Source organism: Cydia strobilella, chromosome Z (assembly GCF_947568885.1).
Source record: "Cydia strobilella chromosome Z, ilCydStro3.1, whole genome shotgun sequence".
NCBI lineage: Eukaryota > Metazoa > Arthropoda > Insecta > Lepidoptera > Tortricidae > Cydia > Cydia strobilella.
In genome coordinates this window covers 49,339,304-49,462,272 of record NC_086068.1, presented here as the reverse complement: position 1 = coordinate 49,462,272, position 122,969 = coordinate 49,339,304, and the positions used below count along the sequence as shown (strand labels likewise).

General features: G+C 37.3%; 7 protein-coding genes and 1 long non-coding RNA gene across 12 annotated transcripts; 4 read left to right on the top strand and 4 right to left on the bottom strand.

Moving 5' to 3' along the window:
* Window positions 1–1,607: 1,607 nt before the first annotated feature.
* LOC134754648 (dnaJ homolog subfamily C member 5) lies at window positions 1,608–17,455 on the bottom strand. Its single transcript, XM_063690989.1, has 2 exons — window positions 16,671–17,455; window positions 1,608–1,722 (listed from the first exon to the last, which is right to left on the bottom strand). Exons 1-2 carry the CDS (start codon window positions 17,281–17,283, stop codon window positions 1,697–1,699), a joined length of 639 nt encoding a protein of 212 aa, XP_063547059.1. The 5' UTR covers window positions 17,284–17,455; the 3' UTR covers window positions 1,608–1,696.
* Window positions 17,456–18,023: 568 nt separating this feature from the next.
* Window positions 18,024–23,886, top strand: LOC134754098 (protein Mpv17). 2 transcript variants are annotated; one of them, XR_010128874.1, is made up of 3 exons: window positions 18,024–18,424; window positions 19,083–22,901; window positions 22,934–23,886. XR_010128874.1 is itself a non-coding variant. In XM_063690173.1 (2 exons), the coding sequence occupies exons 1-2, from the start codon at window positions 18,215–18,217 to the stop codon at window positions 19,428–19,430; spliced, it is 558 nt and encodes a 185-aa protein (XP_063546243.1). In that variant the 5' UTR covers window positions 18,024–18,214; the 3' UTR covers window positions 19,431–22,906. The 2 variants fall into 2 exon arrangements, 1 of the variants encoding a protein (XP_063546243.1); XM_063690173.1 differs by lacking the exon at window positions 22,934–23,886 and having other exon boundaries at window positions 19,083–22,906.
* A 2,904-nt stretch (window positions 23,887–26,790) lies between these two features.
* LOC134754644 (S-formylglutathione hydrolase) lies at window positions 26,791–39,530 on the top strand. Of its 2 annotated transcripts, none has more exons than XM_063690984.1 (5): window positions 26,791–26,978; window positions 27,073–27,296; window positions 27,545–27,790; window positions 28,158–28,377; window positions 39,196–39,529. In XM_063690984.1, exons 1-5 carry the CDS (start codon window positions 26,949–26,951, stop codon window positions 39,376–39,378), a joined length of 903 nt encoding a protein of 300 aa, XP_063547054.1. In that variant the 5' UTR covers window positions 26,791–26,948; the 3' UTR covers window positions 39,379–39,529. The 2 variants fall into 2 exon arrangements, with proteins under 2 accessions (XP_063547054.1, XP_063547053.1); XM_063690983.1 differs by having other exon boundaries at window positions 26,934–27,011; window positions 39,196–39,530.
* A 34-nt stretch (window positions 39,531–39,564) lies between these two features.
* On the bottom strand, window positions 39,565–55,051 carry LOC134754641 (presenilins-associated rhomboid-like protein, mitochondrial). The gene is made up of 9 exons (XM_063690982.1): window positions 54,837–55,051; window positions 54,572–54,764; window positions 54,262–54,390; window positions 45,254–45,416; window positions 45,007–45,102; window positions 44,048–44,172; window positions 42,961–43,062; window positions 40,699–40,796; window positions 39,565–39,719 (listed from the first exon to the last, which is right to left on the bottom strand). Exons 1-9 carry the CDS (start codon window positions 54,881–54,883, stop codon window positions 39,626–39,628), a joined length of 1,047 nt encoding a protein of 348 aa, XP_063547052.1. The 5' UTR covers window positions 54,884–55,051; the 3' UTR covers window positions 39,565–39,625.
* Window positions 55,052–58,348: 3,297 nt separating this feature from the next.
* On the bottom strand, window positions 58,349–60,801 carry LOC134754653 (uncharacterized). The gene is made up of 3 exons (XM_063690994.1): window positions 60,761–60,801; window positions 58,858–58,916; window positions 58,349–58,620 (listed from the first exon to the last, which is right to left on the bottom strand). Exons 1-3 carry the CDS (start codon window positions 60,782–60,784, stop codon window positions 58,365–58,367), a joined length of 339 nt encoding a protein of 112 aa, XP_063547064.1. The 5' UTR covers window positions 60,785–60,801; the 3' UTR covers window positions 58,349–58,364.
* Window positions 60,802–73,875: 13,074 nt separating this feature from the next.
* Window positions 73,876–74,878, bottom strand: LOC134754654 (uncharacterized). Its single transcript, XR_010128955.1, has 3 exons — window positions 74,812–74,878; window positions 74,616–74,671; window positions 73,876–73,919 (listed from the first exon to the last, which is right to left on the bottom strand). It is a non-coding gene; the product is annotated as an uncharacterized LOC134754654 (long non-coding RNA).
* Window positions 74,879–80,861: 5,983 nt separating this feature from the next.
* Window positions 80,862–103,320, top strand: LOC134754624 (sodium-dependent phosphate transporter 1-B). 2 transcript variants are annotated; one of them, XM_063690957.1, is made up of 10 exons: window positions 80,862–80,991; window positions 89,120–89,650; window positions 97,230–97,475; window positions 97,569–97,751; window positions 97,830–97,988; window positions 98,062–98,552; window positions 98,649–98,878; window positions 99,044–99,229; window positions 102,031–102,177; window positions 102,269–103,320. In XM_063690957.1, exons 2-10 carry the CDS (start codon window positions 89,446–89,448, stop codon window positions 102,357–102,359), a joined length of 1,938 nt encoding a protein of 645 aa, XP_063547027.1. In that variant the 5' UTR covers window positions 80,862–80,991; window positions 89,120–89,445; the 3' UTR covers window positions 102,360–103,320. The 2 variants fall into 2 exon arrangements, with proteins under 2 accessions (XP_063547027.1, XP_063547026.1); XM_063690956.1 differs by lacking the exon at window positions 80,862–80,991 and adding an exon at window positions 85,459–85,644.
* Window positions 103,321–104,884: 1,564 nt separating this feature from the next.
* LOC134754649 (lipopolysaccharide-induced tumor necrosis factor-alpha factor homolog) lies at window positions 104,885–122,052 on the top strand. 2 transcript variants are annotated; one of them, XM_063690991.1, is made up of 5 exons: window positions 104,885–105,040; window positions 116,754–116,809; window positions 120,105–120,182; window positions 120,970–121,115; window positions 121,950–122,052. In XM_063690991.1, exons 2-5 carry the CDS (start codon window positions 116,762–116,764, stop codon window positions 122,044–122,046), a joined length of 369 nt encoding a protein of 122 aa, XP_063547061.1. In that variant the 5' UTR covers window positions 104,885–105,040; window positions 116,754–116,761; the 3' UTR covers window positions 122,047–122,052. The 2 variants fall into 2 exon arrangements, with proteins under 2 accessions (XP_063547061.1, XP_063547060.1); XM_063690990.1 differs by lacking the exon at window positions 104,885–105,040 and adding an exon at window positions 112,757–113,003.
* Window positions 122,053–122,969: the final 917 nt, after the last annotated feature.

Sequence of the window (122,969 nt, the reverse complement as noted above, 5' to 3'; positions counted from 1 at the left end):
TATGTACGAAAATAAATATCATTTGATATTTACCAGTCACTTTTCGGTGAAGGAAAAACATCGTGAGGAAACCGGACTAATCCCAACAAGGCCTAGTTTCCCCTCTGGGTTGGAAGTTCAGATGGCAGTCGCTTTCGTAAAACTAGTGCCTACGCCAATTCTTGGGATTAGTTGCCAAGCGGACCCCGGGCCCCCATGAGCCGTGGCAAAAAAAAATGCCGGGACAACGCAAGGAAGATGATGATGATAGAGTTTCATTCAAGTAATTCAAATCGTATCGGGGCAATTTAATATCGTCTTGACAACAAAATAGCATTATTTTAATTCAAAATATGTTTCTCTGTTTGAACACGAATTGTTCTTTACTTAAAGCAATTTTTCTTTAAATGGACGATATTTTTTCTTTTAGACAGATCAAATAACTACTTTGAAATAAGACTTTAAGTTATTAGCACAAAGCTATTTTAATTTTCTACAAAATCATTGAAATCTTAGCTCAAGTAATTATTTTCTCGGGCTAAAATTTGAAAATTTTTGACGTTCTTCGTTTTAGTTGTCTTATTGTTTTAGAACAAAACAGCAGTTTCTGCAACCAAAACTATGTACAATTACATTTGAGACGATTGAAGCTTAGCTATAAAACACAGATTAAAAACAAAAGTGTATCTGTAACCATTTTTTTTAGTTATTTCGCTTTTACTGAACTGTGACGCGGTGGGCAAAGTTATGTTGAAAGGGCAAAGTTGTAAACTTCTACGGTACTTAGGGTAATACTTTATTGACGTAACTAATGAATAAAACAATTTAAACATATGTATGCAAGAATTATCTATTTTCGGTGGTTGAATTATCTAGAGGGCTTATATAGTCTCCGCTACGTGCCTACAGCGTCACATAGTACGGGAATACAGAAACATTTCTACAGAACGTGACGGTCTACGTAGCACCCGGTATAACGGGACACCCAAGCCTTAGAATTAGAACATACGTAGGTATACAGTAAATATTTAAAAATAAAGCTCATTAATGACTGAATAATTTGAAATAATTAATATACCTACATATTACAATAAGTGGAATATTCGTAATCAATTTTTATTTTAAAAAACATATTTTGAGTCGAACTAATACGCAGTAACTTGCCTGTGATAGGCGTGATAATAGCACGTATCTCGGTTGCGTTCGCTTGCTTATCACGGTTACTTTTGTTATACGATTTGTTCAAAGAAATACTTGCGGTGTAAGTAGGTCACAGAGGTGAAAAGTCAAAGAAAATACTGTACCGGAAAATAAAAGCAATCTGACTAGATGATGGTTCGGAAACCTTTCCGCTCACTTATTTATTATATGTAGCGTAACAGTTCTTTTCGCGGCAAGATTTTTCCTTTCCCAAGCCGAGACTAACTCTGTTCTCTCTGTCACAAAATAAGTAACCAATAAGATCCGAAAGTGTTTTACATCGATAGAAAATAAGTTCGTATGTGTATTATAATCATCGTTACATATAGATTAGCTACAGGCAGAAAAGTAATATCAGAATAATATTGTTGAAAAATAATTATACAAAATTAAAAATATAACTTACAGTTAATAATAAAAGGCTCGAATTTTATCAGCAACAGTGCGCAATCATGCATGGTTAATTTATTTCTTCATTACTCTTAAATATACGTTAGACTAGCCGAGAATAGTTACTTCACGTGTACTTTGGAATACTGCTTCCTGAAAATAAGAAAAATATAAACGGTTACGATTACATAACGAAGATAAATAGGTATATAAAAGGACAACACTGTGGGAGACTTGACGACCTAACTATGTTTTTTTTATTCGAAAAAGTGGCATATGCTGACGTAACGTACTAACTTTTATAATAAGTAGCATTGTGCACCAGGGCTCGGAAACAGTTTTATTTTTCAAACCGGTTTCGTTCATTCACCCGGGAACGAAAAGAATTTCGCTTTCGTTTGCAGTTACCGGTTAAAGAACTGTTTTATTTAGATACCTGTTTATACCAATTCGCTCGCCTTTCGTTTTTGTGGAACGAAATTAACCGGTTAAATTGTTCGAAGCAACATAGAACGAGTAAGTTATTGCTGTTTCTTTCACGTATGACGAAAGCAACCGGTATCATATCGTCATCGTTCCCCGCGAACCATAAAATACCGTTCCGTCTTCTTACCGGTTAGAAGAGAGAACGTAATGTTTTTAGTTCGCGTTCCATCAATTATCCGGTTTTTAACGAACGAAATAATATAATGGTTTTGGAACGTTTTTAACAGGTATTTCAATACCGGTTCAGAGCCCTGTGTGCACTCAAATTTAGTGATTCGACCAGTTGCCTTATGCAGTTATGAAATCGCAAAAATTGCTTCATGGCATTGTTCTGTCACTTTCTCGAACTCAAATGGGTCTAAATAAGAACGGGATACTTGATATTATTAAATGAGAGATTATTCCATAATGCAGTAATTTATTTGAATCAAAGTACGTTAATTACATATAAGAACTTATTAGGTACCTTCTATTTAATATAGTCGTTGACTAGTACAATGTTAAATACTTTAAATATTAACAGCAGGCGCAGGAGCCCTGCACGCGCGCGCGCACGCTTCGTGCGCCAGCCCAACGCAGCTACGTCGTATATTCTCAGTCGTAATTCCGGACAATTGTTAAGGTACCGTCAACCGGGGTGAATAGGGATGGCTGGGGTGAATAGGACATAACTTAAAATGTGATTTACTTGCCAATTTCTCAATAAATACCCAGACAAATTGTATCATTCGATTGAAAATAATAGATTTTTGTACGATACAATTTGTGTGGGTATTTTTTAAGAAATTGTCAGGTAAATCCACTTTAAGTTTTGTCCCTATTCTCCTCAGCCATCCCTGTTCACCCCGGTACCTAATTGTTTTGGAATACCATCTAATAAGCTAGATACAGTAGGACTCCGCGGAGCCGCGGCTCGAGTGGCTGTGTCGCACGGTAGTTCGCGCGCCGCACACGGCGAGCGCGCCGCACCGGGATTAACATTAAACTTCACACAAAATTAATACAATTGGACTATTTATATTTAAAAAGATTTTAAAGTCATAACAGTGTATTAGGTTTATAGAAACGTGAATGTGGATATTAGGGTTCATCCATTAATTACGTCACACGAATTTCCAAGTTTTTTACCCCCCCCCTCCTTGTCACACTTCGCAAACCCCTCCCCCCCTGGTGTGACGTTAGAAAAGAAAATTAAACGATTATCGTTCCAAAACTTGTTATTTAACTGTACAGCGAATAAACTAATTTAAATAAGTTAAAGTGACGTCACAAAGTTTGTGAATCCGCTCTTCCCATTGTCACATTTTCTTGACCCCCCCCCCCCCCCTAAACGCGTGATGTAATTAATGGATGACCCCTTATGTTTAAGCGATTGTGAATAAAAATATCGATATAGCTCGTTATTCTTAATTATAACTATAATACATAACACAGTGATCAACAATCTCGTTTCGCTCTGTATAATAAATGTAACGTCTTATTAAACTAGGATTCATCTTAATTATACGTGATTACATAATAAATTAAAATACACTATTACTCTGAAGCTGCAATTCCGTGCTGTCCCAGACTCGCTAATAAATACAGGAAACTAAACTGACACAATATCACTATGCCATCCCCTAGCTTTAATAGTCAACCAAGTCGACATTTCTATTAATTACATCATAAGTTTAGTTTGGTCAATTACAATTTACAAACTGGTATTCTATTCGTAATATCGAAGATAATTAATAATCGCTCGTAACGTAGGGGGCATTTCACGTGAAGCGGGCAGGGTAAAATGGTTGAGGTTTCCGATTTCGGTTATATTCGAGTATGTTACACATGTACGAGTTCTCGACACAACCACAATAGTTATTTATGATACAAGTGCGGAAAAGAGGAAATTCGAAACGAGTGGCGATAAATTAAAACACGACCGCAGGGAGTGTTTTAAATCTACACGAGTTACGAATTACCTATTCGCACGTGTATCGTACAACGTTTTACAGTACATATTTATGGCCCTTGAAACTTTCGACATATGCACGAAAAGTACTCTTTTACGCACTAGTGCGAGAAAGTAGCACTGTATGTACTGTAAAATATTTTTACAATTGACCTATTTATTTCACAAAACGAAATTTTGCGTAGAGTATAAACATAATATAAGCTTTCAAAATAACAAGCAAAAATTTTGTTGAATAAATGCGAACTGTAAAAAAGTTTTTTTTTTACGTTTTATAAAAAAAAATTTTAAACTAAATCGAAATATGAGGTAATAAAGGCAATATAATGGTTAAATAAATGTAGTAGTTAGTTTGGTTCACAATACTTCCTCGAACTGAGTCGTGGCATTTAAAGAAGTATAAATCTCGCTTTTAGTCATCTTCTAAGACCCATAATTTGTGAAATAGCCTTCCAATTGTAAAAATATTTTGTGGTTGTGTCGAGAACTCGTACATGTGTAACATACTCGAATATAACCGAAATAGGAAACCTCAACCATTTTACCATGCCCGCTTCACGTGAAATGCCCCATAGACAGCCAGTTGCCATTTGTAAGCCGGTAAATAAAATAGGAAACAAGCATAACGACAATGTACAAAATCAGCTGGGTTTTTTTAAGGGTAACCTGTATTAACCTAGTTTAGCACTAATAATGACACGCGTTAATTCAGCCAAGATTAACGTGTGATGCTTAAACAGCACGACCACGGAAGATTTTGTAATTTCTTTTGCGGTACAAATTCAGGAACAAAAAATGAACTTTTTTGTATTTTTATTTATACGAAATTATACTCATACGGTTTGGGCACTGCGACATAGGGGCCATGTAAGCATTACACAGATCAACAAATATTCAATGCTGAGGATGCACCCCCGCATTGAATGTGTGAATCTTTAAAGGAAAAGCATCAGCGCAGAAAACCAGACGAGAATAATAAAAATTACATAAAACCCTACTTAACTACAAAAACTTTTTGCACAAAAAAATGGTTGTCTGTAATGTCGGCTTACGGACGATAATTTTGCGTGATAATGATAACGTCATAAGAAAACATTGATGAAAAGGCCGTAATGTTACCATAGAGATTTGTCCACAACGTGACACTTTTTCGTGCATGCTACCGGTGTACATCGATTTATAAGACGTTATCACGTCAAAAAAAATCATAAATACCATCATCCACTAACTTTCCTATTGATTTTATTCTTAGTATGTAAAATAACACGAAGAAAAGTAATGTCCCCAAACGCGAATACTAGAGTCACAAATTGGTATTCTTGCCCGCACCTCCATTTTATTGGTCATATTTAGGCCACCAAACAAAGACCAAACATTGCCAATCGGGGGAAATTTTGGCATAGTTGTAGGGAATAGTGTATTAAACCACATACTAAAAGTACCCGAGGGTGGCGGCGAAGCTAACGGTTAGGGGGGGGGGGGGGGTGGAAGTTAGTAACTTTCCCACTTTAATATATTTTGAAGTCTTGACTCTAACGAAAAACGAAATGAAAAAGTGTACTGAACCTTTTTGTGTAGAAAATTTTATGTCGATTACTTATGTAATAGAACATGTTTTGCTAAGGGCGACCGTTTAAGAATTATTTACTACGAAAAGCTATAAAAAGGGACCTTTAAACCACGCAAGTACGTACAGATTGGTAAAATCGTTGCTCGACTGAGTCGATCTGTCGCCTCAATGCGTTATATAACTCCCACGTCCATATAAAGTCGTGTAAAACTATTAAAATTATATGATAGAATTGATCTAAATCAGCAAATGTGTATTTAAATACAACAGAGCAGAATTATTTTTAAAAATAAATTTATTTTATTCTACCAGTTCGAATTATATGTATTATTTTTAATGAAAGAGCATTTGAGGCCTACTTGCAGAATATTTTTTTGAATTTTGAATTGTATTTTGGCGTGTAATTAGTAGTATCACTTAGGAGTTAGTATATCGAAGTTGGAAACTTATAATGAACGAATAATGAATACATTTATTTTAGCTATAGAGATTAATAACATTTCAGGAACACGTATGCCGGGAGTAACAACCACTTCATAACCCACGTTATGTACGTCTAGTCTAGGATTGGGCCTGAAGGAAGAATCGAATAGAAGTTTACATAGATATACAAATCCATGATCAGGACATTAGATACTCGTGGTTAGAAGCAATTAATTCCATTTCATATCAGTAAATTAGAGAGAAAATGTGGTTAAACCCGAGAAAACAAGTGATAAGAAACGCTAAATTATTTGAGTCTGATATAGGCATAAGTTTCAATATGGTAAAGACGAAGTGTGACTGTGTTAGCAATACCTTATGATGAGGGACTTTGGCTAGAGGATCCCCGTAGGCTTTTAATATAATGAAAGATTATAAAGGTATTACTATGAATCATTCTAGAATAATTGTACTACTCACACTCACATAACCTTATTATAAGTGGAGGGGTCACAAATACTACTGGCAAATAGTTTATCAAAACATGTGTTAAGGTATAAGGTAGGCACAGATATCAGACATGCTAGAATACCTGTTTGATAATGATAAAATAAATATGGATCACCGATGAGTTATGCTAACCGGATAAGATAAAACATAATGAGGTATAGATAAGGCAATAGTCGTAGCTGTGTAGATACCTACATTTAAACAAATAGGGGTGGTATACTTTTAAAATATGAGGCCCACAGGGCTCGGAAACGGTTTTATTTTTCAAACCGGTCCCGTTTATTAACCCGGGAACGAAAAGGATTTCGTTATCGGTTGAAGAACTGTTCTATTGAAATACCGGTTTATGCCAAATTCATTCGCCTTCCATTTTTATGGAACGAAATTAACCGGTTAAATTGAAAATATCGAAGCGAGATAATATGACGGTTTGGGAACGATATTAAAAGGTATTTCAATACCGGTTCCGAGCCCTGGAGGCCTATGAAGCGCTTGGTTGGAGAGGGACTTATAGAATGTTACGTAAACCAATGGTTGTTGACCTAATATTTTTTTAGACTGTACTTATGTCACGTCACGTGCACCAGTGCACGTATTTCTAATACGGGATGGGTACCTATACATTTAGGCACATGTGGTTTTGTACCATTCATTCATTTCTTTCTGTTGATTTAATTAATTTTAGTGTAAAATATACCTATCTATTAACTTTCTGCACTATTGCCAAACAAACTGCAAACAGTTATTTATATAAATTAAGAGAAATGTAGTTTTTACTTAACTTATTTACGGTATTGAAATGCTAATAGCTTAAAGGGCTTCTTGAAATAAGTATATGAGGAGATGGGTATTTTATTATGCGAACTATTCTTACGAAACACATCTTGGCAGTTAGATTACATCATATTTTTGAAAATATGTACACATTTGCCATAAGTCATAACACTTATGATTGTTATCAAATACATACAAATGTAATACCTACATAGGGGTCGTCCAGAAATCATGTGATCATGTTTGCCCTATTTTGATATTTGGTGACTTTACCATTGTGATTGTACCGTGATATTTTTCTCACTTGAATATTGTAACCGTCTTTTAAGGCGTTACAATTTTCGCGGTTCCTCGCGAAAAAAGTTTTAAGTTCGTATGTGCCCGACTCGCTCACCTAAATGTCATTTAACCGTAGAGCGAAAGAGACCGCACGTCACAGTGATATGACTAGGACTAGGGAGAGATTTAGTATTTGCCAGAGCATCGGTTTTTTTTAAATCGATTCGAAATTCGTATGATTTGAACGATCTATATATAAAAAAGTCGAAGTCTAAATGCCTAAAATACCAACTTAATTTAACAAAAATCTAATTTATTACCTAAACGAGTTTGTTTTTATTAGGGTTCCGTACCCAAAGGGTAATAACGGGACCCTATTACTAAGACTCCGCTGTCCGTCTGTCTGTCGCCAGGCTGTATCTTATGAACCGTGATAGCTAGAAAGTTGAAATTTTTACAGATGATGTGTCATAAAAACAATAAAATGAGTATTTTAGTGGGGCTCCCACACAACAAACGTAACTTTTTTGCGTCATGGTTCGTGCGCGAATCCGACTCGCACTTGGCCGGTTTTCACTTTCCTGTTGGCGTAAGAAATCTATGCTTCAACTCAATTATTTGGGTTTACTTAAGTCCCAATTTGGGCAATTTGATAGTTAGATAGTAATAGTTTAGTTACTACTAAACTAAGCCAAAATCAGAATGTTTCGCAATAAATAATACAATACGCTACATTTTATGTAACACAATTTATTAATGTAAATTAAATAAACCTTAAAACAAAACAAAAACCGGACAAGTACGAGTCGGACTCGCCCAACGAGGGTTCCGTACTTTTTAGTATTTTGTTTGACAGTTTAAATTTTCACAGATGATGTATTTCTGTTGCCGCTATAACAACAATAAAATACTAAAAACAGAATAAAATAAATATTTAAGTGGGGCTCTCATACAACAAACGTGATTCGCGCGTCAGACTCGCACTCGACCGGTTTTTTTCTTAAGTTTGTTGTAAATTAAGTGAGCTTTATAATAAAAGTTTTTGTCAAAATTTTCATTTTTGATACAAAGCTTTTATCGCTGCCTATACTTTTCTTTCAACAGGCAACTAATATTTACTCATCGAGACAATTCTAACGCGTTTATGAATAACGCCATTTTACTGTTCCATTATTGCATTGTCGCCCAACTTACATTTGTATCTGAAGTTTCAGCTTAATCGAATAATGGGAAGTGGGTCTAATTTAGCTTGCAAGATTTGACCCGAACATACATACATACAAACAGCAACAGTCCTAACTGTGCATCGGTGAACCTTATTAGTTATTACAAAAGGCATAAAGTCCACCGATGACCGATGTACAGTTATAGTTAACGCTATCTCTACTGAGCTCGTTCACTTACCTGTACTAACAATGGCATTCTGTTAAACAAAAGCCATTATTTCTTTTGTGTGAGTGCGTGGCCTTTTTGTGCCTGAGGCTCACACACAATGGCCACGCGCTCAGGCACAAAGGCCACGCACTCACACAAAAGAAATAATGGCTTTTGTTTAACAGAATGCCATTGTTAGTACGTAAGTGAACGAGCTCAGTAGAGATAGCGTTAACTATAACAGTGTGGGCGACGGTACAAACAAACATTGAAACTTAAATAAAAGCTATTACTTATTCTGTGATAAAAGCTTGTAAAAGTAATGGTACAGTACCGGCCAATAATATATCACCTCCATGTTTTTACGGTATAACTTTATTTTTATATTTGTGAGTGACTTCCACCTCACTGCTTTAGGTAGTCTAGTAGTATTCCTTTGTATGGGCGATGAGAAAAATTGGTCTCATGTAATGGTTTTTTTTATAGAGGTTTTTTTTTATGTATTGTCAACTTCATTTTTAGTGTTCCGTGCAAAACTTTGTTTTGACAAACGGAACACTTTTGGGATCACTTCGGTCTTGCAAATCAGTTAAATGCGTTTTTCTCAGAGACCGTTTGACATAGATACCTAAAATTTGAAACAGTTATATCAATTACCACCACTAATATTGTAAATTAGTCAAAACCGCTTATTTCTTATTTTACTAGAGGTTTTTTAGTAATAGTAGTAATAGTATAGTCCTGTTGTAATTCACAGTATTTCATTGCAATATTCATCATATATATTTGTATAAAATATCTAATAAAATATGCAATCTACAAACTAACCTTTATTGTTTACTCTACCTATATACACGCTCATACAAAAACACTCAAAGGTGATATATTATTGGCCGGTACTGTATGTTTAGAATATATCTTCTAATGCGCGAAGTTCATTCCATTATGTAACGGGTACCGAGGGACATACATGACATGAAGGTCTCAAATTGTCAGTAACCCTAGTGTAAATTTCATTTGATAGCGTGACGCGAATTACGCGTTAGCGTTAAGTATCATTTTTATGGGCTTTTGAGTTTCCAAAACGTCCCACTTGGCGCGCTGCTCAAAATCTCATACAAATATCATAACGCAAACGCGAACGCTCGTCACGCTAGCGAATGAAATGTACACTAAGTGTTCTGGTGACAACCAAAACTCACTAAATACCACTACAAGCTCATAGCCAAAGTGAACGGTATCAGTACCAAAATAAGGTTGATTTTGTTTACTTATTTTTTAGTAATTAGCGAGTTTCGGTTGTTACCTGACGCAATGTAGCATATGTTTTTTGCATATTAATACGTAGCAACACATATTAATATTATAAATGCGAAATTGCGTCTGTCTGTCTGTTACCTCTTCACGCTTAAACCAAACCCATTTAGTTGAAATTTGGTATAGAAACAATTTGAGTCCCGGGGAAGGGCATAGGGTAGTTTTTATCCCAGAAATCATCCTTTAAGGGGGCGAGAAGGGGGGTGGAAGGTTGTATGGGGAATCGATAAAAAGCAGATTGTGTAAAAAATAAGCTACGCAAATTACTAACTCTACCCAGACTTAGTCCCGGGCAAAAGCTAGTTCTAAATAAAACCCTCGCCTTTAATTTTGTGGGATTACAATCGCGTAGGCGAACAAAAAACATACGCAACTCTACACTTGCGCAGGCAAAACATATTTAAACCTTGCGACCGTTTACAATCCTCAACTCGCGACTAAACGGGGAGACTTGTCAGTAGTTTTCCTAATGCTCAGCTCGCCTTACATTTTTTATTTTTTTCAGCCAATTGATCTTAAAGGGGCCCACTGATTATCAGTCCGCCGGACGATATCAGCCTGTCAGATAGAACAAAAATTTGACAGTTCCGAACATCAGACAGGCCGATATCGTCCGGCCTACTGGTAATCAGTGGGCCCCTTTATCTAGCTAACTATCTACTTAAGTGGATATTGTGGACGACCGCTTCTCCGTACGAACGTAGTCCCCGTTTTCCTCCCTGGATATTGGCATACCTATTGGAAAATATTATTACACAATTCTTTGTACATATTAATCATAGCTATGAGCCTACGTGTTTTGTTAGGGTTCCGTACCCAAAGGGTAAAAACCGGACCATATTACCATAGAGTAACTTATACTAGAGCGGTACTGTCATAGTAAATTTTGTAACCACAGTAAATTCACTGCCATCTATCGACACACTTTAAAACTAAAAATGAAGATTTATACGATAAAAATACGATAAAATGTATTTAATATTTTTATGATTTTGACCCATGTTCTTTCACTGATATGCGTAAAAATACAACAAACGTGATTTTTTTGCCGTTTTTTGCGTAATGGTACGGAATCCTTCGTGCGCGAGTCCGACTCGCACTTGTTTCTTTTTCATTTTTTTTTATTATTAAGTATAAGTTGAAGTGGGACTGGGCTGGTCATGTCTGCCGCATGCCGAATGACATGTGGGCCAAAATAACCACAGAGTGGGTGCCCCATGAGTCAAACCGGGGATCCGGCAGACCTCGTCGGCGACGGCGGGATAACTTGGACTCCTTTTTGAGCGACTGGCCAGATGTAGCTCAAAACCGGGAGGAGTGGAAGAAGAGGGGGGAGGCCTTTGCCCAGCAGTGGGACACAATAGGCTCGTAATAATAAAAGTATAAGAGTTACGCTGCGTCTTACGTAAGCGAACACTCGCGAACGCGAAGCGAAGCCGCGCTCGGCGGGCCCAAGGCGTTCGCGCTCGCAATGAGATCGCCCACGTAGGACACTTCTATAGACTGTATCAAAGGATTGATTCACCCCGCGACGCGCCGCGCCGCTTTGCGTGTTGTTCGCCTACGTAGTACGCTGCGTTAGGATTAGGAGCGAAAAACAAATTCCATACAAATTTTTAAAAGCTCCTAAGTCATAATAATAAAATAAAAACACGAAGGCGCATAGCTATTAACCATATATGGTTAATTTACAATGAATGGTGTAAAAATATTTTTATAATCAGAGAGGAAAATGGGGAAATGGGGAGTGCGTTTGTTTGTATGGAGAAGCGCCACGTGACTTCGTCCCCTTTCGTCAATCCCATTCACACAAGCCCATTGTAATAATTGCAGAATTACGTTTTGTAAGTGTTTACTTTGTAAGCAAAAGTGGTCTCAAACACATGTCACATAACTAAATGTGTATGACGCTGTTAGCGTAGTCGCGAAAAATATCCTAAAGTCCTTCCGGCCTAGCACAGGAGGGCCGGAGAAGTATCTCGCCGGCGAGATATTTCTCCGGCCCTCCTGTGCTAGGGCGGCACCCGGCAGGTTAATTAGAGAGGGACGGATAGTCTTAACTCGCGGCCGAGATACTGTAGCGGCGCTCCTGTGCTAAGCCTACACACTTAGCGTAAAGCAATCAGAAACATGATAACTATAAAACCCAAACACGTGAAATACATAATAATAACATTTAATTATTTTTACAGTTTGTATGGCATAGATCCTGCCTACACTTCGTCTATTCTATTCTTATACCTTAATAGATGAGCAACCTATTATGTATGTATAGTGTAAATTCTCTAATCGCAAAATAAATAAATTACCATAAATAAACAAAATTTCACAGATGGGTCATAGTCATAAGTCAAGTAAATAGTTTTAAGGCGTCACTAAAGTATGTAATTAACCTCATTTATAATTTAAATATCTGGGATACCAGGCTTTGCTCGAAAAACATATAATAACTAAATAATGCGCGTTTTCCCAGAGGTAAGACCTAGCTAGTTCGATTTTTCGCCCTGGAAAACCCCCATATAGCAAATTTCATCGAAATCGTTAGAGCCGTTTCCGAGATCCCCGCAATATATATACATATATACAAGAATTGCTCGTTTAAAGGTATAAAATTAAGTATGAAAAAAATACAGCTAACCTTATTATATAGAAACACAGGAATGGACTTCTGGCTTTTATGGCTTCATAATCCAACTCAGACACTAATATGTAATTAACGAGTTGTAGAAGGTAGTATAGTTCGTTTTTCTCCTATTGTTGTTATTTTTAATTATATGTATGTAGAGCACAAACATAATGATGCGATAAATATGTATTTTGTCACCTTTTGCAAACCTGAATCACATGGTCACTGTTCTGTTTAACTAAATATTATATAGCCCTCGTCTACGTTACGAGTATGCAGAACAGGGCAGATCTATATATTAACGTGTATTTGCGTAATTCCGAATCACTTCCGACTGTCCGTTAATTCAGAAAATAACCCCTGGCATGATACAAGCAGAAAGCAGCAATGATAGAAGACCTTAGCAACGCAAGCCTCGAGGTTGGACTGAAGATGAATATGTCAAAAACCAAGGTCATGACTAACAGCACATAACGTAGGATTGAGATAAACGGAGAACACATCGCATATGTCCAAGAATACCTTTATCTTGGCCAAATAGTCTCTTTCCAGGCGCGGCAGGACAAAGAAGTCCAAAGACGCACCGAAAACGCCTGGAAGAGCTATTGGTCAATGAAACACCTGATGAAGGGAGACCTACCTCTGTCACTCAAGCGTAGGCTTATGGACATGTGCGTACTTCCAGTTCTCACCTACGGTGCTCAGACCTGGTCCTTGACGGAAGCTCAGAAGTCCAAACTCGGGGTTTGCCAGAGAGCTATGGAGCGCAGCATATTAGGTGTAAAATTAAGAGATCGAGTCTGAAACACCACGCTGCGCTCTAAGACTCAAATAATAGACGTAGCTCGGAAAGCGGCCAAGTTGAAATGGGACTGGGCTGGTCATGTCTGCCGAATGCCGGATGACTTGTGGGCCAAGTTAACCACGGAGTGGGAGCCCCACGAGTCTAACCGGGGATCCGGCAGACCTCGTCGGCGATGGCGGGATAACTTGGACTCCTTCTTGACATGCTGGCCGGATATAGCATTAAACAGAGACGAGTGGAAAAAGAGGGGGGAGGCCTTTGCCCAGCAGTGGGACACAGTGGGCTCTGAATAAAATAATAATATGATACAATAATGGGTGGTTTTCGGACGGTACGGTAGGACCGAAGTGATTTGGAATTACCCGAAAATTGACCTCAGAATTAGAATAGTAGAGTTAAAACGTTCGCTGCGGCAATTATCGTAACTCGTACTTAAGCTTACTTAACATGGAGTCTTGCGACTCCATCCCAGAATGAAATGAATATGTTAAATGTAATTAGAACTCGAATGTCTTTTTTTTTTATACAACCACCCATAACCAGGAGCAGCCAGTGTAGCACAATCGGAATAGGACAAACTGCGAAATCTCTTGGACAGTGATGAAATATGTTATACATATATATTAATTAGAGGTCCCTTTTTCATGTCCACACCATTATACATTTGGGTCCATGAGGAACCGCAGCCATCTTGGTAATGTGTGCCTTCCTGAAAAAAATCGTATTTTAATCTGAGTTTACGTATTCTATGGAAATATGGGGTAAGGCAACATTAAAGCTTATTAAATTCTACACAAAAAAGTTCTGCGTACCTTTGCGGAAAAATTAAATCTTCTTGTAGAAAATACTTGCTGAGTCCAAATTGAGCGCTTATACTTTTACAGGGGACATTCTCTTGATATGAAACTTGGATGAATAGGAATTCCACTTATGTCCATACTTTTGTACATGATGTACCCCAATATCAATATTATACTCGACTGCGACTTACCCAGAAAGTAGGGTAATGGGTTTCAGTACTGATGATTCTCTACACCGTGAAGCCCAGGATACTGGATGGATTTCTTCAAATGACATATCAATTGATTCCTCTTGACGTTCACAACCTGTTAACACTTGTTTTATTAAAGAAAAAGCAATACAACCGACTTGATTGAAGGTGTCAAATTTTATTATTATCACTGTTGTCTAAGCCCCATATAAGACCTAAAGTCTGTTTTTGTCATCACATTATTTAGCCCTAGAATTTTTTTTCCCTCATTCATTTTACTAAATTTGTATTCCTTAGTACTGGTGTTCCAATTAGTTACCTACTGATGTATTTTTTATTAAAATCTGCTCAATAGTTTAGGCACTAGAAGGAAAAATATGATATCAGATTAAGCATCCGCTCAAGTCGGCTGTATTGTTTTTTCTTTAATAAAACAAGTGGTAACGTCCTGATAACAACCTAACAACCTGTGTGAACGTCAAGAGGAATCTATCGATACGTCATTTGAAGAAATCCGTCCAGTATCCTGGGCTTCAGTACTGAAACCCATTACCCTACTTTCTGGTTAAGTCGCGGTCAAGTGAAATGTTAATATTGTGGTAGATCATGTATAAATGTATGAACATAAGTGGAATTCCTATTCATATCAAGAGAATGTCCCCTGGAAAAGTATAAGTGCTCAATCTGGATTCAGCAAGTATTTTCCACAAGGTTTAATTTTTCTGCAAAGGTATGTAGGACTTTTTTGTGTAGAATTTAATAAGTTTTAATGTTGCCTTACACCATATTTCCATAGAATACGTAAATTCCAGGAAGGCACACATTTTTCAATTTGGTGTGGACATGAAAAAGTGACTTATATTTAACAAATAAACCAAATTTCATCACTAGCCAAGAGATTTCGCAGTTTGTCCTATTCCGATTGTGCTAATGTACAAATACATACTTATTTGCAGCAGTGTAGTTAAGAGTTTTAAAGGCTTGAGGCTTATAGACACACGAGTCTTCACAACACAAAGACCTTCCCATTGTTGAAAGCTATTGAGCCTCAAGGCTTTAAAGACTCAAGATTAGCTATAAAAATCACAACTAATATCTAGTGGTCAAACTGGAGCCTGGAGCCTTACTTTCGGTGCAGATATGAGAAGCAAACATATGCCAAGGACTAAACAGCACAGACAGACTAAGGAGGTATGTCCAGGTAGGAAAAGTATAATTATACAAACTTTGATATCAAACTGCAGCTTAATAGTGCAGAGATCCAACTGGCATAAATGTTTTATTTTGCTATCAGTGCATAGTTGAAACTCGAAATATTATTAAACTAACCAATACAAGGGTGTTGTAATTTGGCAGACTTATGCACAAATGAGTCTTTAATTTAAATCATATGGTCTACAAATTTAGTTTTGCACTATAAATAGTAAGTACTTACTAAAGTTTTATTCTCCATGCAGTGCTGCATTTAGAACATAAATGGTGACAATTGTAATAATTTAAAAGCCACAAAATATAGAGAATTGCCTCAGTATATCACCAAAAATTTGTGAACAAAATAATGCAAATATTTCATGTAATATTATGTCTATCATCACTGAACACTGACAAAAAAAAATAGAGCACTTCACAACATATACATATGTATCCATATATGTTGGCCTGAGAGCAAGGGCTTAAACTATCATTAACCTGTAACTAATATTATGAACTATTTTACTAATGGTCAATTCAATGCATTTAATAATGAGCAATGTAAGGAGGAAGAAAGTGATTTCAATCTTTACATTTTAATGTTTCCCTAGATGGTTGGATTGATTGTACTGACAACTTTTTCTTTCCTGCCAGCATTGTAGGAAAGCATCAATCATAAACATTAAACTAAAGTAGTTGTGGCAGCAAGTAATGGAGAGATCATTGCAGTGTCACTGGAAACAATATTAAGATGAATATGTTGCATTTAAGTATGTTAATGTGAAATTCCATAATTGACCCCACCTGTGTTCAGGCCAGTATTTTCGGAGGCGCCATAGGAAGCAGGCGCCGGTTCTGACGAGCCGGCATCGGGAGGCGCGGGCATGGCGATCGGCGGCGCCTGCTTGCCGGACGGGCGGCCCTCGCCGCCGGGCTGCACGGTCACGGCCGCCACGCCGTCCGAGTCGTCGCGCTCCAGCGTGTGGTAGTCGCCCGACTCCTCTGGCGGGCGCGGCTTGCACTTCCCGCAGCAGCAGTTGCAGCAACAGCACAGGCAGCAGCAGAAGTAGCAGCCCGTCAGAATACCACATACGATGAACAGCGCCTTGCACCAGGTGCTCGTTACCACGAAATACGCATTCACGTTCTCTTCGCCGAACTGTTCCGCAATGTACAGCCCGAGCGAGCCGTAATTGTCGTAAATGTTTCTCTTCGTCGCATCGCTCAATATAGTATGTGCGCGGTTTACTTCTTTAAACCTTTCCGAAGCATCTGGATTATTGGGATTTTTATCGGGGTGATATTTTAACGCCAATTTCCGGTAACTTTTCTTGACATCATCGGCTGTAGCAGTTTTGGGCACTTCAAGTATTTGGTAGAGACTGTCTCCGGCTGTTGATAGTTTCCTTTTATCCATTGCCTCTCTTCTCTGGTCACTACTTAAGACGGTTGAATAGGTATATTTTTCGTTAGCTAATAATGTGCAGAAGCTGCAATGATCTGAATTTTCTACAAAGCAGTTAAGGTAGATAGTAATAAAAATTAGCCCCAGCCCAATCTACGTTTCACTGGTGGCACAGACTAGACATCAAAGAACGTAGTGATTATATGCTCTTTGCATCAAAGGCTGCAAAGGCTGGTAGCTGGTAGTATTCATTCATGTTACCATTTCCCGATTTTGTCGATGGTTTAACGGGCACTTAAGGGGTCTATATAATATATAGGTATACCGTTAAAGGGCTTATTACACTTTACTAAATTTAGTGACTAACAAGAGGGACGCCGCTATACGTGAGACGCGATAAGAGATACATCCTATCGTTTCTCACGTATAGCGTCATCCCTCTTGTGAGTCACTAAATTAGCATAGCGTAATAAGCTCTTAAACTGCTGCTACTGAATGGGCTATAATTAAACTACGACGTATTTAGAAGGTTGAAGATATACGGGAAAGCTAAACTTGGAACAAAAAGTATTTTATTATGTAAATAATGCGTTTATTTCAATAATTTGGATAAAGCGCCTGTGGGTACCGCACCTTATTATAAACATCATTCTTGTCTATGTATATGCAATATGCATAATAATCTATACCAAAGAATATAATATGCTTTATACCTCCTCTAGCTAGAAGACAGAATCAAGTGAAAAGTGAAGTGAAGTGACTTGTTGACAATTTTGTCATTGTTGAATGTTAACCTGAAATCTGATGTTTATTAAATTTATTCATTAATTATCGTACTTTGTGAGATAGCTATTATTCATAATACTGCTAATTCTAATAAAATAATTTATAAGCAGTAATGGGTCATAAGCATATTTAAAAAATCGTGTTCACGGTGTTCAGCATGCATGTCGTGGTGTTGAAGTTTCGCGGTATGATCAGACTATATCAAAATGCTCTTGTCCGGCGACCGTATTTAATGCAAGCTATCCAAAGTGGAGCTTTAATGGGAGCCGGCGACTTGATATCACAGACATTAATAGAAAAAAAACCATTAAAGGACCTCGATTACAAGAGAACATGTCAGTTTGCATCTATAGGCCTTTTTGTCGGTGTAAGTAGTAAATGCAGTATTTTCCCTGTAGGTATATATACTGTATTATAATATGCCCAATAAAATTGCCAGTTCTGTTGCTTTTTAGGGTTCCGTATCCAAAGGGTAAAAACGGGACCTTATTACTAAGACTCCGCTGTCCGTCTGTCCGTCACCAGGCTGTATCGCATGAACCGTGATAGCTAGACAGTTGAAATTTTCACAGATGATGTATTTCTGTTGCCGCTATAACAACAAACAAAAACAACTAAAAACAGAATAATATAAATATTTAAATGGGGCTCCCATACAACAAACATTATTTTTCTGCTGTTTTTTCCGTAATGGTACGGAACCCTTCGTGCGCGAGTCCGACTCGCACTTGGACGGTTTTTTACATTCACATGTAAAGAATAGGGTGTGCAATCCGGGCCAGTCATTCTCTAATAGCTTTACAAGAAGAGATGTTTCTATTTAAACTATTTAGTGTGGAAGATACTTTTAAGTGCTAACTGTAGAGATAATAATATATTATTTGGATTTCTGATCTCTATTAGTGAAGCTATTAGGGAGTTTAATTAATGACATGCATTATTAGTACAAATTTAATGGTAAACCTTACTATGGAGTTGTAAAAACCATTATCGAAATAAATGTTTGTAATAAATTTTCTTTTTAGGGGCCTGCACTTCGGATCTGGTACGGAGTGCTACAAAAGTACATTGGTAAACAGGGCAAAGCTGTTGCTCTTAAGAAAGTATTTATTGACCAAGCTATATTTGCCCCAACATTCCTCTTCATGATCCTTGCCACAGTGGGCACTATGCAGGGCAAGAACTGGGACACTGTGCAAACTGATATGAAGGCTAACTATGTTGATGTGTTAAAGACCAATTATTTGATTTGGCCGTGGGTGCAACTTGTAAATTTTTATTATGTGCCATTGCAATACCAAGTACTTATCGTCCAGGCTGTTGCATTGTTTTGGAATACATATTTGTCATGGAAGACCAACAGACAACAATAAGGAAGTCATGTGTACATAGGTATCTACCGTACTGGCAAATAAATAAACTTAATTATATTAGGTACATACTTCCTGCCTTCCTGCCTAGGCAAGAAGATAAATATTACAACAAATGTTTATAAGTATTGTTACTAAATAATATCTAATATCTCCTTGTAAGGCCCACCATACAGAATTTTCCTATTTTTAGTCTGTCCGTCTGTCACCAGGATGTATCTCATGAACTGTGATAGCTAGACAGTTGAAATTTTTACAGATGATGTATTTCTGTTGCCGCTATAACAACAAATACTAAGAACAGAATAATATTAATATTTAAATGGGGCTCCCATAGGCAAGCGTGATTTTTTTGCTGTTTTTTTCCGTAATGGTACGGAACCCTACGTGCGCGAGTCCGACTCGCACTTGGCCGGTTTTTATTAATTAGAACCTAATGGTATAGTAATTTGGAATGAATTTCGTTTGTTTGAGAAAGCAATGGAACAAAAGAAAAGCCACTTTTTTTTATTTGTAATAAAATCCTTGCAAGCTTACAGTAGTCTTCTCCGAGACCACGGGGACAACGCCGTCCTCGAAACGTCGGAGGCTCGGAGGTAAATTTAAAACTTATTTTACGCGATTAAGTCCCGTCGTTGTGAATAATAATGAGTAAAAATCGTGAAAGTTTAAATCAGTGTGTTGAGTTACATTACAGTTGATCCCAAAACCCTCACAAGATTAGACAAGAAGACTTCATTTGTATTATGAAAGCTTCTTATTAATTTGAAACAGGTGTACATTGTAATGCACATCGGACCTTACAACGATTGTTCAGCAATTTATGGCCTGGAAAATTCAATTAAAATACAAAAAACCAAAATTGTCTTTACTAATTAGAAATTGTAACATTGATGGTTTTTGTGTAACATATTTATGACTTTGAAGTTTAACCCTTCAAGGTTCAGACCCGATTTTATTATTTAATGTAATTTATATAATATCAATGGTCTAGAGTCTAGAGTCTAGACCACAATCATATTACATGATATACAATGTGTTCGGACAGCTATGCTGTCGCCGTTAATCAGGTACGAATATGATGATGAATATTATTGACAAATCACCCCTATTTTTATTCTCAACCATTTTTAAATTGCATCTCTTTAAGCATGGTATAGGTATTAAACATTATCTGTCCAAATATCGGTCGCACATTATAACAGGTGTCATTCGGTAGTTTAAGAACTAGGGCATAAATGTCATTATTGAACTACGTATTTATAAGACTAATGTATTTTTTTAAGAAATCGGGACTGTGGCGTAGGGTTAGAACCGGTGGTAGTTTTTTGACATTCATAAGTGCATTGATATACTTATGCTTAAATTGAAGAATAAAGACTTTCAATTTCATTACAAAATGTTACAGAAAAGTTACCACAACTTTGTCCTGACACATTGTATAGCCAAGTATTATACAAAGTATGTGTTCGTAAATATAATACATTAGGGTAATCTACCATATCGTTGGCACCATACCAATTGCCACCTTCAACAGTAAAGCAGCATTTACAAATTTTTCACAAAAAACATGGCAATAACCGGTTCTTATCAGTCCTAATACTCCTAATCATTGGGCAGTTTACTATGTTTGTGTGCTTGGCCAATTTTATGATTATGATATTATGACAACACGCAGATTGTATTGATGTAATGATTTATTTTATTGGAAATAAGTAACCAGATTGGAGTAATAGTGGTTGCTTTTAATGTTTTGATACTAATAAATAATAATTAAACGTTGTGAGACTTGTGAGTCTTCACTAGACTTATATTGACCGGGATATGAACCGTGATTACCTTTTGTATTGTAAGTCTAGTGAAACTAACCGTGAATCATTCAAAACAAAACTCTGAGTCTTGTCACCAAATTGACAAAAATAACCCAAAGGAACTCCGATACCTATATAATGTAGATTTAGAACCAGTCTTAGGAGGCCGGTGTCGATTTTAGTCGCAAAAATGTAAAATTGATAGATTTAGTCCGTGAAATTTTACACCTTTTGTTACCTCATTGAAATAACAAATATTGGTTTCTATTCGCACGTCTTCTTATCTTACCTTTTATCAGATCAATTTTTTGAAAACAGACTCATTAAATCAGTAATGTTTGCTTTTCTGATGGACGTTTAGGTAAACGCGCGTAAAGCACTGATTTTGTCGCTCTTATTTGTAAATTTTGTAAAGTTTGGACTGCTAAACATGGTAATTTTGTATTACACATATCCTGTACTTGACGTTTATCAGACTACATTTTTATTATTATGACTTTGAAGTAGTGTAAATGAAAGTTAGACGAAATCAATTTTCTCCAGAAATTACTTCAAAACAAGTGACAATTTCTCTGAAAATCGACTTAATTTCATCTTAATTTTGATACTGAAACAATCTACAGCATTTGCTGAAAGTATTCTCATACATCAATTTGTATAATTTACCACCATGATTTTTTTAAGAATTTTTAAAAACTGCCCCTTCTCATGCATTACCGGTGACGCACGCTCGCGACCTCATTATTAAAAGCCAAGATAAGAAGACGTGCTAATAGAAATCAATACTTGTTATTTAGATATTACGTAACAAAACGTGTATAATTTCAACGACTAAATCTATCAATTTTACATTTTTGCTCCAAAATCGACTACGGCCTCTTAGGTTATGTAGGTACAATTTTTAATAAGTCTACACTGCACTATTACAGTAAATACCACAACTTTACCAAAATAAAATAAAAATAAAACAAACCTTGCAACTATGGCATGCGGTTTTTCATACAGCGCTTAGCCTGCCCGCAATGTATCGGAAAGCATGTGATTTGTTGCAAGTTTTGTAGAGACTAAGGACTCGGTGCGACATCATTACTGCTATCTGATTGGCAAAAGAAGGATCGCGCTCATCTGCTTCGGCGACTCTTCACCAATCAGGAAGAAGTACTCTGCACTGCTATGTAGATTGTATTGTAGGTTTCGGCAAACCATTAAGAAATCTCTGAGCTGTTATTATGAATTTGAATCGTTAAGGATCGGTTGCACCAAACCATCTGTTACCGTTAAAATGTTATTTTTGATTGTATGGGAAGTTTCATAGTTCTCTGCTGAGTGACGTTGATCGGTGGGTTATTCCCACTATTTACCACCAAGTTATTACTGAGATTTTTTTTACCACTGGTAATAGGTGGGTTTTTTTTCCAGTAGTTACCACCAAAATTTTGTTAAAGTTCAATACTAATAAAACAGTATAAATACAGGGTGTTTTTTTATAGTCACCTGCAATAATTTACGGGGTGAATATGTAGGTCATACTGAACAACTTTTACTATGTACCTAACCAATAATATCGAAATCGCGAAAAATAGTTATTTGTGCAACAAGAGAGGAAAGTTGGTTTTTCTTGCGAGTGTTTATTTTGAGTCCCGAGAAAGCGAAAGATTCTAAGGTAGAATCTTGAGCGTAGCGAGTGATTCTAAGGTAGAATCTTGAGCGTAGCGAGGGACTCAAAAACACGAGATGTAAAATAACGATGCTCTCGTGTTGCACACATAATTTTTCACCTCAGTAGTGAGAACATATTAAAGGTTAAAATGTATTTCGAATTACACAGAATAAACAGAGAAAAAAGTATTATAATATGTACGATACGATACGATACTAGACGAGACCGGACCGGACCGTACCGTACCGTAGTATGAAGTTCATGGCCTTCACTAAATTAAAAAGCTACATTGTTTCACTCCCTGGAGTGAGGAAAGTCGCACTTTCCTCACTCCAGGGAGTGACGAAAGTAGGCTTGTTCGAGCTGCTGAGGTGAAAAAAACATTACTCATATAAATATCGACATCAGACCAGCCAAATTGTATGACACAGTCAATTTTTTTAAATTTATAAATTGATTAGTGTTTAATTTCAGTAAACTGCCGTGAAAGTGATCAAAATTCTAAAACACCTCACTTTTAAGGCAGTTTACTGAAACACTAATCGACTTATAATTATTTATTAAAGCACAATACAAGTTATTCTGTTTTTATTAGTAATGAACAAAATTTTGGTGGTAACTACTGGGAATTATTTTTCCTAGTAGTTACCAGTGGTAAAAGTTGGGGGAAAAAATACCAGTGGTTACTAGTGGGAATACCTATAGAGATAAGATAAGACGGTAAAAGTGCTTGTTAAACGGGCTTGTTTCTTTTCATATAGAACGAAAATCGTCATTTCGGTAGCCAACCGTACTGTTTAAAAGAACAGTATATGCCTTTGTTTAACAAATAAGTAAGAGTCGGTCGAAGCCCGAAAAACAAGAGTTTAGTATAGTTCTACTGTACTAGAATTTACGGTTCTACTATAGTTTCGTGACCTTGATTAGCACAAACTTTAATTAGTTATTTCATTCAAAATTTTTGCAGTGTTTTTATGAATAAATGATTGTTTTACGTAACTTTGGTATTTATTTGTCCTTAATTTTTTTATAATTTAAGTAGGGAGGGGAGGTCCAGGTCCAGTAGTAGGTACAATGTATTTATTTACTTCGTGATGAACAGATGTTCATTTTTTACCTTATTTCATAATTTGATAATGTAAATGTTATGTAAAAATTTCTCTGGTAAACTTCGAAGATAAGGGAAATGGTATTTTTTACATTTTCCTTCATAAGTAAATATTTTTTTTCTCAAACATGCAATGAAATATCGTCCTTTCCTTACGTGCGTCATAACAGGCTTCAAATTATCACGTTTCGGGCGGAGCAACTAGAGAGAACTGTAAAGGAATTTCATACGAAATTGGAGGCCTAGGCCAGGAAGTATATATTTTTTTAATTTTAACGTAAACATGGCGTATGTGTTCATGCGAACAGGCTAAACAGCTGTTTTTTTTTTCATCTTTATAGGGCTGTATCTCCTAAACCGTGTGTCGTAGCGCAATATTTAAAATAAACGCAAAAAAAACAGAAAAATCTTTATAGGCTGTAATCTCCTAAACCATGCGTCGTAGCGCAAGAATAATAACATTTTCGTTAGCCTTTAAGAAACCCTTAATTAATATTTAAAAAAACTGGAAAAAATCTTTATAGGGCTGTATCTCCTAAACCGTGCGTCGGAGCGCAAAATAATCAAATTTTCGTTCCCCTTTCAGTCACCCCAAAATAATATAAAAAAACACAATGAAAAAATAAATAAAAAATCTTTACAGGGCTATATCTCCTAAACCATGCGTCCATGAATCTAGTATAACTGGATCGGTCATGAGGGGTGGGGGAAAATGACCGAACGGGATAGTCTTATGTATCTTTCAGTAGGAGTGGCAGAGAAAGCGCTGTTATTGTTTGTCCTTGTCATAGTTTCACTTTTCCACCGCTGCCACAACTGAGGTTGTGGCAAACAAATAAGTACGTCACATGTCATGTTTGTTCGTTGCTTGTTTAATTATTGTTTTGTATGAAATTGTGCTTTCTCTTATGAAATATAGTGATGGTTAGCGTTTTGAATGCTTGAACTTTGATAAAATAATGGTGAATTGTTCTGTAATCGGCTGTAATAGCCGCTCTGAGCAAAAATATGAGATCATAACCTTTCACACGTAAGTACGGTATTTTACACCTTCCTCTATACCCCACCTCCACCTTCTTCAATATGTGAGAAAAACATTGTAAAATTACGTTACACTCAAAGCAATGTAGAATCAAACGATTTGAATAAAAATATCACAATCATTTACGCAAATTAACAAAACATTATTTCTAAAATTATCCGCCCAAATTACGTAGGTAGGTAGGAACTCAGAATAATGATTATTCTGAGGGTAGGAATCTGAGTATGGATGGTATAGAAAGGATGCCAATCTCTTATGGCAAAATTGTTGCAAAAGTGACCGCTTTCAGCTTTAAATAATAGTTCCTAATCTCTCCGGTGGCGCTAGTTAGACTCTGGGACATGAGTATAACATGAACCATATAAGGCAACAAATAACCCGACCAAATTACGTAGGTTGTTTTTGGTAGTATTTCGGTGTATGGTGGCGCCGCCTAATTACTGTTTTTTGATGGACACTTTTCATATATAGAGATTTAGCTCTTTTATATAGTCTCCATGAATCTGAGGTCAGCCATTTTTAAACTTCTTAATTTAGCTGCATAACAATCATCTTAGGGATACCAGATGAAAATATCATAATTTTATGGGTAATTTTGACTTCGAATTTTTTTCGTACTTCTAATTCCAAAAAAATATAAACAAATGGTGTGAAGATTAAATGTGGTGTACATTAATTGGTGTGATTGCGATTTGGGATTTCTTTAAATTAAAACCCATAATACATTTTATTTTACGTTTTATTTACTAAACATGTTTAGTTTTGTACCACCTGCGCGAATTATAGGAGGTATTTCATTGTTCATACGCCTAAAAAGAACGGCCCATTGACATTTTATTTAACAATTTTTTAATACCGTCAAACAAGCTAACTTTGCCTCCAGGGTAATCGCCCCAACGTGATATCAAATATTGGGGTAATTTTTACCAATATGGTATCCCCACGTTTATGACGTCATCTATGTCTATACCTTACGGGCGCACGCGGTAGGCCGCATCTAATCAGCGAGGCTTAAGGCAGTAACACACCGTCGCACCGCACCAAGGTCATTGTGCGACGCATCAATAAGTAAGAGCGAGAAAGAGATATCTCTTGCTCTTACTTATGGGTGCGTCGCACAATGACCGTGGTGCAGTGCGATGATGTGTTACGCCCTTTAGCGTGGTCCAACTAATACTTATAGCCGGTCAAACAAGTTTGTCAGTAAAAAAGGCGCGAAATTCAAATTTTCTATGGGACGATAACATTCCTGCCTACATTTTTTAAATTTGCCGCTCTTTTCTACTGACGGAAATTGCTTGACTATTTACCGTCAAGAATTATTATCTATGCTGTTATCTTTTATCTGTGCAACTAGAAATAAATAAGAAAACCTGTTAATAAGTTAGTCTCTCTCGTATTATCAAATTTAATCATTAGCTCGGAAGGTAAGCAAGCTCAAGGTAGGATTTCGAATTTTTATGTATTCTATTCCACATTTATTTATTTTATTTGCAACTTGGCATCTAATTGAAGTAGATTCCTTATTTTTTATTTTAAGGTGTTTAGTGGTCTATGTACATTTTGTAGACGATTATGCATTATTTTGGTTTTTTTTTGCGTACAATTAATTGGTTTCATTTTAATAAAATATTAAAACCAAAAAAGAGCATGTAGTTTTTCTGTACTTTAAAATTCTTATTAATTATCATTGTATAACCTACAACCTTGGTTTAATGTGATTCTGTCTATATTATTACGTTATCATTATCACGGGTCAAGCACCATTATCTTAAAATAAATTACATGAGCTGGGATAAAAGCATGGTTCACCATTGAACAAGTTCACTTTAACTTGGGATCTAGCCGGCTGCAAGTAACCAAGTGTTAGTTAAATTATACTTGTTTAAAATATATCAAAATGCAGCATATCAAAGAGGAATTTCACCACGTAAGTTGCTTGTTGTTGAAGCTAACAACACTAGTGAGCAGAATTGAATAATTACAATAAAATATTACTTAAATAATGGCTTTGTTACTTTCAGAAACTAAAAATGGGTGCCATAGAGGAAGTCTGTTCTAACAAGATATTTGGGGGTTATCAAAAGGTGTACTCCCATGAGTCTTCAGAACTAAAATGCAAAATGAACTTCTCAATTTACCTGCCGCCTCAAGCTGAGGGTGGGAATGTAAAGCTCCCGGTTATCTTCTATCTATCGGGGCTCACGTGTAATGAGCAAAACTTCATTACCAAATCTGGCTTCCAAAGGTAGCAAAACTGCTAATTAAAATTTTAATTTAATGTATCTTCCTAATTAATTCACTTGACATAATGATGACTTAAGATTGTGTTATGCAATAAGTATCTTATCTTAAAAAACATATTCAAATGAACTTGCCTTTGACTTGTTATCAGTATCGCTTATTATCACTTTGTTTGTTAACCTCAATAGTAACCTAGTTTTCATTCCATCATAGTGTGAATGGGAAATTCAGATTTTAAATTATACTTATCAGATATGCTGCCGAGCATGGTATCATTGTTGTGGGCCCCGATACATCTCCCAGAGGAGTGAAAATACCAGGAGACGATGAATCATGGGATTTTGGTGTATCTGCTGGATTTTATTTGGATGCTACTCAAGAGCAATGGTCCAAAAACTACAGAATGGCCAGTTATGTGAATAAGGAGTTGTATGAATTGATTCAGCAAGCATTTAGCAATGTTGTTGACCCTAAGAGGTTCGGCATAATGGGACACAGGTTAGTCATTTCACTCAATTTGTTTTAACATATGGCTTTGACAACCGGTCTGGCCTAGTGGGTGGACCCTGCCTGTGAAGCCGTTGGTCCTGGGTTCGAATCCCAGTAAGGGCATTTATTTGTGTGATGAGCACAAATATTTGTTCCTGAGTCATGGGTGTTTTCTATGTATTTAAGTAAGTATTTATATATTATATATATCGTTGTCTGAGTACCCATAACACAAGCCTCATTGGGCTTACCGTAGGACTTAGTGTAAGAATGTATATTTATTTAAGAGTAGTTTATCAAAATAATCCAAAGTTCCCACAAAAAACCAATGATTCTCATTAATCTCATAATGATAATATTCTCATTTTCATTACAGTATGGGAGGTCATGGAGCTTTGGTTTCCACTCTGAGAAACCCTGGTTTATATAAATCTGTGAGTGCATTTGCGCCTATCTGCAACCCAACGGCCTGCCCATGGGGCGTAAAGGCCTTTACTGGATACTTGGGTGGAGAAAAGAGCAAATGGGTTGAATGGGATGCTACTGAGCTTGTCAAGAAATATGATGGTCCTCCACTGACACTCCTCATTGATCAGGTAAACCATACTTAAATAGCACGCCTTTTTATACCCAGCATATAGTTGACCAAGATTCAACGATTATTATATTTATTATGGCTTCATTATTCTCTGGCATTCTAACTTTTTCTATCACTTAACACATTTACTGCCAGGAAGCCTAGTGGGCGCTCGTAACTTTTGCTCAGATAGTATGGGAGCGGATTTTTGGCGGCGGGTTCATGTGTCTCTTAATGTCAATTTCTTTATCGACCCAAGGCGGTTATCACACTGCATGCGATTCGCACGTCCCTCCGATGTTTGAGCGAGACAACGCTATGCGCGTATTATAGCGACATCCCGCTCGGTAATCGGAGCTACGTGCGAATTGCATCCAGTGTGATAACCGCCTAAGGCACGGTATCCCAAGCGTCCTTCGAAGTCATTACGCTGGCATTTTTGTATGAATATCCATTGTCCGCAACATGACGCTTCTCAATCTTATTACAAACTTTTATTTAACTTGCCCTGTTAGTAGGTAAGTTTGTTAGTGTGGGTCAAATTTTGGAAGCTAAATTTAACCCACTTCTCAATTTCCGATTGTTCTGAAAATTTGCATGCATATATACAGCTGTGTGCAATATACCTATAATAGCAGTCAATAAGGAAATGAAAATTACACAGGAGACAGGAGGTGGCCACAGGATTAGTCCACAATTAGGTTAAGTACAGGGTGTCCGGTGGCAGAATTAGGATTTCAAACTTAAATAATAAAAAAACTACAGAAGATATAAATTTATTTCAATATTTATTACAAAGAAGAGAAGTGCGGGTTTTATTTCTTAAAAATTATTTCGTCTAACTGTTGACCGTGACGTCGGACACACTCTTGGAATCTGACCTCAGTATTTCGCGCCACTCGATGGAGAAGTGACGCCGGGATGCCATTAACTTCGCGAACGATATTTTCTTTTAGTGCTGAGATGGTCGCTGGGTTTGTTTCATAGACTTTACTTTTGAGGTACCCCCACAGAAAAAAGTCCATGGGGGTGAGATCCGGCGACCTGGGTGGCCAGAGGATGTCACCGAAACGGCTAATCAGTTTTTTAGGGAAGAAATCACGAAGAAGCTCCATGGTCGTTCTAGCAGTGTGAGGTGTGGCGCCATCTTGCTGAAACCATGTGTGTGAACTGTAGGCAGGATGTTCTCTTATTGTTGGCAGAAAATAATCTAATCTAATCGGCTTGCCCTCGATCATTTTCAAAAAAATAGGGCCCGAGTATTCCTCCACTTGATAATGCACACCAAACCGTAACTTTGGGACTGTGAAGTGGCTGTTGATGTTTTAAACGTGGATTCTGTCCTTTCGGTGACCAATAACGGCCATTTTGTTTGTAAACACAGCCATTTAAATGAAAATGGGCTTCGTCGCTCCAAAAGATTGTGTTTACTGTATGAAATCGTTGCAACATTGTCTCGCAGACACTTACGCAAATTGTAATCAATTTGAATTTTGAAAGGGTGAAATTTAAGGTCCTTTTTCAATATTTCGTGCACAATCGTTTTAGGGAGCCCTAGTGCAGCCGCCCTCTTGCGGACGGACTGACGAGGATTATCGCGCAAACTGTTCGCGACCAGTTCGATGTTGTCATCAGTCCTCGAAGATCGGCTGGGTCACGGCCGCGGATTGTTTACTGCTGAACTTGTTGTCCTGAACCTCCGCACCCACAATCGAATCAAATCTTCGCTTGGCGCATCACGTAAACGTCGAATATTGTAATGCGAACAAAATCTTCGACGAGCAACAGCACAAGAATTGTTAGCTTTAAAATACGCTTCGATTGCGAACGCACGTTGTTCACCCGTCCACTGCGACGTCGTGACTGTGTAACCCGCACGAATAACGAATCGAACGCGACCCCCCGCCCATCCCTCCGCTCAACGGTATTAGAATAATTTCTGCCACCGGACACCCTGTATGTTGTTTCATCACAGAATTTAGACTCATCTACTATAAGAGTTATTATTAGTTATTTGTCTAGTTTAGACTGTGATGAATAGTCAGCAATAAAAGCTTGTACTTACCAAAAATGAAATTTTTGACAAAAAGTTATTATAAATGATATTTAATGGGTAACTGTAGAATCTAGAATAATTATCACACTGGCAATTCCCTTCTGTAGTGATGTGCTATTAATAACAAAAAGTATCACATATAGAGTGTGCGGAAAGTGAAGCGTCGTAGGATTTGTGGGCGTGCCGGTGCTATTTTACGGATTTTGCTATGCTGACAACACTGTGACGTAATTATAGTACGACACTAAAGGTCATGATACTTGAATCCTTTTGTTCCGGCTTTTTGCCACAGCTCACTAAAGGGAGCCCGGTGTCGGCTCGGCGACCTAATCCCATGAATTAGCACAGGCACTAGTGACTGCCATTTTACCTTCTACCCAAAGGTTAAAACCAACTTGTTTTTATATCTCAGATACTACAGTGACAGTTCGATGGAAAATACATGCACATACCAATTGTCGTATAAGGACAAAACTAGATAGGTTCTAATTTACTCCAATCTGCCCAGTCCAACAGTTATTTTAGCACAAACCTGGATAGGTAGATTGGGTAGGTAATCAAACTGTAATTTTAGTATCGGGGACATAAAAACAGTGAATAGGTTGGTCTTATTGGGATTATTCGAATCACGATATTTTACTTCGTCTAAAGTCACTGCAAAATATGATAATATTTCATAACTAAAAAAAAGGAAATATTTTCAATCAAAATTTTATTTAAATCGAAGTCTGAGGCCTTACCGCGAACACCGAAGTTCGCAAAATGCGGGCATCTTTCTCTGTCATTCTAATTACGCCTTGATTGGAGTAAAAGAGAAAAATGCCCGCAATTCGGGAACTTCGGTGTTCGCGGTAGGCCCTCTGAATATATTCAACGTAACTTATGATTGAACTAGCTTCAAAATAACCAGACGAGACACTCATCAAACTGTCTTCATCTAAACTGGATGTGCTTGAATCTGTCATGTGGATTACAAATTATGGCATATCATCTAATAAAATTGTCTTTTATTCGAGATACCGTATAGGTACTTTTACTCAGTCCTGAAAATAAATTATACAAATATTAAATATGACTAAAATGATAAAGTATCAAAACTATTTGTCAGTTATTTTAAGATCACGAATGATCTTCATTATTTACGTAAATTAATATATTTTAATGAATATTTGAATATATTTCCCGATTATGTACCGGAGACTAATTACTTAGGGGAACTATTAAGTAGGTAATTATTTTATATTAAATACAACATAAATACCCGTCATAGCCGAAGCACGTTGTGTGACTTTTTGTAAGTCGATATAGTCGGCTTTTAGCCGTTTTCTTCCCGCTGACAAAACTGAACAATATTAAATATAATTTCCCTTGTCGTTTTATGTACGGATTTGTAGACTCTAGTTCCTCATAACGTGAAATAAGAATTGAAACGCCGATTTGCAACACAATTATATTATTAATTGTGTTAGACGCGTATACATGACATGTTATTTCTTTGAAGGATATTGCAAAAGTAAAAAGCTTGACAATGGCCGCGCTTATATAGGTCGCAGGAAACCCGTAGCGCGCGATGTGTGCAGCGCAGCGCCATCTACCATGAAATTGAGTATGCTTTCTTGCTTGCCGCAACATACTCCCGCCTAAAGAATAGCAGAATCCGTTCTTCTCACATCTGGTAGTGGACAGAGCTTCGAAATCGAGCGGGTTAGCACTCCAGTTGCTGTGCGGACTTCGTAGACTCGTGTCACGTTGTCTTGTCCAGGGTGTTTCTGTACAACTCTACCTAGTAGCCATTTACTAGGAGGTAATCTATGATCCTTAATTAGTACGAGGTCTCCGACGTTAAACTCTTGTTTTCTGATTTTCCACTTCGGTCTCTCTTGTAATCTTGTTAGAAATTCAGTTTGCCATTTTCTCCAAAATATTTGTAGCATTTTCTGAATGTTTTGCCATCTTGATAATGAATTTGTCTTATGTTGTGTCAAATCTCTCTCCGGGATGGTGACTAACGGTTCTCCGACAAGAAAATGTGCTGGTGTCAGCGGCTCTAGGTCATCAGGATGATCGCTCAGCGGTGATAAAGGTCTTGAGTTCAGACAAGCCTCGACCTGGTTCAAAAGAGTTGTAAATTCTTCGAAGGTAGGTGTAGCGTCTCCGAGAGTTCTCTTAAGATGAAACTTGATACTCTTGACTCCGGCCTCCCACAATCCGCCATGGTTTGGTGATCCAGGAGGGATGAACTTCCACTTGGTGCCTTCTGTATCTAGTAGGGCTGCTAGTTCAACAGGGATTGTTGACTTGCCAAGTCTCCAAGTCTCTAGTATTTCTTTGCTCGAGGAAATGAAGTTAGTCCCGTGGTCACTCCACATCTCCTTGACGAATCCTCTTCTTGATGTAAATCTTCTAAATGCTGCCATGAACGCTTCCATAGACATGTTGCTCACACATTCTATATGTATTGCTTTAGTTACCATGCAGATGAAGATGCTTATATATGCTTTGAAAGTCTTTGTTCCTCGTCCAGGGCTCATGCGCACGTTTACTGGACCTGCGAAATCTACACCAGTTGTAAGGAACGCTCTTGACGGCTTCACTCGTATCTCAGGTAAGTCACCCATCAGTTGAGTTACTGTCTTTGCTTTTTGTTTAGCACAAGGAAAGCAATTTCTCACGTATGTTTTTATAGTGTTTCCTGCGTCAATCAGCCAGTATCTTCCTCTAAGATATGTAGTCATCAGTTGAGGGCCTCCATGCAACGTCTTCTTGTGTGCGTCGTTAAGTAAAAGTGGTGGCTTGTGGAAATTCTAGTTGTTGGTGTTGAGAAAGCTTGATACATGTTGTAAGTGCTTCTTCTCGCTCATCATGAGTTACATATTGAGGTAAGTTTTCTTTTACATGTTTGTTTTTTAAGATAAGCCATCTTCTACAGTAGGCTATGACTGAGATGAGTTTTCTCAATGATGAATATCTCTTTGAAATTGTAAGTATGAAATCTTCTGTCTTCTGAGTCTTCTCTGACAAGGTAGTAGTTGCGCATTTGATAGATTTTCTTGTTTCTAGATCTGTATCTTCTACTTCATAGTGTTCTCTTCTCCATTCTCTTTGATGTAAAAATGTTGGGCCTTGAAACCATAGTGTATGTTCTTTTAATTTCTCAGGTGCGACTCCTCTCGATGCTGGATCTGCAGGGTTTTCTTTTGTGTTCACGTACGACCATGTTGTATCTATGTTGTTGTTGATTGCAATGACTCGGTTTTTCACAAATGTTGTCCACTTCAGCGGGTCTCCGAGAATCCAGGCTAAGGTTACTTTTGAATCTGAATAAGCGTATGTATGGTTGTGCTCGATTCTCATAGCTGTAGCGACGTGTTTCAGTAGTTGGCTCAGTAGCAGTGCTGCACTCAGTTCAAGACGGGGCAAAGTGAGTTGTTTTTTCAACGGTGAGATTTTTGTTTTTGCCATGATGAGTGATATTTTGACTTCTCCGTCTGGTTGGATTACTTTGCTGTAGACTACTGCTGCGTAGGCTGACATTGATGCATCAGCAAAGCCATGCAGTTCTACTAACTCGCTGTTGTTGGTCATTCCGATCCATCTCTCAAGCTTCACGTCTGACAGGTGCTCTATGCCTCTGCAGAAAGTCTTCCACTCTGTCTTCAAGTCTTCAGGTAACTCTGTGTCCCATGATAATTCTCTTGACCAGGTCTTCTGTAGAAATATTTTCGCCATGGCTACAGATGGTGCTAGCCAACCCATTGGATCAAACAGGGAAGCGATGACTGTTAAGACGTTTCTCTTTGTTACTTGCTGCTCAGATAAAGTGTTGATTTTGTTTGTTACTAAGAGGGTATCTTCGTTTGAGTTCCAAGTGATTCCTAATGTTTTGATTGTCTCTTCATCAACAAATGTCTATCTCAGAATTCTTCGCTCTCTTCTCTGGTTCTACTGTGTTTATGAATTCTTTGCTGTTTGAAGACCATTTTTGTAACTCGAAGCCTCCTCTTCTTAGTACTTCTGTCAGTTGACGTTTAGCCTCTACTGCGGTTTCTATTGTATTTCCCCCTGACAGTACATCATCCATGTAGAAAGAATGGTTGATGATTTCTCGAGCTTGTGCATAATCTTCTGTGTTTGCCTCATCGATTGCTATCTGTCTCAGGGTTTTGATTGCTAAGAATGGTGCACATGCTGTTCCGAAGGTTACAGTTAGCATTCTATACTCTCTTATGTCTTCATCAGGGCTGAATCTCCAAAGTATTCTCTGAAAGTCTGTGTCTTCTCTTCTTACAAGGATCTGCCGGTACATTTTGATGACATCGGCGACAAAGCAGACTTTATGCGTTCTCCATCTCATAAGAATGTCTCGAAGATCTCCCAGAAGTGACGGACCAATTAGCAGTTCTGAGTTGAGGCTTACTCCGTTGGCTCCTCTGCATGAAGCGTCATAAACTACCCGAAGCTTAGTAGTGTCTCTATCTTCACGGATCACAGGATGATGTGACAGGTATACTCTTCTGTCTGGCTCTCTCATAGGTACATCTCGTTCAACTAATTCCATATGTTGTAACATTATGTACTCTCTCATGACTTCATTGTAGGATTCTCTCAATTTTGTGTTTGCTTCTAATCTTCTCTCAGTGCTCATGAATCTTCTCAGTGCGATTTCTCTCGAATTCTCTGGTAAAGTAGGTTTGTCACACTTGAATGGAAGTGATACGATGTATCTTCCGTTTGTATCTCTTGCTACTGTATCTTGATAAATGTTCTTAGCTCGAAGTTCTTGTGGGGTGAGAGTGTCGTTTTCTTCTGACTCTAATCTCTCTGTCTCCCAAAATTTTTCTACCATCTTCTCTAATGTTATGTTCAGATGCATGCTTTTGAACTCTCTCATGTGGTTGTTGTTCAACTGACCTCCTGACAGGATGTATCCCAAGCGAGTTTGTTGTGCTATGGGAGTACCTGGTTCTCCTTTAATCACTCCGTTCATCAAAATGTCTGTGTAGATGTGAACTCCAAGTAGTAGATCAATGTTGCTTGGTGTATGGTAAGTTGGGTCTGCAAGTGACAGGTATTGCAGATGACTCCATTTCTGTGGATTGATTGGGACTTCAGGCATATTGTCGGTGACATCTTGAACAATGTAGGCTGTGCAGTTGACTTTGAAGTTGTCGTTGAACCTTGAGTAAACTTCTATATCTGTAGCGGACTTGATTCTTGTTGACATATGACCCACTCCGGTAACTAATCCATCAGCTGGTTTTCTTCGCAGCTGTAATTGTTTGACAGTTGCTTCACTTATAAATGATTCTTGTGAACAGGGATCAATGAGTGCTCGTAGAACTTGTATACCATGGCCAGTCTTAATGTTTACTAGTGCGGTAGCCATGAGCGCAGTATGACTCTGAGTGATAAGGTAGTTTCTTATTTTTGGCGTATCTGAAGGTTTTGTAGTAGTCTCTTCTCTCAAATTTGTAGCGGTTTCTCTCGATGTAGATTGTATTGGATTTTCTCTCTTCTCAGTTGGTTGGTTTTCAAAATGAAGTAAAGAATGATGTCTTTTTTGGCAATGATGACAAGATACTCTGGATTTACAATTTTTCACATTATGTTTTGATGACATGCAGTTAAAGCAAAGTCTTTCCTTTTGGACATGTTGAACTCTGTTGTTGACATCTAGGTTTGCAAATTCTTTGCATAGATAGGTGAAGTGGTTTTGTTTGCAGTAGGAACACTGTATTGTAGTTGTAGCGGGGCTTGTTAGAAAGGATCTCTGTCTCACGATAGCTCTCTCTCTGTCCTTCGAATAGGTTGTAGATGGAACCATTTCTAACACTCTGAAACGTGTCTCTAAGAAGGTTGTAAACTTCTCTAGTTTCGGCAACTCTTGTACAGGTAGCGCTTTTATCTCCTCTTCCCACTGTTTGCGCGTCTCGTCATTCAATTTGTTGAGTATAATGTGAATCACGATAGTATCCCACTCGTTAATCTTTACGTCGTTGTTTTTAAGGCTGTTCAGGCATTCTTGGGTAGTATCGAGTAGCTCTCTGATAGATCTAGATGTGCCGTTGTACACTTTCTTTTGATTCATAAATCTATTCAAGATGGTATTTACTATCATGCGTTTGTTGTTGTACCTCTTGTCTAAAGTTTCCCATGCAACATCATAGTTTTTCTCGGTTATTTGCAGATGCTTCAATAATTGTTCAGCTTCACCGGTGACACTTGATTTCAGGTAATGAAGTTTTTGTACCTTGCTCAGCGATGTTTTATTATGAACGAGCGACGTGTACAGGTCTCTAAATGACGTCCATTCTTGATAATCTCCAGAGAATTGGGGCAGGATAACTTTTGGAAGCTTCACCTCTTGCGTAGAATGCTTGTTTACTTCCGACGTTGACTTGTATTGCGGTTGCGATTGCGGTTGCTCACTCAAAGTTTCGGATTTGTTGAATAGCTCGATAGTATCCGATAACTCTCCTTTAATCACAAAATACTCTTCTTCTCCATTGGAGTACAAGTCGGTTGTGAAGTAATTATGCTCCTTTTTCTGAGCCGTAGTTGCATATTTCAAGATTTGGAAATGGTTTGTTTGAAATTTCTGCCAATACTCGTTCAATGTATCAATTCTAGCTTGTACATAGCCTTTCGTAATACGTGATTTTCCTTGCTTCTTGAAGTTTATCCCGATCTTTCTTATTAATTCGTAAGTAATTTCTTGTTCCGACACGTAAGTATCCATTTTGTAGGTTATGTAGTAAAATCTTACGAAATATCTTGAATCTTCACTCTTTTGGCTTGAAAAACACTAAATGTTCGTAGCTTTGCTCGTTTTTACACGTTTTCTTCAAAATTATTACGAATCTCGATGTATTTTCACAGTTTTATGTCCATTGTTTACACCAATGTTTACACCGAAGCGCAGACTATTTTTACGAAAATCACTCAATTATTGTTCTCGCGGTACTCGATATGGTTATTTATTGTATTTATGCACTGAAACCTCGTAAATATTATTCATTCATCGTTTATTTCTCGTATTTTGTTTTTTCACTCTTGTTCCTTCTTCATTTATTTTGTTCTAGAATGTTCGATGCGTGACGTCTATAATCTCTCAAAATTATTCTTATTTCACTGCGATTGTTCGTTTTTCACCACTAATTCACTATATTTCCGGCTCTAATGGACCACTTTGTAGACTCTAGTTCCTCATAACGTGAAATAAGAATTGAAACGCCGATTTGCAACACAATTATATTATTAATTGTGTTAGACGCGTATACATGACATGTTATTTCTTTGAAGGATATTGCAAAAGTAAAAAGCTTGACAATGGCCGCGCTTATATAGGTCGCAGGAAACCCGTAGCGCGCGATGTGTGCAGCGCAGCGCCATCTACCATGAAATTGAGTATGCTTTCTTGCTTGCCGCAACAGGATTTATCCTGTTTTGATAATATTTTATCCATAAAACTTGCAGTTTTGAAGAACAGAACAGAAGTTTTGTTTACTTTTTACAAGACAGGTGTCAAAGGTTTGATTGCCATATAAAATTGATAATGTTAGTTCCCGTTTCTGCCGCGACGCTTTTCTTTCCGAACAGACTACATTTTTTTTTAATGCACTACTACTCGTATTTCTCTCTTTAGCTGTATAACAAACCCCTGCAAACGTTTTATAACCACTATAGTCTGTGATGTGGGAAAGGTTTTTTATAGTGATGTACCGACTATTGATTTGGCCGACTAGCCGACTAGCCGACTAATCGGCGCTCGGATGGCCGATTAGTCGGCCGACTAGTCGGCTAGTCGGCCAAATTCATAAATCATTATTTCTCTTTAAAGTTTACATTCAGATGGTCACTGCAGCAGCTTTGTCTAAGTTAGGATGCATTTGTAAAACAATTTTCTAGCTCCTTTCGTCGTTTTAGCTTTTTGCGCGTAATTTAATGCATTTTATTTCACATTTTAAGCAATTAAATTACAATTTAACCAAGGAAATGCATATGCTACAAGATATTACGGCATTTAATATTCTAATAAAAATGCATAAAGTTTGTATTTGAAGGAAAAATACAAAATTTATGCATGAATAAGCCAATTGCCATTTGAGCATTTTGAGCAAAATAGACTTTTCTTAAGAGACTCGCGTTTTGTGAGGTTGTTCTAGTAATTTAATTGAAGACGCCTCAAATAATAAAAATTACATAGGCACTGTAATAAAACGTTTGTAGTTGTCATTGAATGACAATATTCCATGCCATTGAATGACAATATTCGTATGCAGGTATAAAGTATAATTAATTTAATTGAATAAAATGGAAATTTTATCAAATGTATTTGCTGTTTAATTAGTTTATGACCTGTTTTTCTGTAACTAATAAAAGGCCGACTAATCGGCCATTTTGGCCGACTAATCGCCGACTACAAATGTGGCCGGATAGTCGGCGACTAGTCGGTACATCCCTAGTTTTTTACTAGACATGCAGTCTAGTAAAAAACCTTTCCCACAGTCTAGTTTTTATTAGTTATCTCAAAGACTCCGTAAGGTACTCTATGGTTATCTTATTACCTAACCAGGAGCCCATTTCTCGAACCGCATTAGGAGATAGTAAAATAATAGTTTGAATGATTGCTGAATTTAATTGTCATTTTAGTACAAATCAGTTAGTTAGGATTGGACCTTCTGTGTATCAGTCTGTCTGTGTATCAGGGATAGCAGTCATTGATTTTATCTTATTAATATTGTTACATCCTTATAATTACGATGAAATGTATACTTTCAGGGAAGTGCTGACAAATTTTACATTGAGAAACAACTTCTACCCGAGAATTTAGTCGAGGCCTGCCGCTCGGCTGGAGTGCCTGTCATCCTTAATCTACGAGAAGGATATGATCATTCATACTACTATATTTCGACCTACCTCAATGAACATTTCGAATTCCATGCGAAAATACTCAAGGCTTAATTTCAAGCATTGTCTGACGGATGGTTAATATAAATTGTATATTTAAAGTATTAACTCCAGTGCATTTTATTACGATGAATATTGTATAACAATAGTTTTCAAAAGGTAACGGACGATTAATTATTTTTTACTATGGAAAGAGGATAGGGTTAAACATGATTTTTTGAAATAAAACTGAAAAATGTGTTGAATAAACATCTGTTTTATTGTCTATTATAATTCTTAGATAAATATGTATTAGGTGTTTCTACCTCCCATCAGTTTTACGTAGACTATGGTAATACTGCAGGAATTTATCTCGATTACCCCAGATGTGAGTGTGGCCCCATTGGCACCACGCCCTGAAATAATAATAATTATCACTTAATTACTACTATTTTTAATATAACGTTATTTTTTCTTTGGTTTTAATCAGTGTCAGGCCTCTAGGATCACTCGTGTGTTAGTCTGTCTGTCTGTCAGTCACAGCCAAGATGCTCCGAAACTAATTCACCGATTGAATAGAAAAGATGTAGCCGTATGAGCATGGTGAAACTGCCTTCGGCGAGAGATGTGTTGATATCCTCTTATTTATGGCTCAATGTACATTACAATGTACCTATTTATTTGATGCAATCTAATTAGAACTTGTCATGAACCAAATAAAGTACTATTTCTTTTGTTTCATTGCTTTTCACCAAATACTAAACTTAGTATATTTTTTGTTTTTTCAGATACTAGGTAATTAAAAAACCGGCCAAGTGTGAGTCGGACTCGCGCACGAAGGGTTCCGTACCATTACGCAAAAAAAAATCACGTTTGTTGTATGGGAGCTCCCCTTAAATATTAATTTTATTCTGTTTTTAGTATTTGTTGTTATAGCGGCAACAGAAATACACCATCTGTGAAAATTTCAACTGTCTAGCTATCACGGTTCATGAGATACAGCGTGGTGACAAACGGACAGCGGAGTCTTAGTAATAGGGTCCCGTTTTTACCCTTTGGGTACGGAACCCTAAAAAAAAAGATTTTTTTTACCAAACTAGTGATCCGATTTTCTTGCATTTTTAATATTTTATGTATATATAATTACGGTTGCTTTAAAAAAAGAACCTTTCTGTCCTTTTCTGGTTAACGGTTTAACCGCTTAACCCCGGGTTAGTGGGATGGTGCAAGTGGGCCTTAGTGGTTAAAATTCGACTAAAACTTTATTAAAATGTATTAAGGTTCATTATCTGGAACTTGCTGCTTATGGAATTTGGACGAGTTGGACGACCGGCTGTTGCCTCCAAAGGTTACTAGGTACGTAGCCAATAAAAGGGCATTAGGGATTTAACTTGCATTCCAAACAGGGCTCCGCCAAGATGAGCAGCGTGGTCGAACACCTTCCAGCCCATAATAACTCCGGCCAAGTCTACACTCATTATAACTTTAATGGCCTGAAACAAATAGGACAAAACACATGATTCGTGACATATACGAGTAATGCGAGCAAAAATAGAGTAAATTTCTACTACATAAAGGCTGTATGTTTAAAATCAATGTACCAAAATAGTTATCGTTCGTTAACTTATATTGTCCACAGGAAAGTCGTCCGTTTTCCCTAACGTTAGAGTATAAAGCCGCAATGCTTAAGTTGCTTAACGCAGATGGCAATCGTTTAAAATATAGCATGCCATTAGATATATATGCTAAATGTATAGAAACTTTAAAAAATATTTTTTCAGTCTCACGTTTGATATTGTGTCAGATGATAGTTTAGATGCTATTTTAAATTAAAAAAAACAGCCGGTTGTGTCGCGGGGAAAAGACCGTCAGCTGTCCACATGAACATGTAAAAAATACGCGCCTTACCATTTATGTCCGCAATTGAAGTTGCGTAGTTTATTGAAACGCCTGATAAAATGCTACAAGCAAAGTTTCATGAGTTTGGTATTACTATTATAAAAAGGTCGAATCATCGAAGACATACCACTAGAATATGTCGAGTCATATATTTACTTAGGCAAACTAATCTCTTTCGAAAAAGAAAACAACGAGATGGAAATTGACAGAAGAGTAAAAGGAACATGGAGAAAGTATTGGAGCCTAAAGGAAATTTTCAAAAGCCAGATACCAATAAAGATTAAGAGGAAAGTCATGGATTCCTGCCTATTGCCATCACTCACCTATGCCTGCCAGACGTGGAAATTCACGAATCAAATAAAAAATAAAATAACCTCCTGCCAACGAGGTATGGAGAGAAGCATGTTGAAAATCAGAAAGATTCAAAAAATACGGCACTCTAACATAAGACAAGCATCTGGAGTAATAGACGCCCTAACCTACTCAAAAAGAATGAAATGGCGGTGGGCAGGCCACGTAGCCCGCATGAGCGACGGTCGCTGGACAACGGCGCTAACTAAATGGCCAGGACCGCTAGGTAAAAGAAAACGAGGAAAACCAAGAGCCAGATGGGAAGACGACATCACACATACGGCTGGCAAACAATGGACGACACAAGCCAAAGATAGAGACCGCTGGTCATCTCTGGAGGAGGCCTTTACCCTCAGCTGAGAGGGGTTCTCGCTTGACATTGCTATTTATACTTTAATATTATATTACTATTGACTATTGACATTTAAACTATCAAGCTGCATTTTGTTGACTCTATTATTCTATTAATTATAAGGCATGAAAATATTCAATTTAATTAAATGTATTAAACTTAATTAATAATTAATTAATGCCTACTAAGGAATTTATCAAAATTTGCATGACAGAATAGGGAGATATAGAAATGTACTGTAACTTTTTACGAAGCACCTTTGACTATAAATTTAATTCTATGAGTGTACTTTTTCTTATATCTGCGAGAAATAAGGCTTTTTTTTTTTTTTTTTTTTTATTTATTATAAAAAGGTAAAGCGCTTATTTTTTAAATGTCCAGGCCACCAGCTGACGTTCTTTCCACCGCGATACAACCGGTTGACGATTTTTTTAATTCACAATAGCATCTAAACTATCATCTGACACAATATCAAACGGGAGGCGATGACTGGAAATCATCGAGTGCTTAATCCTTAAATGCATGATTTTTTATTTTTGGAATCCATTTTATTTTATTTCTTATTTTCTGTTGAATCTGTGAGCTGTCCAATGCTTTGTATACATTTGGCAACAATATGCATTTAAGGGTTAAATGGTACTTTGTTATTGTTTGTGTTTTCTCGTATCTTTGTATTTTTATTTGTTTTGTAGTTCGCAGTGCCTTAGTAATAATACTGTAATGCTGTGTAACTAATGTGAATAATAAAATAAATCTGACAAAGTATCAAACGGGAGGCGATGACTACATTTTTTTACGTGTTTCGGTGGCTGCCATTCCTCAACCCACCAAGGGAGTGGCAGCTGACGTCCACGAGGGTTCATCATACATATCCGTTAACGCATGTTTTGCGGAATTTCAGCGCTCATCTTGCTTAATTTTAATTATATGTTGCCAGCGACATAAAACAATTTTTTACCAATCAAGAAAAGTACCTTTTGCATAGATTTTTAAAAAGTGTAACGTGCATAAGAATGCACACTGCCAAGTTTAGGGTTAATGTTGAAATCACTTACGGTGCCTGCTGCAAATGTGTACATAGGTAAGAAGATGATGCTCAGCCTAGTATCAGGATACTGCATGCAAACATATGCCAGCACCGCCATGATTGCTCCTGACTGAAAGCATAGAAACATTCGAATAATACATACATATAATACAGAAATCACTACACCTTATAATTAAAACAAAGTTCCCCGCCGCGTCTGTGTGTGTGTGTGTGTGTCTGTGTATGTTCGCGATAAACTCAAAAAGTTCTGAACGGATTTTCATGCGGTTTTCACCTATCAATAGAGTGATAATTGAGGAAGGTTTAGGTGTATAATTTGTTAAGGTTTCGTGTATCCCATTTAAAGCCGGGGCGGGTCGCTAGTGAGTTAATAAGTCTTCATAAAAAGTCGTGTGCTTGTCCCCATCATTGTCAACATTATTTTGAACATAATCGGCTGAGCCATTAATAAGTATTTTCCAAAAAGCTTCATGAGAAGCTTACGCACCTCCTTCCTCCTCCTCTTCGTCCTTTTACTAAAATGATTTAGTAAAAGGACGTAAGTGCCGCGTATGGCTTTTATATATTCTGAAGGTAGGTACGACACCATTCATTATGCGTGACCCGCTTTTTACCGTTGATTATGAATCAAATATAAAAACTTTCTAGGCCTTATTATTTTAACTTTCTTAATTAAAATAATGCTGTCTGGGAGCTGGCGCCATCTACAGACGCCAACGCCACCAACGCCATCTATTTTAACAATCTTGGAGTAGTTACTCACTAAGTTGAGTTTTCTACTATTTAAAGACACGCGATTTTGTTCCGAGTTTATGTCTGGGTTAATAATAATAAAATTAAGCGAATGTTGTCTGCTAATATATATATAATTTATAATATTAAAGTCAAGTATCTGGGAGACCGAGCTTTGTTCGGAAAACATATAAACAACTCAAAAATGCGCGTTTTTCCAGAGATAAGACCTAGCTAGATCGATTTTTCGCTCCTCTTATAGCAAATTTCATCGAAATCGTTAGAGCCGTTTCCGAGATCCCCGAAATATATATACATACAAGAATTGCTCGATTAAAGGTGTAAGAAGAAGAAGTACTTACAGCACCAAGACTGAGGCCCGGCTGCTTGGTAACCACCTTGTACAAGATGCTGGTAAAACTACTGACCACGCCACCAGTCAGGTACATGGCAACAAATTGCTCCTTTCCTAAAGATGCCAGGGCAGCTGTTGAAAATTTTACTTTATTAATGTCTATTTAGAACAAATCTCACATATCTAATGAAAAAGATATTTGATACTGCTGTCCTTGTCCTACCGACCTTAACTTACGGTGCCTAAATCTGAAGCCCCATAAAGAAAGTACAGAAACACACAGATAAACTGAAAATTTGTCAAAGAACAATGGAACGGTCAATGTTAAAAATTAAAATTAGGGACAGAATCAAAAATGAAGTTATAAGAGAGAAAACTGGGGTAAAAGATCTAATACATGCAATGAAAAAAAAAAAAGAGTAATTGGGCCTGGGCCGGCCGGCCATATATGTCGAACAACGGATAACCGGTGGACTAAACGTGTCACAAAATGGATACTAATAGGCACACTAAGAAAACAATAAAACCGGCCAAGTGCGAGTCGGACTCGCGCACTGAGGGTTCCGTTCTTTTTAGTATTTGTTATAATGGCAACAGAAATACATCATCTGTGAAAATTTCAACTGTCTTGCTATCACCGTTCATGAGATACAGCCTGGTGACAGACAGACGAACAGAAGGACAGACGGACAGCGGAGTCTTAGTAATAGCGTCCCGTTTTTACCCTTTGGGTACGGAACCCTAAAAAAGACCAAATACAAGATGGAGAGATGAGCCAGGAAACTTCGACAGATACTGGTGGAGAACAGCACAGCACAGGAAAGAATGGGAAAAACTGGGGGAGGCCTTTCGCGAACACGCGACATGCAAATAAATAGGTATATAAAATTGTAATCTAATGAAATTGTAAAAAAATGCATATAATAAAAGTTATTAATATGTATAAGTACAATCGAAATTAGGTACCTGGCATAAAACTATGGAGAACATACATATTTGCAGCCAAATGTAAGGTGGAGTAATGGCTGAACGTAGATAAAATCATTGGTATGCACACACTGCCTGTAAAAATTTAAATATACATACTTATCAATAGGTATCATGATTTAACAGTCGGTACAGTCAACACTCAACAGCAAAAGTAGGTAGATAAGCAAGGGAAGTCTCATTTGAAACTGTAGGTAAGGTAAGACTTTAAAGCAATAGCTCTTACCACCAGACGGGTTTGAACAGAAGTACTTGACCATTGTTGGTTGTAAAGGCCGTATCCGCCACGCTCCAAAAACTAGTACATTTGCTCCAAGAATAGGATAAAATACTTTTTCACTATCACTTAATGAATTCCACCATTTTCGTATTGGTCCTGGTTCAGATTTCTGTAATTATTTAAGTTAAAGTATGATATTATTATTATTATACAAAGTCAATATATAGTAGTGTAAGCTACTCACACTAACTTAGTCCCACTTCAACAGATTCTGAGAAAGGATTTATATATATATATATATATATATATATATATATATATATATATATGTCGGCGCAAGGCACCTGTAAGCTTATAATTGCTGGGGCCCGGGAAGGTGGCCCGCATTCCTGGTCAAATGTTTACATTAACATCATTAGGCGTGATTGTCACAGAGACGTCGTTGTTCCTTGAAGCGGGGCGGTTATTGTAAACACTGCCGAACGTAGCCGTGGGTGTGGTATTTGAATGAAATTTGATATTAGTTCTTTGTTCTGAGCTTAGCTTTGAATGCCAAGCGAGCATTAAGATTTGGGCCATGGTTGAGTTGGGACGCGCGTCGTCCCGTAACCGTGCCGTGAGATTTCGTGTGTGCTTTAAGTACCTACATACATGTACCACTTGACCCACGGATTCGTTTCCGTTTCTTGATAACTTCGTGATGTAAAAGCTTTGATTAACTTGGTGTGATCTCTTTGTGATTTCGAACTTAATTAATTGTCAGCGTCATTTAGTGTCATTCTGAATCTATACGTAGTTACTAGTGTCAGTGGGTTTATTGTATTAACATTGTATTGGACTTGTGTGCGTGATATTGATATGCCCACTGTTTCCGCCCACCATGGAGCCGATGCCTGGTCCCCTGATGCCTTCGTAGAGTTACCGGCTCCGACATCAGAAGTGGGATAGTGAACGAGGAAAATCCGGAAAATTGTGGAAAATTCTAAATTGATAGATTATCAGAATTTGATTGGAAATCGGTTGCATATTATTTGAAGATAGTTTAAAGGCCATTGGTTTGTAATTTGAGGACCGCTCACTTGGAAGATGCAACCTAATAAGATATGAATTATCTAATATGAAAGTATTTGTTGACGAGATGTTCTTAGAAAGAATAAACATCTGCAACTATTTTGATTAATTTGAGTGAGCAATACACATGGTCGTGAAAACTCATTTTTTTAAATCATTTTTCCCACAACACTGAATAAAAACAAGAGACTTTATAATTCTGGAAGCAGTTCCTAAGGAGCTATAAGTGATATGATGGCTGTAGTGTTCAACAACACTGACTGTGTTGGCGGTGCAGTACAAACTGACTGCAAGCGGTACGGCTTGTGAGATGGAGTTATCCGATGGGATGGCAAGATAAGTAGTAGAGGTTAAGTCGTAGACACCGCTGTGTGTTGTCTTTATTCAGTTTGAAAGTTTTTGATATTTTTGTTAGCAGAAAGGTACTGATATTATATTTGATGTGGTTTAAATCATGATATGAACCTGCAAAATGATATTTTATATCTGACTTTATTTCATGACGAAGAATTTTATTCTTATTTTTGGAAGGTATCTATCGATTTATGGCGTTGTTAATGAACGTCGGGTCTGATAAGCCCTTGATGATCGTTTGACCTTATTGGTCGTTTTGACATTTGTGTTTGTTAGAAGGGGACAGAATGTGGCCGAGGTTTACTAAATTTTATAAAGAAGGGGAGAATTTATGTCGCGACAGAAAATTTACTTAAGCCTCTGATGGACTGAGGTCTCAGTTGGTTGAACATTATTCCTGCTTGATTTACTCAAAGTCGCAAATTTCCGTGTATCAAAAAAAAAAGTGAACTAAGATTTACTGCTAATTATATTTGACCTAATGTATCCCGTCCCGTAGCGTCCTATAAAGAAAAAAAAAGTTATAAAATAGAGAGAGCCTTGGATTTCAAATGTCTGGTGAGAAACCACTCTTAAGCAGTATCATATATTTTTTTCAAGTATCTTGATAACAGAATCTTGAAGCAATAATGAATGTTGTCACTAAACATTTGATAAAGGTGCCATATTATTTTTTGTATGGTCATAAATTTGCAGCGGACAAAATGCAGTCTGAGTCTATTGAAATGTTTTAGTGGGCAAGTTATTGCCACACGTGTAATTGGGTACCTACTGTATTTCCCGCTTATTGCATTTGTTTGATTTTAAGGAAGTTTGTTGCATCGGTCAAATGACTTAACAAATTTACCTAGAATTCATGGGTACTGAATTTCTAACGCGCAAAACGATAAAATTCTTTGTTTATATTTGTTGATCTCATACAAAATGAGGAAATCAAATAAATAATTTGGAATTTGGATTATGGATTTATGGATATGATTCATGTTGGATCATTTGGTCAGTTTAATAAAATTTGATAAAAATTATGAAGTGATCATTTCAATGATAGATCACGGATCACGATTGTTAAACTTTTGACTGAAAACGTGATGATTGTTTGAACCATACAGATCGAACGAAAAGAGATCTAATTTAAGAATAATTTAAATTAAAGAGACAATGACAAACTTTGTATTGATCAGTTTTAAGGAAATGGGACTATGGTTTGTCCAAATAAAAGAAAAGGCTTGCATTCTTTATGATATGTGTTAGCACTTGTGGTGCGGTTATTGTGTTGCCAGATTTGGCTGTGTTGTGTCTGACTCGGGTTGATGAGTCGTATATGTGAGAGAGTCGCTTGTCTAGTCTCGACTCAGGTGGCGACAGAGTTGTCCAGTCTCTGTGTGAGATGGCGGCAGAGTCGGCCAGCCTGAGTGTGATGGTAAGCGTGATAATCTCAAGTAACATTTTGTATGTTTGGCAATCTTGTGGTAGATTGCGTGTACAACTATTGAACAGAGAATGCAGAGCGTTTGCAAAGTATGTGCATTTGAGTTTTGAATAAAACTGAATATGGTTTTGATCTTGAATAGTTTGTCAATGCATCTTTAAATTTCTTGTTGAGTTTAAGACTCGTTTTAGAAGTTTGAAAAGTTTTGTTGCTATATGTTTTAGGTCAGAGTTGAATGAAATCACCTGTGAAGAAATTAGACCTAACCAGAATGAAGTAGTGGCTTTTGTGAATTTGCCTCTTTTAACAAGAGTTATGCAACTGCAGAAACTTATTGGTACACTTTCATATTTCTGCCAATTTATTCTTAAGTTTTCATAGTTATCAGCGCCCCTTTATAAGGCCATTAATCTACAACAAGTAAAGTAAAATTTCGTTGGATGCTTACCTGATGCATTTCTGGAGAGATGTGCCAAAAATATTGGCGTAACTAATGATGAACGTGTTTTAATGTTTACTTTTCATTGGTACTTATTCTAAATTACCAAATGCATACTGATACTGCTGGTTCAGTAACTATAGTGTTTTGCTTTTCGCAAAAGTAGCATAATATGTACCATACCAGAGATTATTACAAAAGAAAGGTTCATTATCATTTATACGAATTAAATCAAATGAGATTTTCAATATACTTACAGCCTTTCTTATATGGTAGTCATTTCACAATTCGAGGAAGAATTGACGATAACTAATGATCATTGATGTTCATATACACAGAAGAATAAAGTTAACACCTAGAGTTCATAGGTTCAAAGATTATATATAGGATATAGGTTTAAAGATTCATCTTTAAGTGTTTTTATTTATTTTATATTGGTTATAGAGACGGTAAACGAATGGGTTCTGTTCATACTCGTATTTTTGTCGAAACAAAATACAAAAGTGCTAGAGATTTCTAACAGACAGTTACGTTACATCCTGAACGCGATTTCAAGATTATTGAAATAATTTAAAACGAAATAAAAATGTTATCATGCAATATCTTCTGGATACATTTTGAAGTCTGATGTTTTTCACCAAAACTAAATTTAACTCGCTGTTTACCAATTTACTTCGTTTTTAGTTAGTGTGCGATAAATTACATTTGACTAGTATGCATTTCGGCCGAAAGAGACTTGATTTCTGGATAGAAAACGTTTTTGCCGTTTTCTGAATAAGCGACAATATTTGTTTATTTTATTGAAATTTGAGAAAACTGAAGCTGATCTTAGTCATCATATACGAATACCGTCACTATCGGTGCAAAAAAAAAGAGAAATGATGTACTTCTTAGGTATTTATTGAATAGTAATGTTACTGTTAGAGCTGTTAAAGCTTTATTATTACAGTCTGATTTTATGGTCGGTAAAATAAGTCGTTAAAAAAAAAATCTTCATATGCCATCTAGTACGTGATGACAAGTTTCTAGTAAGACTTGTACTTTCAGATTGGGTGTATTATGATCACAGTAAAGAACATGCTTACTGCTTTGGATATCAATTAAGAGAGACCATGGCACGATGTTGTTCATGACTCATGTTGTCACAGCTCTGCTGTTTTAACTGTACAGTGATTAGGGTCATTTTTATAAAATATAACCCCTATGAATTGCTTATTGATAAATTGAAGCAAACCGACAATCGTTACATGCGTTAGGTGGTAATCACCAGAGCGTGATCAAATAGCTGATTAGTTTGTAATTTTATTGCAGTGCCCCTACAGGGTTGTGTTGAAACATAATAATAATCTTAAGATCTTTTTGTACACACAAAGCAATGATTAAATGAGTATGAGTATGAAATCTGTCAATGACATTTTATTTGTGTGGATAAACAGCATTTTGACAAGTAAAGGCTATTTCGAGAGCATTGTTAATTAAAAAAAAAGTGTTTCTGTGTTTTATACTGTGGATACTATTTTTGGGTATAGCAACTATGACGAAACCTGCGCTGTAGATTGATATTGCATTTTGAGGAATGAAGTTTACGTGCAATTCATGATTTTCACTACATTAACTAAAATTAAAAATCATGAAAGAAATCAAACTAGGTCAGACTTGAAGTTTTGAAGTCCGTTTAAGGTAATTGACTTGCTCGATAAAGATTGATATGTGATGTTAGCTATTGATCGCAATAAAACTAAAAAGTATTCGCACTAATGGATGCGTGCGATGTGATACTTCGATGTCAGACTGTTACGTTCCCATGGAATTGGATTTATGTTCATCTGTTGATGAAAGTAGAGAACAGTCAGGATCAGCCCCTGTCGGCGAGGTGTGGTGATACACTTGGTTGCCGAGATTTTGATGATACACATGGTTGTTTGTATGCCACATGGCTGGCATTGTGTTTTGCGACGTGATCTACTGTCTTGGTCGCTAACCGTAGGTCATATTTCAAACCCAGTGTAGCTGGTACGGAGACTGCGCGGTATGGTGACAAGCAGGAGGGTTACAGTTGCTTTGTGGCCTTTGTGGTCTGTGGCCATTGATATCTTATGTGTGATGATGAGACAATGGGTTTGTGTTGAATTTGAGAAATTCGATTTTGGGCTGTTTCTGATCTGTGCCTTATGAGAATATTTAATTTGTTACTGTTGACGACTTGATTATAAGATGCGTTATGGATTTTGGGAACTTAACTTTTTGTTATTGTTGTGATCTGATGGCAGGATAGCCGAGCAGATTGAAAAATTGGAATTTTACTTCTTTTGAGAATCTGTGATGTTGTTGGGCACACTGGGACGTGTGACAGTCAGGATCGCCGTGTCGGCGCAAGGCACCTGTAAGCTTATAATTGCTGGGGCCCGGGAAGGTGGCCCGCATTCCTGGTCAAATGTTTACATTAACATCATTAGGCGTGATTGTCACAGAGACGTCGTTGTTCCTTGAAGCGGGGCGGTTATTGTAAACACTGCCGAACGTAGCCGTGGGTGTGGTATTTGAATGAAATTTGATATTAGTTCTTTGTTCTGAGCTTAGCTTTGAATGCCAAGCGAGCATTAAGATTTGGGCCATGGTTGAGTTGGGACGCGCGTCGTCCCGTAACCGTGCCGTGAGATTTCGTGTGTGCTTTAAGTACCTACATACATGTGCCACTTGACCCACGGATTCGTTTCCGTTTCTTGATAACTTCGTGATGTAAAAGCTTTGATTAACTTGGTGTGATCTCTTTGTGATTTCGAACTTAATTAATTGTCAGCGTCATTTAGTGTCATTCTGAATCTATACGTAGTTACTAGTGTCAGTGGGTTTATTGTATTAACATTGTATTGGACTTGTGTGCGTGATATTGATATGCCCACTGTTTCCGCCCACCATGGAGCCGATGCCTGGTCCCCTGATGCCTTCGTAGAGTTACCGGCTCCGACATATATATATATATATAATATATATATATATTTGTATGTATATATGCAGTGCAGAAATTGACATTAAAAAAAAAACCGTACAAGTGCGAGTCGGACTCGCCCACCGAGGGTTCCGTACTTTTTAGCATTTGTTGTTATAGCGACAACAGAAATACATCATCTGTGAAGATTTCAACTGTCTAGCTATCACGGTTCATGAGATACAGCCTGGTGACAGACAGACAGACGGACAGTGTAGTAATAGGGTCCCGTTTTTATCGTACGGAACCCTAATAAAGACAAACACACAACGCACGACGTTTATTTTGTTTTGTCCAGATAAAAATAAAAACATCTGATTGAGTGGTTTTATTTGTCATTTGTTTTTTTTAATTACTCATCTCCAGTTTTTATACATTGACGTATATCTAAAGACGGGCCTTACGGGCACTAACAATGGTGATAGTTCAGTGGTGTCACGCACACGAATTCGAGCCAATCGTGCAGTCTAACTCAACTAGTTGCGACCAATCGCGCGCGTGATGCGAACTCATCAACCATTCGCGTTGTGGCGTTAGACTACACGATTGGCTCGAATTCGTGTGCGTGACACCACTGTGCAGGCCCCATTCTTATTGCCCGTAGCGCGTCTTTAGATATACGTCAATGATTATACTTAAGTGTGTTCAGTGAATTTTAGTTGTAGCAGAAAAATATTTATAATTTTAATAGGGCAAGCAATAAGAAGGTATAGAGGGAAATGCTTGGAGCACAATTTTTGACTCCGTAACTTTAAATTTGCTACAAGTTATTTAGTGAAGTTTTTCGATATCCAGAATAGTTTTGGAGATATCCTCTATTGAAAATTTATTTGGAGCTCTCAATCTTGATATCTACAACAGTGAAACTACTAGGCCATGTTTGGTATCATTTTCGTATAAATCGGGAGTGCCAAATTCATTTATGGTATCACATTGACACCAGTGGCCATGTCGCTCAGACACATAGTTTCCGAGATATAATCGAAAAACCGAAAAATGGAACCTTCAAACCCTCCTCCCCCTCACGGCTCAAGGGCTACTACGGCCGGGGACTTGATATGTTCACCTCCTAACTCATTTTAAAACGACTGTAGAGTCGCCATCAGATATATCGGAGCGGCCGAGGTGTTCACAATATCTGAACACGCACTCTAACGCCTTGACAATAGAGGTGTGTTCAGATACTTGTGAGCACCTCGGTCGCTCCGATATATCTGATGGCGACTGTACTTACAATAGGATAAGGTATATCTATTATCTAGGTCTGTAATTAGTTTATGTTGCTTTAGATACCATAGTAAAAATTTAAAAAATACAGCGAATTTAAATTTTTCATACAAAACTTGTTTTTCTCTATTTCGTTTGTTTTATATACTAGAGCTATATAATCTAATTACAGAGCTAGATATACGTCATGTCATAGTGTGTGCAAAATTTCATTACAATCCAACACGTAGTTTAAAGTTTAAAGTTTAAAAGTTTAGTTTAAACTTTAAACTGAGTACGAATCTCCGTTTGTATGGGAAGGACTCGGCCTAGCTTGCCGGGGACCCTTAAGAGGATATATACACTGCGGCCGCGCGCGGTGTCTCTCTGGATATTAACATTATTATAAATATTTTGTCACAGTTTGTTGTATCTCAACCACAGCTATCCCCCTATGTTTGATTTTTTTTTCTAATCTTTAATTATTATAAGAGTAAGGAGCATTTAAAAAATTGTATGATATCTGTTTTTCGGTCCTAATTGTGTAGTCTAAGAAAAAAACGTACCACATAGTTTGACATCCAAAACAGATGGCGCTGTACTGTGCCATATGTTTTGCGGTCACTGTAACTCTACTTTTGACAATCAGAGTTACCGCAAAATGTATGGAGCTGTACAGCGCCATCTCAATTACTTGTCAAATTCGAGGCAACAAATTGGCTTAGATTTTACACATCTTAATCAATGTATCTTTGGTACAGAGTACAATGAGTTCAGTTGATCAATCAAATACAGCCATGTAACACTAAAGCCTGACCCGTAATATATGATCATTGTCAAGAGGGCGCTGTAATGTATTATTTGAAGCTATCTGTTGGTATGTGTGAAAATTTGTGTACAGTATTCAATCAAAAGCTTATGAGCTGCTCTATTAGGTCCTTGTCTACTTAGCACTGATCCTTGTGGCACTTTGCATGAGACAACAACATATTACACTGGAGCTTAGCCAACTTGCATTCAGATACAACCAACCATTCAAAATATAGTTGGTCAAACCAAATTGTCAGTAAATAAGAACAAAAAAAAAACTATACTCGTCCTTTTCTTTTGAGTGCTAGTACTAGTGTAAGACAAAGATAGTATGATTCTCTCTGTCTGTTTGAAATGAGACGAGTCCTATGACAAACTATAGTTTTTTCTCCAAACTTGTATCCACTGCAGTGTCCAACTATATATTTAAGTTACTTGTTAAATAGCTAATGTGATAAAAAAGAAACAGAACCACAAATATGAAGTACAAATCATGAATAGCGACAAAAGAGTATAGGAATATTAATAAAAATAATATGAGACACAAAGAACTAGAAATTGCAGCACTGACAATAATTAAATAATGTGGGTAACAGTCACTGTGATATAACACTATAATAAAATCGTAATATAAAGACATGAATCACTGAAAACAGAATCAATTTAAATGAGAATTTGAAGCAAACAGATCTGTCAAAGTGGGATTAAATTCTTACACTTTGTGCCAGTATTTTTCTCTGTTGGGAACTAAGCCAAGCACCAGGCTTTCGCAGATACTTGGCAGCATGCTGGCGCAAGTTCTCATACTCCCAGATGGCACAGCCAGTAAGACTGGCAACAGAAACCTGGAAATAAATGTGTAAGACTCAAGGTCATGTTGGATTCAAATTTCAATATTAATCAATTTACTTCCATACAATTTCATTTTTATTATATTTAAATAAATAGTTGTTTTTTGACACCAAGAATGCATGGTAGTAAGAAATGATAAACTATTAAATGGTATGAATAATGTATCACACCTACCCCTATGGTAAATGCAAACGGCCTAAAAAGTGTGCTGTTATGGAGTGGTCCTGATTCTATTTGTATGTTTTCGAGAGGATCATTTTTGAAGTTAGGTCGTCGTCCACTCCTACGTGCGTTGTGAATTGAATGACGGAAACCGACTCGTGCGTAGCTGTTTGGGCTGGAATATAATTGTAGCAACCCGGACTTACTAAAACAAAACACGGTAATAAATATAATGCGAACTGTTTCATACATTTTAACTACGAGAAAGTAAACTTACCAACTGTTTGTCAACTCGGCTGCATACCAAACATTTCTATAAAACATGTTAATTTCACTGATTTTGCACCATATTATTTTACAGAGGGAATGGTAGTGGCCACATAATTTGAAATGTATGTGGGCCTAAAATGACTTTGACACGGAAAGGACTTGACACTTAATCACTCATTCGCCAAGAAAAAATTAGGTCTTGTGGTCATTTGCGGCCAATCTATATACGTAACGTAATACAGGAACAGGACAAGTTTAGCTTTAGCTCTGACACCTGTCACCTGTCGCAAGTATTACTAGCTGTCAACCATGAATCTAGTATAACTGGATCGGTCATGAGGAGTGGGGGAAAATGACCGAACGGGATAGTCTTATGTATCTTTCAGTAGGAGTAGCAGAGAAAGCGCTGTTATTGTTTGTCCTTGTCATAGTTTCACTTTTCCACCGCTGCCACAACCGAGGTTGTGGCAAACAAATAAGTACGTGACATGTCATGTTTGTTCGTTGCTTGTTTAATTATCGTTGTTTTGTATGAAATTGTGCTTTCTTTTATGAAATATAGTGATGGTTAGCGTTTTGAATGCTTGAACTTTGATAAAATACTGGTGAATTGTTCTGTAATCGGCTGTAATAGCCGCTCTGAGCAAAAATATGAGATCATAACCTTTCACACGTAAGTACGGTATTTTACACCTTCCTCTTAACGCAATATGTGAGAATAACATCGTAAAATTACGTTACACTCAAAGCAATGCAGAATCAAACGATTTCAATAAAAATATCACAATTATTTACGCAAATTAACAAAACATTATTTGTTAAATTATCCGCCCAAATTACGTAGGTAGGTAGGAGTCTGAGGTCAGCCATTTTTAAACTTCTTCTTAATTTAACTGCATAACAATCATGTTAGGGATACCAGATGAAAATATCATAATTTTATGGGTAATTTTGACCTCGAAGTTTTTTCGTACTTCTAATTCCAAAAAATAAATAAACAAATGTTGTGAAGATTAAATGTGGTGTACATTAATTGGTGTGATTGCGATTTGTGATTTCTTTAAATTAAAACCCATAATACATTTTATTTTACGTTTTATTTACTAAACATGTTTAGTTTTGTACCACCTGCGCGAATTATAGGAGGTATTTCATTATTTATACGCCTAAAAAGGTCGGCCCATTGACATTTTATTTAACAATTTTTTAATACCGTCAAACAAGCTAACTTTGCCTCCAGGGTAATCGCCCCAACGTGATATCAAATATTGGGGTAATTTTTACCAATATGGTATCCCCACGTTTATGACGTCATCTATGTCTATCCCTTACGGGCGCACGCGTATAGCTGGTCTATTTAATGCTAGGTCTATGCTGTCAACAGTGTCAACTGTGGCTAACGATGGGACATGCCAAGCAAACATGGAGACTATATAAAGGAGCCAAATCTCTATGTATGAAAAGTGTCCATCAAAAAACAGTAATTAGGCGGCGCCACCATACACCGAAATACTACCAAAAACAACCTACGTGGTTCATGTTATACTCATGTCCCAGAGCCTAACTAGCGCCACCGGAGAGATTAGGAACTATTATTTAAAGCTGAAAGCGGTCAGTTTTGCAATAATTCTGCCATAATAGATTGGCATCCTTTCTATACCATCCATACAAGCAAATAATATATTATTAAGGCTGGCGTCCACTAGACTCGCCGAGGCGAATCGAATCGAATCGCAATAATTCGCCTCCTATATTTTCTTATGCAACTGCGTCCATTGGCGAAGAGCCGCGGCGCGCCCGTCAATGGACGCAGTTGCATTAGAAAATATAGGAGGCGAATTATTGCGATTCGATTCGATTCGCCTCGGCGAGTCTAGTGGACGCCAGCCTTAATACTCACTAGGATGCCAAGCCACTGCCATGGACGACTGAGTGAACCCTTACGCCAAAGAGTAAAGCAAATATTAGGGTATGTAAGCGCCTTGAGTATGCACTTTTGTCTCAGGCGATGCCGCTTGGCACGATTGTTCCTTAGGTCAAACAAAACTGTTTTGGCCCGGTAGCCACGATATCGTACCGTGCATACCCCCGGGGGGGGAGGGGGGGGGGGGTGAAAAGGTCGGCTCCCCAGGTCCAATCTATGCTATATTTCTTCCTGCTCTTAGCAACTAGGGCAAGTTATATATCATTTTCGTATAATTTAGGGACGAGGAATTCATGTATGAAATAATAATTATATCTTTCTATACAAAAAAGTTATTTATGTACAAAAAATTAAAATGTAATGTAATTTTTTGTGACAATTTTGGCTATTACAATTACAGTGTGGTGATATGCACTAAATAAAAAATTGGACCATGTAGCCCATTTATTCTTCATTCTGGAAACATCATTACCAATGAGGCATTTATACATTTTTTGTAGGAAAAAAATAGTTTATAGCGCGTGGCGGTGACGATTTTCATATAAATGGAACTATGGCCAGTCAAAGATTAAAAATATTTCCAAAATACTGAATTTGGCGTTTTTAAAGTATGATTATAATGTTTTAATGCTTGTTTCATGGAGTTTTGCCCTTTTTTGGTACAAATTTGCCATTTTTAGGGTTCCGTATCTCAAAAGGAAAAAAACGGAACCCTTATAGGATCACTCGTGCGTCTGTCTGTCTGTCCGTCTGTCACAGCCTATTTTCTCCGAAACTACTGGACTAATGAAGTTGAAATTTGGTATACATATGTAAGTTTGTGACCCAAAGACGAACATGTAACGTAAACAAATGAATTTTAAACATAGTGGCCACTTTTGGGGGGATTTAAAAATTTTCAAACTATATCTTGTTACATATCAAATGAAAGAGCTCATTGTGAGAATCTCAAATATATTTTTTTTATAATTCTAGGATAAACAATTTAGAAGTTATTCAAGAAAATAGGACAAAAATGACCATCCCCCCCCTTTATCTCCGAAACTACTGGGTCTAAAATTTTGAAAAAATACACAAAAGAGATCTTTACCTATAGATTACAGGAAAACCTATTAGAAAAGTGCAGTCAAGCGTGAGTCGGGCTTAATTACTTAGTTTTTGATCCGACCCCTACGGATTTTTTAAAGACATTTCACTCACGTTTCACATAAAAAATACATTGTTTAAATTTTGTAATGTACGGAACCCTTGGAACGCGAGTCCGACTCGCACTTGGTCGGTTTTTCGTTTTAATCATACAAACTTTCACCCCCCCCCCATTTCACCCCCTCGATTCGATTCGATTTCGCTGATTAGCGAACTAGACTCCAGACTGGCTTCGCGCCGTGATTCGCGCACGAGTGTGGAGGGCCCTAAAGGTTAGGCACATTGACGTCCCTTTGCGTGTACGACCACAGATAAGTTAATGACTAATTAATAGCCGAAAGGAATAGTACCATATTTTTCCGTCTTTAGTGTAAATATTAATCGGTAATAATAATAATTATTTACCTCGGGTACTGACTAACTACTACTACCTTTACACAAAAAAATAAACAGAATGATTATTTATTAACTGTTGCAAACATTATAACATATTCTAGTGCCGAGATATACTTCGAAGAAATTGGCGACGTCTTTTAAGTTATACATAAAAACTTCATTCAACAAGGCGCCATCGTCGTCGTATTCTATATATTTTAGAGAGTTATAATCTGAAGATCTTAGGGACGTGTTGTTGTCAGTTTGCAGAATAAGCACCGCTCGACGAAGCGCTGGTAGCACGTAATGAGGCGCGGGCCGCTCAGTGTCGTTGCTGCTCACGGGCCTGTTGATAGACAAACGAATTTAACAACAGTTAAAAATTTAATCGTTGATATTACAATGGGGCTAAATTAATGGAAGTCAAATAGAGAGTGAGTGAGAGAAAGAGAGAGAGAGAGAGAGAGAGAAACTTCAAAAACAACACATTATTACAAAGGCTAGGAAATAGGTAATTTTCGGCGGAGTGTTATTTCCACTCATTTGCAAGAAATAATATAATATTTGCAGGAGTATTACCTACCTATTTAAATCCGTTGTATTTGTCTGCGCCTCAATATAAAGTACAAGTCCCAATAATATCTGTAATAAATTCAAAATTTATTTTGTGGTAGGTATATACAGTCAAGTGTATAAAATATGGGTGCACTTATCATTCCTAAAAAATATGTCCCATAGCTCTTATGTCAGGGAATTAAGAACTATGGGACATATTTTTGAGAAGTTGTATCATGTATGCCCATTTTTTTGGGATCACTTCGGTCTTGTTACAATTAAGTTTACTTGACCGTACTCAGATGACGTTTCCCTTGGCGGAGACGCATTTAACAATCTCTTTACTTAAAATGATAAAATTGATATAGTTATTTTGTTTTACAAGGGGGCAAAGTTGTTGTTTAACCTCTCGTGCTAATATTGATACCCGAGCAAGCGAGATTCCAAAATTGAAATTCGAAAAACGGAATCTTGAGCGTTGCGAGGGTTTCAAGGCACAAGGGTTAAACAAATTTTGCCACCGAGTGAAACACAAAATTTAAAACATAAGAAAACAACTCAAAATTGGCATTCGATTACTTTGCCTCACAAGTGAATAAAATGCAACTTTCTTATCAGTTTTTGAACAATCAAGAGAGACTACCAGGGTGTGGTGAAAAATTAATTATTTTGTCAATATAATCGCGCAATCTGTCATTCGCTGACAGTTATGTCAAACAGATGATAAACGCCATAAGATTACATTAGAAAAGTTTATATTGTCAAAAGCACTACAGGGTGGTCCAAAAATACGTTGACGAAGTATTTTCTAATTATTTTATTATCAAGTACTTACGTAACTAGTACAAAATAAGTTAAGAATTAACACTACAGTCTTTTTGAAAGCATACGAGCTACGTAAAGCACAACTCCTTGAGGATAAAAAAAAAAGATCGCTTGGAGAGATGTCGGTTGATTAAGCAACGTGCCGCTACTGAAAACTGGGAAAATGTAGGTACCTTTTACCGATGAAAAACTTTTTTGTATTGAACAGGCCCATAATCACCAAAATGACAGAATTTACTCTTCTAGTCGCCTTGGAGAAGCAGCAGTGGTGCAAAGATAATTTTCCTGGATTCATAAGTTCCAAAGTGTGGCCACTGGCTCTCACACTATACTCATAATCATACCTATACAATACTCATAGGTATGGCCAACTATACATGTACCTATACATACCTATACCGGCTAACCCATGTTCTTATCCTTACCATACTCTTAGCCATACCATTCTGATACTATACACATATTATAACTATACACATCTTCATACTCACATCGTACATCGTAGACTGTTACTGTACCTACTATTTGTAGGAACTGCAAAAGTAACTGTAATAGCATATATTTATATTGGATTTTAAACTTACTTATGCAGTTCTTAAATCTTTAAAACGTGACTGATATATTTTTAGGTTTTTCATGGCTTGATAAGCTAAAAACTACTTATGTTTAAAATATGAAACTTGTGGGTCTGCTAGAAGTACCTTAGAAATTCTGATGATCGTGAGTGAGTGTGTCAGTGACAAAACCAAGGAACTTTGACTTGCAATAATTCTTAAACTACAAATTCAAATTGAATGTTCTTGGGAATATATCTAAGCCATATTATGCCCTACATCACTGAAAATTTAGGGTTCCAGTTTTAGCCAGTACAAAATTACAGGACGTTGAAAATTGCCTGAATGGCTTCTAGAAAAGGATGGTACGGCCGTGCCTCTTTGTTTTGCTCGACTTGGCGGGGGCACTACCGTGCCCCCAGATCGGTTCGGCGGTTTAAGCATTAAGCGTGAAGAGGTGCCTAACAGACAGACAGACAGAGTTACTTTAGGATTTTGCATTTAAATTAAGTTTACTTACTCAAGTACCTACATAAATTACCTAATACTTACAGTTACACACCTCAGTGGTGCCATGGTGAAAACGTAATTGGTTAGGTTAGGTAAGTATACTCGAAACCCTTTTATGAATCAAATATTGCGCTAATTTGATTGAATGTTAAATTAGCGGAACCGTTTTATCCATGTTACGAGTAGGTAGGAAATAGGAATGGTCGTAAATGTACAGCCGGCGTCAAAAGACTTGAACATTCTGTTTAAACATAGGTAATTTTGTTCCTGACTTAAATTACAATTACAATTTAACTGTAATATAATTAAAACAATAGTTTACATGCATTACTAAAAATGTTTATATTCAATTTATATTGTATACTTGCCATGAATCTTAACACTTTTGCATAAGTATATAATATTTAGAAAAAGTACGTAATTAAATTACTATTAATGTTTATGATGTTTTTTTAGGGTTCCGGACCTCAAAAGGAAAAACGGAACTCTTATGTATCACTTCCCAGGTAGCAAAATGACGTCAAATGACGTCAGCGACATTTTGCTACATTTTGTCATTTGACGTCATTTTGCTACCTGGGTTAATTTGTTGTCCGTCAAGACCTTAAGAACGCGTGGAGGTATCGAGTTGAAATTATAATCATATACCTACTCAGGTCTACACTATACAGTCCGTTGAAGTTGTGAAAACATCAAACTACTAACTCTTCTAAGTTAACGTAAAAAAAACGGCCAAGTGCGAGTCGGACTCGCGCACGAAGGGTTCCGGACCATTACGAAAAAAACCGGCCAAGTGCGAGTCGGACTCGCGTTCCAAGGGTTCCGTACGTTACACAATTTACACAATATATTTTTTATGTGAAACGTGAGTGAAATGTAATTAACTAAAAAAAATCTAAGCTAACTAAGCCCGACTCACGCTTGACTGCACATTTCTAATAGGTTTTCCTGTCATCTATAGGTGTATTCTATTGTGTGTGTCTATTTTGTGTATTTTTTTTAGAACCAGTAGTTTCGGAGATAAAGAGGGGGAATGGTCCGAATGGTCATTGTTTGCCTATTTTCTTGAATAACTTCTAAACTGTTTATCCTAAAATTATAAAAAAAATATATTTGAGATTCTCACAATGATCTCTTTCATTTTTGATATGTAGTACAATAAAGTTTGAAAAACTTTATTTTTTAATTTTCCCATTTACCCCCCAAAAGTGGCCCCCATGTTTAAAATTCAGTTGTTTATGTTACATGTCCGTCTTTGGGTCACAAACTTATATATGTATACCAAATTTCAACTTAATTGGTCTGGACCAATTAAGTTGAAGTAGTTTCGGAGAAAATAGGCTGTGGCAGACAGACAGACAGACGCATGAGTGATCCTATAAGGGTTCCGTTTTTTTCCTTTTGAGGTACGGAACCCTAAAAACGGCAAAAAATGACGTTTGTTGTATGGGAGCCACACTTAAATATTTATTTTATTCTGTTTTTATATTTGTTGTTATAGCGGCAACAGAAATACATCATCTGTGAAAATTTCAACTGTCTAGCTATCACGGTTCATCAGATATACAGCCTGTTGACAGACGGACGGACAGCGGATAGTCTTAGTAATAGGGTCCCCTTTTTACCCTTTGGGTACGGAACCCTAAAAAAGACACGGCCGTTTATGCTGCAAAAAACGTATATTTCGACACTCTCAAGGGAATCAAAATGTGTAGGGTACTTCCTGTTGATTATAAAATTTGGCAAGTAGTATGGGCTTACACTACATAACAAGTATGTACAGGGAAAAAGCTGAAGACTATAAATTTGTAAATAATAAAAACAAAATAAAAAAGAAGTTAAACTTGAACGGAACCCTCGGTGGGCGAGTCCGACTCTCACTTGGGCGGTTTTTTCTTAACAAAGATTACTCACATGCAATAAATGTTGCCACCTTGCCACCATACAAGGCGCTCGTGTTCAGTAATAGAAACTACGCCTCGAGCCGCAGCGTTTAGATTTTCAGATGCATTCCACATCAATATTATCATTTTTAGGGTTCCGTACCCAAAGGGTAAAAACGGGACCCTATTATTAAGACTCTGCTGTCTGTCTGTCCGTCTGTCACCAGGCTGTGTCTCATACAAACACCGGATTGACGAGTGATTAATTAAAAATCGACTAAATTTATCGACATCGTATAAAACAATTTTATCCATCATTATCAAAATGGCTAATGGCTAAGTTTGAATACATTATATTGTGTGCAAACCTCTTTCATTAATACTTATCACAAGTATAAACAACCGATATCTGACATTGACGGTGTCGAGTCACTTGTCACAAGTATTGAAATTATATTAAATAATTAATTTAGTACAACAATATTATTTAGCATTCCGATTAATTACGGCTACCTTTTTGTTTTTTTAAGTCGGTTAAAAATACCTCGCAAGAAAAAAAGATCGTTAATTTTCATGGAACCATTCAGATATAGAAGATAGAGGTACGACTTGCTTTTGCAAGAAATGTAAAATTCATATGTCACGAAATATTTATTTGTGCGACAAGAGAGGAAAGTTGGTTTTTCTTGCGAGTGTTTATTTTGAGTCCCGAGAAAGCGAGGGACTCAAAAACACGAGATGTAAAATAACTTTGCTCTCGTGTTGCACACATAATTTTTCACCTCAGTAGTGAGAATATATTAAAGGTTAAAATGTATTTCGAATTACACAGCATAATACAGAGAAAAAAAAGTATGAAGTGGCAGTTCATGGCCTTCACTAAATTAAAAAACTACTTTGTTTCACTCCCTGGAGTCGCACTAGGCTTGTTCGAGCTGCTGAGGTGAAAAAAAAGTTTTCCGTACAAAGGCATATAAAAAGCAAAAGGCATAACAGCGTCGCTAAAAACCAAGACGTATTTAACCCGGACTTGCTAAACTTTATTTTAGCTTGCAATATACCATTATTTCACATTCTTAAAATTACACAACGGTTGTACGTTATTTTTATCGATATCAAGTAATAAAATTAATTTAATTTGTCCTCGCACTATTAAACGTCAGTTCAGATTTGCCCCCGTCAATCTCAAGTCAAGTCAAGCTCGGTGCTTGCGAGTCATGAACCGTGATAGCTAGACAGTTGAAATTTTCACAGATGATGTATTTCTGTTGCCGCTAATAACAACAAATACTAAAAACAGAATAATATAAATATTTAAGTGGGGCTCCCATACAACAAAAGTGATTTTTTTGCCGTTTCTTGCTTAATGGTACGGAACCCTTCGTGCGCGAGTCCGACTCGCACTTGGCCGGTTTTTAGTTGATATTTTAGATCGTCGCGGTTACTTATACTGTAGGTGTCCGTCTTCCGTCACTTTGTTTCCCGAAATAGCTTACAGTGTTGGAAAGCTCTACTTATATAACTTTATATATATTATATAAATAGTAGGTACTTCAGATAATTTACAGTACATATGGTGCTACTTTACCGCACTAGTGCGATAATTAGCACATTACGTGTAGCTACGTCAAATTAAGCCGAAAATGGGCGATCTGCGGAAATAATTCGTGTAGTTTTGAAAGTTGGTAAAGTTATACCTCGTGGTGTACAGATGAACATACCTACTAAAAGTCCTCGGGGGTGGGGGGTGTGGTGAGGGTGTGGGGTGGGGGGGGGGGTTGAAGGTACCTTTTTTCAGATTTTTGCTCATATCTCGAATATCTGTACGAATAGCATTATAGCATTATAATTACTTCGGACAAAAGATCCTACATAAAATTTTCGACAAATTAGGTCATATTCATTTTTACTCTACGGTTAATACTTTATGAGCTACAGGATGTTTAAATTAACAAAGAGATAAAAAATAGACGATTTAAGAAAACGTCTTTTTTTCGTAGTTGTTCATCATAACTCAAATGTTTAGTTTAGAATAAGCAAGCTTAGTCACCTGCTGATCAATTATAAAAATAAACGGCCAAGATCATGTCGGGCCATGCTCAGTGTAGAGTTCCGTAGTTATCCATCCGTCAAAATATACTTTTTGCAAAAACTCAAAAACGACTTAACCGATCAGATTCGCTATAGTTTTCCATGAAATTCTCTACTAAGCTCTACTTTCACGATTTTTTCCATATTTTTTGGACTCGTGGTTCAAAAGTTAGAGAGTGACTCACAAACATAATTTTTTCTTTCAAAGCGAATATTTCCGCAAAATATCACGTTTATCAAAAAAATGTTCGTATAGACTCATATTCATTTTAAAAGACCTATCCAATGACACCCCACAATATAGGGTTGAAGCGAAAAAAAAAGTTCATCCCCACTTCTCGACCATGGACCATGGTCTAACTTTTGAACCATGGGTCCAAAAATATGAAATAAATCGTGAAAGCAAAGCTTATTAAAGGCTTTTAAGGAAAACTATAGCAAACCTGATAGGTGAAGCCATTTTTGAGTTTTTGCTAGGCGGGTAACTACGGAAGTACGAAACCATACACTGAGCATGGCCCGACATGCTCTTGGCCGGTTTATTTTTATTTTTGATCAGCAGGTGACTCAACTTGCTTATTCTATACTAAAAATTTCAGTTATGATGAACAACTACGAAGAAACGACGTTTTCTTATTTCGTCTATTTTTCATCTCTTTGTTAACTTAAACACCCTGTAGCTCCTAAAGTATTGATCGTAGAGTAAAAATAAATATAACCTAATTTGTAGAACATTTTATGTAGAAACTTTTGTTCGAAGAAATTATAATGCTATTCGTACAGATATTCGAGATACAAGCAAAAATCTGAAAAAATATATCTTCGACCCCCCCTACACCCTCAGCACACCTCCCACCCCCGAGGACTTTTAGTATGTTCATCTGGACACCACAAGGTACAACTATACCAATTTTCAAAACTACACGAATTATTTCCGCAGATTTCTTTAATTTTCTTGGGTTTGGTAGTGTTTATGTCGAAAATTAAAAGGGCCATAGGGTCACCTCTCTCTGCATCTGACTGTACATACATGTACCTACTGTAAACCGTTGTACGATACATGTGCGTCGTGCGAATAGGTAATTTGCAACTCGTGTCGATTTAAAACAATTCCTTCGGTCGTGTTTTAATTTATCGCCACACGTTTCGAATTTCCTATTTTTCGCACTTGTATCGTAATTTAGCTTTAGATGATGTAGATATAGTTAAATACTACTCTGTATCCTGTTGCTGCACTATTCGAAATGGGAACTGTTTACAGATTATATGTAGATAGGACGACATCAAAAATACAGCAGGGCCGACCTGGCATAGAAGCGCAGCGTACAGAACACTTTAGAAAGACATGAAAGAGGCATATGTCCAGCAGTGGACGTAAACATGCTGAGAAGAAGAAGATGTAGATAGGTAGCTTAAAATCAACAAAGTATAGGATGAAACGTAAATAACGTAATTCAGCATTATGTTGCAAAGGTCATATTTGACGAGCAGACACCTCGCGTCGAGCAGGCGGGCGCCGGCTTCACCTTCACACATCACCTCACAAAGGGCTGGGCAAGTTTCCCTGGCATAGACATTATACAATCGAGCGCTGCGACTTTACAGACCTAGAACAATATTGTAATAAAACTAATAACGAAAACATAATCTTCGTTATCGTGAAAATGCAATTTACAGCGTGGGATTTCACCTAAAAATCGGACATCGCTCAAATAATAGCGTTATACAGGGTGATCAATCCAAATGGGTCAGTATGGAGAATTCAGAAACTATGAGAGATAGCGAAATCTGTTCGTAGGAACCATGGCGTCGATTTTAGATTTAATAATAGTGACATTCAAACTTTTTTTTAAACTCTCATACATAACCGGGAATCGAACCTGGTCAATATTGTTTATGTAATCGCGTGTAGTATATGTTTGTATAATTGATCCTGAAATTTGAATAAAAAATTAGAAAAAATGGAATGTCATCATCATCTTCCTCGCGTTGTCCCGGCATTTTGCCTCGGTTCATGGGAGCCTGGGGTCCGCTTGGCAACCAATCCCAAGAATTGACGTGGGCACTAGTTTTTACGAAAGCGACTGCCATCTGACCTTCCAACCCAGAGGGGAAACTAGGCCTTATTGGAATTAGTCCGGTTTCCGCAAGATGTTTTCCTTCACCGAAAAGCGACTAGTAAATATCAAAGATATTTCGTACATAAGTTTCAAAAAACTCATTGGTACAGTACGAAGGCGGGGTTTGACACCGCGACCTCCAGATTGCAAGTCGCACGCCCTTACCGCTAACTGCTAAGCCACCAGCGCTTTAAAAAAAAACTGTAAAAGACTCGAAGAAGATGATGATGGCATTCAATTCAAAAGGAATATTGACCCTTTAAACTTTATTCTTTTTTCTCTTGAGAAAAATTCCATTAATTGTATTTAATGTTGCCTTCGCCAATCCTCAATACCAGCAGCAGCCGTGGTGATGGTGATGGTGATGACGATGTTCCGTAAAACCATAACCATCGATAACCGTACAGACCCTACTAATAATAACCAGTAGCCTTACCACGAGTTTGATACTGACATATTCGCTAACGTCTGCGTAATTTACTTTATATACATCTCGCTCGCACTAATATGCCAGTACGAGCGAGATGCTAAGTACGTAAGTTACGCACACGCTTGCAAAAATATGTCAGTGTCAAACTCGTAGTAAAGATACAGTTGGATGACCGGAACATGGTTAGGTAATTTTACGGCAATTATAAGCCCTGGTATTCGATTTTTTAACCGACTTCAAGATTGCAAAAGTAGGAGGTTATCAATTCGGTTTTTTTTTATGTTTGTTACTCCATAACTCCGTCATTTCTAGACCGATTTTGAAAATTCTTTTTTGATTGTAAGTATATACATACAGATTGGTCCCGTTTTGGTCAAAACGCAGTTCTGATGATGGGATCCATGAGGAATCGAGGGAACTCCTCAAATGTTAAAGGCATACATATAGTGATTTTAGTATTTTCATCAACAAATCAAGCATTTACATTAAAAAAAGTGACATTTGATGAAGTGGAACTGCTGATGATGATCAGAACGGAACTCTTTAATGACGCATAGTTCACGTTTGGCGATTTGTCCTCTTCGTTATGTTTGTTAAGCAAGTTAGGTTTTCAAGAAACATTTTTGTCAAGCTGAGTTCTGATGATGGGATCCATGAGGAATCGAGGGAACTCCTCAAATGTGAAAGGCATATATATATATATAGTGATTTTTGTATTTTTATCAACAAACCCAGCATTTCCATTTTAAAAAGTGACATTCAATGAGGTGGAACTGCTGATGATGATCAGAATGGAACTCTTTAATGACGCATAGTTTACGTTTGGCGATTTGTCCTCTTCTTTATGTTTGTTAAGCAACTTAAGTTTTTAAGACATATTTTTGTCAAGCTCGAGTTCTAATGATGAGACCCACGAGGAACCGAGGGAACTCCTCAAATGTGAAAGGCATACATATTGTGATTTTTGTATTTTCATCAACAAATCCAGCATTTACATTTAAAAAAGTGACATTTGATGAAGTGGAACTGCTGATGATGATCAGAATGGAACTCTTCAATGACACATAGTTCACGTTTGGCGATTTGTTCTCTTCCTTATGGACCCAGACCCAAACTTGGACCCGGACTCGGACATGGACCCCAACTCGGATACGGACCCGGACCGAACTCTGGCCCAAACTTGGACCCGGACAGCCGGACACGGACCCGGACTCGGATTCGGACCCAGACCCGGACCCGGAAATGCTACTAGAAAAGTGGGTTAGGTTAGGTTAGAACTGTGACCCTTACAGAAACGAAATGCTATCAGAAAAGTAGGTTAGGTTAGAACTGCGACCCTTACAAAAACGAAATGCATAAACAGGCAAGAAGAGAGCCGACCCCGGTATGCCACGAGTGCGGAGCACGCGAAGACTCGGCCCAGCACACACTGGCTGAGTGCCCGGTCTGGGGCGTCGAAAGAGAGGAGGTGATTGCCCGTGTTGGGCAAGATCTGTCGTTGCCAGCCATAGTGCAGGCTATGCTGTCTGGTGAAGAGGTGTGGCAGACGATGCTGGATTATTCAGAGCACGTCATGGCTAAAAAGGAGGCGGCCGAGCGCAAGCGCGAAATCCAGGTTGAGGCTGACCCAATGCGCCGCCGTAGAACCAGACGCAGGCGTGCTGCGCACGACAGACGCTTGCCACCTTAACATCGACCTCCGGGTGGCAGACACGGGGGCGTCTGTCACCCATAGGGAAGAGGTCCTCGGGTTGGAAGGCATGTCAAGTGTTCGGACATGCCCTTAATGGTGGTTTCGGGCAAACATCCGCCCGGTGATGGGCCCTAACGGGCAGCTGCTGGTGGGGTTGCGGATGAGTGACGCCGCGTGCCCGTGACTCCACCCCAAAGGCAGAGAGACGAACACCCCAGGTTTTTTAGTGAGTAGAAATCTCACATATCCTCAGTGCCTCCCCCTGGCGCTGGGGAATCTTTCGAAGATTTTTCCTGGGCAAAGAAAAAGGAAAAAAAAAAAAAGAAAAAAAAAAAGGGTTAGAACTGCGACCCTTACAAAAACGAAATGCTACTAGAAAAGTGGGTGGTTTTACCTCCTTTTCTACATTATTAGGCAATATTATAATAATTAGGCAATTATGCAAAATTAGGCAAAAGATGGATTAGGATAATTAGGCAAAATATGCTGTCTTTTTCATTTCATTGTCTGGAATTTAAGAGTGCACCATCAACAATAAGTAAACTTTCAGCGGCATCCCCCATTGAAGTCGGTTTTTTTTTATAAAAATTATGTTTTATAAAAATAAGTGTTGTGGGACAACCTGTCAGAATTACCAGAAAAAAATTAGAACTTTAATTACTTCCAAGTCCATTGAAGATAATTTTAGAATTTTTAATATGTATTTTTAAGTAAATAAAAGAACGTTTCCTTTAAAACTAACTCCGCTTACTGCATTTAAAAAAAATCAGATTAGTTATAGGCCAGGAAATGAATGCTCAAAAAAAGTTATAGAGGGAAATGCTTGATACACAATTTTTCACTTTGTAGCTTTGTTTGGACTAGTTAGGAGGCGAACATATCAAAAGTCCCCGCCCGTAACCCTGGTCACCCTGGTGCCGGAGGGAGAGGGGGGTTTGAAGGTTCCATTTTTCGGTTTTTCGATTATATCTCGGAAACTAAGCGTCTGAGCGACATGTCCACTTATACAAAATAAAAAGTGATTTAATTTGTTACAAGTTTTATTCCGTCAAATTTTTCGATATATCTTGTATAGTTTTTGAGATACTATAGAATCCTTTCGCTTGCTCGTGTTTCAATTCCACACTCGCGGGTAAAATACAACTTTGCACCCTCGTATAACAATAACTATTTTCACCACACCAACACAAGGAAAATACTAACTCTAATATATCCAACAAAATCAAAGCAAATCGATTCAAAATGAATGTTATTAATATTCATCATTCAAAGTCATAATTTAAGTCATTTCTACCAGCAAACTTAAGAAAACAACTCAAAATTTGCATTTGATTACTTTGCCTCACTTGTGAATAAAATGCAACTTTCTTATCAGTTTTTGAACAATCAAGAGAGCCTTTACCCACTGATGTGGTGATAAATTTCTTCCTAATATAACGAGGTCATCTAAATAAATGAAGCATTTTTCATAGTCGAGTCCCGACATTGCCACAGTCGTACCAAGTGAAAACGCGCTAGGCGTTTCATTTGCCACTGCCCAGTGCTAGACGTAAAATCAGTTAGATTTCGGCTTTCCAGAGTTGATTTTACTTGATACTATGATTATCTAAGATCTAAGTGTGTATGGCTAAGATCTAAGTGTGTATTGATTAATAATTTGTAACTTGATAATTGGAAATTTATATACCTATTGACTTTATTGTAATTCATTTAGATCAAATGTTGACAGTGTATAATCAATACCAATAAATCTATCTATCTATATATATATCTAGCTTATTATGTTATTTAAGTTTTTATAATATTGTATAATTATGTTATTATAATAATTAACCTATAGATCAATGTTATCTAGTATCTAGCTCCCGATAATGAGTCAAAAATTTCATTTATTTATTTAGTCTTATGGCATATTACAATTCATGGTCGCTTTACATATTTACAAATTAATAGTTAGGTTCTTCACCCAATGGGCTGCGTCGTCACTTAGCTTAAGTAAGTCCAGAGGATCTCCTGTGTACTTCCTTTTTGGGCACTCGCGGACTATGTGGTAAATGAACTGTACAGGTGCTAAAATTTCATTTAAATTGGGTAAAGGAAATTTATCATTCTGTATTGTGTCGCTAACTTTTCTATAATCGATAACTAATCTCCACGATTTATTCCCTGACTCATCAGATTTTTTAGAATACAATACGGCTTAGTGTATACGGGCTTAGCATTCTGTTTTAAATTAATAGACTGTTCATATCATATATCTTTGTTGTCGTCAGCATGTCCCCCCAGGCAAATGAAAGATGTCAGCATATTTAGTGCATATGTACTCTATCGTCCGGCGTTCCTCAGAATGCAAGTGATCCAATTTCAATTGCGATAACAATATATCAGCTCGATTTTAAGTTGAGTCGCATTTATTAAATGTACAAGCTGTATAATTATTTAATGATTCTAATTTAGGTTTAAAAATTGGAATGCTTACAATGTTTCCATGATGTTTTCCTTTGGCAATACTATCGTACTGCCTAAAAATATGTTTTCCTGAATTTCCTGCGGGAAAATAACACTATCTTCGGTAAAATTTTCGTATTTAATAAAATATAATTATAGATTCGTTACTTGCCGGTATTTTCAAGAAATTAAGTCATTTTTCAAAATCAAAATCGAATTTTCTAAGTCAAAAGTTACAGTTTTGAATTTATAAAAGAAATCATGGCCCAGAACTCCATCCTATTTACAAGGTAAGGAATCGAATATATAAAATTTATGTTTGAGTTGAAACCCATTAGGAGCCTCTAATGTACATTTGTCATCAGATAAATAAGAGGAGAAATATTTGAACAACGCCTCTATAATTTTTCAAGTCGGACCACGGGTCTCGGAGTAATCGCTGAACATCCTACATTAAAAAAATCATCATCACTATCATCAAAACAATCATCGTCATCTGGTCCACTTCATCAAATTGGTCGTTTTCGAGAGAAAATGCTCAAATTGCTTATGAAAACACCCAAATAACCATACATGTGCCTTTAAAAATTTATGAGTTCCCTCAATTCCTCAGGGATTCCATCATCAGATCAGAACCAAATTAATATGGGACTACTTTGGAGTTAACTCCTTTCAAACAAAAAAAGAATTACCCAAATCGGACGACGGGTGTCGGAGTAATCGGTGAACATACATAAAAAAAAATACCAACAACCGAATACAGAACCTCCTCCTTCTATGAAATTAAAGTCGGTTAAAAAACGACTGCCATCCAATCCCCAAGGGGGAACTAGGTTGTCCCATGGTGATGTTTTGCTCATAGCAGCACTGCCCGTCAGTGTAGTAGCTAGGCGTGGGCGAATGGGGCCCTCGCCCACGGCCTCGCAAAGCCAACCTTTTTATTACCTTGGGAATAATGGGAATACACATTGAAAAGGGCCTCGCAGATGTGGTTTTGCCCACGGTTAGATTAGTTCACTTCACGCTATGCCACTGCCGCCCGTCTCCCTGCCAGTGGTAGAGAATGCTTTGTGGCATTTAATCTGCCTTTTGTAGGTAATAAATAATAATGACTAAATATTTGGATGCAATCTTACACAGATCGACCTAGCCTAGCGGCCTAGCCCCAAACCTGACCAAACTAAGCAAAGCTTGTACTATGGGTAGTAGGGGGCAATATACAAAATATACAGATAAATACTTACATAGATAACATTCATAAGTCATAACTCAGGAACATAATAATATATTAGTGATAAACACACTAATAAATGCCCATACCGAGATCTGAACACGTAACCCTATTTACTGCTTCGTAGGCAGCAGGCAGGTTATAGTTATACAGACTAGCCGCCCATTTCTGACGAGATATTTTATAACTAGCTGTGCCCGCGGCTTCGCCTGCGTGGAATTCGGTCTGTGTCAGTAAGCGGCTAATTCACCCCTAATTTATCTCCCTGTCCCCTGGAGACGGAACTTAAAGTAAAGTTGACAGATGGATACGCTAGAGGACTGTAGTCCAGATAAAATATTTTACAATTATGTACCTACCACCAAAGATAGATATAACTCCGTAATAGATGGATACAGTCTAAGGAAAAAACGTGCCTCGAAGATCACGAAAACTTGATTCTCGATCAGATGTCGCTACTACCTTTTGCCTACTCTCGTATAGAGGGCGTTAACGGTTTCGTTTGTTATTATTTAACAATTTTAACGCATATCAGTGAAAGAACATGGGTCAAAATAATAAAAATAATTAATGCAAATAAAAAAAATCATTTATCCATATTTAAATACATTTTATCGTATTTTTATAAATCTTCATTTTTAGTTTTAAAGTGTGTCGATAGATGGCAGTGAATTTACTGTGGTTACAAAATTTACTATGACAGTACCGCTCTATAATATTATATCCTCTTTGCTACCACTAAATAAAATTACACTCCAAAATGTTTTTTTTTGCCCTTGTTCAAATTTTTGACGTGATTTAAACGGCATAGAGTAGTAGGTGTATATCGAACGATACAGTACCATTTTTGTATTTTTACGTCCTTGACTGTACCTATCCAAATCGGGTACACTACATATTTCCGAAAATTTTTATTCCGAATTTTAGAATGTCGAATTTCATCATTCCGATTTTTAAATGCTCGACCCATCAAAATTCCGACTGTCATAATTACGAATGATGAAAATCACGAAGATTTATATTTCCGAAAACCCAAAAAGCCGAATTTTGTAAATTCCGAACTACATAATTCCGACTATAACAATTCCGATGGTGGCAAACACCGAATTTAACATTTACGATTTTCAAAATCACGAATTCGGAATTGCCCTTATTCCGAATTAACGTGATTCCTATTTTAAATATCCCAATTTTTAAATTTACACTTTTATGGCAACAGTTCGTTTTCTTGGGGGTAGCAGTTTTAACCTAACCTAACCCACTTTTCTGGCAACAGTTCGTTTTCTTGGGGGTCGCAATTCTAACCTTTTTTTTTTTTTTTTACCCAGGGGGAATCCGTAATGGATCCCACCGGCCCGGGAGAAGCCTAAGGTGGGTATGTCCGACTCCCACGGACTAAACCCCCTGGGGTGTTCCGCCGCGCGCTTTGTGGGCGGGGTTTCGGGAACGTGACTTTAGGCCTCCGATACCCCGCCGGCGTTGCCCTCGCGGGCTCGTCTTTTGGGACTGCTCCAGCAGCCTACTCCGCTGAAGGCGCCTCGGAACACTTGAGGGCCTTCCAGCTCAGAGCCTCTTCAGGCGAGTGATGGAACTCCCGGCCCATCACCCGCAGGTCCCCGTTAAGGCGGCATCATTCGGGCTGCGTAGGCCCTTCGCCGCCGGCCTGGCCTCCTACGGCGCTGAGGGAGCGAATTTGCATCGTCCTCGCGCACTCTTTCTGCAGCCTCCTTTTGTGTCAGGACGGTGACACTAAAGGTGGCTACTGCCGCCCATACCACCTCACTGCTGACCATGCGGCGTATTAGCGCCGGCAGTGAGAGGTCTCCTCCCACAGCTGCGGACAGGATAGCGCGGGGCTCCGCCCACGCAGGGCATTCTTCGCGCGTGTGTTGGGCCGTATCTACGGCTCCTCCGTTGCAGTGGTGGCACGCCGTCGTCGGCTCTCTTCCTAACCTCTCACATAGGTAAACCCCTCACATAGGTTCGCAATTCTAACCTAACCTAACCCACTTCTGGCAACAGTTCGTTTTCTTGGGGGGTCGCAGTTCTAACCTAACCTAACCCACTTCTAGCAACAGTTTGGGTTCGCAGTTCTGTCTAATTTATTTATGCCGATTTTTTTTTTTTTTTTTTTTTTTATGCCAAAAAAGTTGCCAGAAGTGGGTTAGGTTAGGTCGCAATTCTAACCTAACCTAACCCACTTCTGGCAACAGTTCGTTTTCTTGGGGGTCGCAGTTCTAACCTAACCTAACCCACTTCTAGCAACAGTTCGAGTTCGCAGTTCTGTCTAATTTATTTATGCCGAATTTTTATGCCAAAAATATTTTATGCCGAATTTAACATGACGCGGCACGACAGGTACCCGTAATAATTACTAAAACGTGAGTCTTCATTTGAATATCACGGACTTCATTTTTCCGATCTTGTAAAAAACCGAATTTCTGAATACCGAATTATTTTATTTCCGATCGGACAATGATTTTTCGGAATTTAGGAATTCGGACAAAAAATATTTTCGAAAAAGTGTAAAACCGGAACTTCAAGCTTTCTGTCGAGTGACAATCGTATTTAAAATTTTCGGAAATAGCACATTCGTGATTTTATTCCATCGTGTTTTTAAAAATCGTAATTTTGATATTTCGGACTTATAAATAATCGGGATTATGAAAGTCGTGGTTATAAAAATCGGAAAAACGTATTTCGGAATATTTGGGTGTTCCCATCAAAATCATGTCATCCAAATCGGTCCTCCAGTCAAATCAGTCTAAGCATGACGCCGGCGGCGGGCAGCGTCTGCCCCTTTTTTTTTGTTTTCGGAGTGGGAAATGCAACTGCGTAGCGTCTGCTCCTACGACTTGTTGATGGTCATAGCGAAGCAGACGCTCACGGGGACCTGTAGGCGCTTGAAGCGGAACGGGAAGTTGCTCGGAATGAGGGGGATACGCAGGATGAACACGGCTTCTCCGGCGCCACACTCCGTCAGGATCTGCGCCTATTGCGTACGATGTATTTGGGATCACAATCGAGACTCGCGCTGGCTTGCCGTTTCAGCCGAAAGGGAAGCGACCTGCCTGGCTAGAGCGCCACTGAGTCTCTCACCGTGCTTTTTCTGACTCCTGAGACCGTGCCCCTTGTGGCCGCAATGCATTGCGAGACTTTCGCGAAAGATTCGATTTTTTTCGGAAAGGCATGGTAACGCGTATGAGTCCTAAATCGTTTGACATTTACTGAAAAATGTTTTTTTTTTTTTTTTTTAAAGTACCTACCTTCGTGACCATTATTAAGAGGAAAGGGCACGGCCGCTTCTCCATGCAAACGCAGTCTCCATTTTTTGGATAAAAACTACCCTATGTTCTTTCACGGGACTCAAACTATCTCTATACCAAATTTTATCTAAATCGGTTTAGCAGTTTAAGCGTAAAAAGAAATTAAAAAAAGTTTTTTTTCATATTTTTTGTGTTTTCACTCAGGAATGGTGTCATTTTGATATCATAAATGAATTCGGCATACCCGATTTATACAAAAACGATACCTAACTTGGCCTAGTAGCTAAAATGATATAGTTATCAAGATAAAGTGTTTAACCCCTTTTTCACCACCATGAGGGATGAATTTTTAAATAAAATTTGCACCCCAAGACAAACTTTTATCCCCTTTTCAACCCCCTGAGGGTTTAAATTTCCAAAAACGTAAAAATTAGTTATTTTGTAATCGTCTATCATACCTTTCTAAGAAGTTTCAAAGCATTTGTAATGGATTCAAACTTTCAACCCCCTTTTAACCCTGTTAGGGGACGAATTCTTGAAACCGCTAAAATCACTTTTCCTGTATTATAATAATATGCCCATTATACAAAGTTTCAAGTAACGCACTCAAAAAAAATTGAACTCCATACAAACTTTCAACCTCTATTTCACCTCCTTAGGGGATGAATTTTCAAAAACGCTGAAATTAGTTTTCTTATATTTCAATAATATATCTTCTTACGAAGTTTCAAATTGCTAGCTTAAAATAAATCTTGAACTCCATACAAACTTTCATCCCCTTTTTAACCCTCTTAGGGGTAAAATTTCTCAAATTTTTATAGCCTATAACCTGGCCGTGGATTTTTTCGACAGATTAGTAAAGTTTGCATCAAAATCCGTTCAGCCGTTTTCATTTGTAGCGCGGTCAAATAAACAGACAAACAGATAAACAGACAAAAATTCTAAAAACTGTTGGAATGTGTTCTGTTATCGTTATCGATTCTAAGTATCCCCAGCCAATTTTTTTTCGAATATCTTCCATGTACAGACTTTCGACCCTCTTCCGCTTTATTATATGTATAGAAGATAGTTGAAGTTGGAAATGGTGCTTACACCAGAGGAAAACACTACTTTTCATTTCGATCAATATTTTACTAACTGAATAATATTTTCTGAGGGAAATTTCAATGAACAATTGGCTCATTTTCTGAACGCGATTTATTTTGTGTCCGAGATGAAAATCGGAAGGTAGCATCAGTCATAATACGTAACATTTATTTATTTTTTCATTAAGAAGTCACACTTCCACACCGAGGTCAACATGAATTCATTGATTAATTTATTTTTAGGGTACACTTAAAAATACAAACTCTCAAATTACTACTCCCGTGCCCTGTCCGGAATCTGTTTTTGAGTATAACGAAAATTCCTATTTGACTTGTACCTACTGCACTTTCCTTTTCTTGTTCTGTCATGACTGTTATCAACTTGGGTCTCCGGTCGTCCGCAGGGCTTGTTCTGTTGGTCATAATATCCAGAACGAAAACGCTGGGACCAAAATCGTACCGTATTTTCTTTTACAGTACCTGCCCCATACACATTATTAATCCTGCGAGCCGTTTATGCAGCTGCTGCATAAATGCTTAAGGATTTAAGGTAGTTTCCCTCCAGGGCCCGACTTACCTTCCACACTGTATAATATAATAAGTTACTCTATGGTTCACGGTTTGTGCTAGTGCAGCCCCTCAGATCAGGTTGAGACCGATCTGCGCTGGAGCGAAAACTCTCTAGGAGTATTCCAGCGTAGCAAAACCGTCTTGTGTGATGCGGAAGGGTCCTGAATTTTCCCCAGGCTACCATCCCCCACACAGTCCTACCACAGATTAACAAATAGTTACTGTCCTCTAATGGCCCTAGTGCCATAGAGCCCAAGTCAGGCTCAAAAGAAAAAAAAAAGGTAGTGCAGCACTGGCGGCACAACATTTGATTGCCGTAATACTCCCTAATCTCCCTATAGGTGCAGGACATGTTTACATTACGAAATTAATGTCGTTACCAACAGTTTCACGCGTAATGGAAATGGAACTCTCCGCGTGAGCTCGGATTTATACCTACGACTCGCTTCCCGCCGGCGGTACTAAAGCTAGCCAGTTGGTTGCCACACGCGTTCACGCACGTACGTCACCGCGCGCTATGCCAAAGTAATGTCTTCGTAACGAACAAAAAACACAGCTTGTAGTGTGGATGGATGCAGAAACAACAAAACAAATAAAAAGTATAGTTTTTTCCTCTTTCGACATATGATGAAAAGTAAGTAGACTTTCTCAATATAGGTACTTACACCCACTGTTATCATTTTTACGATAGTTACAAGCTACGTCGGTACTATTAAATTGTTTTAAAGGTGTAGGTAATGTTTTTTACGACACATTTATAGTTAGATATGTACCTAAGACACCCAAGTGTTTGAAAGAAGCGTCGGCAACCCTAGCGTTGTGTCGGCGCGCGCGGTGCGGAGAGCGGCACGTTGAAGGTCACTCCATTGTATTTTTGTGTAGGTATCAAAACGGTAGGTATTTGCGTTTTCTTTGAGATAAGTATCTGTTCGTAAGAACTATTATATAATCATACTGTTTGACAAGTTTCAGAGATAATAAAATATACTGTTAGAAGTATTAAAACAAATTAAATTATTTACAGAAAATACTTTAATTTGTTTTTTATTTTAAGTAGAAACATAATAAACTGAAATAAATGTCATACTCATACTTATACTAAGAAAAAGTGACCAAGCCTGCCTGGTGATCCAGCCTTAGTATATGTATGACATTTATTTCAGTTTATAATTAAATATGACATTGATTCCTCAGTTTACAGAGGACCTACCGGGAAACGCGAATTTCGCTATCTGCCTCTTTAACGCTCGAATATGCAAGAGTGACAGAGATGTTAGATAACGAACTATAACGAAATTTAGATTTTCTTGTTTCCCGACAGATTGTGGTAGTGGCGCCACCTATGCAGAGTTTCGCGTAATATTCCCTATTGGATCGACAATCTACTTTTGCGTAAAGTTGAGTTACAGTTATGCAAACTACGTCACCAAATGTCACTATGAACATTAAAAAGGTTGCATATACCTCGTACGTCAAGACCAAAGAGTATACTAAGTATATTAGGAAAAGAGAGCCCTCTTGATGCATTTTAAAGGAACTCATTTGAAAGCGCCATCTCTGATTTGCATCCGATCTAATTATGTATGTGTGCGTGTCACATGTACACATGCACCAGTATGTGTACTTTCGACCTACAACATATTAGGTCTACTTGGGCGGTTTACAAGTCAATTTTTGTTTGACTTCTTGTAACTGTTTTTTGTTTACAAGATATCAAACAAAATATTGACTTGTCTTGTAAGCCGCCCAAATATACCTAATATTATTATGTAGGACGTACATAGTACACAATTACGACGTACGAAAGTACACAAATATACCTAATATTGTGTAGAAAAGGTTTAAAAAAATGTAATCAAAATAAATAAATAAAACATACACTGTATTAAATATATTAATAACGGGTCACTCACGTATTTTAAGTCGTTATTAATATATTTAATATGTCTGTGTCTCACGGAAGTTATGTTTAAAACATACACTGTACTTTATAGTAAAGCAAGTATGTTTATTGTTTTCAATTTGGTAGGTATACAAAATAGTAAAAGACTAGGTAGGTGTAAAAACTTGCAGCTTCTGATTCTCTTTAGATTTGTTTTTCTTTTTACCTTTGTTCATCTTTGTGTACAAAGCTGCATGCTGCATTACGCGTCTTCTGTAACTTGTGTCTCAGTCTGACATGGTCTGACCATAGAGTAACTTATACTAGAGCGGTACTGTCATAGTAAATTTTGTAACCTCAGTAAATTCACTGCCATCTGTCGACACACTTTTAAACTAAAAATGAAGATTTATAAAAATACGATAGAATGTATTTTAATATAGATAAATGATTTTTTTAATTTGCATTAAAATTGTTAAATAACAAACGAAACCGTCAACGCCATCTATACGACTGTAGGCCAAAACTAGTAGCGCCCTCTGAACGAGAATCAAATTTTCTTGATTTTCGAGGCACGTTTTTTCCTTAGACTGTATCCATCTATTACGGAGTTATATCTATCTTTGGTCTGACCTAGAACTCTTTCATGTGCAAATCAGTTATGCTGACTTGCCTGATTCTCAAGTTTCTTATAAAGCGTCCAAGTAGACCTAATATTTTGTAGGTCGAAAGTACACATACTGGTGCATGTGTAGATGTGACACGCAGGCATAAAGTGTTTTTATTGAATTCCGTTAACTTCGGGGTATGGTTAAGTACGTTTAAGAAAACTAAATGGCATAGTTAATTTAAAAAAAAAAATTTTTTTTTTGTTTTTTGTTTTTTTTTTTTTATAAAAAGTAATTAAATGTTGCATATAGCGTTGCTGTAACATGGGCATTACATTTCACTCAACCAAACAATTGAATACTGTGACATATCAATGTCATTTCGAACATCGATCGTCCGAGATAGTACTTAAGTTTAGTAGCAAATGTATGAACTCGTACTAAACACTAATCAATATGTAATCAAGCCCTAAGGCAAGTGTACACGCTCGTATTGGCCTAATCAGAAAAAAATAAATTATTGATTATCTCCGAAATGGAGTTAATTAGAATACCGGTGTCTTTAAAAAAGTTACTTGATTTAAGCTCAGGTATGCACCCTTGAAATTAACGGAAATAAAAAAAACACGGTGTATAGTTAGATCGGATGCAAATTAGAGATGGCACTCTGAAATAAGTTTCCATAAAATGCTTCAAGAGGGCTCTCTATTCCTAATATACTTACTTTACTCTTTGAGAACATGTAAGGAAGGCCAAATCATGCATTACTAGCAGTTTCAATTGAATTTATAGTTGCAAATATGATACTGAGCTGACTCGTCATAAAAACGGTGTAGCACGCATCGAACGGCGTGTAAAAGCGTGGCCGTTGCGGGTTTGCCTATAGATACTTGTGTATTAATCGAACTAAATCTACCTATTTTTAATTTGTGAGGACAACGACATGAATATCTTCAGTTAATTAAGGTTTGTTAAATTTTTTATTTATTTTAAACTTTATTGCAGAAGAACAAGTAAAAAGTACAAAAGGCAGACTTTATGCCTTGAGGCATTCTCTACCAGTCAACCACTGGGCTAAACAGAAATTAGCTAAGGTGGGTGCAGTGTGACAAAAAAAATTGTTCCAAATATAAAGTCTAATACTAACGCCAATATACAAACTAATAATAGTTTATATTTACATCAGCAAATATTTTAGCTGTACAATAATAAATTACACATCCTCTATTTCACGCAGTAAGTAGGTATTTAGTAGGATGATAATGATAAGGTATTACTGCTAAGGGTGTAATATTTTTTTTAATACAGTTGCTCAAAAAGTGCTACTTTACGTAGCTGTTTAGCGTGCGGAAAGTTGGTATTCCCAAACTAGTGCTTTTTACTTTCCAATTTTTTTAAATTTATACTTGTTTCAATTCATGACTACTTATTGATGAGTGTTAATTAGTGCACTGCCTTATGGGAATATAGTTCAGATCCGGAAACCGCTACCAAATTTTAGTATGTTGTTGGGCATGGTACTGGGTCTCCAAAACTGCCGGGAGACAGCGGCGACGGCCATCTACTTCAGCGGAATGACGTCATCAAAATGACTCCCGCCTCGTTGCGAATATTGCATTTTGCACCCAAACTATGTATTGCACATACACGTGTGGGGTATTAAACGAAAGCCAATAAAATATTATATATTTCACTAGTTTTTCAACCAAACCAAAAGTCGGGCGTAAAAGCGCCGGCGGCGCTGTCTCCCGGCAGTTTTGGAGACCCAGTACCATGCCCAACAACATACTAAAATTTGGTAGAGGTTTCCGGATCTGAACTATCTCTTCGACTTTTCCCATAAGGCATAGTACTAAATATCAGTTTCCTTTAAACGTCATAACCAACATAAAAACCTACTGTTAATGTAAGAATACGAAAAAAATACATATTTCATATTTTCTTACTTTCCTCTTCATAATTATAACACGTTTATTTTTTAATATTGTAGATTGAAAAACCGTTCTTAATAAGTTGTCTGAATGGAACGGAGTAGCTATGGAAGGTAGACGTAGGAATAGCTGCCGAAACGCCTGTCAAAGAAGAGGCGTTTTTTTCTTATTGCAAGCTAAGTTTCAAAAGGCAACATTCGATATTGTTTTTATTCCTTACTTGTTGTTTTTCTTATTTTTTCGCAACTGTATTAAAAAACGTCGTTCAATACACGTGCGGAAATGTCATTCTTCACTCGTCTTGAGTCTTGCCACACGTGACATACTTTCCGCACTAGCATCGAAGTGTACTATTTCACCACACCAGCTCGTAAAGGCTCTCTTTATTCTTTAAAAACTGGTAGGAAAGGTAGGAAAGTATGAGAGTGGCAAATAAAGTTGATGCAAATTTTGAGTCGTCTCCTCATGTTGGCTGGTAGAAATGATGTTTAAATGATATTAAATGATAAATATTTAATAGCGTTACTTGGATTTCATTTGTAATGTTTTAGGGGAGAGTGGCCTAAAACGAAGAAGCTAACGGAAAAATTAGTTTTTATTTGATTTTGCACTACACTTTACAAACGGATTTCATTCAATTTGATAGAAGAATTATCTGTATCATTTTACCAGATAATTATTTATATAAATAAAAAAGACTCCACTAAAATCTGTTAAGCCCTAATCCTCTTTCTTTAGTGTATGATATCTATCTCAGTTTGTAATTTATATATAGTAGTGTGACTACTTGAAAAACACAAATCAAAATATTTCATTAAATAATTTGATTTGTTCCCGAGTTGGATAGATGGCAGGACTATCTCTTTCGCTATACCGTAATCCATTAAAGGATTCGTATAGGAGGTGCAAGCACGTACTGCTCGCCCTTAAGAGTTGGTCAAAGGCGCCTACTGCGCCTAGCCTTTCAAAGATAGCATACACCAGATATTAGAGAATAGGGTTTTGACTACTAGTCAAATCAGTTTCTTTTTCGAATTGTCAAAACTATGGAATTTATATGAACACGAGCATGTGACGTCACGATCAAATTACCTACTCTTTATAGTTTTACACGGGTTTTAAAATAGAAATAGTGTCTAAAAATAACTGTTGTCTACGTTTCTCTATTAATCTTCAGGTACTTTATTATTGCATGGTGTAAAATAATTTATTTTAAATACAGTCAAATACCTTATCTGGGATGGGTAACGACGTGGCCGGGTGGTCTAGTGGTCAGGTCGTTAGCCGCGTAAGCTAAAGACGAGGGTTCGATTCCCGCCTCAGCCACCGGTGGACTGGTCACTTTTTCTTTAGTCTATGATATCATTGACTCATTATCTTCATCGCGTTATCCCGGCATTTTGCCACGGCTCCTGGGAGCCTGGGGTCCGCTTGACAACTAATCTCGAGAATTGACGTAGGCACTAGTTTTTACGAAAGCGACTGCCATCTGACCTTCCAACCCAGAGGTGGAACTAGGCCTTGTTAGGATTAGTCCGGTTTCCTCACGATGTTTTCCTTCACCGAAAAGCGACTGGTAAATATCAAATGATATTTCGTACATAAGTTTCGAAAAACTCATTGGTACGAGCCGGGGTTTGAACCCGCGACCTCCGGATTGGAAGTCGCACGCTCTTACCGCTAAGCCACCAGCGCTTCGATATCATTGATAAGTATCTATTTCAGTTTATAATTTATATATAGTAGTGTGACTAGTTAAAAAACACAAATCAAAATATTTAATTAAATAATTTGATTTTTCCCTCTCTAGCTCGGAAAGCCGTCTTTTATCCTTTAAAACAAGCGGGGATAAACGCATTTTATCCACTAGTGGGGAAAGTAGTTTGACCTTGGATGGAGCGTGTTTAAGTAGCTTTTGACAGATAACAAAACGTAAAACTACGTAAACGTAAAACGCAATAATAATGGTTCGTTCGATATTAATTATCATAAATAAATGGTTTGAGAATTTAATAAAAAACACCAAATTTAGCTTTATTAATAAACCTTAAATTCCATAAGAAACATTTGTTTTTTTTCTTAATGATGTTGAATGTAATTCTGAACGCACAAGTTGAGTCGATGCAATTTCGAAACGCAACGTCAGAAATGTCAACATTGTCAAAAAAAAATTTCTCACGGACTCCGACACGTAAAAATATACAACTTCCAGAGTTTTCTATTATCGTAAAAAATGAGTGATTCCAGTAATGAAAATGATCTAACGCCTGTGGATGTTGCACTTTCCTCGCTATAGTGAGGGGAAAAGTTTTGTGTTAAACACGGGTGCAAATGTATTTTACTTCTCGTGTGTTGAAACACTCGCTACGCTTAGAATTCGATTTTAGAACCATTTCAACTATAGAATCCTTTCGCTTGCTCGTGTTTCAATTCCACACTCGCGGGTAAAATACAACTTTGCACCCTTGTATAACAAATAACTATTTCACCTCAGCAGCTCGAACAAGCCTACTTTCGTCACTCCCTGGAGTGAGGAAAGTGCGACTTTACTCACTCCAGGGAGTGAAACAATGCAGCTTTTTAATATATTGAAGGCCAGGAACTGCCACTTCATACTTTTATTACAATTTTTTTTTGTATTATTCTGTGTAATTCGAAATACATTTTAACCATCGAAATACATTTATAGGCCCTTAATTTTAAGTTTATTTATACTATACCTAGTTTGTATTATTATTTTTGAAACAGTTTAGCTTGTTTTTGCGTTTCTTTTTAACCTTTAATATGTTCTCACTACTGAGGTGAAAAATTATGTGTGCAACACGAGAGCAAAGTTATTTTACATCTCGTGTTTTTGACTCCCGCGCTACGCTCAAGATTCTAACTTAGAATCACTCGCTTCGCTTATGATTCAATTATAGAATCTTTCGCTTTCTCGGGACTCAAAATAAACACTCGCAAGAAAAACCAACTTTCCTCTCTTGTTGCACAAATAACTATTGTTCCCGATTTGGATAGATGGCAGAACCATCTCTCTCGCTATACCGTAATCCAGTAAAGGATTCGTATAAGAGGTGCAATGCAAGCACGTAGTGCTCGCCCTTAGAGTTGGTCAAAGGCGCCTACTGCGCCTAGCCTTTCAAAGATAGCATACACCAGAGAATTAGGGACGGTTACCGCCGTGGCCGGGTGGTCGAAATCTCAGGATTTCGTACATACATATTTAATCGAAAAATGCGGTAATTGTCTCCAATGCGATCGGGCGTAAAAATAGGTAATACCTATTTATTACCGGAGGCATAGGTTATATTACCGTAGATTTAAGTATGTTTTAAATAAACAGGAACTGCTTCTCAGATCTTTAAATTACCATAAAACTTTTTCTACCTCAAAATTAAGAGGGTAAGAAAGCTGAAGGTTACGAGGACTAGCGATATGTGCGGACGCAATTATTGAGCAATTCTAGAAGGGTTCTTTCCTGTTGTGAGCTACTTTTTACTACATAATAGGGGGGCTGCAGAGGCGGGGTGGCGGGCGCTACGCGCATGCTCCATTCAGATGACGGCCCAGCCAGAGCCACCCTCGTCACTTTTTCCAGTACACGTTGCGAAGCTCAAGGCGACGACTCGTGCTTTTAAAAATAATACCGCACTGATATAGGACCGCAACATCCTATACGTTTCCTAAAGTAAGTACATGTTGCACGTGTAAATATAAAAACTGATGTGATTTTATTTTAGATTTGATAATGTGTATACAGTCCTAGGCATCGTAATAGAAGGTTTTGTCACGTGAATTGTGAAAAGGTATAGATTTTTCGTGTTTAAAAATGCACATGTACGACGGCCGTGATGAAAACTGAAGCTAATCCCCGGGAAGGGAAAGGGGAACTGTCTGTCTACGCGATGATAGTGCGGCCAGTTGCGTGACCTCGTGCGGATAATTCTGGCCGAATTACGCTTTTACCGGGAAAGCGCCTAATAAATGGCGCCTGTAATCGATAATAATGAAACCATGTGGTCCTTATTTATGACAAGAGCCAGGCAACAATCATATTCTACTGGAACGGAACCATATCCCGTTGGCGTTTCGTTTACTTATTTTATCACATTTCGTAATGTGCTTAGCTTACAGACTCAAATAAATAAGTAACGGCAATTATTTTATCTCCGTGCAATAGAGGTCAAAAATGTATGGTATAATTAGCTGATACCTGCGACTTCGTACACGTGGATTATTTCTATTGCTTGTATATCAAAAATAGCATTTCGCCGTTTTCCACAGATTTTTGAGTGTCGAAATCGAGAGCTCGAAATTCAAAAATCGGGCCATAGATCATTGTATCTCGCGCTCGCAGCAAAATCAAATTTTAAGCACTTTTTTAATTGGAGCATAGTTTTGTGTGTGTGTCTGTGTGTGTGTTTGTGTGTGCAGTTGTCATCACTAGTGAGATTCTAAAGACCATGAGAAGCATGTATGGAAGCATGTATAGATATGTAATATGTGAGGGAAGTACAACGTATATAGTAAGAAATAGATATTGAACAACATGACTGCTGGTTCATTTTAAGAGGAAGATAATACTTTAAAGTTCAGGTTTTATTGTAGTTAACGTTTTTGTATTCATGTCTTAATTGTATTTAATTAAGTTTAGACAGTAATTTTCAGAAGTTTTTCAGTTTCATCGCAGTCGTATAGTTTCAAAAAAGCTGTAACGGCCGCTTTACATCGATTATTATTATGGAAAGCCATAAAAATATTATTATATATATAGTATATTATTGATTATAATAATTATTGTATGTTAGTGTGGGTCAAATTTTGGAAGCTAAATTTGACCCACTACCCGATTTCCGATTGAGCTGAAATTTTGCATAAATATGTAAATCGGATGACAATGCAATATTATGATGACATGGAGCTGACCTGATGATGGAGACAGGAGGTGGCCATGGGAACTCTGTGATAAAACAACGCAAACTGATTGTGTTTGGGGTTGTTAAAATTGTCTCAATGAGTATTAGTTGCCTGTGGAAAGAAAAGTACAGTCAGCGATAAAAGCTCGTACCAAGAATATTTTTTTGTCAAAACCTTATTTACACTACAATCGACAAGAAAATAATCGGCCAAAGCGAATCGCGGAGCTTTGACAGATTCGTACAATTACACAATATTTTGTTACGTTTTATTTTTCTTTAAGACTAACTCATGTTGTGGAAATACAATTTTTTAAATCTTTTTGTTAAAGCAGAAATAGATACATATATACATTCTGTAAAAAAAAACTGCAAGTACCTACTTATTACGCCTCTCTAGGTATAAAGTCCGTTGAAAGATAGACAGACCGACTAACAACAAAAGTTTAGGTTGGCACACTTCGGGTTCGGAACCCTAAAAATGAAGGTTCACTTTGATATTTCATGCATAATTTAGTCTAGGTCAGCCAGACTCAACTTAATCATTTTTTATGAGGACCACAAAGAAGGTTTTCCCTTGTAGCCCCGAACTGCAAGATGAGTTTGCTTAAAGGTGACGTTCGCATGGCAAGGTCGGTATAGTATACTGTGTATCAGGATCGCCTCTGGCGGGCTACCCAAAAAAGGGCCGCAGGTTGGGTATCTAGTTTAGGGTCTACGCAATTGCCATGCGTGCGGCACGGTGCAGCTTATTTTTTACATATATCTCCATCTCAACTCTACTTCTTGTTAGTACATTCAGAATCAGAATTAGAGATAAATTGACAGCGGTTATATACAGTAGGTAGGCTATGGACGGTATAGAAAGGATGACAATCTCTTATTGCAGAACTATTGCAAAAGTGACCAGCTTTCAGCTGTAAATAATAGTTCCTAATCTTTCCGGTAGCGCTAGTTAGGCTCTGGGACATGAGTATAACATGAACCATAATATAAGGCAACAAATAATACGACCAAATTACGTAGGTTGTTTTTGGTAGTATTTCGGTGTATGGTGGCGCCGCCTAATTACTGTTTTTTGATGGACACTTTTCATACATAGAGATTTGGCTCCTTTATATAGTCTCCATGTTAGCGGCAAATAATCTATCATATTTTTTTCAGATACGTTTGTATATTTTTTTTGGTAATTTCTCAAAAAGCGTGTCAAACTTAGCGATTTCGATAAGACAATTTGAAAAAAACTGGTTACATTTTTAAAATAATTAGTTTGAGTTTTCGCGGTAATCCGGTGGGTATTAAATTGTAAAGTAATGATTCGATTTAATTTTTAAACCAGAGCGAACGAGGGCGAAAAATCAATCTATCTGAGTTTTATTGTTGGTAAGATTCGTTTTTGAGTGTTTTCAAATAACAAATTCAATATTTATAAAATACATTAATTTGTGTGTGACGTCGACGTCCCCAATTCGCATTGTGCTAACGTGGCTGTCTGTTGCCACGTGCTGTGGGACGTAAGTACCTATACATATATGGTCGCGATGATGATACAATCATGGTTTATACGTCGACGTCCCCAATTCGCATTGTGCTAACGTGGCTGTCTGTTGCCACGTGCTGTGGGACGTAAGTACCTATACATATATATGGTCGCGATGATGATACAATCATGGTTTATATGATATAAAGTCAAATTTTACGAATTTTCGAATGAATGCCTGCAAAAAATAACAATATGATATATTTTTTGCCGCTACTGTATGAAATTGTATAGAACCATGAAAATAAATGCATCTTTTATTAGTTTTGGTATTAATAGTTATTTGTTTTACAAGGGGGCAAAGTTATTGTTTAACCTCTCGTGCTTATAATGATACCCGAGCAAGCGAAAAATTTAAGCGTTGCGAGGGTTTCAAGGCACGAGGGTTAAACAAATTTTGCCACCGAGTGAAACACACAATTTTTCACCACACCAACACAAGGATAATACTAACTATAAAATGTCAAACCAAAGCAAATCAATTCAAAATATTAAATATTTATCATTCAAAATTTGCACTTGATTACTTTGCCTAACATGTGAATAAAATGAAACTTTATTATCAGTTTTTGAACAATCAAGAGAGCCTTCTCCAGCTGGTGTGGTGAAAACAATATTACTTATATATTTACACCCCACAAATGTTAATGCGTTCTACGAGTAATAATTTAATAAATAATAACGATGACTATATGTTTTCTTTTCAGAAATGATCAAGCAAAAACCAGCTAGAACACGTCATCTATTACGACTATTTAAACATCAAATGTTCATATAATTTATATATTTACCTTAACTTATCAGTTATTTGTGATAACCACCGAATGTTCCAGTTAATTAATTTATACTGCATTTAATACCTGGACATGCCAACCTAAATAATTAAAGTTCTCTAAAGGCTTATTTTTAATCTAAATTATTGTTTTTGCGTTTAATCCGTTATCCGTATTTTTTTGTAATTACTTAAGTTAGTTTTTTATACTTTGGAACACTGACGTAGGAGCTATATCTCTTTTAATTTAAAAGCATAATAATGTCATCGGAAATGGAACCTTACGCTTCCGAGCTGCTTTGGTTCGTCATCGCCGGTTTCGTGGTGGCATTCGTCTTGGCTTTCGGCATCGGTGCCAACGACGTGGCTAATTCTTTTGGCACCAGCGTCGGCTCTAAAGTCTTGACTCTGACACAAGCTTGCGTGCTTGCCACCATCTTCGAGATAGCAGGAGCCGTGCTTATCGGTAAGTATTAATGTCAAAGATTGAATGATTAGCTGTAATATGGCTGTGCTCTATAAATAGTGATAAGGTCAACCGGGGTAATTGCCACTATGGGTTTATTGCGTCTATTCAAGTTAATTTTTAAACAACATTAGTTACTATACTATCTAAAGAAAAAGGTCAGAACTACTTGGAGGACAACACGTAACATAGAGGGCGTTTTACCGAATCGTATTCAAATACAGTGTAAACTCTATATAGCGACACTCAAGGGGCCGGACGTTTTTTGACGCTATATAGAGATAAATAAATTAATATTAAAGCAACAAACCAACAAATGTCGACGTTATAGGGAGTGAATCATTATATCCAGTGACGTTATACGACGAATATATGGAGTTTACACTGTAGTTGGTTATTTTGAGAATTAGTTTCACCCCAGACCTACAGTCAGCAGCAGAAGTTGCTAAGCGGGCGAGGTGTTCAAAATTACCTTGATACGATCGTATTCTCTTAACAATAAAGTCGCGTCAAGATAATTTTGAACACCTGGCCCGCTTAGCAACTTCTGCTGCTGACGGTACACGGTGTATGAGGTAAGACAACAAAATCCGTTTACATCCTTGTTTTTATTTAGATATTTGGTAATATTAAATAATAATCGATTAAAAAGGTTTAGAACATCTAGAAATTAGGTTTGGATAAATGCGTCTACAAATTAGGGACGAAGTTACCCAAATTATACTATTTTCTACTTGATGTTCTTAATTACTGTTTTTGGCCCCTTGTATTGATTATACCTTCTAAAATACTGTATTCTGAACACGTTTCATGAGGTTTGAAGTCTTATCGTAATTGTTTATAAATTATTTTATAGACGCAATTTTCCCAACTGGGTCAAAGGCGTCTATATTTCCGTTTTAAAAAAACAACGAAAAAGTAACTTCACGAATTATCTTGGCAAAAAGTTGTAGAAATTTCACAGCAAAAGAATATTTCAATACACTTATTAAATATTACATAATGAAGGAGAGTAAAATAAAATAAAAAAACAGTAACGCATTTAACCCGGTTGACCTACAATAAGTGCAATTGATCCAGTTGCTGCCTTTGCCTTTATCTTCCTTTCATGTATACAAATATATCATGGGCTGGATTTCAAATTATTAACGTCTTTTGATTACTTAAATCATCTAATATGGTTTGCGTAAATATTGAAATAAATGTATCGGGCAAAGAGGATATAATAGGATAGAGTAAATTTTGTAGCCACAGTAAATTCACTGCCATCTATCGACACACGATTAAAACTAAAAATAAAAATTTAAAAAAATGTATTTATATATGGATATGTTTTTTTTTTATTCGCATTAATTATTTTTATATGATTTTAACCCATGTTCTTTCACTGATATGCGATTAAATTGTTAAATAACAAACGAAACCGTCAACACCATCTATTCGAGAGTAGGCCAAAGGTGGTAAAACGTAGTGGCGCCATCTGTTCGAGAATCAAATTTTCTTGATTTTCGAGGCACGATTTTTCCTTAGACTGTATCCATCTAATACGGAGTTACATAGTCCTTGGTATCGGGTAAATAACGAAATATACGTAGTTTTTTTTTCGTTTCAACCTTATGATGTAGGATGTTGTTGGATAGGTCTTTTAAAATAAATAGGGGTTTTAGAAAAACACTTTTTGGTAAAGTGAATATTTTCGGAAATAATCGCTTCGAAAGAAACAAAATGTGTGTGACAATTTTTTTATCGTTTCAACCCTATAGTGTGGGGTGTGTCGTTGGATAGGTTTTTCAAAATAAACAGGGAACTACATTTTTTGTTAAAGTGAATCATTTCGGAAATAATAATTTAGAAAGAAAAAAAGGATTATTCTTCTAACTTTTGAACAATCATTCCAAAAAAATTAAAAAAAATCACAAAAATAGTGCCTAATAAACACATTCGAAAAAAGTTAAAACAATCCTAATCATTTAAGCCGTTTTTGAGTTATCGCTGAAAGTCTTCCCTTCTTATTTTATTTAAAAGCCTGGCAATCCTTATTTGTGACCGGATTTTCGCAGGTAACCATATACTCGCAATAAAATTACCATCATTTTGATATATAATTCAAGCGTCAGACAGATGAGTGCAAATATCGATAAAAACTCACCTGTTTAAACACGGCAACCACAATAATAGTGACTGGAAAAAGATAGGCAACCTAATTGATTCATATACTGATTCATGTTGTACAATGTTGTATAGATACTTTCCATTGGAACTTATTTCGTTCGTCAGACAAGTCGGTGAAATTTAAAGATTTTTTATTTTATTTTATTAAAAATAGCCTTGACCATATTTCTTTAGGCAACCCTATTTATTTATGTTCAAGAACATAATTTCTTCCATAAAATATAAGCTTCATCCGTCAGACGTATCAGTGAACGTCGACCATATATAAGTACTAGACGGGCCCGCGGCTCCGCTCGCGTAAGTGAAATAAAGGGTTTGTCTTATGTTTAGTTAAATACCGACCTTACTATGTAATCTATCCCTTCAGCATTCAACCCTGCCAGGGTTCATAGCTGTGATAGGGACTTATTTGTAACCGTTATTTAGATAACTTTTAGTTCGCAAATTTCTCAATAAATGATGTGATTTGATAAAAGGCAAGATTGTATTCATCCACGTATTTTTTTAAAACTTTTTTTTACATAAAATTATTATTTTATTTTATACGCCCAGTTACAAAAAACGTTCATTAGATTAATTGACGCCTTGAGATGAAAGTGGACGACCACAGCCCATAAACGGCATATTCATACAAATACTTTCTTTCTGGATATTATACAGGATAAGCACTAAAACCGGCCAAATGCGAGTCGGACTCGAGCACGAATGGTTCCGTACCATTACGCAAAAACGGTAAAAAAATCACGTTTGTTGTATGGGAGCCCCACTTAAATATATATTTTATTCGTTTTTAGTATTTGTTGCTAAAGCGGCAACAAAAATACATCATCTGTGAAAATTTCAACTGTCTAGCTATCACGGTTCATGAGATACAGCCTGGTGACAGACGGACAGACAGACGGACGGACGTCCAGCGGAGTCTTAGTAATAGGGTCCCGTTTTTACCCCTTGGGTACGTAACCTTACAGAAATAGTAACAGTTAAAGCATACCTAGTCATAAGTTTCCGAATTGATTATATCTCTAGTAATTGAAGTGTAATCATTTACTTAATAAAATGCATATTTACATACATGGACACTACCACCACCATCCCTTATTACGGGCACCATCCCTTCGCAACATTCCTTGAACTGATAGGCTACATTAACTTGTTATCAGCTTTGTATTTTTGGCCATGGAATCTAGCTTTCGGCGCTTCTCGCCATCCACCCGCCGCATGCATGACAATGTTTGCCAAAGCCGTGAAAGCCACTCTGAGTAATAAAACTCAGAAATTTAAAACAATAAAATACAAATGACTTACACTTTCATACATCACCACTATGACATACGTCATATGGCATAAGTATAGACATAGTGGGCATAAGCCACTCGTATGGGCATAGGCTAAGGTTGATAGCACTTTTGCCGAGAGTTGCCGAAAATGGCCGATCGTCGTAAAATAAAGATTGTTATGAAAATTTCTTTTTCACATCACCTATTCGAAAAGGGAACTTTTCTTCCCTGCTAGGAGAGATCAAAGTGGCACTTTTCTGTTCAAGGACATTTTGTTGCCAGTTTGAAATATTGACACAAAGACATGAAATTAGTATGCATATAATCGATTACAATTTTTTTATAATCGATTACGTGCATACAATTTTTCTAACTTAAATAATATTTTGTTGTAATTGTTAACAATAAACGTAATTAGCGTATTTTAAAGTAATTAATAGCATATTTATATTAAGTAAATTAATTAATTAGCGTAATATTTACAAAGAAACGTAAAAAAACATTAGATTAATAATTTAATTTTTATTTTGACATTTTAGGTCTCCTTAAAGGCAGCTATACTTGTCTATGTAATTTAAAAAGTTTATATTTAAAAAGTTTTGTACAAATATTTCACAAAGCATAATTATGCGGTTCTGTATTGTGTATAAATTTGTAAATACTTAGTTTAAATCAATAGCTTTATAATAATAAATATAAGTGATATCAGTCTTCAATCTTCATAGTGTCCTTCCGAAGATTTGGTTCAAAGGGGTAAGACTTAATTTGTTACCAGAAAAATCTACAAAAATAATGTACTTGATTTTCATTGTATCATTTTAGGTGTTTGCTGCTGTCTTTGAAAAGATATTAGGTACATAATTATGAGCTGTAGGTACTTTTAATTTGTCAGTACAGTCACGTCTGAAAATATCGATACGGACAAAGTGCCAGAAGTATGTACCTATGCTAAGGTCGTGTATACATATTTTTGGCACTTTGTCCGTATCGATCTTTGCTTAAAATAATAATGTTTTGAAACCTAATATATGTATGTAATTTCCTCATAGGTGATGTGAAAAGCAGTATGTGTCACATGGTAGCAAAATTATTTTCACCTTGGGCGTTAACACTTGAATCCCTCACTACGCTCAGAATTCTATGTTAGAATCCCTCGCTACGCTCAGGATTCTATTATAGAATTGGATTGATTGAATTAAATACGCAGTTCTCTAGTTCTATTCTCATATTTAGATAATATATTTGAACAGTTTTTTCTTATCATACGTGCGTCGTATTCGAGAACGTGTCAAAAACTTTTTTAGAAATTTGTAAGGCGCCATCTCGCTTCTTTCCTCGTTTTTTATCCCATTCTGATTTTTCAATTTTATATTACGGGTGTTTCCCATATATATTATACTACTCTTTGGTGTTTCCTGTAACAGGAGCAAGCTGTAGCTTATTAAGCTGTAGGCTGTACTCAAACCAAAGAGTAGTATAATATATCACAAACTGACCAACATTTGTTCAGCAACTTTTAAAAATAACGTGTTTTGATTTTCATTACACTTTAAAGTTTATTCTAAGACGCAATGTATTGCAAAATTTGTTATGTTTAAAGGGTGACAAGCAACGTCAAAGACACAGATGGCAGCGTAATACATTCTCGCAAATCGCGAACTGCAAAATATTCCTATTTTGATAAACAAAAATATTTATTTGGTCAGCCAAAATGTGTATTTGATCAGCAACTTAAGGTTAACAAGTATTTCAAAATCAGTTCCCAATTAATGTCATAATGAGCTGCTCTAAATTGATTTGGTTGGCAAATTAATTATTAGATCCCACCATTAATCAAATTTTGTTAAGCAGACAGTGGGTAAGCGGATTATTTCATTTTGGATTACAATTTAACTTTAACAAGTTAGCTGAAAATTCAGCTGATCATCAAAGGGGGTACCTTTGCGGATCAGCTGATTTTTTGGGTTTCCGTACCCAAAGGGTGAAAACGGGACCCTATTACTAAGACTTCGCTGTCCGTCCGTCTGTCACCAGACTGTATCACGTTGAAATTTTCACATATGATGAATTTCTGTTGCCGCTATAACAATAAATACTAAAAACGTAATAAAATTTAAGTGGGGCTCCCATACAACAGACGTGATTTTTTTGCCGTTTTTGCGTAATGGTACAGACCCCTTCATGCGCGAGTATGACTGTCACTTGGCCGGTTTTTAAAACAAAGAAAATATTGGCCATCAATTTATAACTTCCCTTTCATTTTGTTCTTTAAAAACTGCCTACTAACTGTTTTCCAATAGCAGTTGGTTTTTGTGAAAATCGCAGTTCTAACCTAACCTAACCCACTTTTCTAGTAGCAGTTGGTTTCTGTGAAGGTCGCAGTTCTAACCTAACCCACTTTTCTAGTAGCAGTTGGTTTCTGTAAAGGTCGCAGTTCTAACCTTTTTTTTTGTTATAATATAATAAAAGTTGCCGCTCGATTTTTATTTATTGCCGGCAACATAATTGTATGCTGCCCAAATTATTTAATGGCTATTTTTTTTGCAGATCAGTTTTAAAATGGCTGATCATTTATTTACTTCCCTTTAATGAAAGAAGAAGTGAAGTATGAAAAAGGTAATCTAAAAATTTCATAATTTTAAAAAGTTGCTGAACAAATGTTGGTCAGTTTGAGGCGTACAGCCTCCAGTTTAATTTATTGCTCCTGTTACAGGAAACATCGTATGTATAACGTATCTTAAGCTATTTAATATCTGTATTGGTATTGTAAAAGCTACAGTTGGTAGATATTGTAGTATTGTGGTTATTTACTGCTCCTTTAACTTTGATATATTTGCACTGCGATTGCTGCGAATTGAATATTACTTACCTACTAATAATTCGATAATTTTGATTAAGGGGTCAGAGCGATGCCTCCAATAATTTTAGTTCGCCTGTAAGAGGATATATATTGATGCTTATTGGGTTTCTGGTAATCAACAGTTGTCTGGTAAACGCGATTAGTTATGAGCATGACTGTGGCGAGTGTGGCGTCCACCTGGCAGCTACTATAAACAAATCCCATATGAGTAGGTATTTTATTTTTATTTTATTGGTAGTAGGTATGTCATAAAGCACGAAATTTGGGCACACATACTGGTATCTACCTACTTAGGCAATACAATCCGTACCTATTCTATTAGGTACTTACTACATTGTTATACTTTAGTACATTTCGATGCTAGTGCGGAAAGTATGTCATTACTTCACGAGTACCGAGATATCTTCGCAAGACTCGGGATGAGTGAAGAATGACATTTCCGCACGTGTATCTAACGACGTTTTTTTTATACAGTTGCGAAAAAATAAGAAAAACAACAAGTAAGAAATTCGAAACTTTTATATTATTAATTCTGTGACATTGACATTATGAAGAGGTGTTTTTTTAGCTTTTATGCGACTAGAATGGATTTTGTTATTATTATTGAACCCACTTCAATGAGTTTTTTTTTCAAATGCATGTTCTATAAGACAGAAACAATTTTAAATATAAAACTTTGTACTATTATTACCTAAATATCGTTATTTACGATTATTTGTGTATCGTATATTTATAAAAACAATATCGAATGTTGCCTTTGGAAACTTTCTTGCAGTAAGAAAAAACGCCTCTTCTTTGACAGGCGTTCCTTTCCATTCAGACAACTTATTAAGATCGGTTTTTCAACATTAAAAAATAAACGTATAATAAAACTTATATTGATGAAGAGGTAAGTAATAAAATATGAAATATGCATATTTTTCGTATTCTTACATTAACAGTAGGTTTTTATGTTGATTAAGACGTTTAAAGGAAACTAATATTAACACTCATCAATAAGTAGTCATGAATTGGAACAAGCATAAATTTAAAAAATTTGGAAAAGTAAAAAGCACTAGTTCGCGAAAACCAACTTTCCGCACGCTAAACAGCCACGAAAAGTAGCACTTTTTGAGCAACTGTATTAAAAATTATTTATTGTCAGATCTAGCACATAAGAATGTGAAATCCCATTTCAAAAGCTAGGCGAAATGAAGTTTTTTGTTAATAGGTATGACACTAAACGTTGCGTTTTGGTAATTTTCCTCATTGTGAGTATATTCTTCGACAGGATACAAGGTGTCAGACACAATGCGAAAGGGCATCCTGGACGTGAGCCTGTACGAGGGCGGCGGCGAGCGGCTGCTGGCGGCGGGCTGTCTGTCGGCGTTGTTCGCGGGCGCGTTGTGGCTGCTGTTAGCCACGGCGCTGCGCCTGCCCGTCTCCGGCACGCACTCCATTGTCGGGGCCACAGTCGGCTTCACTCTCACTGCCAAGGGTCCGGTTGGCGTCCGCTGGTCCACGCTCGGCGCGATCGGTAATTAAATCTCGTTTACGGTAGTGATAGAGATACCAATGAATTGTAGTCTATGTAAATAATGAATACTAAGGTGATTGTTTGTCCACATAGTCTTGTCGTGGTTTATCTCCCCGGCGCTGAGTGGCGCGGTATCCGCGATGCTGTTCTGGCTGGTGCGCCGTTTTATATTGCGCGCCGTTGCACCATTGAAAGCGGGTCTCCAAGCGTTGCCTTATTTCTACGGAGCTACAGTCGCAGTCAACGTAATCAGCGTGGTTCACGATGGCCCTAAACGTGAGATTTCTGAATTTAAAATTACCTTAATTTTAGTGAGAAACATGTTCTAAAGCGTTGCCTTATGATTTTGTTCAGTGATGGCGATGGACAAAATCCCAGTATGGGCTGCGCTGGCCGGATCCGCAGCGCTGGGTGCCATAGCAGCTGGCTGCGTACAAGCATTTCTGGTCCCATACTACAGACGTCAATTGACCAAACCGACTTCAGTAAATTTCACACTCGGTGTCTCCAATGGTAAGCATCATTTTTATCACAAATGTAATTTCATGAAAAAATGTCATCTAATTCAGTTTGCATATTATTTTAGAAACTACGCCAATCAATAGTCCGAGCCATGGTAACAAAAATATCGCAACACTACGTCCGACTTCTGTTCACTCCGAGGAGGGAAAAATACTCGAAGTTATAGCTGAAAGCGCCGAGATGGTCGTCCTCGATAATGGAGATCACGTATCAGACGAAGTCAGGGAGAAGAACGCCAAAAACCGCGCCTTGTTAGCTACCATGGACGACTGTAGCATACTGTCTCGCAGCTTGAGTCCGCCCAACCAATCCAACTTCATGTCGATGGATGGTGGCTCTCAGATAAACACTCTCAAGTACATTGACGAGACCTTGAGCTACTGCAAAAGTTTGGATTCCGATCAGCTCGCTGGAATGGGTGAAAGTTTTGGTTCGCGGAACGGGTTCTTAGGGGATTCGTGCGAAACTATTGCACGCGGTGAATTCGATCGGCTCTCTGGCGCCCGAGCTCCGATTGCAGGAGAATCTGATACTCCACCTCCGCGAACTGACAAAGTGAGTTGAGCAATTGCCAAATATTTTAGTAATAAATAGGTAGGTATAAAGAAGAAAGTAATATGGTGAATTCCTACATGACTGTTTGTGTTGCAGAGTCCGGAGCCATCGGGTGCATGGAGCGTGGAGCGCGATAGGTTGGGTGGGGCGGCTCGACTGTCCGCCTTCACACCCAACTCCAGCGCGGCGCCGCTGCTGCGCGGGGGCACGCCGCCGCCACCGCCGCCAGTACTGCAGTCCGAGCCCGAAGCGCTCAAACTCTTCTCATTTCTGCAAGTTCTGACAGCTACGTTCGGCGCATTTGCTCACGGCGGCAATGACGTCAGGTTGGTTCGCTATTTATTCCACCGAGCAACGAAAAATAATAATAAAATCTTGAATAAAAACCGTTCCATAAATCAGCATTGTCAGCTCACATACGATATCTGGATGAAAGTAACAGATGTAGTAAAACTAGAATAAACGATTGATTTAAATACGTGGTGTTGCAGCAACGCGATAGGGCCGCTAGTGGCACTATGGCTGCTGTACTCGGAGGGCGGTACGCACGCGCGCGCGGAGACGCCACTGGCCATCCTGGTGTTCGGCGGCGTGGGCATCGCGCTAGGCTTGTGGCTCTGGGGTCGACGCGTCATCCAGACCGTGGGCGAGGACCTCACTAACATCACTCCTGACACGTAATACTAATTTTCTCAAACATGCAATGAAACATTGATATTATGTTTTTCATATTAGGCTGGGAAGTATCGCGTCTCGGGCGCGGCTAGACGAGAGGTCTTTAATGAAATTTCATACAAAGTTGCAGGCCTAGGCCGGGAAGTGACACAGCATAACGGCATTCAGCCATTAAAAAAATCTACTTATAAGCAATATTTGCTTTTTGGCATAGTGGCATAGACATAGTATATATAGTTAACTATAGACGCGCCACCGAGCGACCGGGGGTAAGAGAAAGAATATTCATATTACACAGATTAGTTAAGTATTTAGTTGACAGTAAAATAAAAAAATATGTGTAATGATTATAGCGAGTTATTCCCACTATATAAAATTTTACCCGTACAAAAGAAAATTAAATACCTGATTGCTTTAGAAAACTATTATTTAGATGAGCATAAAAGGTCAGCATTTAATAAATACAACACGAGGCGGGTACGAGAGGGGAAGTTAATACAGCCCCCGGCGGTCAACTATTATGGAAAAAGGTTAAATAAATATTTAGTGCCTATGCTGTTTAACGAAATACGGTCCTTAAAAAGAGGCTAAAAACATACTTTTTAGAAAATTAAACAATGGGAAAATTTCTTTACTTATTAGGTATTTATGCATGTTAGTTTTTATATTATATATAAGGATTACTTTTTAAGCTGCTAATTGTTTTGTTCAGGTGCATGATTCCATTTTGTTATTGAACGCTTCAATCGCCAACAAACTGGTTACAGTTTGGCGATGCATATTGCATACATTTTGTTTGTCATACATGTACCCTTTGTGTAAGTAAAAAAATATATATATATACTACGCAATTTATCCGGTTTGCATGTCTAATATCTTTTCTCTTTCACTCTTATAAATTTCATATTTCGCCATAGCCTCCTTGTTATGATGATGATGATGCATGACCCGACCATGAAATAATGCCCGGTCGGTAGTGTTGTGGATTTAAGCTTTGAGGCGTAAACTACAAGACTTGAGTCGCGACTGCTGAGCCTTGAAGCCTCGAACCTTAAAGCCTCGGAACCTTAACGACTCGAACTAATCAATCTATGCTATAGGATAGGGTGAAATTTAATACGTTTTTGTGAAATAGGGAAAAACAGAAAAATATAATTATGACTTATCGCGTTTTTAGAGATCCGTATAATCAACTAGGAACCCTTATAGTTTCGCCATGTCTGTCCGTTCGTGACGTTCGTCAGTGACTAGTACTAGAAAGTTGCAACTTGGTATGAATAGGTATGTGTTGTGAAATGTGAACACGCTGACAAAGAGTGCTCGAGCAAAAACAAAAAAAAAACTTCGGTACCTCTATCACATGAATGGGGGTGAATTATTTTGTTCCAACCCTATTGTGTGGGGTGTTGACGTTGTGGATAGGTATTTTAAAATGAATTGAATTATTTTAAAACAGGGGGTTTCTAAAACAAGCTTTGGACACTATAAATATTGGCTAAATATCTTCCAAATATGAAAAAAGAACATATAATGACAAGTTGTAAATTCTCTACACAAAAATAATTTCTGCAAAGACAACTCAACGTATGAGCTCTAAGCTTGACACAAGCTTTTAAGGTTCGGGGGCTTGAGCTTAAGTTAAAAAGCTAGAGTTCCCTATGAGGCCCGAGTCTTAAAGACTTCATTTTGACAAGTCATAAAAAGTTTGAGTCGTTAAGGTTCTAAACCGCTTTGTGAGCAAACCTTTAACGCTCTAGCTTTCAAAGCTTGAGCCTTAAAGGTTCGCGAGTCGTTAAGGTTCAAAAGTCTTAAAGACTAGTCTTTTAACAACACTACCGGTCGGTGATAAAGACAAAGCATGGCACTATTTTCTCTTTCCTTTTATAGGAATCGCAATAAGACTATCTTTCTCTATCAAATAGTGTCAGGCCATTGGCTTTTTGGTTAGTTATGGCCACCCGGAGGTCGCGGGTTCAAACCCCGGCTTGTACCAATGAGTTTTTCGGAACTTATGTACGCTTTTCGGTGAAGCAAAACATTGTGAGGAAACCGGACTAATCCCAAGGTCTAGTTTACCCTCTGGGTTGGAAGGTCAGATGGCATTCGCTTTCGTAAAAACTAGTGCCTACGCAAATTCTTGGGATTAGTTGCCAAGCGGACCCCAGGCTCCCATGAGTCGTGGCAAAAATACCAGGATAACCCGAGGAAGATAATGACTGCCTAGCAAATGTGATGAAAAAATACATTACAGCCTTAGGTCGAAATTTAGATAACACTTTTTACGAGCAAGTATGAGGAAATAGCTATTTATGCAACAAGTGCGGAAATCATCTTTACGCACGTGTATCATACAATGTTTTACTATGCATTGTGCGAGTAAATAAAAAAATATATCATGGCAAATAAGTTTAATTATTAAAAGGAGTGTTTTAAATCGACACGAGTTGCAAATTACCTATTCGCACGTGTATCTTATACTTACTTTTTATTTAAACTTTATATACTTATACTTTTTATTTAAACTTTCGACATGTGCACGAAAAGTGCTCTTTTCCGCACTAGTGCGAGAAAGTAGCAGCATATGTACTGTAAAAAAAATTGAAAACAAAAAGCACTAGTGCGGAAAAGTAGTACTTTCCGCATGATATGCCTCCGTAGGAAACGCACTTTTCGAGCACATGCATTGTAAAAATACATATAGAATACATAGTGACATCGTGTAGCTGTAGGCTGTAGTTTTTAAGTATTTGAGTGATGTACTGTGTAGGTGTAAGTGCGGAATGCGGATGTTATGTTGTTACAGCGGCTTCACCATCGAGCTGGGTTCGGCGCTGACGGTGCTGGTGGCAAGCAAGGCGGGTCTGCCAATTTCCACTACGCACTGTAAGGTCGGATCCGTCGTCTGCGTCGGGTACTTCTCCGATAAGGCCGTAGACTGGAGTCTTTTTAGGTACTGTATAGCCACTGGCACCAATACAATTACAATTGTGTATATCTATCATTTGAATGACACGAATATTAAAGGGTTGTTTTTTGCGCAGGAACATAATCTTCGCGTGGGTGGTGACCGTCCCAGTGGTAGCAGGCATTGCCGCTCTTACTATGTTGGCACTTGAATCGTTTGCCGTCTAATTATTGAATGAACTGCATGGCTTAGTTTCCATGATAATCATATACAACTTATATGTGTTTAGATAGTGAACAAAATATTTTAGAAATATTTTATTCTGCTAGGAAATGTGGGTTTCCATAGGCAAACAATTATGTACTTAAATATAGAAGATTGAAACACTGAAGTGATTTGCTTAATATGTATTTGCTAAGGCAGTAGAATCTGGCCCTTGACCTTGACGTGTTTTGAGAGTTTACGCAGGTAAGAGATATTCGGTGATTAGTGAAAAGAACGATACACAAAGCTTGAAAAGAGTGGTGCTAAACCCGGTTGGTGCTGTTTGTTGTTTAGCGCGCTTGACCGCTTGCAGCGAAAAAACTGGCGTAGAGTCACGGGCGCAAATACCTACGAGTGTGAATAGCTCTGTGAAAAGGAGCTGGGAAGGTGCAGGTGTGATGTTCTAATAGTTATAGCACCAAAAGGCAATGCCGCTAGCGCAAGCGCTAATGTCGGCTTAGAAAATTACTTGGCAACACATGCTGATTTAGCTTAGCTCTGACAAGAATGAATGGGATCAAGCTACAAGGGAACACCTGCAAATCTAGCTGGAGCGGTTATATGTACATTATAATACTACGAGTATATTAACTACATATTTTTATGAAAACACCCGTCGAATGGCATTCACGTCTGCGAAAACCTGGAACACGAAGCCATCAGAAGCGAGCAGAACGGCCACTTTAATTGTAAGTACTCAATGCGGCCAATGCACCGAACTGATAAATAAAGGATGATGGTCTATCTACCTTACATGGATTGAACTCGTACATAGAATTCATTGTTGTACCACCACTATTTGTAGGTATCGTCACCGTTCATTTGTAAAAACATCACCCAAATATTTGATTGAACTTGCTGTTGCAGATGTAAACAATTTATTAATAAATACTTATACTTACTTATGTTTAGAAATATTACACAGTAATATTCTAATATTTTTATTTTTTTTATAAAAATGAAACATGTGATAATTGTAGTTGACGCACTGCGTCGTAGGTAATAAATGGTTATATATCTTCGTTGGTTTTTCATTATTAGCAAAAAGGTCAAGTAAATATTTTTGATAACCTTGGAATGTCCGACCCGATCAAACAGTTTTTAGGACTCTGTAATCAAGTTAGCAGTTATCGTTAGTAGGTTAGTTACTATAAAACTGAAATTTAACAAGTGATAAATTAAAAACGATTTTTTTATGGTACAGTCGAGGTCAAATATACAATTTGTAACAAGGCGAAAAATTTAAATATAGGTATCTTATATTTAGTTCGTAGTTTAGAATAACTTACGTGTGTGTGTGTGTACCGTAAGGTCGGGGTACTTTAGCCCTTCAAGGTTACTTTGCACACCCATGAAATGCTATTTTATTGAATTGACACATTCTTAAAAACGACATTATGTGATTAATATCTGTTTTTGTGTAAGCGTTTAGTGCCGTATTTAAGAATATATTAATTCAATAAATGGGTTTTCATGGGTGGACAAAGTAACCTTGTAAGGGCTAAAGTATCTGACCTTACGGTATGTAATATGTTTTTCCCCTCACTAGCTCGGAAAGCCGTCTTTTATCCTTTAAAACAAGCGGGGAAAAACGCATTTTATCGACTAGTGGGGAAAGTTATTTGACCTTGGATGGAGCGTGTTTAAGTAGCTTGACAGATCACAAAACGTAAAACGTTCATAATAATGGTTCGTTCGATATTAATTATCATTAAATAAATGGTTTGAGAATCTAATAAAAAAGACCAAATTTAGCTTTATTTAATAATTTTAAGTCATAAACCTTAAATTTCCATAAGAAACGTTAGATTTTTTATTTATATACTTAAATATAATTCTGAACGCACAAGTTGAGTCGATGGAATTTCAAAACGCATCGTTGACATTTCATACGTCAGAACAGAAATGTTAACATTGTCAACAAATTTTTTACTTAAAAACACTTCTCACCGACTCACGTAAAAATCAGAATTTCCAGTGTTTTCTGTTATAATATCGTAAAAAAATAAGTGATTCCAGTGATGAAGATGATCTAACGCCTGTGGATGTTGCACTTTCCTCGCTATAGTGAGGGGAAAAGTTTTGTGTTACACACGGGTGCAAATGTATTTTACTTCTCGTGTGTTGAAACACTCGCGGGCAAAATACAACTTTGCACCCTTGTATAACAAATAACTATTTATGTGTATTATCAATAGTGTGAATAAAGAAAAAAAACTTCTACGTCGACTGTACCTACCGTATGTGTATTACGTAGGGCCCACTTCATACCCGCATAGAGCTGTAGCCTCGCTATGCATTTTCTATCACATGTATAATAGTGGTGGTTTCTAGCACTAATCAGCTAAGCCGAACAAGAAGAGACAGACGGACCAACTTAGAAGTAACTTTAAAATTCATAAAACGAGCCTCATTCCTTCAATAAAGTAACGCGCGTTTTAATCATGCAGGTATATTATGCGATCGCGAGGCATTCGGTGCCGACTCGGCGTGCTCTCCACCTGTCTATTACTACATCGGCACACGAATAAGCTTTTGAATTGTTCAACTTTTGTAAAAGTTTACTTGTAAAGCTTTTGACTTATATTTTAGTAAGAAAGGTGCAGTTCCGATAAGAGTAACCGTATCTACGCCTTGTTATACGGTAAGTTTAAGATAAAATATACATAACAGCCGGACAAAGTATTAAGTTTATATTATAAGTTGCGTCATGACCTTGGGGAGGTTTTAAGCTGCAACCGTACATATACCTAAATCACGTTTGTGACGACACAATCAACCTGTTTTCGGATGCTGCTTAGATTTGATTATACTTGGAGTTTGCTTTTAACAGTGTTTTTGAGTTTTTCCATTCCAATGGGTCTGTCACTGTTGTATTGCCACAAATAACTACACACTTTCTCTAGACTAGATATAATGGATGATAGATTTGATAATAGTTACCTTACACGATGTACACGATGAAACCCGGCCATGCATGATCATATCTTTTTGCCGAATACACATATTCAAGCAGTTCTTTTATTTTAATAATCTGTAATTATTTTGATTTAAATAAAAATACAATCATATTACAATGTATGGGCTTCTGTGACTTCGCCAAATATATTCCATCATACCTTAAATTTGTTGTCCAGCGTTTTTTGATAATCTTCACTCGCTTCGTAATACAATGCCACAATTATGGATGGTATAGAAAGGATCGCAATCTCTTATGGCAGAATTGTTGTAAAAGTGACCGCGTTAAGCTTTAAATAATAGTTCTTAATCTCTCCGGGGTGGCGCTAGTTAGGCTCTGGGACATGAGTATAACATGAACCATATAAGGCAACAAATAACCCGACCAAATTACGTAGGTTGTTTTTGGTAGTATTTCGGTGTATGGTGGCGCCGCCTAATTACTGTTTTTTGATGGACACTTTTCATACATAGAGATTTGGCTCCTTTATACAGTCTCCATGGCCACAATTGTTATGCTCATTAGAATGTCACATGTCATCTTACCAAAAACATACCATACATGGAGACTATATAAAGGAGCCAAATCTCTATGTATGAAAAGTGTCCATCAAAAAACAGTAATTAGGCGGCGCCACCATACACCGAAAAACTACCAAAAACAATTTGGTCGGGTTATTTGTAGCCTTATATGGTTCATGTTATACTCATGTCCCAGAGCCTAACTAGCGCGAGAGATTAGGAACTATTATTTAAAGCTGAAAGCGGTCACTTTTGCAACAATTCTGCGATAAGAGATTGGCATCCTTTCTATACCATCCATACATACCATACATGGAGACTATATAAATACTATAGTTTGTCAAAGGACTGTCTCATTACAAACATAAACAGAGAGAATCATACTATCTTTGTCTTACACTAGTACTAACACCCAAAAAAAAGGGATGAGTATAATTTTCCTGGTTGTTACTGACTGACAAATTGGTTTGGCCAACTATATTTGAAACTCATTTCTACTTGAGGTAGTCAGGAAAACTTTCTACTCCAAGCACTGAAAATTGATTTTATAGGTTTTTATATCGTTTCTGTGAGTATCGCAGTTCTAACCTAACCCAGTTTTCTAGTAGCATTTCGTTTCTTTAAGGGTCGCAGTTCTGACCTAGTTATTAACCCACTTTTCTGATAGCATTTCGTTTCTGTAAGGATTACAGTTCTAACCTAACATAACCCACTTTGCTGATAATAGTGCGGTTCTGTGAGGATCGCAGTTCAAGTTCAAACCTAACCTACTCCACTTTTCTAGTAGCATTTCCGGGCCCGGGTCCGGGTCTGGGTTCGGGTCCGGGTCCTGGACCATATCCAGATCCAGGTCCGGGTCCGGGTCCGTGTCCGGGTCCGAGTTCGGTCCGGATCCGGGTCCGAGTCGGGGTCCGGGTCCGTAACGAAGAGGACAAATCGCCAAACGTGAAAATTCCTAAGTAAAAACAAAAAAAAAATGTTATTTTTTTTCTTATCTTCACGCTTAAACCGCTGAACCGATTTCGTTGAAATTTGGTATAGAGATGGTTCGGGTCCCGGGACAGTATATAGGATAGATTTTATAACCAAAATAATCTTTTGAGGGTGTGAAAAGTGGGGTGGAAATTTGTATGGGAAATAAATAACCGCTGAACCTATTTAAATAATATTTGGGATGGTCTACATGTTTGATTTAGTTGAAAATGATACCAAACATGAATTCAAACCAAAATTTAAACAGTATTAACCTCAGGAATTCAACTTCGGCGGAGAAGCTGAATTCCCCTCACACCAATTTTCACCCCTGCAAAGTATGATTTTTGAGATAAAAACTATCTTATATCCTGTCTCGGGACTTAAAACATCTATTTACCAAATTTCAACTAATTCAACTAAATCGGTTCAGCGGTTTAAGCGTGAAAAGGAGTTAAAAAAAGTTATTTGTTTAAAGTTTATGTTTTTACTTCAGAAAGGTGTCAATGTTGATACCATAAATGAATTCAGCACCCCCGATTTATACGAAAACGCTACCAAACCCGGCCTAGCAGCTTCACTGATGTAGATAATCAAGATAAAAATGAGAGCCCTAAATAAACCTTTAAGAGAGGATATCAAAGAGAATATAATCTCCTTACGGGCGGATATCTCAAAAACTATACAAGATTTACGTACTTAGTAACTATTTATTAATCTGTGACAAGATATCGAAAAACTTGACTTAATAAACCTTGTAACAAATTAAATCACTTTTCATTTTGTATAAGTGACCATGTCGTTCAGACGCATAGTTTCCGAGATATAAACCAAAAACCGAAAAATTGAACCTTCAAACCCCACTCTCCCCCCAGCACCAGGGTTTAGGCCGGGGACTTTTGATATGTTTACCTCCTAACTTCTAACTAGTCCAAACAAAGCTACTAAGTCAAAAATTGTGTTCCTAGCATTGCCCTCTATACCTTTTTATTGCTTGGCCTAATATGCAATATTTTCAATAAAAATGCAGAATCAGAATCAGAATGCATTTATTCGTTATAAGATAGGTACATTGTATTGGTCTTATAGTTAGAGCATAGTTAGTTAGTTAGTTAGTTATGCTGGGCATTTTCCGCAAATCGACATCCAAATGTGCCTATTTTGCGTGAAACGAGGTAGCGCTACTCTAACCACCCCAGCTCCTCCACGAAGCCTAGCAAAGTCTTCAGGTTGCTAGTTGCCTCTTTTAGTGTGCATGGATTACCTAGGTATTTGCTCCTATACACTTCTACCTGTTTACAGTCTAGGAGAATATGTTTTGTTGTTTCTTCTTCTTCCATGCACGCTCTGCACATGGGGCTATCAGTTTTACCCATATTATGTAGGTGTTTGTTTAGTGTGTTATGTCCTGTTATTAATCCTACTATTTTACGTAGTTGGCTTCTTGGTGTTTTCAGTAATATTTTGGTAAGCTTGTGGTTCAGTTCCGGTAGAATTTCTTTGGTTTGCCTGCATGTCTTCAATTCACTCCAGTACTTGTTGTGCAGTTGTCTGTGATGTTGTTCTAGCTGGTTGTGTATGTAGGATATTGGTAGAGGCATAATTGGCTCGGGTCCATATGCCGGTGTTTCTGAACCTTTCCTGGCCAGTTCATCCGCTGCATCGTTTCCTCTTGATCCACTATGCCTCTTTATCCATTGTACTGTTACTTTGTTGCCTTCTTTGCTCACTTCAGTGAGGCTCCGATGGCATTCAAGTATAAGCTCTGAGGTAAGTTTGTCGCTGCATAGCGCTTGTAGTACCGATTTACTGTCTGACAGTATTAGTATGGTTTCGTGTTTCACTTGTCGTCTTGTAATAGCATTGCAAGCTTCTATTATTCCTACACATTCAGCTTGGAATACCGTATTGTGTTCACCAAGAGGTTTTGTGATGTGTATGTTCAGGTCCTCTGAGAAGACACCACATCCTGTCCCTTCGTTTGTTTTTGAGCCATCTGTGAATATTCTTAGGTTTGTTTGGTTTAGTCCTTCTTTCGGATCTTCTGTTAACGATATGGCGTAATCTTTCCAGAAGATCATAGTTTTTGGTATTTTGTCGATAGGCGCTTCCAGCATGGGCATTTTTGAGATCGTATTTTCATAGATCTTCTTGTGCGATGAGCTGAAAGATGTCCATAGGTTTAGATTCTTCAAACGAAGAGCTGTAGCAGCCGCTTCTTTCTGTATGTACATGTGTAGTGGCAGGAGTCCTAGCATTATCTCTAGAGCTGCAATCGGAGTAGTTCTCATGCAGCCCGTTGCAGCCACACATGCTAGTCTTTGTGTTTTATTTAGTTTGTCTATTACTGTGGTTAGCTGGGTGCGGGGCCACCATACAACCGCGCCGTAGCTGATCATTGGCATTATTACCATTTTGTACAGCCACAGTATAATGTGAGGGGCAAGTCCCCATCTTTTGCCTACCATCCTCCGGCATTGCCAAAAGGCTACTGTTGCTTTGTTCAGTTTATTGTCCAGGTGTTTGTTCCAGTTCAGTTTATCGTCCAGGATTATGCCTAGGTACTTTACATCCTTTGAAAGTGTCAGTTTTGTGCCAAAAAGTGTTGGCATTTCGTATGTACCCAGTTTTCGTTTATGGGTGAAGAGAATTGTGTCGGTCTTCTTTGGGTTTACCGATAGGTCATTCTCCTTGCACCATTTCTCTACTATCTTCTATCTAGTTAGAGCATATTGCAAACGCTATGTTTTGCCGCTAGGCGTACGAATTTGTTTACCTATATATAAGTTAAACATGCGCCAGTCTAAGGTATTCATGCTTCAATAATCAAATCAATTACAAAAATAATAAATAAGAACAGAAAGATAATTCACAATAATAATAAAATTTAAAACAATAAATATTAAAGAATGTCAACAATGAAAATTTCAAAGAAAACTACAAAAGAATTACAAAAATAGAAAAACGAGCTATAAATTATTATCATTCAAGAACTGCTGTACACTATAGTAACATTTCTTGATAAGCAGTGATTTTAAAGTCTTCTTAAAATGTACAATATTTAATTCTTTTATAGTGTTCGAAATTTTATTATATATTTGAGGTGCCATTCCTAGCACACTTTTGCGCATCATGGCTGTTTTACATGCTTTGTGGCATAAATCATTTTTATATTGAGATCGTACAGGGAGCTTTCGTGTGTCAGAAATTTTATCAAAAAGGTTTGGATTACATTTTACAAAGACAGTAATTTCCAGGATACATAGGCAGGGCAGAGTTAGGATATTTAGTGATTTAAAGTACGGAATAACACTATCCATCATTGTTAGACCACACATAGATCGTATACCTTTTTTGGGCTTTAAGTACTGCGTCTTTATCAGCTGCATTGCCCCAAAAGATGACTCCATATCGTAGTACCGATGCAACAAGTCTATGATAAGCAACAAGTAAAGCTTCATTATTTACCACCTTGGAAAGCTTATGAAGAGCAAATGCTGACTTACTTAATTTTTTACATCATTTATATGGTATTTCCAAGTAAGTTGGCTGTCAATGAATAATCCTAGAAATTTGGTCACTCCTCTCAGTCTCTATTATATTTCCATTATAATTAATATTAATATCCTCTGGTTCAATTCGCTGGTAAAAATGCATAATATTCGTTTTTGTCAAATTAATTACTAAATTATAATATCTACTTATAGTAGTTTATGTGACTGCTACATAATGAAAGGCATTAAAACTCGAGTGTGGATTTATGCCATGAACGTTGTGAGTTTCATAATACAATCACACGAGTTCTCGCACTAGTGCGTAAAAGAGCACTTCGTGCATATGTCGAAAGTTTAAAGGGCCATATGTACTGTAAAACGTTGTACGATACACGTGCGAATAGGTAATTCGCAACTCGTGTCGATTTAAAACACTCCCTGCGGTCGTGATTAAATTTATCGCCACTCGTTTCGAATTTCCTCTTTTCGGCACTTGTATCGTAAATAACTATTTTACTTACATACTAATTAAAAGATAAACTGCACGTCAAATGGCGGCAAAGAAAACTTTTTTCACACATGTCACGTAAACGTATCCGTAGTTTTTTTTATTCAGACAAACTAGAGGGGGGGTCATCTCGACTGATATTAGAATAAGAGGTCAAATCAAATTTCTTTGTTTTCAGATGTTCGAAATTTGAATGAAATAATATTATCGAAATCGATGTTATTATTTAGCAATAATAACATTTTCACAGTTAAAAAATTTGCTGTAACAAAACAGTTTATCTTAATATTGGCCATTATTTACGGATTTTGAAGGCATCATAGAGGGTTTATGATATGTGTGTAGATAAAATAAATTAAGCACCTTGTAGCGGTAGGTAAAATTTGTATCTGTCGCCAAGTCGAGCAAAAATAAGAGGCACGGCCGTACCATTTTTTTCTCGAAGCCATTCAGGCCATTTTCGACGTACTGTAATTTTGTTCTGGCTAAAGCTAGAACCCTGAATTTTTTGTGACATATAGGCTTAATATGGCTTACATATATTCCCAAGAACATTCAATTTGAACTTGTAGTTTAAGAATTATTGCACGTCAAAGTTCCTTAGTTTTGTTACCGACACACTCACTTACCGATCATCATAATATATTCATAATTCTAAGGTACTTCTAGCAGACCCACAAGCTTCAAAGTTTAAACATAAGTAGTTTTTAGCTTATCAAGCCATAAAAAACCTAAAAATATTGCAATATCAGTCACGTTTTAAAGATTTAAGAACTGCATAAGTACTTACTTGCCGTTTTAGGTAGGACTACACAGCAGTACACACTTTTGTAGTCCTATGCTATTACAAAGTTACTTTTGCAGTTTCTACAAATAGCAGATAAAGTAAAGGTCTAAGATGTACGATGTGAGTATGAAGATATATTTTGAAGGTATTTAATCATTGATTTGTATACAGGTTGATTTTGTTATGTCTGGCCATGCTCCATAGAAATTATTGACATATGATTCGCCGAAATGTATGATACAGCAGGGGCCTATTGCATAATACAATACAAGCTAATAAGTACTAATAGTGATTTTACATACAAAATCACTAATTTTTTATTTAGCAATAGGCCCTAAGCGGTGGTGGCCGAGTGGATATGACGTCCGACTTTAAATTTAGTCCCATATTTTTTTTGTGCGTTTTCGGGGTTGGCCCCATAGCAAAAGTTGTTCAGTTTTAACTACTCACCTTTCAGAGTATGGTCAGACAACAAAATCACTCTGTATGATGGTGACCTCACCTAAGGGTTGGTAATGGAATTGTTACAACTGTAAAAACCAAAGGAAAAAAATAGGAAAAAGTGATTTCAGTTAGGTCGTAAATTTGGTAGGGTGCATTGGGGTAAGATTGAACGGGTGAATGCTTCTGCATACGGACGATGAAAAACTAGGATGCGGGGCTGTACTTTAGGCTCAGGGTTGTTCTAATTGTGCTACAATAGTTTAACTATATTTTCACCACACTTCGAACAAAATTGGAATCTTTCGCTTGCTCGGGTATCAATATAAGCACGGGTATCAATACAATTTAGGTTAAACAACAACTTTGCCCCCTTGTAGAACAAATAACTATTATGGGTGAGTTGGGGAAACGGGTTTAAGGTTTTGCTTTTGGTGTGTATCATACAGGAACTATGCTCGAATATAGGTACTTTTAGTTTAGACATATAAAGATATTTATATACTTTGACAATCGAAATATCAACACGTCCTACATGCAAATAGAAATTATGTTGAGTTGGCAATGTAAGCCTCCATATAACATTAAATGCTTACATTGTACTAAATCATTTGTAATCGCTGAACTTGCAGTACATACACGTTTCTTAGAAACTTGAACAATATACGTAGAGGCGTTTAGTATTTCATAAGTTGCCTAAATGCCTAACTACTCGAAACTAAAGTAGGTCTTTGTACATATATATGGTATAGGTATTTTTGATTACATATGTAGAAATCCAGTAAGTGGTACTATTTAATAAAGTGATTCGACGAAAGTCGTCTTGGCTTTAGTCATTACTAGCAAGTTCTTGAAAGTTTAGTAATGATAAATGGAGAGGTGTCGACGAAATCTCGGGAACGGCGTGTGCGATTTACGTATCTAGGTATGTATCTCTTGTCTATGAATCTTAAATATAATTATCGTCAATTAAGATATTAAGCGAGGTTTAGACTAGCAAGAACTTGCATGCAATTTTCGTTACATTGCGGTACCTGATCAAACTTTTGAATACAGTTTACTTTAGTACTCGGCAATGTAACTTAAATTGCATGCAAGTTCTTGCTAGTCTAAAGTTCTAAACCTCGTTTTAGAGTTAGACTAAGAAAAGTCTGCAGCGATTTTGATAGTGATAGCACACGCAGTGCAAGTGTAATTTATACGTCATAATTTCATAGAAGTTTGACGTTAAAATAACACTTGCACTGCGTATGCTATCAAAATCGCTGCAGACTTTTCTTGGTCTAACTCTACACTGCTGTCTGGCCCATAGAGCTTATATAAACGACGTTAATGAAAAGGTCGATGATTTAAATACATAATAGAGCGTTAAACACAATATTCTACTCAGGTTTTTTTACATCCCTGACTAGTGAAACTGCAACATGGTTCAATGACTATTAACTAGAATGTTTTTAAATTCTTACAAGAAAATTAAACACAAATATACAAAATGTATAATTAATAGATGATAGCTGATAGTAGACAAGTAAATTAGCCCCTGACAGTAGGGTATCGCAAGTTCATAAGTGCGAGGTGCGAGCTATAGAACGTACCGAACAAATTTCTAACATGTCCACTCATCATGGCCTCTTAACATATACTTACATAACACACAGACACGCACTCTACAGCTGACGAATTTTTAAAAGTTGAGCTTTAATTAGAATTCATTTTATCATTACATCTTTATTTATTTTTAGTCTTAGGCTAGGCTTTTTACAATATGAGTATAAAAGTAAAATATAAAAACACAAAACATTACAAAAAATATATTAACACATTATAAAAAACCTAACCTAGGGTGCCGCCGGTAGCGGGGCAAGGCCCAAGCTGCCGGTGGTCAGGGCCGCAGGGAGAGGAACCGTCGGACTATCCGCGCCGTGTCCCAGATCACCGCCTTCTGCATCTGACCCTTGATCCAACCACCTAGCGAGAGTCTCTCAAGGTGTTGGTCGAGACTCTTCGCTATGAGACCGTTCGCTGAAACGACTATCGGGACATGATCGTCGAATCAACATCCCACATGGCGGTTATCTCGTGAGCCAAGTCTAGGTAATTACTGGACTTGTCCTTCTCGGCTTTCACGAGATTCTCATCATGGGGGATGGTGATGTCGACGAGCACGGCCCGGCGTTGCGATCGATCTATTATCACAATATCAGGCTTATTGGCTACAAAAGTCCTGTCAGTGATGATCGATCGATCCCAATAGAGCGTGGCACGACCATTCTCGAGAACTGGCACAGGTAAATACTTGTAGTACGGTACTTCGCGGTCCACTAGGCCGTATAGAAGAGCAAGTTGCTGGTGAATAATCCTGGCTACGAGATTATGTCTGTGCAAGTACTCGCCGTTAGCATTACAATTATTATTGTTATAGTTTTTAACGAATGTACCTAAATATTATTATTTATTTTAGAATAATGGTACAATTTATTAATATAAAAATGACATGTAATATTATAAATATTAAAATATGAATATGAATGAATAAATACTTACATAAATATTATATGAAAATATAATAATTATTATTTGTATCTCCTTGGATATCACGGGCCTATACATCCCGGTCTTTTGATAGGCTTTCGTGGGGATATAGATCCAACACGTAGAGGCTCCTTGGAGAGCTTTAATGTCATGTAGAACGCCTGCTGGAACCCGTTCACAGGCGCAACAATAGACACCCATGAACCGGTCGCAGCAGGTATTGGGACTATTGTAGAAAAGTGAACAGTATACCGGTCTATGGATTGAAGTTTGGGTGGACAATGAGACTGGGCTATTGTAAATAAGTCCGGACACCTGCCATAACAATGTTAAAACACGTTATCGAGGCAGGTGGTGACTTGCCGCTGACTAGATGGGCCCCTGAAACTGCCGCCGTGAAGACGACCAGGAGCAACACCGGTGTGAGCGGCTCAGCGGTGTCGAGAGGTGTGCGCCGCTTTCTACCCAGTGACTGTTAACAGCCACTGTGCCAACTCGAGTCTTATGCATCTTTCACTTCCACCCCTGGAGCATATAGCTCTTACGACTCCCCTCTGGACGGGCAATGAAGGCAAGCCAGAGGAGTCCTGCGGGTCCCCTTGGGGTCCACTCCGACCGACGAAGACACGCCGGAGACGGAGACCCTGACCGACTCTCTGGAGCACTCGGGTCCGTGGGGTCGTCACACCCCAACATCTCGCCAGATGCTGCCCTGCGGGCTAATAATTATTTATTATTATATCAAAGTTTTAGTCACGCTTGATTGATTGATTGATTGATTGATTGATTATACGGTGGTAGCAAAGGATATAACTAATAGTAATAGTTCAATAAGAGCTGTACATTTTGAAATGAAAATCTCATTTTCCGAAAAAAGTGACTAGACATGTTCTTTCCGTATACCCTTCATATATGTATACATGACTCCATATTGCTACGCGGTGATTAAATACCAATACCACGCACACTCGCGTGACTCGCGATCGGATACGCGTATCAAGATCGGTAAGTATGGACGTGTTTTGACACTATCATGATACGCAGATATGATCTGATACGTGATACGCCGCGATCCATCTCGAGTCGGTTTTTCCCCGATCATCAAAGGGGATACTGATACGCTCTTGAATTTTGTACGTGTATCGATCCGAGCACCGATCGGATCAGTGCAGTGCAGTGCTGTCGTAGCAATAGTTTGTTGTGTTTATTGACCGAGCGTTAGTGCAGAAGGTCTTTGTTTCAGCTTGGGCAAATATGCTTGCGTATGTTCTCATCTGTAGGTCGCATTTCTCAACCGATTCTCGTGATATTTTGTGAGCAGGTCGAGTAGTATTTTTTTTGAAATATGTTCAAAATGGCGGAAATTGGCATGAAGGACTTAAGTGCCAGTAGGGTCTATGGCACTTAAAATTATTGTGAGTTCGCTATAATACTAACTCAACGAAGTATTTAATTTTTACATTTTTTAATCTTATATGCAGCTTATCGCTAGCTCAACAGCTCACAGAGCCGCTAGTAAAGTATATTATGTTATAATATTCTGTCGACATATTTGAACAGCACGCATCACTGTACAGACAAACGATTACAGAAAATAAATGTGCCATTTTCAACCAAAAGGGTACTTATTGTCGCTTGTCAGTAAGGCACTATTTCCATATAGCTTCAATTAGAAATCAATCTTATCAACAAGCGACAATGTGGTACCTTTTGGTTGAAAACGTCACAAATGTAAAATGATACGGTGCTACGATACGATGCTAGTGATACGGTATGTCAAAGTGAGCGTCCATGCTTAATGATACGGCGTTATGATACGATACGCTGATACGCTACGGTTAGTATGGAACTATGGACGCATTTTTTCACGCCACGAGTGATACGGCATGCCCAAAGTGAGCGTCCATACTTAGGATACGCGAGCTCGATACGATACGCATGATCATACAACTTACAAGTGTGGACCCAGCTTAAGTATACCAAAACCCCGCGAATCCTCATAGTGAGAATAAGGTAGTTATGATGAATTGTACGGGTATACAATAAGGTAATCTTGCAATAAAGCTGAAATAAGATATCTATAGGTTGGCAAACTTGAGGGATTGTTTTTTACGGTCGTCACTGAATTATTTTTTCCATACAGGGTCTACCATGAACGGGTCGGGGCCGTTGCTTCCTCACAGTTACACTCCAGCACAGGTAAACAACCGGATATTTTAGTAAGGAAATGCAAATTTGTCTCTATTTTGGTATATTTTGAAATGTACCAAGGCAAATCTAGTCATTTAGTACAAAGGGAATAATTTTAATTAGGTACGTACTGGCACCTACCTACATGGCGACTAAGTACGCCATTTGTAACAACTACGCTGAGTAACACTTGGTACCTTAATGACAATCAAATATTTAGGAACACTCAAATCTTTCCCTGGAAACCAGCGGCCGCGATGTCGTGTTGGCAGAAAAGTTAGCTCTAAGTCCCACGTACGCGATATACCTACTCGTGTATTCCTACTCTAGCTGGCTATCCCTTTTTTACAAATACATAAGTCAAAAAATGACAGATAGCTGATCGAGGCTTATAGGTAGTGCGTTTATTAATAACGCCATAAGCCTTTGGCGGACTTTGCCTGTCTGTCGGATAAATTCCGGCAAAATTAATTTATGTCAATAAAAAATACTTCGTTTCTTGCCAGCAATGGGGTTGGCCGCTTGGCCGGTCGATGTATTTAGCAGATGGCGCCAGCATAGCTTGCCCTGTCAATCCCTAGAATACAGGGAACGGAAATAAAACATGGAAGCATTTTAACCGCTCAATTATAGCCCAACGTAATCTACCCTAAGGTGGGTGGTACTGGTACTTACAAACTACCAAATTGGCAACTTCAGTTCGACAGAAATGACAGTCAGTGTCGGATGGCTAAATCGGTTTTTAAAAACGTTTTTTATAATAAAAAAATGTGTGCATGTGTCGTGGAGTGGTGCAGAAGTTATTTTGCTCATACGAAGGACAGTGGGACCACTTTTCACGTGTCTAAGTAAACAGTTAACTTCAGTAAAATTAGGAATAAATAATGTGACGAAATATTTTCAATATTACCTTGCGTAGTCGCATTATGCAGTTAAGTTAAAACGTAACTGCATAATACGACTTTCATAACAACATACGGCTTTTTAGATTACGAGGATAATAGGGATGATGTTATGCCAAATGAAGTAGACTATTTTATTAACTTATGTTTGATTTAAATATTTTCTATTGTAATAAATTCCTTCTTACAGATTTGTATTTTCCTTTTCTCTTTCATGGGATGGAGCTATAAAAAACTACCTAGTTATTTCAAATTTATAATCAAATTTGGTATTGTCATTTTACATTGTAGTATTTTTTATACTTTCCATTCAGATTACCCCAAGATGCTATTCGCAGAGAACTATGGACAAAAGCTGGCCAACTAGAAAGACATGAAATTGATTGGATGCCTGGCAAGAGATCTAAAATATGTTCTATTCATGAGTTAAACATACCCGGTCTCCTATATGTAGATATGTTTTTTCTGTCACTCTTTCAATGATTTTTTATAACAAATACACACATTATCTGAAAATATTGATCATTTGAATCCACCCTATTATTGACACGATTAGTGTATCCATGTAATTTTTTCTGGCTGTACCTGAACGTATAGGTACAAATTGATAATAAGATTGATCTAGCCATAAAAAATACTTATTATAGCGGAATATGTTTACACAACAATTAATATTTACCTATGTTGGGTTAGTCTGTCATTCTATAACAAAATTTTAACTAGTTATCTTTTAATCTGCACAAAATTATTATACGTGGATTATTTGACTGGTTCTTCAATGTATGGCATAAACCTATCCCTGTCCAGGTCATATTCTAATCACTTGCTTTTGCCCGCGACTTCGTCTGCATGGACTTAGTTACCGCAGCTAGAGTAAGAATAGCGCCTGGATAAAGTCTAATGGCGATCATCCAATTTGAGCATATGCTTAATTCCTTACACACATTATCAGGCAATCCATTAATTATCTCAATCCCACCCGCTTATCACCCTCTTAAGGAATGATTTTCGGAATAAAAATCCTATGTCATTCTCCGGGACTCAAACTATCTCTATGCCAAATTTCAACTAAATCGGTTTAGCGGTTTAAGCGTGAAGAGGTAACACTCAGACAGACTTTCGCATTTAAGTATAATATTAGTATGGATATATGAATCGCAAACTCAGCGGCCAGTAGGTACCTACAGCAAGGTCAGACTATTATTTCGTTTACCAGTTTTGATTACAGGCCCTATAAACGTATCGTCTTATTTAAATGTAGGCGTAAATGTGTTTGTCAAAGGACTGTCTCATTTTAGTTATTATTCTGAGTGTCTCATTTCAAACATAGACAGAGAGAATGATACTATCTTTGTCTTACACTAGTACTAGTACCAAAAAGAAAAGGATATCGTTTTTTTTTACTGCCAACTTGGTTTGACCAACTATAATTGTACCGAGAATTTGAACGGTAATGTTCCATGTTTTATTTCTGTTCACTGCTAGAATAGGGTATTCTCTTACTAGTCAAATCAGTTTTTTTTTAGAACTGTCAAAACGAATTGCTAATATGGAATTTATAGTCTGTCAAGCCATTTCCGTCAGTAGAAAAAAACCGGTCAAGTGCGAGTTCGTTTAACTCGCGCGCCGAGGGTTCCGTACAAACTTTCAATTTTCTCATGTAAATAGAATCACGAAAGAGTTGACCAGAAGTATACCAAGCGTAATTGTGTACAGTGCCATCTATCGGCTAATTTGCGCGGCCTGTATGTATGTTGGTTTTTCAAGGATACTTAATTCTTTATCATGTGAACCGATTTCAACAATTTTTGTTTTAATTTAAAGAAGGTATTTTTAGTGTAATCATAGACATTTTAAGTATAACAAACACCCGCAAATGGGCTTAAATTACAAATTAAATTAGAAAATGTTTTTTGATATTTAAATTTTTCTTTTTTATATTTATGATAATGTTATTATTATGTAAAAATTTCGTTGGTAAACTTCGGAGATAAGGGGGGGGGGGGGGGGGTTTATCACATTTTCCTTCATAAGTCAATTTTTTTTTACTATGAAAAACAAATAAAAAAAATGTTTTGTAATGTTCAATTCGAGCTCTTTCAAATGATATCCCATTCGACCTAGTAACTATAGACTGACTTTTTGCCCCTCTTTATATTGGGCATTTTTCATAATTAATGCAAAAAATGGTTTTTCTAATAAATATCGGGTGCTTTATTTCATGCACGGTGTGAATTATTTGGCCTATTGTGTCAAATTTTTGTTTTTTTAATGGAATTTTATGACCTGGGTTCGCAACTCGTGTCGATTTAAAACACTCCCTTTGGTCGTGTTTTAATTTATCGCCACTCGTTACGAATTTCCTATTTTTCGCACTTGTATCGCAATTAACTGTTATACAGATACAGAAGAAGGACAACGCCTCCATGAACCAGACATTGGCGACGGCGATTGGCTCAGCGCCTGTTATCAAGGCTGGGGTGAGTAGGTGCAGCTGTAGACGGTGTAGTGTGCCTTCGCACTTTTCTAATCTTTTGCATGAAGTAGTGACGTGTTCAGATGGACGTTCCATTTTTTTTTAATTTGGCCTAAGGGTTTCAGACTCATTATTTTATTTACTTTAAAAAGAAAGCTGGTGTGGATGTTTGGATTAGGATCAGAAATTAAAAACCGGCCAATAGCATATCGGGCCCTTAGGTACCCGCCCGTCACAATAGGCTGTGGCAGTAGCTTTGCAGCATTTTTACTAAGAAGGGAAGACTGCAAAAACTCAACAACAGCTCAACCGATCATGTTCGCTATACATAGTTTTCATTGACATTGATCTTACTTGTATAATTTTTTGGACTGCTGCTTTTCCGCCATCTTGCCGCAAACCACACTGCGAAATCGCCGTGAAGTTGTGCGAATGTGCGAGAGTCATACGTCAACGTCGCGATATTTTCACGCTATGTGGAGTCTGGCTGGAGGGGGATTGGGTTAAAGCGGAGGGGAATTACCCTAGGAATTTTTATTTTGTTGCCATGATCCATGCCAAAATTCAGCTTTCTAGTACTAACGATTACGGAGTGAGCAAAGCTGCGGACGGACAGACAGATGGACATGTCGAAACTATATGGGTTACTAGTTGACTACGGAACCCTAAAAATGGGAAACTAAAAAGTACTAGTAAGTAAAAACGAACTTTGCGCAGCTATATGTAAAGCACTATTTTTAGATGAACTGTATTAAAATAATAGTTTATTGTATTTTGATGTTGTTTGTTAGATGTCACCGCTGCTACTGCTGCTGGTGCTAGGCCCCGAGAACACGCTGTGCGAGTGTCCATTCTGCAACGCGAGCATCAAGACCGCGGTGCAGTACACTACTACATCTCGCACTCACATAGCCGCTGCCCTTTGGTGCTTGGCATGGTAATTTGTAAATCAGAATTTCTTTTCTTCAGTGGTTTTAAACTTATAAATACTTTTTTTCGTACTTTGATTTTAGGGGATTGCGTGTCAAACATTGACATTATTAGTCGATATAGTATGTACAGTCGAAGGCAAAAATATCGATCCAGACAAAGATAGATATAACTCCGTCATAGATAAATACAGTCTAAGGAAAAAACGTGCCTCGAAAATCAAGAAAATTTGATTCTCGGGCGCTACTAGCTTTGGCCTACTGTCGTATAGATGGCGTTGACGGTTTCGTTTGTTATTTAACAATTTAAACGCGTATCAGTGAAAGAACATGGGTCAAAATCATAAAAATAATTAATGCAAATAAAAAAAATCATTTATCCATATTTAAATACATTTTATCGTATTTTTATACATCTTAATTTTTAGTTTTAAGGTGTGTCGCTAGATGGCAGTGAATTTACTGTGGTTACAAAATCTACTATGACAGTACCGCTCTTTCTTATTACCTATATCCTCTTTGGATCCAGACAAACGGCTCAAAAATATGTGAACACGACTTTATTGTCTAAGGTGTAAGAGAGTACACATATTTTTGAAACTTTGGGAATGTATATATATTTATGCCCTTGACTGTATATAAGTATGTAGTGCTAAAATTAACCGTAGACCCGTGGAGTAAGTACCTATTGAATTCTAATTAATTAGAACTCAATACTCGAAAATCTCCAGGAATATTTATTTTAATATTCCTTGCGTTGTCCCGGCATTTAGCTACTGGACACTCGGGGTAACATGAAAATTAATGGAAGCAATTAATAACATACAATTTTTCCTGTCCAGTTGCCTGTGCTGCGTGCCATATGGATCGGACTCTGCCAAAAACGCGGACCACTACTGTCCCAGCTGTCATAGATACTTAGGTACTTACGAAAAGTAACAATAATAAACTTGAGCATACTCATACTCATTTATCTATACATCTTATAAAAAGTCCCCCGCCTCGTCTGTCTGTATGTTCGCGATAATAGAGTGATTCTTAAGGAAGGTTTAGGTGTATCATTATAATTTGTTAAGAGTAACCCGTGCGAAGCCGGGGCGGGGCGCTAGTTGCTAATATTCTTAAAATATTAATAAGGTCTAAGGTAAGTTTACTCATTTCGACTTTTAGTTTTGCTACCGTTGAAAAAATTATTGCAGTAGAATGTAAGTTGAGGTTTATTGGTAGACTAGCTGTTGCCCGCGACTTCGTACGCGTGGATTTGTATGTTGGTGGTTATATATTTTACATGAGCATAGAACATTATGCAGCAAAAGATATTAGCAGGGACGGTTAATCATTTGTTAATAATTATACAACGCATGAAATTTGTCTTTCACAAACTACGAAGTTTCAAGCCCCTAACTGAAAATAATTGTTCTCGATATAATCCCTCTCAACACTTAGATTTTCAAGTCCACTATTTAAAAAAAATGTTCGCTCCCGATGCAAACTTTATCAATCAGTTTTCGTCTATTTTAATGTAATGCCCTTTTACTAAGTTTTATGTTCCTAGCTTAAACGAAAACCTGAATCACATACAAACTTACATCCCCTTCTTAAACCTCTTTGAATTTGGCTTGAATTATTAAGAACGTTGAAATAACTTTTTTTATAATATTATACAATGCCTTTCTAAGAAGTTTCAAAGCATTTGTAATGGATTCAAACTTTCAACCCCTTTTTAACCCCTTTAGGGGAGGAAGTTTAAAAACGCTTAAATTACTTTTCTTGTATTCTAATAATATGCCTTTATACAAAGACTGAAGTCCTGTACTCAAAAAAAGGTTTGATCTCCATACAAAGTTTCAAGTTCTTTTTTA

Bases quoted from the DNA above. Each gene is read 5' to 3' on its own strand.
- LOC134754648 (XM_063690989.1), bottom strand. From the start codon at position 17,283: ATGGATAAAAGGAAACTATCAACAGCCGGAGACAGTCTCTACCAAATA. The intron at 1,723-16,670 runs GTGGGGTCAATT...TCTTATTTTCAG, and splicing joins AAATACTGGCCTGAACACAG to GAAGCAGTATTCCAAAGTAC.
- LOC134754098 (XM_063690173.1), top strand. From the start codon at position 18,215: ATGCATGTCGTGGTGTTGAAGTTTCGCGGTATGATCAGACTATATCAA. The intron at 18,425-19,082 runs GTAAGTAGTAAA...TTTTCTTTTTAG, and splicing joins CTATAGGCCTTTTTGTCGGT to GGGCCTGCACTTCGGATCTG.
- LOC134754644 (XM_063690983.1), top strand. From the start codon at position 26,949: ATGCAGCATATCAAAGAGGAATTTCACCACGTAAGTTGCTTGTTGTTG. The intron at 27,012-27,072 runs GTGAGCAGAATT...TGTTACTTTCAG, and splicing joins TGTTGAAGCTAACAACACTA to AAACTAAAAATGGGTGCCAT. The intron at 27,791-28,157 runs GTTAGTCATTTC...TTTTCATTACAG, and splicing joins TTCGGCATAATGGGACACAG to TATGGGAGGTCATGGAGCTT.
- LOC134754641 (XM_063690982.1), bottom strand. From the start codon at position 54,883: ATGTTTTATAGAAATGTTTGGTATGCAGCCGAGTTGACAAACAGTTG. The intron at 45,103-45,253 runs GTAAGAGCTATT...AAATTTTTACAG, and splicing joins CTGTTCAAACCCGTCTGGTG to GCAGTGTGTGCATACCAATG. The intron at 39,720-40,698 runs GCAAGTTAAATC...TTATTATTTCAG, and splicing joins GGCGGAGCCCTGTTTGGAAT to GGCGTGGTGCCAATGGGGCC.
- LOC134754653 (XM_063690994.1), bottom strand. From the start codon at position 60,784: ATGGCACCACTGAGGTGTGTAACT. The intron at 58,917-60,760 runs GTAAGTATTAGG...AATTTATTACAG, and splicing joins CACCACTGAGGTGTGTAACT to ATATTATTGGGACTTGTACT. The intron at 58,621-58,857 runs GTAGGTAATACT...GTCTATCAACAG, and splicing joins AATACAACGGATTTAAATAG to GCCCGTGAGCAGCAACGACA.
- LOC134754624 (XM_063690957.1), top strand. From the start codon at position 89,446: ATGTCATCGGAAATGGAACCTTACGCTTCCGAGCTGCTTTGGTTCGTC. The intron at 97,989-98,061 runs GTAAGCATCATT...ATATTATTTTAG, and splicing joins CACACTCGGTGTCTCCAATG to AAACTACGCCAATCAATAGT. The intron at 102,178-102,268 runs GTACTGTATAGC...TTTTTTGCGCAG, and splicing joins GTAGACTGGAGTCTTTTTAG to GAACATAATCTTCGCGTGGG.
- LOC134754649 (XM_063690990.1), top strand. From the start codon at position 112,943: ATGATAAATGGAGAGGTGTCGACGAAATCTCGGGAACGGCGTGTGCGA. The intron at 120,183-120,969 runs GTGAGTAGGTGC...GTTGTTTGTTAG, and splicing joins CGCCTGTTATCAAGGCTGGG to ATGTCACCGCTGCTACTGCT. The intron at 121,116-121,949 runs GTAATTTGTAAA...TTTCCTGTCCAG, and splicing joins GCCCTTTGGTGCTTGGCATG to TTGCCTGTGCTGCGTGCCAT.